Source organism: Tauraco erythrolophus, chromosome 17 (genome assembly GCF_009769465.1).
Source record: "Tauraco erythrolophus isolate bTauEry1 chromosome 17, bTauEry1.pri, whole genome shotgun sequence".
Taxonomy (NCBI): domain Eukaryota; kingdom Metazoa; phylum Chordata; class Aves; order Musophagiformes; family Musophagidae; genus Tauraco; species Tauraco erythrolophus.
Genome location: NC_141481.1, coordinates 11398175 through 11526831, shown reverse-complemented (window position 1 = coordinate 11526831; position 128657 = coordinate 11398175). Strand labels below are relative to the sequence as shown.

Here is a 128657-nt window from a genome sequence, read left to right as displayed (position 1 = left end):
AGGATCTCATGTATGAGGTCAGATGGCCCTGTCGAGGGCTGATGGCAAAACCAGGTTCTTTAACAGAAAAGCAGGAGCTGGTTAACAGGAGAATACAAATAGCCATCTCCGAGCATCTCGTGTAGTGAGGTTTGGGGTGCTCCAGAGTGTAAAAATGTGTTCCTCCTTGGCAGACCTGGCCTGGGAAGGTGCTGCTGGTGATTGTTGTTTTGGAGGGAAGGTATAGGTGTAGGGGGAGGAAAGTGCAGTGTCAGAAGCATCGAGGAGGAGTGAGGAAGATGATGAGGAAGCGGGTGATTTTTGTGAGGTGAGGGGATTTGTAGGTGACAAGTTTGATTCCTGTAGAAAAGGTGGTGGTGCCCAGCAGTGGCAAAGGCAGGGAAAGAGGGGATGCAGACGAGTGTCCTCAATGCCACTTTCAGTTCACTGTAGTCAGCGCAGTTTAGGGAAGTCCCGTCTACAAAACCTGACCAGTTAGTAGCTGGTAAATGGGTGGCTTTGGGTCTTTTTGCAGATACGCATTTGTGATTTAAGGAATACGAAAAGAATACGGCGACTTCAAGTAGAAAATTAAATATTAGAGCAGCATTCACGTAGGATTGTTGTAAAGGCGCGGGCTGAAATGTGTCACGAGTATCAGTGCGTTTTGCTTCCCTCTAATCACTAATGTCGTATTGATCAATGCAGCAAAGTTAAGGGAGTGATCAATAGCAACACTGATATTGGTGACCTGGACAGTTTTATGTCCTGTGTTCAGAAACGAAGAATGTCTGTGTAGGGATCTCTGTATCAGGCAGCATAAATGCTTCATGGGCTGTCTATAGTTTTATGGTCATACGTGAGGAAGACTATGGGTTACGGGCTAAGAGCGGTGGTGTGAGGAGGCAGAAGCGGCTGGAATTCAATATTGGCGTTTGGAATTCAGTATTGAGCCGGCTTCGTGCGACGGGAAGCGGCAGTTTCGTAGCTCCGAATGTATTTCGCGTGGTAGTCCAGCAGCATGTCGAAATCCACGCCTGGTTATTTTCTTCTCGTGAGGATTCTCTCCGCTCCACGTCTTCCGGGAGCGGGTTCCCTGGTTGTGGCTGGAACTCGCCGCCGAGCTTCGCCGCGGGTTTCCTGCACGACGCCGAGCAAGGCGCTTGCCCTCTCTGCCTCTCTTCCCCGTTTTGTGTTAGGAAGCAGTGGCGTTTTCGTGAAGGCAAATTCATGGCTGCTCAGAAGCCCTCGGAGATGGGGATGGCAAAGAGGCTCAGGGCACGTAACTAGGGGACTATGAGGAAAAAAATCAAATAATCTTGCTTTCTTGGGGGGGAAGTGCAGAGAGCAGCCTTTGCAGCCAGCCAGCTGGCATCTTTGGGCTGCCGGAGTGGGAATCCAAAGAGCGGCCTTTTCCTCTGGGCAGGCTATGGGGAGCAAGTCTCCTTTTTTGTTTTCTCCCAGTAAGTCAAAGCTGTGCCAGCACCATTGTCCTGGTGGAAGTAAATAAATCTGCAAAAGGAGTTTGTTGAATATCCCCCTCAGGCAGGGAAAGTAGAAACAATAAACTACTTATTCCTAACTCCAAACTTTCTTTTCTCAAATTGGATGTCTTCATATAAAGAAATGCAATTTGGGATGTGGTTGCGCAGTTACTTAACGATTCCTTCCTATTTTATTCCATACTACCCACCAGTCTAGGAACAGTTTTCCCATCCGTTTCCTTAAAAGGCTTTATCACACTTCTAAAATTTTGTAGCATCGTGCTTTCTCTTCATGTTGCAAAATTGAGCATCGATTCTGGGGTACATATAAAGAGAGTTTCCGATTTCTCAGCGAGGACGTTGATCTTACACTGTGACGTTACGTGTGCCGCGGAGCTGACCTCTTTACCGACAGCGGCTCGGAGGCCTGCTCGAACTGCCACTGGAAAGAATGGTAAAGGAGACCCCTCGGCTGGCGCCGCAGCTGGCTGGAGGCGTGCTTGGTGGGTTCCAGATGAAGAAGTGCTGTATGGAAACACCATCCGAGTGTGTTTCGGAGGTTTACCTGGCTCGCTGCCCAACGTGAAGAGAGTCCAGTTGACACGCTTAACGTTTGGATTAATCCGGTTAGATTACTTGCTGCTATTTATGGTTCCAGAGTTAACTACTTACTTGGCTGCCTTGTTGGTCTGGGCCGTGTTGGTTGAGGTAGCGTGATAGGGCAGGGTGGTTTGGAAAAGATGTGGTTAAATCGGTCGGGGTAGTATGCTGTGAAGCACACAGGAGAGCAGCTCATTTGAGTGAAGAGACTATTTAACAAAAAGGCTAGAAGGGACAGTTTCATCTGCCATCTTTTTTCCTTGAATGAGGAATTGAATCTTTTTTGTTATGTTTTTCCATTATGATTCCTCTGGAAATGGTCAAAATATTCACTGAAAGGACCAAATTCTGCAATATCATTGAAAGCTTTTACCTGTATTAGTGCTTTGATATTTGTCATGAAAACTGGTGCTGATTTATTCTCCCAGAGTGAAACAAGCTTGTATTACCCTGCTACTGAAATGGTTTGTTCTTTCCTACACCAGCAGTGGAGGAGGGGAGAGGAGTCAGTGAGACCTTGAGTCTTGAGATACTTGTTGACAACCATCGCGTCATTTCTCCTGTCATGGGTCTGTTTAGGTTCAGGGTCTGTCCGTGTCTGGTCCTCGATGCCTTTGCCACCACTGGGATGCCTCCTCTGTTGACGGTGAGGACAGCACTACAGTTGATGGACTTGCAGCACTTTTACCTTGACATCATCTCACCTTCTTTAGCATGTGTATTGGAAAGTCTGTAAGTTGAGCACGCAGGTAGCCGACATCGAGCACTCCTGTTGCAGCTGGTAGGGAGGAAGCTGCACTGCTGTGACTGTGATGCTTCAGGTGCTTACAAATGTGTTCCTGAAGATATTGCTGTAGTAGCTTAAAATGTTATCTCCGTGCTAGTCTGCTGACCCCCACTGCCAAAAATTTGTCAGCCACCACAAGAAAACTGGCAGAAGAAAACCTGTGCTCATACTTCAGCTCCTTCAGTGCAGGTTCAGCTGCTCTATGTAAGTCTGGCTTGAAAATTTGAACTAAGATGCTGGACTTTGAAGAGCTGAGGTATGAGCGTGTGTTGCCTCCTGTTAGGAGGAGTTGGCTTTGGGAGGAAAAAAGAGAAAAAAAAAAAAAGAGTAGAGATTTCTTAAACCAAGCAGCAAGCTTTGCTGGAGCTTGCTTATTAGTGTATATAAATTCATAAAAGATTTAATTACTAATATAATATAAGAAGAAACCTGCACATATGTTTGCTGACCAAGAGTCAGTAGGTCCCTAAGGGTTTAAGATGCTACATGTTTATAACTTTGTTTCACTATAAACTTTGTTTCCCCTCTCTTTGAAGGGAAATCCAGGAATTTCGGAGAGGAGATCCCTAGAGATATTTTTCGCTGTTTTCCATTTCTATCTTTCTTTGTGAAAGTCGTGAAACACAATGGGAGGACAGAGCAAAAACGTTGAAAGTTTTTCTTTCAAATAGTCTCCTATGAACCGGCAGCTACGTTGGGAATATTTGGGGGGATAGGAGCGGGATGATAGATGTGACGATACTCTAGTTGAATTGGCAGAATAAGCACGCATGCTGTTTGAGAGAGAATCTCTCCACAGGGCTGTAATAGCTTGATGCCTTCCTCTTCAGTAAGTCATTTTTGTCAAGTTAAAGGCCAAAATTCAAACTGGCTTGTTGTCAAGGACACTAAGCACAGCAGGCAAAAATCCCCAAGGCTACCCAATTCACAGCACAGATAGATAAAGCTGGCAGAGCATGGTTTACTCTTCCTCCCTTCCCCCATGAAAAATCCTCTTCCTTGTTTTTTTTGTGGGTTTTTTTTTTTTTTTTTGAGGATATGGACGCTATTATGCATACTAATACAATTTAACAGAAAGTATTTAAATGGAAGATTTGTTCATCTGTTTGTGGGTTAAACAATCCATTATTGTTTGGGAGGAATGATAAAATAATGCACAATCCCTCCCAGTGACTGCATGGTGCTGCGGGCTGCTCGCCGTTCCAGCTGTGCTCACCTCCACCACAGCTGGAGGGAGTTGTCACTGGGAGAGGACCAGCTCCAGCATCGCGTCGTGGTGAGCACCAGCCCTTTACATTGGCTGTTGTGTGATGAAGCAGTTCAAACGGGTTAAGCTCATAATCCTAAATCGTGCTGTTATGACCATAAGAAACGATGGAAAATCCTGTGGAATTAGGTGTTTGTAATAGCTTTCTATTTTACACTTTGGTTCCTCGTTCTCTCGTAAGAATATACAGCAGCACATTTAGGAATAAAGGGCAATGTTAAACCACGCTATTAACTTCAAGTGTTATTGACCACTGGAATGCTTCAGGAATATTATGTGTCCCTGAATGTCCTCACTAATGTGCAGTTTTAGCCATAGTTGGGTTTTTTTGAATGGTAGATGTTTCTTTCCCAATTGATTGTGAAGAAGCCTGGCTGAAGAAAATAGAATTTGATTCTCTTTCTTTCATAGATAACATGGTATTATCTTTCTCTTGCAGTACTTTTCATTTTTACCGGTAACCAATAGTAGGCAAAGAAGGATTTTTCAATAGGATGCAGTCTTTTTTCCCTCAAGTTGATGAGGTCTTACTCGTTACACTTTATTATTTGGAGTAAAATGGTGGGTTTTGTATGCCTGAATTAGGAGGAATAGCGTTTTCTTTGACCTTTTCATGTTTGCATTTTTGTCTTCCATAAAAATCTGCCCATTTCCTCTAATAGACTGAACCAAAACGTGTGTGTTCTTATCGATTTAAAGTTTCCGTCTCTTGTTTACTTCACAAAATGGCAAATTAAATTTGCTTGCGTTAAAATCTATTCTTCTAATTAATCTCCCTAGTTTCCAGGACACTATGTTAAAAGCTCTCCTTTGTGTTTTTCTCCATAAAACAAAGGTTAAAAACCCATCGAAGATAGTTGTCTTTTTATTTATTTTGAATTCGAGGCAACTGCTACCATCAGTCTGAACTCTCTTTTTTTCACGGTTCCGACTTTTCTTCCTCACACCTCGAATGTGGTCCATGTTGCATCCCCAGTGTGAACCGGACATTACAGCAGAAAATTCAGTCCCTGTGGCCAATGTTTTTACATTTTCTAGTATGCAGAGTGTGTGACCCGAAGAGTTTCTTGAAAAGGAAATTTCTTCTGAAACGCCCGTGCTCCTTTTTACTGAAGAGCAAAACCACAAAAAAAGTCCAGACTGTCTATGAAAGTTGAGTGAGTGTATGGATTGTGCTGTTGCTTTAACATCATATTTTGGTTTTTTTTTTTTGACTACACAAGTGCAGAATTTAGAAAAGCGAGGAACTTCAATTTGATTCAGACTTGCAGTGATTGATACACTTCCAGGGGAAGCCTTGTTCTTTATCCTTGCAGCTGGTGTGTTTTGTTTTTTTCCACCTGTGTAGACATTTTTATCAGAATGTGGGAACTTCAGTCTAAACTTAGAATTAAAGTGCAGAAGTGGAATATTCTACAAGTGTGAGTCTAATTAGTGGATACCTCGCCAGAGAAGGGGTCTGAATTGTGAACTTACTCTTTACTGACTTTATTCAACTCGGTAGTTGTGTGATGTAACCAAGTTTAACTCCAGTTTAAATCTCTGCCCTTGCACCTTTTCCCACAGATCCTATAATTCATTAAATAATTCAACATTAAAGTTGCTGCTGTAAAAGCACAGACTATAGGAATAAATGTCTGGCTCTTTGTAAGACTGACTTCTGCATATTATGCAATAATTACCTAAAATATAGTATGCTGCAGGTACAGCTGCATAATAAGAGCACCTACATCTTCTGTTCCTTCTTTCCAAGATTTTCAGGGAATTGAATGATAACAGACTTTTTTCAAGATCTATTAATTAATGTGTCTGTTACAGCATGATAAACCAGCACAGGTCTGAGAGTCAGTTGGCCAGACTGACACCAGCGTGCAACCTCTAGATCTACTCAGGGTAACGTCATCAGTTCTAATAATTGCACTGTCACCAGCTCTTAATTAGTAGTGATTTTACTTGGTCTAGTAGGAGCCTTAGGCAAACGAAAGAAACATGTAAACGGGCACTTTTCTGTGTTGTGTTCTTTAGTTTAAAATTAAATACCTTCTCGGAGTTAGGAAGGTCTGTCTGGTAACAGGATAAATAATACTTCGGTATAATCCAACAGCTTGGCTCGGATTTACAGTCACAAGTGATTTTTTTATGTTTTTTTTCGTTCAATCACAGAAGTCATTTGATTTGTCTACAAGTATGTTTTGATAAACTTCAATAGAAATTAGCAAACCCGCCATGGAATGGGATGTATAAAAAGTTGCTTGGGAAAATGTGTTGTAAGTAGTCTGCAATTCAAGGCATTTCCTTCGCAGGATGCTTATCAAGTCTGCATGTGCTACTTCCAAATTGAACTAGAGCATAGACGAGGACTATTTTTGATAGAAGGAGAGAAAAAAGAGAAAATAAAGCCCAGTTGGAAAGTAGTACCAGGTTGGTTTTTTTTTTAATCATTGCCTTAGGATGTAAATCCTACAAGTGTACAGAGAGAAAACAGATTTTGAAACACCAGAAGGAATCAGATTCATCTGTGATGTTTGCGATGGCGCTGGTAGTGTAAACGTGATTGAAATAATCATTGCAGGAGTGGTGAGTAAATATACTGGAAGCCTTTGGATAAACTGACTTCTCTTTGATATGCCAAGTAAAGACAGAATGTCCTGCTTGTTTCTGAGATGTTCCTTCACCAGGGAGGCTGTATCGGGTGGAGCAGTGGCTGGTTTTGAGGATGGTCATGCTTCCAGATGATGATGTAGAGCTCTTTTTTTATGACAGCAGCAACCAAAGCCTTGTGCAGGAGGTCCTGGTCATGGCTGCCAGCCTCCTCTGGGATGGTAGAATTAAGATGTTGAAAAACCAAGGAGAAAAGGATCCAGCAAATATTTTTGTGGGGATTTCTTCTAGATTGGAAAGCTGATATCGATCAGTTCTCTAGGCTTTTGTTGGGTTTGCAAGTCAGCAGTGAACCTGGAAGCTATCTACAGTTTTGTGAGACGATGCTCCATTAGTTCACCATCAGGCTGATGGATAAACTTACGGGACAAGCTTAATCTTCTTTCCAGACTAAAAACTATGAGGCTGAAATGCACCTGTCATTCTCCTCTAGCTAATTTTTGCCTCTTCGTCTGATTTCAGTCAAATCTGATAAAGACAGAGATGTTATGCATTCTCCAAGACTCATGGAGATGAGTAGCTTGGTAGAATGAATCCCCCTTCCCTTGGCCCACCAGAGCTGCCAGAGTGGGTGAGAAGGGGTGTCCAGTCCTGGGCGTGCGGGCAGGCAATGTCGAAGGAGTAACTTGGAGGAGTGGGATAGGAGCTCTGAGGTAGGAATGGGGGAAAAATATGTCTGAAGTCCACCACACCTCTGCAGGTACATCAAGCTTCATGACTTAAACTCTTAATTGCACAACCAGACTGAGAGTGTGTGTGTTTTTTGTTTGGTTGGTTGTTTTTTTTTCTCCCAGAAGTTAACAACAACAATCTCTGAGGGAAACATCCAGATGACTTTATCAAGCACCTGTAATAACACTCCCGATATGTTTGCTTTGACTTAGGGGTTCCGTTTTGCTTTTTAATCCAGATGAAACTGTGCATTAATTCTTTACACAAAGATTCATCTGAGTCCTGCGAGTGTGTCGCTTCCAGCGTCAGCCAATGCATCAACCTCCTACTGGCATTTTTTAATTAAAAGAACAGCACTATCACTTCGAATTAGTGCCACATAGCTGCTTTTAGTCAGGAGTGAAATGGTGTTTAAAGGTTTTTCTCATATGAAAATTGTTTGTTAAATTTTGCCCTCTTTTGGTGCTACTTAGTAGTTTGTCATTCAGTGCTTGGACAATATCAGGTTCCTCGGCGTGCGAGTCCTCTTGGTGATAGGGATGCAAATAAAAGGCTTGCTTTTAATATCTCGACTATTTGATAAATAGGAATTGCCTTCTGAAAAAAAACCACCACTGCCACAAGTATTATCTTACTTTATGGTTGCCACAAAGCACGCGTTAGCCTGTTTTCAAGTGCATTCCCTGTGTTGAGAAGGTGGTGAAGAAGTAGATATTTCTGGGAGCTTCTGTGTCGTGAACTGTGACGAGATGTTTTTTGTAATCCTGGTCGGTGAAATTGTCGGGCCTCTGTTATACTAAATTACTGTGAGGGCAAGAAATACCTCCAGTGAGAGCTAGCCCTAGTGAGAATTTTCCTCATACAGCATTTCGTTTTATCTGGAATATTAGCACTGTTAACCATCCGTGCGAAATGTAATGTATTGGATCTATTTAATCAATTTAAAATGGAAAGCAAACATCTTGGGCTGTGGCTGAACCGGCTCTCCTCATGTATTCTTTTGTTTAGATAGCAAATTTTGGACTTTGGGTGCATGAATAGAGCAGCTTGATAAAATACTTTTGTTCACGAGAACCTTCTTCATATTTTTTGATGCAGGATCCTGCAGCTGAGTGGTGTCATAAAATCCTATGTCTGAATATGAAACACATACGTTAAGGTCGTATAGGAAGAGGAATGATATCTTTCCATTCGAGCTCCGACTTATTTATGTAATACCTTTGATTGAGGTATCTCGAAGCGGTAGTGGCATTATAATTTATTGATGTAATGAACACTGACATTTTGTACAAGGAAAACAGCAAACAGTTGCTGTTGCAGGCAAAGTGATGAATGTGTAATGTTGAGGAAATTGTAACCAAACATCCTGGTCAGAATAATGCGCTAAAACATTTCCATCGAGATCTCAGCTTTTGTGACTGCAGATTCACTTGGAATTAGAAAGGAGGTTTCCTTTATTGAGTAGTTTGCAAATTGTTTTTAAAAAAAATCGCCTGGGAGGGGAAGGTCCAGTATGTTGCCGCTAAGCCACTGTGGAGAAACTGACTTTGCAATGAAAGTGTTTATTTTTTTATCCTAAAAAAAAAAAATCTTTGCAAGAATGCTACATGCACGCTGTAAGTTATCTGTTTTAGTTCTAAGCTCTATTTTTATTTTGCTCTCTGAAGCCAGCCTGTAACTAAAACATTCCTAGCATCTTTGGCTGGAGATTCAGTCAAGGACGTTTTTCATCCTGCTTTCCAGAAGATGGTTCCAGCCTTTCTTGAAGCTGCTCCAAAGGAAATTTCCTTCCGTAGCAGGTATAGTGACAGTGAGGGAAGTCACTCCTTATGGTCTGAAGGCTTAGTGACGTCCTCTTGCTGTTGTCACGTCCTACCATGCTTAATCTGGAAACAAATGGAAATATTTAACATAGCTAGGTGGTACAAGGTCAGAGTAGGAATCACCCTGTATCCATGATCTTAGTTCTGCTTGAGCTCACTCAACGCACGAGTTGGTTTTTAGCAGAATAATATGGATACATCTTTTATGGACACAAAGGAAAGTGTTGGGCTGTGGGACGGCATGGAAAAATAAACAGAGTATGGTGACAGCTTCCTTGGAAGTGTTGAAAGTGTTCAAGGCCAGGTTGGATGAGGCTTTGAGCAACCTGGTCTCATGGAAGGTGTCCCTGCCCATGGCAGGGGGGTTGGAACCAGATGATCTTGATCCTTCCAACCCAAACCCTTCTATGATAGGGACTGTGTCAACGTCCGTAGGCAATAGACCTCCCTCCCCACCTCCCAGCTAAATCGAAGAGTATTTACTGTGGCAGATTGGTTTTTCTTACTCAACCATAGATTGGCTCTAACCAGTCTGTTTGTTTTGTTGTTCATCCCTGGTGACTGTCAGTAGCACTGGGCTGAATAAACAGAGACTATTGATCAAATTTGAAGTCATTAACTTGGCAGTTTGAATAGATGCTGTCCTATATAATTAGAACAAGGGAGTAACACATAGGCTGATACGGCGTTATTCTGAATAAAAGCTTTCTTTTCATGAAATCTTGTTTGGTGCTATTCAGCTCTCAGTTTTGTGCCTCCTGTAGGTCACACAAGAATTAGATGTTTTGTTGAAAATACCTAAAGTGAAGAGGACGGCTTCGCTTGTGTAAGAGAGTGACGACACTGATACCATGTGGATCTGCTGAACTTTGATACGAGTTGGAAATCACGTTTGGAAGAAGAGGATGCTAACGTGAGGTTATTGGTTAACCACATCCAGCTAAAGCATGTCTTGGGGAGGAATTCCGCTCGGGATTACCTTCCATCTCCAGGCAAGCAGCATTGCTTCCAGCTCGGAAGCAGTAGCGGCTTTTGATTGTCCATTTTGCTGCTGCTCAGCCGAGAGACACACATGCCTGTTAGATCTGGATGTTTATACTCAAACACAACGGGTGATTAATTATTTCTGAAGGAAGACGGTTCCTTTTAGTGGCTACTGTCGTGCGATGCGCCTGTCAGCCTTCTAAATCATTTCCAACGTTTCAGATGGAGCGAAGCCGTGAGACACACGGAGCGTTTTGCTGTGTGTGTGTTCCGGACTCCTTGAAGATCCGTTACAGACGACTGGCGGGGTGGCGCGATAATCTCGTTAATCTATGTGCAGCGTGTGCCTGCAGACGGGCCGGTGCTCCTGAGTCACACTGCTGCCCGTCCCTCGAGAGCGTGCAAATTCAGCAGGCGGATGCACACGTATTGACCCACATTTCCTCGGGCAGAGCAGCAGTCACGTGCGTCTCTTTGCTTGGAAATCAGATGAGAACTGATGTGACTTGGTCCATCCAGCATTCGCATGACCCGAGCCAAAGTGCTTGTAGGGATTTACCACTTGTGTGACTAATACGTGATTAGATGGATTGTGGAGAGCGTGTGTATGTCCTTCTTGTAGACCAGGCTTAGCGTATCGCAACGGCAACAGAAAAGTCTCTTATGCATCATTCTCTTATCGTAGCTTTTAAATAGGACTGGTTATTACATCAGTTGTGGGGTTTTTTTCTCTACATAAAAGCTTTTGTACTAATTTCTAGGAACGTTTGTTACATAGGGATGTTTTTCCTGCAACAGATGGACAAATGACCTATAGAAGAAAATAGTGATTCTGTACTGGGGTTAATAGAAAGAACAAAAGCAGGTGAATGAATGATAAAAATTTTGACTTCCAAAAGCTATTGACATCTCTGTAATTGCTGTCTTTTTTTGGATCAAGCCTCGTTTCTGTCCCGTTCTTTCCCCTTTGCCACAGCTTCCTTATTCCTGCATGGACACAAGCACCCCTCTTCCTTCCCCATTAACGGGTGCCGCCGCGGTCACCTCCCGCTCCCCGCGCGCCCGCTGTGAGCTGGGCAGAGCTGGCGCGGGGCCCAGGCTAATGAGCCGAGCCGAGCTTATTGACTGGCAGGTGTCCAGCCTCGCTGCTCACCTTTTAGCATCCGTGCCCTTCAGGAACAGCCGTACCTTTTGTGCTGCCTGTGCTTTTTCCTTTGTAAACAGGGAGGCTTTAAGCTGAGCTCTCTGAACAAATGAAAAAATACTGCGTAAAGAGAGCGGAGAGCGATTTGTAACGTCTTGGGTGGATGTTGAAAGGGATTATAACAGGCTGAGTAACCACGAAACAAACTACTGAAGGCTTTAGCATTGGAAGTTTCCAGGAATTAAGAACAATATTCTAAACCAGCTGATGTACTTTATTCAAAATCAGAAGCGATGCCAGGGATTTAATTTGGGCGAATGCAGTTTTTTCTTTCCTCTTCCTGAACTTAAACTTTGCACCTTTATTTTAGCTTTTGTATTGGAAATTACTTAAGTAATTTTTCCCTTTTTGTAGCTAAGCACTTGGTCTGAATTATTTTTTTAATTTTACCTGGACAGTCAAGATGTCATTTTTCCATTATATTTATTTTTTCCACATATGCCTCTTGAATTGTCTGGAACCTGATGGATATAATTTGAATATGAAATGGACATATTTAGTAGACAAAGGAGACGTGTGGCTGTTTTGCCCAGTGTCAGTAGGCAGAGTTGCTGTAGCAGGTTTGTGGTTAGCGTTCCTGCAGAGCACTGGTCTGGCGGTGACCGCTGCAAGGGCACTTCTCCTCCATGCCGATCGTGGGATGGCTGTGCCCGTACCAGTGACCGAGTTCTGCTCAGCCCAACTGAATGGACTTGGAAAATGTGCTGGATGGTGCTTTATGTGAAACTCTGCTCTGTTCTCGATGTATGGTGTCAGTTGCGTGTGATGAACAAAACTGCTCACCTCCCTTTCAGTACGGATTTGCTACGGGAAGGTATCCAGGTGGTATTTTGAACAAATCTGTGGTGTTTTTTTGCAGTAATACCTTTACTTGACTGAGTACTTTAAAACAAATGCAGTCTCACCATTTCAGTAATCTATACTGTCTGTTCTGCACTGGCAGCATCTGAAACCCAGCAAAAGAGTGGTGGTTAAAACTGTTCACTAAACGTTACAGGTACAAGAGCTGGTAACAAGGTACTCATCAAGAAGAGAAATCAGTAGACTGTTTTAATTTCATCTAGTTTGGGCAAATCCTACACTTTTCCCTGCAAGAGACTAAAAGCATTTATACCTCAGTACTAAGATCCAAGTTTGGATCAAAACGTCATTTCTAAATTTTTTACCATGAGAGTTGTAGAACACTGGAACAGGTTGCCCAGAGAGGTGGTGGATGTTGCAGGGGGGTTGGACTAGATGACCTTTGAAGGTCCCTTCCAGCCCTAACCATTCTATGATTCTTATGGGCTATTAGGCTATGCCACCTCTTCCAAGCACCAGCTCGATCTGGATGATCCATGTCTTTGTTATGCTCAGGTTGATAACAACAAGTCCAGGGAGCTCTGGGAGGAAAGAAGTACTTGTGAATGAATTCCAGCTGGTTCAGTTTTTGGCTGTCCATTCGCTAAGTAGCCTAGAACAGAATGAACTCATTGCTGTAGGCTTTTGTGCAGTGTTAACTCTTCACTGAATATTTGCCTTCACCGCCCTGACTTTTAAACCTGAGCTTGCTCTTGATCTGCTCAGAAAGTACAACTCCATCTCATCTGTTTGTCATCATGCTTACCACAAAACGAACAACAGATTGGTGAATAAAGAAGGCAAAAGCTGTAAGAGCATGAAAAAGTTTCTTTGGCAGTGAGGATGGCTTTGAAAAGCTTTGTATGACAAGACTTGAGGCTTTTTGTGTTTCTATTCAAACATGCCAAAAAGCACTCGGCACACCTCAGTTATATGAGCACGGAAAGCAACCAGATACGCTAGAAATTAGGGGAAGTTTGTAAGTCATGAGTTAACCTGAGGTATGTGGGTTTAAAGCAACGATACGGTACCGATGTCTTGCTTGAAAGAAAGAATGCTTTTCATTTACTTGCAAAAAAATCTGGGATGTTGACTGTGCCTCTTGAAAAGTCGTCCAGTACCTGTTGGAATTTGTGCTGGTAGCAGTTACTGAAGTTGTTAGTAGTGCTAGAAGAGGTGCTTGCTAAGTGTTATTCTTCGCAGTAGATTTCTAGCAATCTTATGGTTGTCCAGTTATTAAAGAAATGCAAAATATGTCTGAGTTTTACTAAAACAGCTTAAGCCCGGTGCACTGTTTTTCCTGAGGTTTGTTCTTTTTATATATCTCATATTCTATAGGCTAGATTACTTTTTCTGTGACATTTCCATATTGGAGATCGTACGCTTCAATGTTTCAGAACGAACAAAGAAATGTGGATTCTTGAATATTGTGACCATGGTAGTCACCAGTGTTTTATATGTTTAACTGCAACTTCTAAAAATTACTCTGGCAAAATTTGTGGTTTCTTATTTTCAATGTTTTTAAAGATTTTTTTTTTTAGTATATTTCTTTTTCCTGGCAGTTAATTTCAACATCAGCAGCATCCTGGGTCACCTAAGCAATTCTCTTGCCAGCTTCCTGTTCTTGGTTCACAGTGCAGCTTTAGTTTAACAGGAGTCGAGCAGTCCTGCTTTGACCAGAGCCAAACCTGTATATTTAGTTTTAAGGCAATGTTCCATGTGAATTGTTTAACTCGAACTCTTCTACTGATACATTTAAGCCCTCGTGGGATGAACTAATAGTTTACATAGTTTACAACTTATGCATAACGCCATTCATTTTTTAAATAAAAATGTTCTTGCTTGTAAGCAATCTACTTAGCACTTGATGAAACCAGACATTAATTTTGTACTGTTTATTAAAATAGTCCCACTGGAAAATTGCGTTCCTATAAAGTTGATTTTGTTCTTTATTTAATTGCAGTAAGATATCAACGAAGCTCGGTATTGATTCTGTCTGGAAAAACGAATCTCAGTTCTTAAACTGAGATTGAGAATGTGTTAAATTGCATTCGTTTTTCCTCTTTTACAACAGTGTTTATCATTCAGATTGTTTTGTTGGAATATTGACACTACCTGTATGTGAAGGGCTGTCAATACCAGCCACTCTTTGGAGGTGCAAAACATATATTTTAGGTTTTAAACTGAAAAATATGCTTAATTTTAGCTTGGAAGTTCTAGACCTTTTACTGTGTGACAGAAATTCAGTGTTTCTATTGAAATGTTGCTTGGCTGTATCTAGTCAAACTTTGCCAAGGTTTTCAATACTGAGGGTTCTGCTTTCACAGGTTTTACGTGTTTTGCAGTGGAAGGTCAGTCTTTTTTTCTGCTTTCTGCAAAACAGGCAGATATTTTGAGGCAAGACAATATGTATATGAAGAGAGCTGGAGATAACACTGAGTTAAACAGTACAAAAGTTGTGTTTTCTGTTCCTGTCATTTCAAAAATGTTTTATTCTGTACGCAGGACCCCAAGGCTGGATCTGTTTTAATTGATATGATTTCTTGGGCTTTCTACTAATTCTAGGTGTATGGTAAGCATCCACAAACGTGTTGCTTCTGGTTTTGGTCTCTTGTTCTGTACTTCTTCCTCCTTTATAAGCAGCAGAGAGCAGTTGTGCACGTTTTCCTCCTGGACTTAGGAAATGAATGTCTTGTAAAAGCTCTAAGTCCATTAATTGGAGGGTGTTTTGGGGGGGGGGGGAGGGGAAAGCTGCTGTTAATACAGAAATGTACTTGTAACTTGAGTCTCACAAACTGGTTGTAAAACATATAGCTGTAGTAGCGGTGTGGGTAACCCCCGAGAGAATAGCTGGGAAGAAGCAGAATCTAAATTTCTGTGTTTTATAGTGAACATAATATTTATTGGAAAAGCCTTTTATATGCTGAATTAGTAAGCAAATGATCAGCTGCATGGGAGAGTCCTTAGAAGCTTCTTTTTGGTAATGAAAATAAGGTGTTTAACACTTTATACATTTAACTTGTGGAAGTGGAGATCAGAGGCATGTCAAATTAAACACACCTCAATTAAATGCTGACTGAGCAGTAGGCTGTGCTGCACAGGAGCTCTCGTTCTCCGTTAGAGGAGTGTCAGCTATTTAATATGCAATTTCTGCCTAAGTAACATCTAGAGTGTTTGGATTTTTTTTTTCTATATTTGATATTCTGTATTATTTTCACTGTTGTTCGTCTGGCACGTTCCAGAGAAACAAATCTATATATCTGAAGGTTTGGACAGTATTTCTAGAAAGGACTTTTTGTTTACTGGGTGTGTGGGAGTAGGGCTAGGTTTGAGCTTGATCCCCAGCTCTGCCTGGGACCTGTTGTGAGCAATGTTAGGTCGAGTTAGGTCCTGATTAGGTATTGACGTTTGTAGAGGTTTGAAAAAGGTGCTTTGAAAACTCCCAAGTGCTAAAAGTGCAAAATGTTTTTGGCAATCTTAGCAAATTCAGTGTGGAATCCGAGTTATGAGTGCATGTGGGTGGAGGAACATGTTTTTCATGCTTTAGGAATTTTTTTCCAGATGCTTTCGCAGTGCTTGGGTAACTATAAAAGCTAAGTATTAAGACTTCAGCATATATTGATTCCTTACTTTTAATGTGATTTGAGAAAATTGAGCCACACAGTTTCGTGGCGTGCTTTTAACTTTTATTATGGCGACGATGTCGCCGAGCGCACGTTGGTGTCTGTCTCAGAATGTGAGCACAGGTATGTGCAAGCTGTGCTGATAAGCCCATCTGAGAGACACGACTTGCTTGAAAATATGAATTTTTCAATGCAAGCGTGTGTGGTTGGAGATACAGGAGATGGAAGAAATCCAGAATTGTGCTGAACCCCGTAAATACAACTTGCACAATGAAGTGTGGAGTAAATGTAAAATACCGTTTGATATTTCCAGTAGGAATTTTGTGATTGAAATTGGTTTGTTTAGCTGTCAGCTAAGAGATTGTATTTGCCCTGAGAACAGGATATTATTCTGCGTGGTTTTAACAGAAATTTTTAATTCTTTCTAGATACTTCTATTTCTTCCTAGTATATAGAGAAGGTGACACGATAGCTGAAGCCTGAGCGTATACTTTGTTTTCAGAGAGCTGGGAGGCCATTTGTAGACGCTTTAACAAAGGAAAAACTTGACTGAATTTGGGTAATCTCTCTCTACAAAATTATTATTCCACTTGGTTGTGGTTCTGGCAGATGTGTCCATGAAGGTGGAGGGCTGAGTTTTTAAAGCCATGTAGTAGATACAAATGACTTCATGTTCTGTTAACCTTTTCTCTGAAGCAGTGTAATTGGTAGGGTGTTTTTTGAGAATGGCTGTAAAATGGAGATAGTAGTAACTGACTTACCTCTCGAATTCTGGTTCTCTAAGAAAGCGGTTGTGCTTTGAACATGTTGGGAGACGGTCTGCAAAAGAAAAGGTAGGAGGATGTGAGGGAAGACAGTGCTTCAAGGGCATCTTCTTGATGACAAAGGAGGCTTCACCACTTACGGTCTCGCCCTTGCCCCAGCATCTCCAGCTGTATTCCTTACAGCCGAGCAGTCACTGTAGGGCCAAGAAGAATGGTTAGGAGGTGAAGCAGCAGTTTACAAAAGGTTTACCCTAAAAAATAAACTTTAAAAAAAACCTGGAAGTACAATTTGAGTGAGAAACATGAACTTCATGTAGTTGGAATTTGCCCATGTCTGTAAGACTCAAGTAGTCAGGGATACTCAGGGTTTATGTCTATCTAGGAAATAGGAGACTGTAGAGACTATGAGAAGGTTCTTGGCCTGGATTAGAGGAAGGCATAGCAAAGTTTTAAGAAAACTGATGTAATACCTAGGATTTAATGAAAGATTTAATCTGGGAGGCAGACTTTATATCAGGCATTTGTTATGGGTGAGCAGAGGGGGAAGAAGAGAAAGAAAAGTTAGTATGAGGGATAATTGGATATGCTTATTTCCACCTTTCTGATTTGTGTGCCTTTCTCTGATTCTGTATGTCAGCATTCCTTCAGCTTTATTGATCTGCCTTTTTTATCCTTGCAAAGTTCTTCAACTGATTCCATAACTCTTAGTTTTCTCCACGTTTTAAATTGCAATCAGTTCGCTCTTAAACTTGCTCTACTGGTCTTGTGTTGCACACTCAGTTAACTGGGAATTTAATGAGTCTGGTTCTTCCAATAGTCCTGTGCTGTTTTTTTAAATGATTTATGTTGTTGAGGGCTAGATCACCCTTTGTTGCTGTGTATCTGGGTATGTGAAGACTAAACTGTTGATCAGTGCCCAGCAGGATTTTTCAGTTCGAATAATTCTTAGGATTCCTGGAGATGAAACTCTTTTGTTTTGTCAACTTGGTATTGTTTGCACTACGAGGACTGACTCTCGTTCATGACGGGTTTCTGCTTAGGTAGGATGGAATTTTGATTCCTGGCTAAGTAGATACTTTAATGACATGTTAATGGACTAATAAAAATGGCTTTTTCTGGGTGTGTGGTTTTTTGAAGATCTCTTCAAAGTTGTCTAGTGTTTGCAACTGGCTACACGAAGCCAAGTTCCAACCCACGAGGAAAGCATGCCTTGAAAAGAGGCTTTGATTTTTACTGCAGCCTACACAAAAGGGCCACAAAAAGGCTTTGTGTATCAAATTTAGCAGTTCTTTGAGAATTGAGGTTTTTTAATGAAGCATTGCTTTAATCTGGTAGTCAAGGTCTGTTTTAGCATGAGTTCAGGCAGACTCTTCCAATGTCAGGGCATGATGTATGCTGGTCCTGAAGTCTGAGGGATCTCGGGGGTTTTTTGGTTGGCTTACGTGTCAGATGGCAAATCTCGTTGGCACCGCGATGCTAAGATGGTTAGTGAAGGCTACTCAACGTACACGCCTGCGTAAAAGGAGTTCTGTACAGATAATTGGTTTATTTGGCAAATGTAACGGAAGACTTTGGTTTTGTTTATCATTTTTTGCATGCTAGGCGCTGCAGTGATTCAGATTCAGTTGCTGAGAAGTTGAAGCAGTCCGTGGATTTATGAATTTCAATCTCAAGCAGACGAAGAGAAAGACCAAAAGTATTCCTAAAGCAAACAAAAAGAAGACTAGAATAGAAGCCTTGGCCTTTGTGGTGACAATTTAAACTTCAATTTGTGAATAAAGTGGTATATTTCAGTTCAGTGATGTGGCTAGCTGTAAAGAAACTGCGTTTTTATATACTTGGTGCCTTCAACCATCTTTCCTTTCCCATTAAACCCTTTCTCTTTTACCCCACCAAGCATAAATGGTTGTCACCCTTAAAAAACCCAGAACACTTAAAACCTTCGTGGGTTGCCTGGTAGTAGAAATAAAACCAGACGTTTATCTGCAGCAAAGTCTCATTTAGAGTTATGTGCAGCGGATGGGAACGGTAAGCAGAGTCATTCTGAACAGCAAAGGCAGTTCAGAAGGGGTTGGCCTGTGGTATTCCGAGTATTTTCCACAAAATACATCGAACCGTTTGGGCGAGACGTGATTTCACAGAACAGATTCAGCGAAGACTTTAATTGTGGGCCACGGCGCTTTGGGGCGTTAGAGCAGCGTGTAGTAAATAGCTGATGTTTGCTTTTTCTGTTTGTTTTTTTTTTTTTTTTTTGAGGGCTTTTTAACACTTCAAGCACGTTATTTTTGCCATGCAGCCTTCTGAAACTCGTTTTTCAGAATGGCAGAATTAGCAGAGATGTTTCCATTACTTGAATGCATCAAATTTGACCTGCTCTGCAGCCTTTTTTTTATTTTTTCAATGGTATGCACCAACTTTAGTCTCACTTTATGTCAAGATCTTTATTCTTCTCCAAAGCCTCATTGTTCTTCTTTGCTTCTTGCTTATATCTTAAAACAAACCAACCAACTTGTGGTGCTTTTAATGATTATGCCACATATCTCTGTGATTAAAGATAGGCTTACACAGAAGTAAATATTAAGTAAAGTCCTTTCTACGTCACCAGCCTGCTGGCCTGTGTTTATCTTCTGTCAGAAAGTAAAACGAATGTATCCTGGAATCTGGCTGCCTGTTTGTACAAGCACAAATGATTAACCTGGAATATCAAAGGGAAGGCCGAAGATGGCTGGAAGGTGTATTTGCCGGCGTCGTTCAGAATGACCTTCCCCACCTCTCCGAAGGAAGATGCAGATTTACTGCTGGTTTGTCCTGTCTTCAGAATTAACCTGAGTTCTGAATCGAAGGTCGTCCATGTGTAAAAGTCCTAATTTGAGCAAGGAGACTCCCACCTTTAACTCACAAAGTGTGAATGAACACAGTCCCGGGTGCAAATTTGCCCACTGTTTTGCATTGGTACGGGCTGGGACCTATGCAACATTTTCATCACTTTTTTTCTTTTTTTCCCCCTCCATGGTCTCAAAACACAACTACCTACTTTTTACAGTGTGCACCTGAAAACAGTGGTACCATCGTAGCGCTGTGCTGTGGGATGGGGTATGTTATATGTGGACAAATCTCTTGTTGATGCAGACACAGCAACGTGAGGACTCCCACGCGGACCAGCAGCCGTCCTTTGAGTGCTGACAGTTCAGGAGGAGGAACTTGCACACCAAGGCTTTGATTTTCATAGGCTGGGTCTGTTTTACTCGGGGATGATGGAAACGGTCCCTCACCCGGGCTGTCTTTTCTCTGCCTCCTTTCTAAAACTGCTGGCCTTGCTGCAGAGGTGGGTGTCCTGGTGATGAAGCAGCAGCTTTCTGATGCAATTCTCAGCCGGGTTGTTCAGACCTCGGTGCCACTCCGCGCTTTCCTTACTACACCCATCCGTAGCTCACTCCTGCGGCACCTCCTGAACCACAGCAGGTGATTCATCCCCGCTTTGGAAGCGGGGTGGACAACTGGGGGCTGGTAGAGGAACCACACAACTCGCTCAAGTTGCGTCTGCATTGAAGACATCCCCAGGGCGAATACTGACTTTGTATAACGCTCGTCCTTTCTTCACCTCCTGCCAAAAATGCTTTCACACTAATACTTTACCCAGCTGGCTAATTTGGCCTTTGAAATTATCTCAATAATGTCAGGCACATTCCCATCCCTTTATAAATATTATAATCTAGATGTAAAGACATTGTTTCAGTGTTGTTTGGGATCTGTTGTATTAAAAAAAAAAAAAAAAAAAATAGTTCTTTGGTGCTGTGCAGCAATCCAGAGCGGAGTATAAACAAATACAGTGTCAAGCTGAAACAAGTCAGTTGACTTTGAGAAAGCAGAACGTGAATGCCCAAGTCAGGAGAATTTAGTAGCTTTTGTAATGTTGCAACTAATGCAGGGAGATTGCTCCTGCTCGCAAACCCTACACCTTTCTTGTGTAAAAGAGAGAAAAACGAAAAGAAAAAGCTCTTTGGAGAGCTGGAAATCGGGTTGAGCAAAGCGCATCTCGGATGCGAGGCTTGCAGATAAGTATCCGTCCCATTCTCCTACACTGCTCTGATGCAGGGATAAAATTAATAACTTTTTAAGCCTTTGTAGCTAAATCTACCTGAGTTCCCAGGTTTTGGGCTTGAAGTAGCAGCTGTCAGACCCCGTGAAGTCCTGTTGGAGGCAATGCATTTAAGAAGCAAAGCTGGCACGTACCCAGCTTTAAGGAGCAGGGAGGGGTTGTCTGCTCCGCCGCTGGCATAGTTTCAGGTCCGAGTCTCCCGTTGCTGACCTTTGTCACCTGTTTTCTTTACTGGAATTTAGAAATCTATGGCTTTTAAGTGATAGGGCACTTGAAAATATTTTTTTTGCTCTAGTGGGTTTAATATGTGAACAGTGGAACAGAGCGAATGGTCCATCCTGGGCAACCCGATTCTGGAGATTGCTCCATAAAGATTTATTTTGGCTATTAGCTGTTGTGCCAGTGTTTTTCTTACAAGAAAGAGTAATGATTTTTGCAACTTAAAATTGAGGGTTTCACAAGCTGCGACTGGAAAATTGGCAGCCGTCCTCTTCTGCTCTAGACTGAAAGCCCGTGGCAGAGGGAAAAGAGTTAAATGAAAAAATGTAATTCTTCAATAATAGCTTTAGAAACTTAAGCTGCTACTTAGCTCTAGAAGGCACACCTGAAATACAGAATAAAGGTAATAATTATATAGTCAGACTATATGCAGATAGTTACAGATGGCATACTTTTCCAGCTCAATAATGTATTCTTAAAATTGGGGATGGGGAAGGGAAGTGAGTTATTTGATTATAAAAAAAAGAAAAAGAAAAGCTCCACCACTCACAGGAACTTTAAAATTCCTTTTGGATGGTACTAGAATGTACAAGTTCTGATTTTACCTATACTTATGCCCTGTTTTTCTGGTATTTTTTCTTCTGAAGCACTCACAACAGGAAGAGGAAATTAAAGGTTGCTCTGTTGTGCTTCCACAGAACAGTGGATGGTGATTCTCTAATCCTGTTTTGTTTCAAATTCAATTGCCATAGTCCTACAGACTTCTCTTTTTTTGGTCAGTTGTTAAAAAAAAAATAAAAATACAAGCTTTCGCTGATTATGCAGTTTGCCAATGTGAGAAATAAGTAATTTTTAATCCATTCTAAAAATAGTTTCCTGGTGCAACTGCTTTAATTATTGCTAAGATGGAGGATTTGTGTATTTTTTTCCATGAACATCTGCGTTAAATAGTGGACTTCTTTGGTCTGTTTGCTTGACATGTGGGGTGAGGCAGTTTCTTTTCTGCCAGCTATGTTAGGTGGGGAGCGTTGCTTTGGAATGGAGAGGTGGAATTCTAGTAGAAGTGGAAAAAAAAAAATATTCATTCCCATATTTTTGCTACCATATCTTCACTTTCCTCAACATAAAGTGTGTAAATGTCCCTGGTGAGGCTGAGTGTAAGTCAGGAGCAAGGTGAGATAGCGATGAGAAGGGGAAATGGTCCATACTGGGGGAAATGGCCATTTGAGTATCTTCTGAGCATAGATTCTCATGCTGAAAGATCAGAACTGGGTGGGAAAGAGACTACCTCAAAAATCATTAGGTCTTTTATAGTTATCTTCCTCTCTTGGATCCTAGTTTTAGGTAAGTTAGAGTTCTAATATTTTCATCCTGGCCTGTTGTAAGAGTTTAATAGATACTGAACAACTTGGATGGCTGGGATTGTACTGAGCAGTCCTTATGGGAAAGTAAAATTAGGCTTATAGCTGGTAGTAGACTTAGTAGAAATGGAGATTGATGCGAGTTTCCTGATCTAATTTTTGCTTAAACTACTGTGCTATTTAGTGGAATTGGAGAGGGGAAATGATGTCTCATTTGTGGCCCTTTCGAAGGAAAACATATTGATGCAATTTTTTTATTCACTATATGTTTTCTTTTTTCTGCTGAGTGAGATTCCTGTCATACTTAACCACAAAACCATTTTGTATTTGCAAACTGCTTACGCTGGTACAGCATACGTCCCGTCTTCTGTTTTACGGTGCATCACGCGCCTTTTGTGTGCGAAGAGCAGAAGTTTGCACTATATTTGGTGGGACTTAGCCTTGAGGTCTCCTCCAGGAGTCCCAGAACCATTCTTGATTCAGAAGCTGTTTAGCCCTTGTTCTAAAAGGGCTGGGTTCTGAAACAACACAACAAAATTCTGGTTTAGCATTTGTGTAAGCATGCAGTATAGAAAATTAGGAGGTTTTAACACAAAGGGACGTTCGTTAAATCTTCTGTATATTGTAACAACAGAACAAAAGCAAAGGAATTTTTTTCTTTATGTAAATACATGTTCCAAACACAGATAAAGAGAACAATGCTCATATTTAATATTTGAGTGGGTTTTTATGAATTATGATCAGGTAGTATTGTAGCTGGTATGATTGCTGGGAAGCTCTTTTTTAATGGTTTTAAGATTTCTTTATCTGGTGTTTTGTTTTGCAGTATTATGTGCCAAGAATCTTGCAAAGAAAGATTTCTTCAGTAAGTATGCCCTAATTGTGTAACTTTCTGCTCTCGATTAATCAGATTCATTTGTAGATTGTGCATTACTGCCGCGGCTCATCCATGTATGTCATTTGTTCTGCGGTTCCACTCGTGCAGTAACGTTGCGTTACTACATGAGTATAGGTTACCCCAAATTGTATTTAGATAGTGTAGACTCCAGGGCTGGAAAGAGCAAGGGCTCACAAGTTGTAGTTGAAAGTCTGGCTGATGAGACCGCAAGCAGCTTGCTGCTTACAATTCTGCGTGTGGGGTACCAAGTGCATCCATCTCAAAGACAGCTCTATTTGCAAAGTGTGCCAGGGGTACCAGTACAACATCCCAGTGCTGCAGTCTTGACATAGTGTTAAGGACTGAGTAAAAATGACTACCTATTGGTATGCATAGGTCGCTTGAGCACTGCTAAATTAAGCACATTTAACCTTTTGTTTTCTAAAAACTTTCGCAATTTACGGCAGATATCAATCTGTATGACAGAAGTACTTTATCTAGTTAGGAACTCAATTGTCTTTTGGATTTACTAAAATAGTTTCAGGATAATGGCAACTTTCCTTTCTTAGTGAGGCAGGGGCGGGGAGCAAGCAGGAGCTTATGATAGCATTATCTTGGAAGAATCAAACTGAAAAGGATTATATTTAATAGCACATTTTCCCTTCCGCAGGACTTCCTGACCCGTTTGCAAAAATAGTTGTTGATGGGTCAGGTCAGTGCCATTCAACTGACACTGTGAAGAACACGTTGGACCCCAAATGGAACCAGCATTACGATCTGTGAGTTGTTCATGAAGTTACAAGTCAAAAATATTCCAGGGATTTATCCAGTAAACAGAATGTAAGGGTTGGCACTGCAGCTTCGTTTTGGTGTTAGCAAGAAACGTCACATTTGCTGAGGAGGATTTTTTTGCAACAAGAAATTACCTGTTAAATAAATTACCTGTAAATACCTGTTAATGAAGGAGTGGTACTTTACGTGTTTGTATTTGGAAATATTTGTGTGTCAGGTGCACGGCACAACTGCTTAGAGTAAGTTCCGCTGGAGTAGTGCAGTCCAGCTTTTACAAAAGATTGTCCTGGTAGTGATTTATTTTCTTCACATTATTAGAAACATAAATTTTAAAGTTTTGTACGTTAATCAGCTTGTTGCATAGCTTTTTAATGAGGCCGTCTGTAGTTAAATTCATATTGCAGCAATATCAATTTAACATGCTGTGTGAAATCACAGTGCAGTAATTCATTAATAACACCGTTTCAGGCTTAAGCACTTCTGCATTTATAATAAAGCAGCATGACCAATGCACTAAAATTTATCAGAGTTTGTACCAAATAAAGCATAAATTCCGTGGAGTAAAAAGAGGTTATTTTTTCTAAAATTACTCTTCTGATACGTATTTTTCTAGATATGTCGGGAAGACAGATTCCATAACCATCAGTGTATGGAACCATAAAAAAATCCACAAGAAACAGGGAGCTGGCTTCCTGGGGTGTGTCCGACTCCTCTCCAATGCCATCAGCAGGCTAAAAGATACTGGATGTAAGAGCAGTTCCTACCGGGTGCAATCAAGAACCTCCGGTGCCTTGTATCTGAGTAGTGAATAGTATTCCCACCCGCCCCTCCCCAGTGCTTTGTTGATCTTTCCAATTCTCCTTTGCAGACCAGCGTTTGGATCTATGCAAACTAAATCCCACAGATACCGATGCTGTACGAGGCCAGATAGTGGGTAAGAATAATCTCAGCTAAACTTTCATCTTCTTGGGTAAATACACTGTAGGGGCAAATGTTGGGATAAAAGAGAAACCCGTAGCCATTATTGCTTCTGTGCCTTTCTGCCTTGTTTCCTCTGACTTTAATGGGATTAAATTACATAACCTGAAAATTGTCATTGTACTCCTATGGAGGAGTGTGTTTTCTCTCAGTTGATAGTGAGAAACGACATTAAAAAGATGGAATGCACCTGGTAAGGTTTCTGGCAGCCCTGGAAGGGTAAATGTTGCTGTGAAGCTGATTGCATTTGAACCAAGGTGATGGGCAAAAAGAATCTTGCGTGGAATAGAGGATCTGGAGGAGTGAAAAGACATTTTTGCAAATTGCTGTTTTAATACCTTTGACTCATATAACCCATTTCCAAATTTCAACAAGGCAGTGCTAGTTTTACAGCTAATTTACCCCATCTTACCACGTTTTGCTGCCCTGCACTCAACCCAAGCCTTTCGTTGCGATTTATTTGGCAAACCCCAATTCTCACCGTAACGATGACATCTAGTGGCGAGTCATTTCTTTCCAGTTTACCTTTCTGGGTCCTCGTGAAACACAGATGTAGAACCTGGTGTGTGTGATACTTACAGAAACAGACTCAGCTTAAGTTTTGAGGGGGTGATCCCTCTGGTTTCTTGTCTACCTTTTTAAAAAAAAAAATCAGTAATACTTTAGGGTTATAGAAGGAGTTTTGGCAAGTGGTGTGCTCTCGTGTGTAGGTTATAGCTTGCCTTAATATTTTACCCTGTATAAATGTGGGTTGTTTGGCTTTATGTTGTTTTCAAGGGAACAGTTGTTCTTTTATTATTAACTTGTGTTTGTTTTTTTTTTTATTTTAGTCAGTTTACAGACACGGGACAGAATAGGCACAGGAGGCTCCGTGGTAGACTGTAGAGGGCTTTTGGAGAATGAAGGGTAAGGATTGTTTTCTTTACACTTAATTAGAAAAATGGTTTGCCTGTGGAAAGAATGTAATTAACACTAGAAATATTAAATATCAGTGTGACTAATACATTGTCTGGGAACATGCATTGGGTAGCGAGGTTATAGCTGGATACTTACTTGAAGAAAATAAGCTAAACTGAGTAGGACTTGATATTTTTTGTTACCAGTGCTTTTGGCACTTCTGTGAGAAATTTGGAGTATAAAAACATTAAGCAAGTGGCATATCTTGGGTTAAAAGTTGCAGTACTTGAAGTCATGGAGGGGGAGAGAGAGAGAGGAACAGTTATTTCTGCATTCACTTCTCTTGTGATGGAAACTCTTGAAGTTTCCCCATTTTCAGAACGGTTTATGAAGATTCCGGACCGGGAAGGCCGCTGAGCTGCTTTATGGAAGAACCAGCACCGTATACAGACACTACGGGGGCTGCTGGCGGAGGCAACTGTCGCTTCGTGGAGTCCCCCAGTCAAGATCAGAGGCTTCAGGCACAGCGACTTCGGACTCCTGAAGTCAGAGGTCATGTACAGACACCCCAGAACAGACTGCATGGTCACCAGTCGCCTGACCTACCCGAAGGCTACGGTAAGAGTTTTCCAGAACTATAAAATGGAAATTTTTTCTGAAGGCTTAAGCGAAAAATTCTCCCGTTTTAAGAGATAGATGTGGTTTACCTGTTAGAACATGCAGCATCCACATGCAGCTAATGGTCTGCATTTTGGAAAAGGAACTAAGTAGTGCAGATGGAAGTTTGAGATTGGCTAATTAGCAGTTGGCTGCGCCAGGATACACTGAGGGGTTGACGGTAAATTAAACATGAGTTTGTGGTATGATCCTGTTACAGAAAATTCACTGCTAAACTTGGCTGTGTAACTAGGGAGAATGAACGTAAAGAGCTCTTTAAACTAGAGCAGTCATGCTATTTTTTCCTTCCTCTTGGCATGTTGTGTAGGTTTGAGCCCACATTTGAGAAAAGATCAGGAAAATATAAAAGCAACAAAGAAGCCAGTAGTACAGAAGATTAAGGAGGATAAGATTAAGGAGACTGTAAATCTCGGGGGGGAGGGGGGGGGAAAGCATACCAAATCTAGGAGTAAAGCAATCCAGTTTGGGTTTGGGTTGTCTCGAAATCTAAAAATAAAAATGCAAACTAAAACATACTGGTGCATGGATTTGTGAGTTTCAAAAAGAACACTGAAACGCGTAGTCAAGTAAATTAGTGAAGACAGTGTTTAAGGACAAAACAGCCCATGCTGCAAGAGATGAGGTGGGATGGCTCAAGTACTTTCTCCTAGCTCTGACAGAAAGATAAAATGCTAATGGCTTTGAACAAACTGTTTATTCTGATTTTTTTCAGATTTATAATTAAGAATAATCTTTCTTCCCCTTTCATAGAACAAAGAACAACGGTACAGGGACAGGTTTACTTTTTGCACACACAGACTGGAGTTAGCACATGGCATGACCCTAGGATACCAAGGTATGTATTTATAGTTATAAAGTCAGGGGTTTTTTGAGGGCTGTGTGTATGGCAGTGAGCTGAATCTTTAAGAGCAAAAAATCTGTGAAATGGCCTGCCTAAATTCAAAGGGAGAGCTACGAGCAGAGGAATAATTTTGGATCTTTCTAGTTGTCTTCACCAAACATTAAGGCCTGCTCTTTTTGAAAGAATTATCTACTCATGAATCATGTAAAATAAAAGGGAAAAAAATACATAATCCTTCACGAATTCCCATCTGACAAATTCTTCCTAAAATGTCAAGGTGATTTTTTTCTTTTTTTTTTTGGTGAAGCTACGAATTTCTGAATCTTACCTAATTTTTATTTTTTTGTGTGTGTGAAAACAGTTTTGTCATGGTTTAGCCCAGCTGGCAACTAAATGCCAGGCAGCTGCTCACTCACCCTTTCCCCCTTGCCTGGAGGATGGGGAAGAGAATTAAAGGGAAAAAGGGAAGGAGTCTCGTGGGTTAAGATTAACAACAATAATATAAATATAAAGCAACTTAATATAAAGCAACTTAACAATAATATAAATATAAAATTAAAAATAATAATGATAAACTAGTAATAATATATGAACATATATATAAAATTATAATAATATATACCAAAAAGTGATGCACAGTGTAATTGCTCACCAGCTGGTGACTAACACCTGTCCTGTCCCAGCAAACGATTCTGAAACAGGTAAGTCCCAACACCACAGTCCTGGACAAGCGAGAAGCCTGAAAAGAGAGTGAGAGAAAGCGTGCACTCCAAGAGACTGAGAGAGCCCTCAGAAGAGAATTTCCAACTTCCCAGTCAGCCCTCATCTATATACTGGGCATGACGTTGCTTGATACAGAATACTCCATTGGCCAATATAGCCCTCAATCCTAAGTCCAAGTTCAAATCCTAAGAGGAGTTGTGGACCCTTTGTCCCAGCCGTGCGGCCCCCAGCCTGTTGTGCTCCTGCACACTGGCAAAACCCAGCAAGCTGAAAGGTCCTGGATGTCTCAGCACCAACTACAAACATCAGTGCGCTATCGACGTTCTTCTCATAACAAATCCCATATTAAATCCAAAAAACAGAGCTCCTCTAGCTGCTAAAAAGAAAAACTAACTCTGTCCCAGTCAAAACCAGGACAAGTTTGGACTGCAAATTGAAGAAAAAAGTGATGACTTTCTTAAAGCCATTGTTTCTTGAGTATTGAACTTGTAGCTTTTTCTCTAATAGTGCTCACTTATGTATAACTGAAGCAGAGATTACTTGTCATCTTTAAACTTGTAGTGATGTTGAAGTTTTTTGTTTTAGACCACTGATTTGGAGCTAGAAAACTTGAATCCTCCCCATGATTAATTTAGTAAAGCCTCTTTAAACCTTAACCTGCAGTTAATCCAGATCTTTGTGACTGAAGGTCTGGCGCTCTTCCTTGAGGAGCTCTGAATCAGGGCTGTTTCACCAGACCACCTGCACACCAGATTCAGGAGTGAAACACCAAGTTTGTAACTCTTCAGCTGCTGCGCTGGCTGGATAGTGTGTGAATGTGATACAGGATATTAGCAAAATGATATGAAGTAGTATAGGCAAAAGTGTTAATAAAACCACAGTGTATAGAAGGATATGAAAAATAAAGTTGAGAGAGAGAAAATAGCTGATATTAGATTAACTGGAATCGTTGGAAGGAGAAATGACAATGCTTATTCATTCATGTCACTGGTGCCAGGCTTGTGTGCCCAAAGCCTTGTCTGTTCTTCAAGTGATGCTGGCTGGCCTAATGAAAGGTATTGCTGCTTCTCTCAACAAATCTTAGAGCCAGGTTTTCAGGACCAGCAACGTAAGTGGCCATGACAGTGTCTTGTGAGTCACAGGTCACTCTTATTTCAGTTAAAGGTGCCTTTCTTACTGCCAGGTTGCAGTACAGAAACCTAACCTTGGCATTTAGCACAGATGTGGGTTAAAACTTGATGTAATCAGATCTCTAAAGTACTTTCAGATGCACAGCTGATTGAAACAAATGGTTACAACCATAATCTTCTTTAAGGAGCCTAACAAAGGCTCGTCTGTCTCTCTGTGTACTCCCTGCTGGCTTATACTCACTCTGCCACTAATGAAGCCTTTGGTGTACAAAGTGTTTCTGCCTTTTCTAAAGCTTCTCAGTTTACTGATTTATAATGATGTTGCGTGGTTGGATTTAGGTAACAAAATATAGAGTGGTGCCTTGGACCCTGGATAGTAGATGAATCCATGCCAGCTGTCTAGAGAATACTTTATTTAACAACAGCTTTTCCATCTAAAAGTAATCTTCATGTTTCCATCCTTCCTTTTCTTGCCACTCTTAGTGTTTTCCTCTATTAGGTGGCTGGGGCCTTAAGTGTTTTCAATTTTCTAGGTGTAAATACATCCTCCGTATTGAATTTGAACACTACCTAAAAGTGAGTGACTACCTTTAGCAGCACTTAGAATGATACCCAAAATTGATCTCGGATGAAACGGGTGAATGTGTTGGTAAAGCCTTGTTCTCAGTGCTTTATAAGTCAAATAGTTAGGATTCTAACCTTCTCTAGTTAAAGAGGTGATTTTAATTTTTTTTTTTTAGGTGATTTTAGTATTTGGTTGCCTTAACCTCTCAACTTATTGAGTCTTTGGAGACAGTGGTTGTTGCAGAAGCCTTTGCTTAATTGTTTGGTTTTCTGCATGTGGATCACATTAGTGTTAATGGGAATTTTTGTGTGAAATTTTTGCTACAAAAAAATGTCTCTTCCTCCTTTTACAGCCCTCAGAAACCCTGTCATCACCTAAATGATGATGTGGCATATTGAAGTTACTTTTAAGCTGTATGGATTTTTTACTTCCAAAGCCTTTCAAAGACAGAAGATGTTTTGTGATTTACTGTTCTGTGTGCTATGCATACATGGGGAGTTGCACTGCTCAGATGATTCTAAAAAGACAGCGTTGAAACAGCGATTCCGTCCTTCCTAAGGCTTTCATAGCCTAGAATCACTGAGCACCAAAGTCATTCCCTTCTCTCCCCGAATGTAAATTGGTTTCATCTTAAGTTCAGCAGTGCTTTAACTTTTTGCTTGCTTTTCTTCTTAGAGACCTTAACAGTGTGAACTGTGATGAACTAGGACCTTTGCCTCCAGGCTGGGAAGTTAGAAGTACAGCTTCAGGAAGAATATATTTTGTAGATCACAACAACAGAACCACACAATTCACAGATCCACGACTACATCACATCATGAAGTAAGAACCTTGGCTGATAAATAATTAATCTCGATTTTGTATTCTTAAACCTTTTATTTTTGTCCTATTTTAACTACAGTCTGGGAGTCATGGGGGCTGAAAAACTGTGTGATAACAATATTGGGGAACAGATGCAACCACTGCTCTAGTCAGGGTCACAGCATTGGTTCTCAGTGGTGGTTTTATCAAACCTTTTTGCAGATAGTGTTCAGAAATATTTTTACTTATGCTTTGCAGTCCTAAGGTTGGAGGGAGGGTTTGCTTGTTTTGGCACAATGCTGATCTCTCTAAGCTGGTTTGACAAAATTGCAGCAGGCTGTGCTGGAGCCAATATGCAGTTCTGAAAATGCTGGGGTGTGGGGCAGAGGGTCTGCCAGGCAGTTCCACAGCAGTCAGCTCTTGTCTCTCTGGTTTCACAGTTCTAGGTCTGTGCTGGCTGTGCAAGACCTGAACTGGCCTTGTGCTCCCGTGAGCTCCAGACAACAGGAATATAAAGCCAGCTGGAGTCTGGTTGCCTGATCCTGTGCAAAGCCAGCTTGGGTTTAGCAGAATTTAATAAGCTCAAGTTCTGCATCATGCAAAGGCAGCTGAACTGTTACAGAACTGACCCTGGAAGCAGCCTAGTAGTGCTTGTTATGCCCAAGATCAGACTTTTCCCTGGATCTGAGTTGTCTGTGCTTGAAGCCAGGTGGGGAATCTCTGTATCTAAAAAATAATTGCTCCACAAGCCAAGTAAAGCACTGATGGGTAAGGACAGTTGAATGCATGAAGCTGCAGCTGTTGGGACAGGTACATCTTTCTCTTTGAATAACCATAGATGCAGTACTTTTACTGTGTCAAGAATCCCCAGCCTTATTTTGCACGGAGCTGGAATAAAATTCATTACAGCTGTTAGATGTTTCCACTTACAAAGCTGTTGTTTGTGTCATTAGAAGTCTCTTTTTGTGTTATGCTCTTGCAAGTTGTCCCCATATGGGAGGAATACCACATAAACGTTTCAATTATTGCTCAGTCAGCATTCAGTGATCACGCTCCGCAGCCTTCCGCAATATATTGCTGTATAAAAAACAAGCTGAAAAATGCTGAAACTCCTTATTGTAAATGGCTGCATTCCTTACGTCCCTGAATGGAGGGTAATGATGCTATGGAAGTTACTCAGCTGAATATCCATTTCACCCCAGGTTTCTCTTAGAGAAGCTTAATCACTTCTTCCATTGTTGTTTTCCATATTCTTTTGTTACACTTCCAGAATAAATATTTTCATTTTCTTTCAAAGCCATCAATGCCAGCTAAAAGAGCCCAGCCAGCAGCCTCTGCCAGCTCCAAATGAGGGGTCGCTAGAAGATGGTGAGGAGTTGCCTGCACAGAGATATGAAAGAGACTTGGTTCAAAAATTGAAAGTTCTTAGACATGAGCTCTCTCTTCAGCAACCACAGGCTGGTCACTGTCGCATTGAAGTGTCCAGAGAGGAAATATTTGAGGTATTTGATTGACTTTTTACTACTATTAGCAGCCTTTGTCACTCAGTAGTTAAGTAAAACTTACCTTTGCTTATAGCAACTCTGCTTCCTGAAAGAGGTGGTGAATACCACCAAGTATTAACAGAGTTGTAATTGGAATTTGCTTTAAATTAGCAGAATAATGTTTTCTGTTGTTGAGTAACTATCTATTTATTACAGTAATGCATCTTAGTAGACTTAATTATAAGAAGGAAATAAAATGACTAATTGTAAAAATACACACATAGGAATCCTACCGTCAGATAATGAAGATGAGGCCGAAGGACTTGAAAAAGAGGCTTATGGTGAAATTTCGAGGAGAGGAAGGCCTGGATTATGGAGGAGTGGCAAGGTGAGATTTGGGGTTTGTCTGACACTTTTAAACTGTAAGATTGTTCTTAAAGTGACCATGGCTGATATAATAATTCCCTTTCCAATTACCTGTTAATGGTATATTTATTTGTGATCTAGTTTGTAGGTAGTGGTTGTAGCTTCAGTCTTGGTGTCATGGTAGTTTGGGAAGTAGAAGCATGTGGTTCAACAGTTGTCCCACAGCCCTCCTGGTGTCAAAAGCTTGGACTAAATGACTCTCTGCCTTGTATTTGGGAACATTCCTGGGATTAACACCAGATCGAGGTGTTTCTGTTTCCTCTTTACCCCATAGGTACTCTGTTTTCACCACCATTACCCAGTGAGTGTAAAAGCTTGTTTAAGATGGGCTATTGATCTTACCAGAGACAATGCTGATCCCAGCAACAGGCTCCGGTTTCATAAGTGAAAGTGCAGTCAGCTAAAATTGTGAGGTCTTTCAAGAAGGATGTAGACTCTGAAGTAAAATCCAAATCACAGCACGGGTTTTGTCAAATACACCTGTCTGATTTCCAACGAATGGGTTGCAAGACAATAGGGGTTCCTTTTCGTTATATCTCAGCCCCATTCAGGAGACTCCTCTGATCTGTTGGAGCAGGAGTGGAAATGAACTAATCCTAAGCAAAGGCTAAAATTTTAGAGAAGACTTGGCCTCCCTCTTAAAAAAAATAATAATTCCCTGTGGGTCAGGTCAGATCTGAAGTTCTGGAGTTGATTGTAACATCATCACCAAAATGCGCATCTCTTCGGTGGCTCAGGTGCTACTGACATTTCTCAAATCCGCAAAAGCTGCATCACCCACTTAGGTGTCTTTCAGTAACCCATTGCTGAACAAAGGAAAGAAGTTGGAACATTCTGAGCTGCCTTACTCGAGGCAACGTCGAGTGTCTCTGCTGTTTGACATCCTGTTGCCGGGATGGCTTTCCTAGTTGCCTGTTTGCTGCAGCAGACTCTTTCACGTCAGTACTGCTCCACTTCTAAGCATCTAAGTTGATAGTCCTCTCAGAATACTTTGGACCCCGGATGGGTGTCCAAATTTATTAATAAAGGGGTATTCGTCATGATGACTTAGGAGATCAGAAATAGCTTTATTTCCATTCTGGTCCTTGTATGTTACTAAGGTGAGAGAATTTACCTAACCTCTCCTCCTTTAGTGTGTCTGGGCTCTCTGCTGAAAAGCAGAGATTCTCTAGTCATCGAGCATTTGCAGAAAATCGGCTCTTCTAATAGATCTCCAGTGATTGAGCTGATTTCAAACAACATATTTTTTTGAATATTTCTTTATACTGTACAGGTTGCAGAGCAGCAGATCTCTTAGTCTCCGAATATCTGAACTCTGTACAAACTCAAGATTTTTTCAGTAGTGGGTCTCGTTCAGACTCCGTTTGTTGATAGCATTGTCTGACAGCTTGCTGTAGCTTCTCTAATCGGTGTTAATCCCTTCAGTACCTCTAAGCTAAACCAAGTCTGCCTGTGAGTGGAGTAAGACACTTCCCAGGTTTTAAGCATACCTTTGTGGTCTGCAAATGGAGGGCAGCACAAGGTGATTAGATTTTGAAATAAACATTTCATAACTGATGGCTAGTTTGATGATTCACAATAATTGTGTTGTCTGAAAAAGTGGAAGTTGCAGCCTTCTAAAATACTTTTTTTTTTTTTTTTGACAGAGAATGGTTGTATTTGCTGTGCCATGAAATGCTGAATCCCTATTACGGACTCTTCCAGTACTCCACAGATAATATTTACATGCTGCAAATCAACCCAGACTCTTCTATCAATCCTGTAAGTATTAACTTCTGAGCAACATACCTACTTTAACAGATGTCCCCTGCAGTGTTTTGTTACAGCTCTTCTTCCACCACAAAAGGGTAAGCTGAAGGGTAAAGCAGAATAAGAATGTGTTAATGAGTCTTATACTGATATAGCATGAAGCAGAGGGGTTTTGCTCAGAAATTAAAAACATGAGAGAGGAGGTGTCCTTTGATAAGTATGTGATTTCTTTGAGGCTCCTGGGTACTGACTGGGATGCACGGTGATTCTGAGAAGATACACGTAGGTGAAATTCATCTTCCCCGGGAACGCAGGCGGTTGTGCAAACAGCAGCGCATCCCAAGCAGTGTTCGCCCCGTGACTCCAGGGGCTTGTGTGCCTGCCTTGCCCTTTCTCTTTAAGCTGCTGTGCTTGGGGTTTTTTTCTTACTGGAGGATTTGTATTGATGCAGACCCTAAAAGGAGCAGCAATTCTGTGTTAGTACAGGGGCATTTTTCCTGACGTGACATTTCCTGACATTTGCTCTGTAAGATGAGGAAGACGGATCGGAAGAATCTCAACCACAGGACTTACGCCTCAGTTTCCAGAAGTCAGTTTATAAGCAACATGAAAGACATGAAGGAAATGAGCACATGACCTGCTTCCTCCAGAGCAAAAAAGATTTTGATGGTTAAACAAAGAAAAAACTAATTTAGTTGGAATTGGTGTGTCTTGGATTCTGGGGATTTCATGGGGATTTTCTTTTCAGCGTTTTTGCCCTTTGAGAGGTCTAGAGGACTTGTATCCAATTTATTACTCAACTAATGCACAGAGACTTGTTTGAGGCACTTAATCATTAAATGCTTCTGTTCTTGGTTATGTTACGAGGAAAAACAGTGGCTCCTCTTGCCCGGAGGGTTGCAGATAACTCGCAGTGAACGTACAACTGATAAGGCAGATGTAACCACACGATGTCAGTGTCTTCCCGCTGCCTGATTTTCTCTCCTCTCCCTGCAGGACCATTTGTCTTATTTCCATTTTGTTGGTCGGATAATGGGTTTGGCTGTGTTCCATGGACACTATATCAACGGGGGTTTCACGGTTCCCTTTTACAAACAGCTTCTGGGGAAGGCCATTCAGCTCTCCGATCTGGAATCTGTTGACCCAGAGTTACACAAAAGTTTAGTTTGGATCTTGTAAGTACTGTATTTATCTGTTGCCTCGCTGTAGAGAAGATGGGGTAGAATATGTTGGCAGTAAGGAGATAATGCTTAATAGAAAATGTTTGCGAAAATCTTGTAATGGTGGATATATGTACAAAGTTATTAAACTACTGTTTCTATGTCAGAAAGCTCCAGGTACTCGAGGAAAAGTTCTAATTGCAAACTGTGTTAGCTCTCCTTGCAACAAAGCAGATACTAAATCATTAGATGTTCCATGGATGCGGTAGGATATCACAGTATCAAAAATCCAAACTCAGGACGGAGTTGTACAGCCTTGTCCAAAAGAAAGCCAACTTTGATTAAAAAGGAAATAAATGGCATTAATTTGGGCTTCTGTACATTTGCAGTTCAGAACAAAATCCAACGTTCTGTGTAGCTTTGGGACTCTTCAGCAGTGCTTTGTATTATCTTGATTTCTTTTCGAAAATGCTCTTTTGAATTTTGTATCTGAAGTTACTAATGTTGTTGGAGTTCACTGCATTTGATCTCTTCTGTGCTTCACGCTGACACATGACAGTGAATCAGTGTATATGCTGTATATATATGTGTGTTTGTGTATATAGGGTTTAATTCATTATCCTGAGTGCTACTAGAATTAGCTGGATGGCTCGTATCTGATCAGGCTCTTCAATGTGTGTTAAGCTATGCAGAAGTTGGTGGTTGTGACAATATTCCTCTAGTGGTGTGAAATGCAGACAGATAGTTACTAGGTTTATCCTGAAGACTAAGTGTTCAAGTAGCAAACTGTCAACATCACACTGAGGGTTATCAAAATATCCAAAATACTGGATTTACCTTTCTTCTTTCCATTGCCAGAGAGAATGATATCACCCCAGTTCTGGACCATACTTTTTGTGTGGAACACAATGCCTTTGGGCGGATCTTACAGCATGAACTCAAACCAAATGGCAGGAATATTCCAGTGACAGAAGAGAACAAGAAAGAATATGTCAGGTATTGCAGAACAAAAATATATCCTGCAAATGTAGTGGAAAGATAGTACTAAAGAGGGATTTTTTTTTAATATAGTGAAACTAACGAAATAAGTATTTTGTGGGGAAATACCTGAGTCATAAATGACATGAGGGTTTTTGCACAGTGCCCAGTTGTAAGACCTGGAAAGATGAACCTGTGAATTGTACTTTGTTTTTTCTGTTGATGGTGCAGTAATTGATTTTTGATGGAAAAATGGACTGATAAGCACTTCTTTCATAATACAATATGTGCGTATTAAAACAAGTTCTTTTGTAAAACGAGCATTTTGTAGCTCTGCTGTATAAAGCCCAGTCCTATCCAGCTCATCATCCCTGACTTTTTTTTCCCTGCCCACAGGTTGTATGTAAACTGGCGATTTATGAGAGGGATAGAGGCACAGTTCCTGGCTCTGCAGAAAGGTTTTAATGAACTTATTCCTCAACATCTCCTTAAGCCTTTCGACCAGAAGGAACTTGAGGTATATGTTTTATCCACATGGAATATTGTTTTGTAATTTGTTTGATCCACAATCAAGCACTGATTTTAAAAAAATAAACAAATAAACAAAAAGCAAACCCACAAAACTTATTCCAATTATTTACCAGAAAGCTGTATATTTGTTTAACCAAACCCTTTTTGGTTTATTCCAGACGTTCTTTGTGTTAACATTGAGAGGGCATCTTACACAGGGAAAGACAAATACACCATGTTGTCTAACGAAGGACTAATGCTCAAAGCAGGTGGTCTGGGCACAGAGGGAGTACTGCACGTTTGAGGAACTGCTGGCAAGACCTAATGTATTATCTAGCCCAGAACTTCTTTTCTTCACTAACTGTTTCATACGTGGCTGTTTCTGTATTCATGTAGGGCATGGTTTACAGGGACTGAAATAGAAATGTAGAGAGAAAAGAAATTAATTTGTCTTCTCATTTAATTCTGAGATGCAGAATGCTACATCTTAAAATAATTCCTGTTCTAGCAATTTTTCTTCTGGTTTTGCCTTTTTTAAAAAAAGAAGGCAACCTGTGGAATATGCACCATTTGTGATATTGAAGCACTAGCTTCATGCTAGTCGTTCGTGCATGCTGATTAATCCCATGAAGTTAGTGCATTCCATTTGCTAGCTGCTTAAAAAGGCAGATTAAAAATCCATTAAATATTTCAATACTGTCTACGTCAGAACAGTCACAACTGTCCTAATAATGTAAATGAGTGCAAGTGGGTGCTGTCTTGGTGGCACAAAAAGGCAGCTGCTGAATTGTAGCTCTCAGAAATGTGATCCTCGGTATGGAATACTATGGGAAATTTAGAATATGACCCACGTTCTGTTTTGAGAGGTGAAGTTTTCTCTGTGCCGTTTATTTGTCGTTGCCAGGGGAGGTGGTTAGATTCATGGCCAGCAGTGACTTCCTTTTACAGTATTTTGCAACCTGATTTCATCTGGGAAAAAAGATTGAAATAATGTCTGGTCTGTGCCAGATCCTCTCGCCACCAACATCAGAATAGAGATGCAAAGTTTCTGTAGTTGTGGAACAACAAACCAACTAGGATGTTGCCATAAACCGAGCAGGATTCTGTTGTAGTTGGTATTGGCACCTCTAGGACAAACCTGCATCAGGACAACGATGTTGTGTAGCGCAGTAGATGCCATGCCTTCTTCCACGTCTGTGCTGTACCCTCATAAAGATATGCTATTCTTTCCCAGTAGGACAGATTTAACAAAGCAGGTCCTGAATGGGCTTTTGACTCTAGTTTCTTGTGAAAATTCTATTTCTGGTCATTGTACTCCTTGGCCTCAGTTTCATTGTGGTTTAACTGGAGAGATTTACCGCCTGTTCTAAACGGATTTGGAGTGTTACCATGCATCAAAAAGGTGGTTCAAGGGCGTAAAGAATGCCAGGCTTCGTGAAATAGTCAGATGTATGTCTTTATAGCAGCAAACCTGAAATGACTCTGCATGTTAAAGTGTTTTTCCAATCCTTCAACAGCTAATCATAGGAGGCCTGGATAAGATAGACCTGAATGACTGGAAGTCAAACACACGTCTAAAGCACTGCATGGCAGATAGCAATATTGTGAAGTGGTTCTGGCAAGCAGTGGAAACATTTGATGAAGAAAGAAGGGCAAGGCTGCTGCAGTTTGTGACGGGTTCGACGCGTGTCCCACTTCAAGGTTTCAAGGCTTTACAAGGTGACTGGTGTGGAGGCCGAGTTAATCTGTGGTGGGACACAGAGATAAAAATCTTGTGGTATTTACTAGCCTCTTTTAAAATATCAGTGTATTACTGGATAACTCAAGCACTTACGAACTTTAGATCCCAAGAGCAGTTTTTCATTTGTCAGCAGCTCTGTTGATGGCGAACGCTTTAGCTGCTGCTGATAGTGATACAAGCTGGTAAATCTGTCATCGTGTAACACGTTGACTGGTGTCAGTATTAGCTTATCAGTCTCCTACAACTTTGTGGACTGATGTTAAAATCATGGCATGCAAGCACACACATGGTTGTAGAGCTGACCAAACAACTTTTTCGCATGAAAATTGTATTCCCTTCATTGTTTGGCAACAAACCAAGTTCCTGAAAATTGCAGTTTTTTTCATCAGAAAAGGTGGCAGGGTCCTAGGCTGTTGTGATTCTCCTGGTAACATTCCATCTGTTTGCTGACAGTAAACTGATGTTCAAAATTAAGATACGTAGTTCTGTTTTACAAGGAAAACCACCTCGCACTTAAGTCTTTTCATTTTTAAGGTGCAACTTTGTTAATGTAGAATTTAGCAGCTTTCCAAAATGCTAGTCTGCAAACTCGTTGTCATGAACAGCCCTGTCGCTTCTGCCATCCCTTCATCACCTGCCAATCTGATCTGCAGATTTAGCCTGTGGCATACTTATGTTTGCAGCTGGAACTGCAATCTTCTCCTTTTTACCTTTTATAAGCAGCAAAATCTGTGTGTATGAATGATGTTTTGTTGAAGTGCATTAACTAGAATGTCTGTCTGTAAGGTTCTACAGGCGCTGCAGGACCCAGACTGTTTACCATCCATTTAATAGATGCAAACACAGACAACCTTCCAAAAGCCCACACTTGGTAAGATGAAAACATTCTGCTTGTCACTGCTTGCTTTTCCTTTGTATTGGTTTAAAGGAGTCATCTCTGTTTGTCCTGGGTATGGATTAGCCATGTGATACGCGTAGATGACTCCCAAATGTGCTTTGCTAGCGTGGAAATATCTGTACTCTGCAGCCAGCCAAATAATCTACTTCTTGTCTTATGGTTTGATTTGTCTTCTGTGCTATCTGTGGTTTTCCTTTATCCCAGAGTTGATTATTCTGGATAGTGAGATGTTTGTAAGGTTATTTCTACGTGTTCAGCAAAAGCATTCACCGAGAAATGACTCGCAGCAATGAGCCCTCGTGCAGGATGACAAAGTTTTCAGATGTAAAATGTGGAAGTGCGCTGTTGGTACAGTACAGGCAGAGAACTGCGCTCTCGGACGGAAGTCTCACTCCATCAGAGACAGGAAACCATTTCAGCAGCGGCACAGACTGTCTGCAGGCAGAGCAGGGAGTGGGCCTGTCTGGTGTCTTGCTTTATTTGCAAGTCTCCTGCATCTGCCACCCGCCGCCTCCTCCCAAACGCTGCCCTATTAAGTCGTGCATTCCTGCCGCAGAAGTACGGCTGGTTTTTATCTTGTCTCCTTTGGCCACTGAAATGGCTGAGGCTTTCTTTGATTTTCACAAATTCTATCTATATATAGCTGATCTAGAAATCTTTTTTCCAATAAATATTTTAGATTCATATGCTGCATTGTGTTGTTATTTTACCTCCAGCTTTAACCGGATCGACATTCCGCCTTATGAGTCATACGAGAAGCTTTATGAGAAGCTGTTGACAGCTGTGGAAGAGACATGTGGGTTTGCTGTGGAGTGAAAAAGCAACCAAAGGAAACAGATGCTAGCTCATGGACCACCAAATCAAAAGCTAGAAGAAGCTTGCTGTGAACTTCCTGCTAAGCTGTCTGAAGCATCGGAACTCTAGACAACTTAGAGATGGGGCTGTTTCCCTTCCGCCACTGGTGGATGAGGGTGGGGGTAGGGACTTTTGTTGGTGGTTTCCAACTCTATTTTCTCCCCTTTCTTACAAAAACCCCTTCCCTCTTCTTCCATCCCCCCATGCAGCCAAGTTCAGCATTTGGCTTTGGTTACACAGGATATTCTGCTAGATTTGTAACACATATTGTGATAGGGTCAGTGACCTGTGGGGTTTTTTTTAAATAGGAGAATCAAAGTGTAATTAAGAATGAGCTTGATTTGCTGAGGACTTGCAACCGGTAGGTGAACCTGGTTAGTTTGTCTTAAATCAAGCTTGAGCCCTTGTAGAGTCCAGCAAGTGCAGAGTGTCTGACTGGCACTGGAATTTGCATTGCACATTTTAAACACCTGTTTAAGAAGTAAACTTCTAGCAGAAAATACCTCCATATGAACATTTAACTGAAAGGTAAAGAAATCCAAGCTCTGCCTTAGCAGGAAGCTCCCAGTGGAAGCTGTGGCTCACCTTGAGAAAAGTGAAGGAATCTGGGACAGCTCAAATGGTATTGTATGATTTCTTTTTGGTTGTCCTGGCTGAAATCTAATTGTTTTGCACATGAAAACAATTATTTCCTCCTGCAGAATTAACTTTCCATAGTTCGTTCAGATGTAAGTACCTTGCAGAGAAGCCTCGTAAAGAGACAGAGGATGAAAACCTGTTCACTCCCAAAGCTTGTGATTCCTGTGCCACTGTTTTACCTGAGATGTGTTTGTGTGACTTCAGATTCTAAGACTCACATGGAAATCGCTGAAAGCTGAGTTAACAGAGCAGACTTCTGTTCTGAAGTTTTCGGCCTTGGGAAGGGTTTATTTGGAGGTCGAGGTAAAAGGGTAACTATATAGCGAGTACATTTTAAATGTTATGGAAAGCTATTGGAAGAATTTATGACTTCAGTTCTGTAGGGATGAAGATTTCTCCAGAGAGCCATATAAGGCTATTTTTTCAAATATCTGAAACTAATATTAAAAGGTTTGTTCTCTAACACATTGCTAAAACGACTTCCCAGGGGAAACAAAAGCAAATCAAATACCTGAATCACTAACGTTTTTTCCAGTTTGCACACCAAGATGAGACAGTATTTTAACAAATAACACGGCTTCAGAAAGACCCAGTTATCTATCAAACGTGTCTAAACTTAAGTAAAGCAGACTTGCTTGTATAGGATTTTTTTCTTTGGCAAGCCTGATTTTTAGAGAGATTCATTACTGAAACATTTAACAGATGTTATGTTTATGGAATAGTGCATTGAAATTCAGCTGTGGGTAAGAGATCGTTCTTAGATGATGTCTACTGGAATACTTCTATTTTGTCTTTTTTTAATTGAATTTGATAATAGCTTTAAACTGTGATAGGACAGAAAGTAGACACTTGTCAAAACCCTGGCATCTTTTCTCTGTTTTGTTTGTGGTTTTCTTTTTTCCATTGACCATAATTTTTGTGATTTATTGGGAGTAAGGATTGCATTGGAGGTGTAAAATTGTACCATATCGTGAGATTTGCACGAGTTGGCTAAAGATGCTCATCCTGCAAGACTGTACAGGAGAGCTGTATTTAGACCCATGTTCCGTAGGAATCTTTTGGCACTTGGGGACCAGTTTCTGCAGTACTGGTTGTTGGGACGTAAATGAAACTCTGTGACTCTTTTGCAGAAAAGAGAGGAAATGTAGTTGTCTACAGAGAAGCATCTGTACGGTCTTGGGCTGAGTGGCAGAGTCCCCCCAGCCCTGGCTTTTCGGAATGGCTGTGAAGTCGTACCTGTTCATAGAGTGTATTTAATCCTTTCAGTACGTTTGAATGTGCAATAAACCAGTCAGATAGGGGAAAAAATAAAAGAAAAAAAAGAAAAAAAAAGAAAAATGGATTATTGCCCAAAAGCTTTGCATGCAGTCTCATGTGGATTTTTCACTAAAAGAGTTTAAAAAAAAACAGATACTAAAGCCCACTGTTAACAAAAATCCTATCACGCAAGCTCTACCTGCAGCACAACTGGCTCAGTGAACACCAAGCGAGGTGAAGGTAAAGGCCCTTGATTTGGACATCTGTAGGTCAAGTAGCTTCATGTCAATGACACAGTTGACATATGGTAGTTCCTAATGTCTTTGCTAGGTCAGTGTTTTATTGAATGCACAAAATAAGAATAGGCAAGGATCGTTGTTTTGAAAAGTCCGTCTGTTTTTTGCTGTATTTAAAAGCCCTTGTCAAGGTACCTCCTCCGTGCTGACAGAAACGAGAATAGGGCACTGTCTTCTTAATTATTTCAGTTCTCTTTTGAACAGCTTCACCACCTCTCCCATCGTGTTGTCTTTGCAATTTCGTGCCACTTCAGTGACGATGAAGATGTTTTTTGTATTGTTCTCTACACGCGTTTGAGGCAGGCCTTAAAGCTGGTTGGATGGATGGATGGATGGATGGAGGAGAATAAAGAAGTGAGGCAGAATGGTTTTTAAGCGATGGCTTGTTCTTCGTGCGGCTGGTTTCAAGGCCAGGGAAGGATGAAACGCAAACAGGAGTTTGCATGGCTTGAGCCATTGACTCTCGGAGGTCTCGGGAGCTGTTCAGATAACCTCAGCTGTCTGAATCTGGATGTTCATTCCCACTCGGTCTGCCAGCACTTGAACTGGTTGTTACTTCTCAAACTTGCCCAAAGAATAACATCGAGTCTGGTGTTCATTTTGTCATTACGCGTTCCACCTTGTACACGGATGCTCTTGGATCTGACCTGAAGGAAATAACAAGGTACAGTGTGTCTTTTGTTCCTGTCCTAAAGGCAACCCTAAAAGCTGGTCCATCAGCACAGACCTCCAGTGCTTGCCCTGATACTGCTCATCAGCCTATACTATATGCTCAGGGATGTAGGAAACCACCACTTTGCTCGTGTTTTAAATCAGGAAGAAACGAGACTGTTTTACGAACGTTAGCGTTAACTTGGGCATTATGTTAGACGAGACCCTGCTTCAAAAAGGCTGCTCGAAGCTCCAGATGGTGAAATCAGCGTTTGCTCAGCGGTATGTACTTAGTTCAAGTCAGAGGTGGTTATGAAATCCAACAGATTTTGTAAATTAGGGATCCAGCCACCGCGCCCTCTGGAGCTGGTGCCCAGGTTCAGGGCCGTGTGGCACAGCAAGTTCCCAGAAACACAGTATGGATCTATTTTTAATTTGTTAATTTTTTTTTGTTCCTCAACCACTTTATAATGTATTTTTTTAATTTATTATTTTGTAATGTCATGTTTAAGTATTGCTGCTATCCTTGTTATTCTTCCCACTGTTTTTATTGCAGATTTATTTTGTGAAAGTTGTACACTAATGTTTCATTTTATGTCTAAATCAAAGTATTTAAAGAAATACTAGTTCTATTTAATGTGGTTATGGAACCAGCTGGAATAAACAGTGATTGTATAGTAGGCTGGACCCAGGAGGTCATGTTCATTTTTGTTACATATGCAATAAACTCACAACTTTAAACTCTTGGTAATCCACCATTTTGTTTGTTAAAATATTTATGGAAGTCACAGGAAAATTGGTACGTAATTAAAGAGCGTGGTAGAGCTGTGCTTAGCTTAGCTGGAGATGGGGGTGGAGGATACAGGCAGAGTGTTGAAGGCAGCAACAAAAAAAAATATTGCTGTTATTGAAAATGATGTAGCATTACAAAATCGTGAGTAAGGTTAAAAAAAAATGCAGTTTGTGTGACAGACCCATTGTTCCGTGTGCTGAAGCCATCCTGGTGTTTGCACTGGTCTCTCACGAATATCGAGCGTCCGTGTTTGCTCACAACAGTGCCTCGCGCTGTTTTGAGTCCCAGCCCCGCTGCGGTGGGATCGTGGTTGTGGCAGCTAACTCGGTGGACAAGGTATGGAAATACAACTGATTTAACAAATTTATATGGATTGCCCAGGTACAACTCCTCCTTCCCAGGCAGAACGCTTTGTTTCGTTCATTCTTAACTGATTAATTACCAACCTCAAAATCCCTTCTTACTTTATTATTCATCCAGTTATTTTTCCAAACCCTCAGTTTTCAGGAAAGAAATTATAATCCCCCTCCCTTGATGAGAGTTGGAGAAAGACTCATTAATGCTGATGAATCTCTGCTTTCCTGTATTTTTTCTAATTAGTAGTGTTTTGCAAGCGGAGAAAGACACATAACGAGTCTGAGGACAGTGCTGGCGGTGATCGTTCAGCGCTCGGTATCGGAGTGTGCGCTGCAGCAGGACCTCCCCTCTCTAAAGCTGAAAGCTGGGAGTTCTTTAATCTGTGTATATTTTCTTTTAAAAAAAAAAAAAAAAAAGGGGAGGGGGAAGAATTCAGTAATGTTTTTTATTCTTTGAGTAACTTCACAATGTGATCAAATGCACTAAGAGATAATGAGCAAATGACCGGGGAGCTGGTTGCACCCGCTCCCTTGTTTCAGGCAGCAGCAGAATGGCTTTTGCTTGATGGTTCGGAGCAAGAAGCACTGTCAGTCCTTCAGTGCTCTGGCAGACACTGGTCCTTTGTGTTTTCTTTGATAAAATACTTTTGGGGAAGTATTCCTGATTTCTGGTGTCCTCTTGGTATGGGGATATAGCTAAGAGAAAAGGATTCCCGTGGCCTGCTCCAGCGGATGTGGTGTGCTGCAGAAGGGTTGCTGCACGACTTCTGAACTATGTGAGCTTTTTGAAGACATGATAAAAAAATCAGTATTTCTCTAAAGAAATCTGAGCGAGCTCAAGACTGTGTCTTTCACAGGAGCTTGGCAGGTCAATTAAATTCCTCAAGTTAAAATTTTCCAGTCTCTGCCTCTTTCTGCAGGACGTACAAAGCCAGACTATGAGCAGGAGCACTGGTCTCATAGTGGCAATTTATTTTCTGTTTTATGATGCTGCTCCTGTGTCGCGGGCACTCTGCCTGCTTGGCGATAGACTGCTCCTGCCCACTGGTACGTGCTTTAAAAAGACATGGCAGAATGGCTTTTCATTCACAAGCAAACCTCTTTACACGTTCTGTTGGTGCTTTACAGGTCGATGCCTGGCTAAACCCTCCCTCTCGCTTCCCTTTTCAGCCTTTCTTCCCACGTGGCTTAGACTAAAACTTGAAACCCCAAAGCTTTGCCAGTAAATAATCATGGATGGAATCCTTTCAGGTGAGGTGGGGGATGGAGGGCAGGAGGAGAGGATACTGCCTCTCTTTCTCGTCCTGCTAATTGGAAACAAGATCAAACCGAAATTTATAACCCCCTCCTGCCATCTCGCAACTACCCGTGGGATGGATGATGCAAACGACGCTCACCTCTCTCTGTGGACCCCCTGCCAGCCTTGACCACAGCATTATAGTGTTGCCCCTCTAGAGGATAAGAGCCCCTGATGACACGGGACCGGGACGCTGCTGTGTTGCCCAGACATGCAATAAAGGAAAATCTGCCCAGAGAGCTTGTGGCTGGAGGTAAGATGATGGGAAGGAGGTCAGGCACCAGCAGGTTGAGAAGGACGGGTGTTTTCCTGCACCACAACCTGGCTCTTACCACCTGCGGAAGAGGGATGTTTTCCAGGCAGGTACGTGTGGCTTTGCAGATGGGTGCGGGAGAGTTGTGCCAAGTTTGCTGATCTCCATCCCAGATCCAGAAGCGGTTGGCACCCGAAACGGAGGTCAGGCTGTGGCTGGAAACCGTATAACTGAGCCACAGTGGTCCTTGGGTAGGGAGGGGGGAGATAAATGTTCCTGGAGGGCTGGGGAGACCCTGGCACTGGTCATGGTATTTGATGACGTTTTAGGAGATCTGCGAGAGAAACCTTCTGGATGTGGTGACGGGGCGGAAAAGATAAGAAAGCAACATGAGTTTTGCTGGTCCAACCTGGTCTCTACAGAGATAACCCTGGCCAGAGAGCTACCGAACAGTGAATCTTCCCGGGCTGCTGTAAAGCATTTGGTCTGGGAGATTTTGAAATTCAGTTCTAATTGGATGCTGATTAAACGAGCCCAGCTTGTCTCCTCTGATTCCGGTCTCGGACATGGCCAGGCAAGACCTGCCATTGAAGTCCTGCAGGCATTGGGTCTGGGAGCATGTCTGGCCCCTGCTGACCCCAAGGGGAGGGTGGCCAGCAGTGCCCAGCTTGGGCAACTTCTCCTGAGCGTGCCAATGATGTGTGAGACTGATCTTTGTATCTCGGTGAGGCTCCAGAAGGAGTGGTGATGGTGACATGTCTGTACGATGCAGATCTGGGCTGGATGCTCTGATGGGTAGATCTGCTTGGTCTCAGCAGGGCAGCAATCAAACATCCTTTATCCAAAGGGACTGATCCCTGCTGCCTGACGTGAGCTGCGTTTACTGTCCCTGGGTGCCCGTGCTCTCCTGTGACACAGCTTTGTGTTCAGGTTTTGGGAGGGCCAGGGCTGACCCTCTGCAGCTGTGGGTGGGCTGAGCCCACATCCTGCATGAGCCCCTGCCCCCTCCCAGCACTGCCTCATGGTGGGGTCTCCACCCAGGGTCCCCATCCGAGGCAACCGCTGGCCCAGAGGGAAACACAGCGTCCTGGGTGGCTCCGTGTCACTCGCTTCACCTCCACGAGCATCGATGGCCAGAGGACAGGGGAGGACAACAACAAGGTGGGGTCCTCAAGCACCTATGTGCTTTGCTCAGAGTGGGAACCCCCCTGTGCTGGGCCTCCTTATCCCTTCACTTTTTGGTGGAAATGCAAGGGGAGCTCCCCCCGCTTCCCAGGCACTGAAATTTCCATCCCTCTTTTGCAGGATGAGGGAGATGGTGGTGGCACATGAGCAGTGTGGGAGGATGGTCCATGGAAGCCCTCAGCAAAGGGCTCATCTCAAAGGGTTTGGCTGAAATCATCTGGAAATGTGGTTTCCAGAGGACTTGCTGTGGGAACCCGGGCAATTTCCCTCCAGGAAATTGTTTTTCAAAGTAGTCTGGCAATAAACTAGTTCTCCATAGAGCTCCTAGAGAGGAACTGAACTGCCAGAGAGGCTCAGGGTGAGCGCAGTGATCAGAGCTGCCCCACTGCACGGAATCCGACTTTGACCTTTTTACTCATCACTGTACTCAGCATCATTTACCGGCCTCGTGAGGGTGGCAACGGCACCATGTCCCCCGGCAGAAGGGCTTAACCTGCACCCACACCGGTGTGCCAACGTGGGTGAGACAGACTTGACCAGGAGAGCGGAAAAAAAGCGGCATCTGCGGCTCCGCTTCTGCTCCGGCGGATTTCAAAGCTCTCCCGCTGCATCTCCCTAAGGCAAAGCTGATGGAGACGGTGGTGGTGCCAAGAAACACGAGTCGGGGGCAGCTCGAGGGTCCGAGGAAGGTGGAAAGACCTGGACCACCTGGGGTCCTCATGAGCAACATCTTTTGGGCTGAATTAATGATGTCAGTGACGAGGGAAATGAGCCGCCCCGCTCCGCAGTGGAGCCCCCGCGGGGGCTCGCCCCGGGCCCGGCTCCCGGCACACAGGGGCAGCGGGGCCGGGCACCGGGCGGCTCTTCCAGCGGCTGAACCGCCGCGGCGGGACGGCGCAGACCGGACCCGTCCCCCCAGTACGGGACCCGCACCCCGGTACGGGACCCGCCCCCCCACCGCTGGGAAACACGTGCAGCGCCTCGCCCCGCCCCTTCCGATCAGGCCCCGCCCCCTTCCCTGAACACACCGACCGCCCGGAAGGGGGCGGGGCCTCCCGTAGGGCCGCCCCCGCTCGCCTCTATGGTAGGATTGCCGAGACGGGACCGCTCGGGCCGCCCGTCTCTCGCTCGCCGCTCCCCGCCGCTCCTCTCTATGGTGCGGGGCGGCGCGGTCACGTGGCGCGGGCCGGCCGGAAGCAGCCGGGCAGCGGCGGCTAAATGGAGCGGGGCCGGCGGGGCGGCGCGGGGGCGGCCGGGCGCGGTGAGTGCGGGCTGTGGGGCCGCTGCCTTCTCCGCGGCCCGGGCGGGCTGGGGGAGAGCGGCGGCGGGCGAGGGGCGCGCTCCGGGCGCCGGGGCTTCCCCGGCTCGTCCCACGGGCCTCGCCTGGCCCCTCGGCCGGGGCCCGCTCGCTGCCTCCCGCCAGGGTCTTCCCTCGCGTCCCCGGGCCGGGCCGGCCCCGCTCCCTTCTTCCTCCGGAGTCGGTGGCCGGTCCTGGTGAGGCCCTCGCCTCCCCCCTGGCCCGGGGGTCCTGCCGAAGTCCCGTGGTTGTGCCCTGCGTAGAGCGGGGGGCCCCAGGTGCGGTTTCCCGGCGCTGCGCTCCGTGGGGGTCTGTTCACGGCTCGTTCCAGGTGCCCCGCGCCGTTGGATTGTGTAGCGTCGGCTCTGGAGCTGGTGGGGAGAGGCGGATGTGAGCTCGTTCTTCTCCTCTGACCCGCGTCTTGTTGTGGAAACACTTGGTGCCGTTGGGACATCTTGACATTTCGGGCATCTGCTGCGGGAGCTGCTGCAGAAAAGAAACCCAAAACACAGCTGTCCTCAGAGTTGAGGGATCTGTGTAAGAGATACTCCTCCTCCTCCTCCTCTCTCTATTGATTTGAGTGCTAGCTCAGTTTGGTGGGAGAGAGCAAACGCTGGAAGCGCTAATGTGCACAGCGTTTATGTAATGGAGATGTCCGGCGGGTGTTTCTGCCTCTGGAGCTGCGCCCGTTCCCCCAAACGGCTGGAGGAAGGTGGAGGTTCCACCGAAGTATTCTCAGACCCAAGAGCTGTAGCTAGCTCCGGCGTGTGTGCGAGCGAAGAGAGGAGCGTGAGTCCCCCCGGCAGTGTTCCCGCACACCGGTGTGGGATGGGTGAAACGTGGGTTGGCATAAAGAGTCGCCTTTGACCTGTGGATCCGCTGGCTCTGCAGCTGTGTGCTCGCTGGAACCCCTGCACAGCTGTCGGGCTGGTAACGGCCACTTGCACCTGTGAACCTGGCCTCAGAGGTTGTTCTTTTCGTATCGCCTTCGCTTTATGACCTGAAACATCATCTTCAAATGCCTTCTGATACCTTATCTTAGAGTCTTACTGAAAAACGTGTGTACCAGAGACATAGCTTTCGTATGAGTAAGTTTAGTTGTCAGTGTTGCTATTCAGCTTCCTCACTGCTCGTCAAACAAGGTTGAGTTTCTTACAAGAAGCGTTATGGTTTGGTTGCTGGTTTGAGACCTCTGATGCTTTTTTCAAACAAAAAGCGAATGTTGCTGCTGTGCACTTTTATTTCCATGATGAAGGTGTAGTGCTGAGGGACTGTAGCTCACTTGTCTGTACGCTTTTTATAGTGTCTCTTCGTGTGTTTCACAAGCTTCACAGCTTACTGCTGTGCGGAACAGTAGGCTCTTCTTGCTTGGTTTCGGGCAGCCATCGTAAAAGCAATGGCTAATTGCCTTGGTGTTTCAAAGGCGCGAGCAGCAGATCCCCGTTTCTCTTTTCTGGTCTGTGGTGGTTGGTTCCTCTTTCTTACAATTCCTGCGATCTCAATCGATGTACTTCGGAGCCGTTGCAGGTTTCCAGCGGTAGCAATGGAGGAGAAGGCAGGTGTCCCCCATCAGGTCTGGATTTTGCATGCTTAGTTATAAAGTGGCCTCCTCCTGCTCCTAGAGAGGATGGCATAAGAGCTTTTTTCCTCCAGTGACCTCTTTGGAAGGTGAGGGGGGTTGTTTGAGACCCATCGCTCTGCAGACCCGAATCTTGAGCAGGTTCTGGTACATCTTTGTACAGGTACCGTGCTGTAGGAGCATGCAACACAAACTGTACGGTGGGACTCGTTTTCTCTTGGACTAGTAGAATTGCAGGGACAGCTGTTAATTACAGAACTGTGGGATTTACTGCTTTAAGCTGAGCTTTTCCTTTCTAGGATGAATGCCGTGCAAAAATTCCACTGACTTTCAGCAGGCCTTTCGATACTGTAAACATCTTAATAGATTTCATGTGCTGGGTGTCTGCATGGTGTGACTAGATGCTAATAAACAATCGTCTTGACAGGAGCTTGTGCCTGGAATACTAAAACTTGGGAAAGGACGCAGACCCGCTTCCTGAAGAAGATCTGTAGAGACATTCAGCCCTTTTGGTAGTGCTGTGTTTTGGTAACGGGCCTTCTTCCATCTCTTTTTCTTTCCTTCCTAGGGTGTTTTCCTGTCGGCCTGGCTGCAGGCATCCTTCTTGGGCAGCTGCGTAAGTCAGGGCACGAGTAACAGTTCCTGGAAGAGCGGTTGGGGCAGGCTTCACTGATGATAAGGTATATGCTGGTTTCCAGCCATGTGCTGGCGGCCTGTTCCCGGACTTGCGTTTCAGAAGCTGCCTTGGAAGTCCAAATTCCTGGGTAGACCAACGCTTTGTCTGCCTGAGAATGCAGTGGGCGTTACCGCCGCCGGCGAGCTATGATCGCTGGCAGCGCGGCTCGTGCATTGAAATTGGACACAAATCGCTAAAAAGTCTTGTGGCAAAAATAGGTGGAGCGAGCACGCAACTCCGGTGACTTGGGTGCAACTGGAGAGAGGCAGGAAGCGTATCTTAGGGGCCAGGAGCTGATGAACACGCCGGAGTAGCACGTACCCAAGTGCGAGAGATGTGGAGCCCTTTGGGCGTGTTTTAGTGCCTGCTGGAAGAAGCTCCCGTTCATTAATTTGGAATGGGTGCCCTTTTTTTATTTATTTCTTTTTAAGGTCATTGTGAGTGGTTTACTGTGTCATAGCGGCGGCAGCTCAGCACGGCGATGCGCGTCGGGGCTGGCTGCCGGCTGCATTCTTTTTGGGACAGTCAGAACTGCTCCGCTAATTCCTCTCGTCAGAAGCTTGGGGTTTTTTTTGCACGTGGATTTGGTCTGGAGATATTTTAAGTCTCCATTTAAATTATTGAGTTCAGACATCTTAACTACTTAAAGAAGAGGCACTAATAGTCTCAGAAGTCTGCGTGTGCACTAAAATAATGGCATGGTGTATTGCGTGCCTTGGTCCATGGGTGGGCTTTTCAAGCTGCTATGTGTAACTTCAGTTACTCCCAGTAGGATCTATCCCTGGTGGGTTACGTGTCTTTTTTTAATACGGTGAGCAGTGGAAGGTGTGAAACACGCAGCTGACTCGGGACACTAGCTGTCTTCCAGCACCAGCCTGGGAGATAAGGTTATCTGTGTACTGACATGGTGGTTCCTGTGTTTGAAATTGAGCTAAATAAGGTGCTGATCAGCATTAGTCTGACGAGAAGTAGAGCAGTTTTGCTTCAAGCAGGTTACTAGGACAGGGAAATCTGGGAAATTGGGGAGGTAGGGAGGCAGGCAGGGAGAACAGGAAAAAGAGAGAAAGGCTGCTTAGCAGTGTCCTGGTGACTTGAATGAGTTGTCCTTGGCAAAGCACTGAGATGTGAGATAATAAGGAATGTTTTACTGAGCTTGGATAATCTCACTTTTCAACAGCCTTCATACACTTTTATAGCATTTCAGGTTTATTTTGGAATATCTCAGGAGAGATGCTTTTCCTCTAGGTCAGTGCTTAAGAGCATGCGGTGGTTTTAAATTTGTAACGATCCTTGAGAAAGCTTAATTCCTGAGGACTAGAAATCATATTCCTGCTGAATGACACCTTTCTCCTAATTACCAGCGTTGCTGTGGTTCCTTCCCCGCGTCTGTGAGGTGAACTGTCAGTGTCTGATTAAGTTGGAAAAAGCACTGGGCTTTGGGGAAAGATTTCAACACAGGGCAGCTGCTTCCCTGAGTCATGGTGCCATCCTGTAGTGTTTCTGACCTGGGTTGGGGGGAATTTAAATTAGTAGTGTGGTTTCCTCGCCGGCTTTAGGGGAGCCCAAATAAATCCTTTGCTGATGCTGACGGTGCCTGTCTGTTCACAGGGTGACTTTCGGAGGCTGTCGTCGTCACTCGTAACGAGAAGCAAAGCTGATGAGCTGAAATAAATCTCGGAGCCTATGTAGGTGTCAGGGTGACCTGAAATGTTTTCAGTTGGCTTTTGAGGACGAGTGCTGTGTTGCTCATTCTTGGGCTGCTTACCTTTGTGAGAAGGCCAAGCTACCATTTGCATAATTTAGATAAACATCTGGACAAGATCGGTAGAGGCATCGTGTGATATCACTCTGTAGTGTAAGGTGGTCAGGATTTGTGCTAGCTAGAATCTTTTTTTGGGGCATGCAAGGATGGAAATGGTCTGTGGGCACCGTTACTGCTGTTTCTTGGTTGGAGAAAGGAAGACAGCGGATGGGTTTTTGCAGCCTTTGCAAAACCGGTTAGGAACATATTTACACTTCTACTTCCAAATACCATCCTGAAGACGTGATACGTTTTTATATTTGAAGGAGGGAGGAGGGAAACTGCTCTTGCAGAGAGAAATGATCTTGCAGATTGTTTTTACTCGAAGGCCAGTCGCGGAAGGAACGCTTCCTCGCATAGCCGTGGTACAAAACGTTGTTGGATAAACGTGTTACAGTGGGATAGCGGAGTGGAACAGGCAGCGATATCGACAGCTGCCTGCAGCAGAGCAGCGATGCTGCCTACAAGACTTTCATTCTCTCCCCGCTCTCTCCGTAGTGTGCTGTAATGCAGTTTGAGGAAGATGACAGCAGCAGCGTAATGGGGAGGCAGGAAAAGCAGCTTTTTCTCCCTTGCAGGAAACCAGCAGCGTAGGGCATTTCATACCTCCCCTGCAGCTGGGATTTCAAGCTACAGATGAACCAGAGTGGCAAGAGCCATTAGCAGTAACTTGGCTAGCGTAAATAGTCCTCTCTATATATTGTTAAACCGGAATCCTATTGTAGTGGAGCAGGCTTCATTGTGTGTAAACTGGGAGGTGCCCTTGGATCAGCCAGGACTAGCACAAACCAGCTCGCAACGGCTGGAACGCACCTCTGATGAACGCAGTATCTGCAGAGTGCTCCTCAGCTCGATGTTTTTGTGTTTATTTAGCAGTCTGTGGCTGCTTTTACTGACCCTCCATCCCAGATGGTTAAATAATGTTTGATGTTGCACTGTTGCAACACCCAGGAAAAGAGTTTGTATTCTGCTATGTGAAGGCTTGAACAGTGTTGGACACTTGAGTGTGATGACTAAGGGGTAGGCACGCTTATTTACAGCCTGAAAACAGTTGTGTCCTTAGCAAATGGTCTGACTGCAGCCTGCATAACCTCTTAGCTGTGGCCTGTAGTGGTTTTCGTAGTCTTGCATGTGAGAAATATTTATTTCCCTTGGGGTGAAATTGTTAGGTACCTTGCAGTCTCCTAAATCTGCATGACTGTGGACCTGGAGAATTAATATGCAGTGCTGCCTTCCTTGCTTTTTAGCTGGCCTGCTGATAACTCAATCATTTGTGAACTTGAATAGTCTCAGAAGAGAGTAATGCTGGATGTGGAGCATCTCTGAATCTGGCCGCGATCCGATTTCACTGTTTTCAGTTGTGGTGTGCTGGAACGCTTACCTCAGATACCACCTCTTTGCTTTTCTGCTGTCGTAACGTGTTCTGCCTAAACCCTGCAGTGGCCACTGCCACATGACGTGGATGAACTCAGACTGGACAACTGTCAGGAGCCTGGAAGGCTGCCCTCAGTTTTTACTGGTGAGAGCCTGCTTGCTGGGCTGGAATCGGTTGGCCGCAAGGCGAACGCGTGGCTGCAAACAAAACAAAACCTGATTTTACAAAAGCGGCTGCTGGCTGGCTTGAAAATCTTGTAACAACCGATCATCTGCAGTGCTGGAGCAGTAAGGACATAGTGTTCTTCAGATGGGTTGGTGGCAGTCCTTCTCGTGCAGCCATTGTTGGGTGCAGTAGGGCAGCTTTGTTTACTCTTTCCAGCAGGAATCGGTGCGGAGCGTGGACTTGCTGCTCAGGTATTCCATGTGCCTTCCAAGGTTTCTATCGGTGTTCTGCTCTGGGTGCATAAGGCGATTTAAGATTCGTTTCACTGCGGAGTGAACCTGGCCTGTTGGCTCAGTATGGCTCTAAGCTGGCTCTTGTAGGTGTTTAAGCCCTTCAACTGAATGCAGAAAAGCATCTTTCAAAAGCAGTGCCTGATCTTGGACAAGGAGCACAGCTAGTTTGAGTGCCAGCTGAGTATCTCGGCGGTGGTTGTGTAGTGTCAGCTGTTAGGCTGCAGTGTAAGGTCTTTCCCCTTCTTGCGGTTTATTTTAGCATCTTATTGCTGTTCTCCCAGTTATGCTGTGGTGGATGTGTGAAGAGAGCAGGTATCTGATCTGAATCCTACAAAAAAACATTTTCCACGGTATTTCTTTTCAAAGCTGTAACAAATGCTGGCAGAGCTCAGTGTGCGAGGAGGCGACAAGCTGTGGTGTGAGAACGTGACCATCTTCAGCAGGTATTGCAGTGAAACCCTTCTTAAGATGAAGCCGCAGCTTGTGGCCACTGACCTTTGAAATTATAGCAAGTGCAGGTGCTTAACATGGCTCAAAAAAAGGATATAGCTGTAATAACCAGAATACATGACCTGTGAAGTCAATTCTATTTGGAAGTCCTTAATTCTGGGATGTTTGACACCTGGAATGGTTGGTGGCAAGCTTTTAAGTCAATGCTTCTGAAAGTACTGGGCAGATCGACACAGAAACCTTCCTTTTTTGCTAAGGTGGGCTACTGCAGTAAGTCAGGTTTTATTCCCTTCTGTGCCACCTCAAGGTCAAGTCTCAGCTTTTATGTCGTCAGCAGCTTTGTGAAATGGGGTGAGGTGTGCTTGGCAGACCACAGCCATCCTTGAAAGCGAAGTTTCTTGTGATAGATAGGTTCAGGTCACACTTAAAATAACATAAACCAAAAAAATACCCCCTTCCTTTCCATGTTTGCTCCTGGTGGTGCATTATGCTTTTCTTTTCCTGGAACGCAACTTCCCAAGTGCGGCTTAGATGGCTGTTTCCAGAGTTGATCTGTTGGGCAGCAGCTTAACATCTAGGATGCCATTGCAACCTGTCAATCCTTCGTGATTTTTTAAGTCTTCTGGCTGTTACTGCAACCAAAGCTGACTCTTGGTGCTTTCCAACCTTCTTGACTTTGGTCTAGTTAGTCCCTCGCTGCTGCTTTTAGTAGCAGTTTGCCGGTTGTGTGCAGTCTGTCTCTCTCGTTCTTGCTCCCGGTGCCCCCCGCAAACAGAGCTGCGAGCAGAGCAGGCTGCGGGTTGCCCCTCTATGGGAACATCAGTGCTGTAGCCTGTTAGGGTTACTCTAACCAGTAACCTTAAATTCCTTTATTTCTGTGTTTTCTCTCCAGTGAAAAACGGTGCTAAGATGGTAACCCGAAGGCTCCTGAAGACGTGCATCCAACTTGTTAAATACTTAAAAGGTTGCGCTTGGTTTTCTTTGTTCTGTTATACCTTTTAAAGGTGACATTCAGGATCCTTTTTAAAAAGGGAAAAAAAAAAACCTACTAAGGATTCGGAGAGGAAATGCTGTGTCCTTTCCCCTGGAGAGCTCTATGAAGTATAAGTAACAGAGAAGCAGTCTCGTGTATGTCCTGGGGAATGCAGGGCACTTCTCTTGTTCTTTTCTGTGTGGCTGCTGGGTTGATGGGGAAGAGAAGGCACTTGCAATTAATGTTGTGTAGAGCTGTGACAGGTCTGTGCAGAACCTGGTAGCTGGTGGAGGCTGACTCTTTCAGATACTGGTGTGTTTAATGATGGTGCTGCTCAGAGAAAGGAGCCTCTGCTCCTTCTCTTGGGATGCACGTGAGTTCAGGGAAGAAAACTGGAAGTAAAACTTGCTCTGGAAGTGGCAACGCTGCAAATCACATGGTTTCACGGGCTCTTCCGTTCGTCTCCACCCTTATAACCACAAAATCAGAACAAAACAGTTCTTTAAAACGATGGTTTGGGAGATAGGCTGTGAGCCCAGAGGTGTTGGTTTTGTGTGTGTGCGTGCAGCCGTTGTGAAGTGCTGAGCTGCTGGTGTCTGAATTGTTGCTTGAACACAAAATGCCAAGCTGGCACCTATGTTTGTGATGTGGGAGGGAGGTTTTGGCTTTTGGGATTACACCTTGTGATCTTGCGCATGCCAGAAGTCTGAGGCAGGCAGAGCAGTACCCTTCACAGGAGCTAACTGCAGAGATGCTTCTTCCATCAAAGCCTTGAATTTTCACTTTGTTCTCAAAATGAGCTACTGGAGGCAATGGCATTAACTCTCCTTTCTAACCAGCTTTCATAAACTAAACTTTTTCTTAGGGCTCAGTTTGACAGGGGAAGGAAATAACTGATCCAAACCTCCCCTCCTCTTGCAGATCTTGCATACATCAAAATTAACAGTCACGTGCTGGTCAGAGAGATGTGATGATCCGGAACCGTGTTATTTAGCAGAAGGACTGACGGGGGTCATGGGAAGGCACTGAAATGGCCAGCAGTTGACCTTGATGCCAGTCATCAGGGAATAGCTTGAAGGCAACAGAAACTTTCAGTTGTGTTGCATTAGTAGTTGTCTATTTTTGGAAAACCAATAGATCTGTTTCAAAACAGTCTTATGTTTTAGAGAGGAGCTCACAGAGCAGAGATCAGTTTTGCTGAGAAAAATGGAATCGTTGTAGGTGGCCAACTGTTAGGTGAATAAGATAAAACTGGACCAATTTCTTTCCTCTTGTGCTTCGTGTTAATGGGTGCACAAACAAATGGAGATTGGGTGTTTCAAAAAATTACGATTAAGTGATTCTGTCACCTGAATGGAACAATGAACTGCCAGTGAGGTTGATTAGAAGTCTTGTGATGTACAGACAGTCGAGATGTTTCCTGTAAGTCCTAAATCGACATCCAAAATGGGTAAAGTATAGCTAGGGATTTGAACTCAAGTAATCCCTAAAAATCTGCTCTCTTAATTGCAGTTTTCATTAGACTGGAGCAGCGGCACATAGATGGAGCTCATACCCTGTTAATCCATAGCCTCTCTTTCCAAAGTATCTCCTGATGTGTCCTCAGTTACGCTGTTGACTGATAATTGGCTGTAAAAATGCACAGCAGAGCTCTGCATGAAGCTACAACACATGGTCCTTGTTCTGACCGCAAGCAGGGTTTTAGTAAAGCCGTGCTGGCGAGCTCACAGTGATCACTGCACCGACAAAAAGCAAACAAAATGCTCTGCAGCAATCCAGCGAGCTCTCATCAATGGTATGCCGTGGTGGAAAGGGCTGTCGCTCGCTTTGGTGTGGGTGTCACAGTGCAGCTCCTCTTCTTGGATAAGAGAGGGTGAGGAGTAGGGAACTTCCATGAGATAATTGCAAGATGTGATTGCTGCTGAAGAAACTTGAAGACTCCCTGTCCCTCTTGTCCATCATAATAAAGATAAAGCACTGCTGCTGAAGCTGGTCGTGATGCTGGTGTGGCCGCCCTTCTGAGATATTTTCTGAACGATGAGTGTGTTGGCCATCCCATGTGTGTGGGGAGATGAATGTTCAGTTTTTTATTTACTTGCCACAAAACGCTTCTAGTGTTTTATGTTTCGTTGTGACAAGATCAGTTCTCTGGCTTTCTGCAGTAGAACTGTGTTACCTGGCTCTTACTGCAGACACAATTGTTCACTTCAGCTTCTGTTCCTTGATTTTTATTTTTTTTTCAGATCTCAGGAATCCTGTCATCTTGTTAGAGGGTGTATGTTTCTGTCTAAAATCATTTGGTAAACCCAGCCAGCTGCTAACATCTTGTGAAACGCTTAGGGAGCGTTTTAAAACTTAAAAGCCAATTCTGTTATTAAACAATCTTCTGCCTTAAATCATCTTCTTCAGCACATACTACGGGTTCAAAAATTGGTGGCAGAGCTACATGGATGCAGTTCTTGTAAGTCTGCCCCCGTTCTGTGCTCCAAAGACGAGTTTTTGTGTGATATGCTGTTTACTTAGCAGCAGACCGAGCCGCTGCTGGAAACCAGGTGGTCTTGCCTGCGAGCTGCTGCCCACACGCTCCTATCTCCAGCAGGCTGGGGCTGAGGCTTTTGGGCTGGGGCCAGTGCTTTTGTTTTGGTGTGGTTTTCCACTTTGCCCGAGCCGCGGGCAAACCTGCTCCCGCTGCAGGTCCGTGTTTTCACCTCCGGCGCTATCCCTTTGCGAGGCGCGATGCAGCGGCGGTGGCTGCCTTGTGCAGAGCAGACAGGGCTCGTTTGCACACAGCGGTTCTCGTCGGGCTTACGATCAGGGGATTTCTAATTTTCAGTTGGGATGGCGCCGCTTAACGCGATCAACCGCTGTTAAACTCTCCCTGCTTTTGCTAAGTGACTGCTGCATGGAGCAGCCCCCAGCAAATCGTGAACCCTTTGAAAGGTTTCAATGAAATCCTTGACAGCGAGTCGGGCTGGTTTGTTTCCCTTCTGTTATGTGCTTGCTGCTTTTTTTTTTTTAAGGGCTGAATTTTTAGCTTTTCATTTTGCTGGTTGTCACAAGCCTTGCATTATTTAAGTAGGTTGTCTTTGTTTTAGCAGCTTGAGACGAGCCAGAAATTCACCTTGCTCACAGGCTACCCGCAGACACGTTTGCTGCCCGCAGGCAGAAAGTAGGAGTTGATGCTCTTCTGTCAACGTAGGTGAGCAACAGCAATGTTGCTGTATGGGGGAGAGGCTAAAACACACAATGATTTGATGTTGCTGACATCTTTTTCAAGTTACTCTTTTCCCCTTCCGCTCTCCGTTCGGTTGGGATTTCAATTCCTGCCTCCCCTGCAGTGCTTTCTGTCTGGTCCTGTTGCCTTGAGCTAAAGCCAGGAAAGAGCACTTTGAGCCTAGTCCCGTCTTGGGTATGTGGGAGTTCAAGATTTCAAATGCTGGAGATGGGGAGAGGGGGGATTGCATTACTCTGTGTCTAGGAGGGGGGGGCTCCCCGTGACTGTCGCTTTAAATTCCAGCACTGTTTGAAGATGCTCATGGCGGCACAAATGCGAGGTGGAGGGAGCGGATTTGAGTTCTGCTCTAGTTGCTGCAGTCCAGAAACGCCTCCATATTCCAGGAGTTTAAATATGTGCACAGTACCAGTGCTTGCTATCTTTAGATTAGGCTAAAAATATGTAGCATGGTGTTTGCAGGGGTTTTGAATGGGTTTTGGAAATCCTTGTGTAAGCATTCTGTGTGCACCTGAGATCTTCTTCACCTCTTAGCAGCTGATCCATCAACTCGTAGTAGAGGCTGGGAGCAGTGGTTTTGTAGATCGTATTTTTGCATGTGTGAGAAGCTTGTTTGGGAAGTACGTGCGTCTTCAGCTGTCAGTCTGAGATCCAGTCCATTCAGAGAGCAATTATACGTAAGTCCCTGATGGTCCCTGATTTTTCTGGTAGCTGTTCTGTCAATAGGTGGTTCTCCTCTCAAGTTGCTGTTGGAGAAACCTTAAGGGGGAGGGTCTTGTTGGCTCGGATGTGCAGAGTCATGAATACCTGGAGTAATGTGGAAAATGGAGGGGAAATTTGGTGAAACAGCATCTTCAGTGTGGTGGTTTTCACTGCGCTGTCAGCAGGTGCCTTCGGAGTTGTGACAAGAGTTTTGAATCCCTGTGCAGTATCAAGGTGACACAAGTCCCAAGTCTTGTTTGATGTGCTATAGTGCAGGTGAGAGTGTTTAAGAAAAAGGTAAAAAAAACCACAACCAAACTTGCAAAGTGTGTATCTGCCTGCTGCCAGGTCTTTTTCTGTTAAAACTGTTCCAGTATCCTGTCCTTGACTGTATTGCAAAAAAACTGATGGTCGTGTTAGAGCTTGGTTATGGGTAGCCGTACTCTTTACCTATAAATAGGCACTGAAATCACTGAGGTAGTGTGAGATAGCTTCTTTCCATCTGTCTTGCTTGCTTTTTATTGTGTTGTTTATGTAGGGCAAGACCCTAGGGTGGCTTTGATCTTGTTACTTCACGTTTTTGGCGGCCTAGTGCTATAAACATGAATAAACTTATTCACGCCACTAGGTGGAACTGGCCCATGCTTATAGATATTTGTTTTAACTTGAGCTTTGTATTGAGTATTGACAAAATGAGTTGCTAGCTCTCGGTGGAAGCCTGGCTTTTACCCTCAAAGCAGTGCTTTAGTAAGTTGCTGGGGGTTTTGCGCAGTCTGATTTGAAGTAGAGAAGTGATACATTGCCAGTTCTTTCAGGCTTGGCTTTTTTTTGTCATTGTTGCCTTGACTGGATTACAGTTAATGCTATTTATTGTATTCCTGCTTTTAAACCACTCAGTCTTTTGGTGATGTGTGTGCGTCTTTCTCTTGTACAGGGGGCTAGACGGTCTGTTATCCCAAATTTCATTTCAGATTATTTTCTGTACCTCTTTCTCGATGCTCAAGGTTGAAGTGTGCGAGTTCCTCTCTACGGGATCCAGAGTTGCCTATAGACGATACGGTCTTAATGTTAGTCTTGTGGTTTATCCCTTGTTCTTGGATGCGAACAGCTGTGGTTTAGCCAGCATTGGACAAAGCACCATTTCAACTATTGGGGAGAAGATTATTTTGGTGGCTGTGCCCAACATTCGTGATGTCGACCCACTCACACGTACCCAACTCTGCCGACACATTGTGTGACTCTGGAGAGGAGAAACATCCAAGCCACTCACCTTTGCTTAGAGCAAATCCAAGCAGACACCTGTCTAGCCTCTGTCCGCACCGCTTAATGCTACGAGGGCTGATCTATGGCTTTCACAAACGTCCTTGTTCCTCCCCAGCCAGTCCTGGAGTGATCGTTCGCCGTTTTTGCCTGCCGAGAGGTTCCTTTGAGCATGAGCCTGCACGAAGGCAGCTGAGACAAGGCAATCACTGGCTATGCAGAGGCTGTTGAGTGTTGCAAGGAGTGCTTTGTAGGACCAGCCTGCTGGGAAGCAGAAGTGGTTGGCACGGGTACATGAGCCAAAGAGGCCTGAGTGCTGCTCCTGGCTTTGCTTCTAGCCTGCTTGGTGGCCTTGGCCACACTGGTCCTTTCCATGCTTCCGTTTTGCCATCTTTTAAATGGCAAGAAGTGTATTGATATTGTTTTCTAAAGTGCTGAGAGGGCTAAGGATAGAAAAACGCTAGACAGGACTAGGTGGTAGCTGTTCAGGTGTACCAGGGCAAATACAGCTGTAATAATATGGATGTGACCTTTTAAAAAAGGACGAGGTTTTCAACAAATATGCTTGCAGTGACCCAGCTACTGAGCTGCCACTCCAGCACCTGTCTGCAGTGATGAGAACAGCACTTTCATGCCATTCTGGCAAATAAAGTAAGATTTATTTCTCCTTTCTCATAAGGCAGAAGCTGAAGAACCTAGTGGAAACGCTCCCCAAATCTTGCTTTTGAAGCATTTTCGAAGCATCGGTGTGCCCATGACATTCTTGGAGCTGCTTACTGAAAATCGGGTGTGCTGCTGCGGTTTCAGGGCTCAAACATAGAGGTAGTTGTACGTTGGTAGCAATGCTGGTTAGGAGAGGCCTCTGCAGTTCCCTAGCCCCATGTCCCACTCAAATTTGGACCATCGCCAGTGCTGGGACTGGTTGAGGATGGCTGTTGGTAGACAAGCCTTGACAGCTTTTATGGTGGAGGTTTCCTCCAGAGAAGGCTGCTTCAGGCAGTGAGCCATGCTGCTGCCACTCTTCCTGTGGGTTCAGGAAGCGTCCTGCCCTGCAGATGAGAAGATGCTGCTGCATTGCCCATCTGTCCTGCTGCCAATGGAACGAGGCTTCGGACTGTCTGTGCAGGTGGCTCTGCAGGAGGAGGGTGCTCTCCTGCCCAAACCCACCAGCATTCAGTGCTGCTTTCTGCGAAGTGTGGCTGCAGTTTTGGCCTTTTATAAGTGCTAAAATACACTTTTTTAATTTTTCTTATTTTATCCTATACTAAAATATTTTGAAGATGGTAATGACTAGTTCCTGGGAGGTATAGATGTGAGTACATAGTCTGCATCTTGAACTGATTTTTTCGTTTTGCTGTCCTAGCTGCAAATCCTGTTCCCTGCAGAGGAGGTTAAGTACGATTATTGAGGAGGAATTTATACTGCTCTTATGTACTAGCAAACAGGATTTTATAGCAGACCCACTGTTTTCTTCCAACTTATGCATCAGTAAATATTGAATAGTACAGATTCCTCCGTGCTCGAGTAATGAGATGAATAGTTTTCAATAAAAAGACCTCCTTTCTCATTCCAGTGATCAAATTGTGGTTGGAGTTCCCGTACGTATTCAGCTGCTCTGCGATAGTGGGAATTGAGAGCTATAAGCTGACAGAGCATAAAATGGAAACCTACTGCTCAGGTTGCAGTGATCCCTCTGATCTCCTAATCCTGTTTGGGAGCCTCCAGCCGGCTCATTGTGCCTCCCTGAGAACAGGTGGGGGTAGCAAATTTTAGTCGCAAAACCTCAGTCCTGTGAAGGACCCTGATCCCTGTCGTGCTCTCTTTTCGGTTTGAGAGCAGGTGACGTGTCCTGGAATTTGTACCAAACCCTCATTGACAAGGGAATGTGTTGTAAATCAGAGGAGTCTCTTCTTTAATATAGCAGATGATGGCAAGAGAGTGTGCTCTGTAAGTATGACTTGTTCCCATGCCAGTTCACAGTGCGGGCACAAAACATGCACTCACATACTGCCCTGCCAAGGGTGCAGCTTTCTTCTGATGTGCCAACAATGTGGACGTTGTGGAAGTGATCTCAAAGCACCTCTTGTCCATCTGAGATCGCACCGCGGCTTGGTGGCATGCAAGGGAATTCAGAGTTTGGTGCTGGTGTCTCCATTTCAGTGGTATGGCTCACTCCACCATTCAACTCCTTAACAGTCAGACTGCCAGGTCTGACCCATAATGTTGGCTGTTCACCTTGGTGCTGGTGTTTCTGCAGCGCTTATGTGTGGTATGACTTCATGGCATCAAGTGCAGTAGGGAACGGTTGTAATGACATCAACTGGTACATCCGAGATGCAAGATTACACGGTGTTGCCCTGTGGCAGCTCAGGCAAGTGGCTTTGGCTCCTCTCCCCAGAAGGTGATGGCAGAACACTGCTGTGTGAGTTGACGCATCGGGTTTTTGACTTGGAAACAGGAGAAGATCCACATATGGGGAGGGTTTGAGTCCTGGCTGGGCAGAATTGCATCTCCCCCCTCTTTCTGTGATTGCATAGCTAAAGCATCTTCATGTCTTCTCCAGAGAGGCTTCTTGAGCCTGACTGCACTCTTCAATCGGCCGTCTTAACTGTCAGAATAGAAGACAGCAGAACCATGTCTGCTTTTAGGCACTGAGAAGGTGGTACAGAAGAAGATCCTCATGGAGCGGCTGTGCTGAGGGAGCCAGGAGAACTCCCAAAATGATCTGGCGGCTGAGGCTTGGGAAAGCCCGGTTAGGGTGCTGCCGAGTTTGCCTTACTCTCTCCTGTTTTTGTTTTGTCTTCTAGTTCCTCATGTGAGCCTGACTGCCATGCCTGGGCATTGACACTTTTGGGTGCAGCTGTTTAAAATGGCAGAGAGGGGTGGAAATGAAGAAGTAATTAACTTGAAGAGCTTCCGTAGTCACAGAGGGAAAGGTGAGTACTGATTTGTGCATGTTTCCAAAACTCTCTTTGTAAAACTCCGCTTTCAAGCAGCAGGATTCATAGACTCTAAGCTTGGAAGAGTGCTGTTGCTGGGAGCCTGCTAGTGGCCTGTTTTGTCGTGTCATACGCTGCTCTGTTACACTTCACAGCCACCTACAGAAAACTCTCTCATTTTATGCTGACATGCAAAATATTTGGCTCTTTCTTGTGTTGTACTGCCTTAAGGCAGATTGCTAACTTCTTGGGAACGCCACGTTAGAGGCATTTTGACAGATCTGAGGGACTGTTTGTGCTCCACCCTTCTGAGGACCTCGTAGGAGAGAGGTTGTCTCTGCTTTCATATCCTCGTAGGACTGTATGCATTAGCGCCTGTTCTGCCAAGAGTGGAATTCAAAATGATGCTTTCTGTGTATGCCTGAAAGGTGATAAATGAATACATATCATAGAATCAGGTAATGGTTTTGTATTGAAAGGGACCTTAAGATCATCTAGTTCCAACTCCCCTGCCGTGGGCAGGGACACCCTCTACTACACCAGGTCACTCAAAGCCTTATCCAGCCTGGCCTTGAACACTTCCAGGGATGCGGGAGCCACAACTTCTCTGGGCAACCTGTTCCAGTGCCTCACCACCCTCAATGTGAAAAATTTCTTCCTTGTATCTAATCTAAATCTCCCCTCTTTCAGTTTAAAGCCATTGCCCCTTGTCCTATCACTACACACCCTTGCAGAAAGCCCCTCTCCAGCTTTCTTGTAGCCCCATTAGGTACTGGAAGGCTGCTCAAAAGTCCCTGGAGCCTTTTCTTCTCCAGTCTGAGCAGGAGTTTCAGTGCTTGTGCCCTATAATTTCAGTTATTTACCTTTAGCAAATGGCTGACTTGACTTTACTACAGATTGGATAAACCGCAGGGATGAAGGTCTTATCACGATATCAGATTCCTCGGATGAAGAATTACCTTTGCTGGAAACACCAGCAGAGCAGCAGCATGAGGAAGACGATGATGATGTAGTCATCTTGGCAGAGGTAAATTTTCATTCTTGTACCTGACCCACTTTATTCATGGCCTTTATAGCCACCTGTCGTGCAAATGTCTGATGCATTCCTTTGAGAGTCCTGTCCAGTGACAGTAATTTACTTAGGATGTCTGAAATGAATGTTGAAGTGGTGGTGTTTTGCTGGCTCTAAGTGTTTATTCAGATTTTGGGCACAAACTGTTAAACTTTGTTGTATTTAAAGTTCTACTTAAGCACAGCTGTAGCTTCCATACAGTTATCTATCTAAATCCAGAACGGTGCAGTGCTTTGTAGGAGGACTTGATGTTCCTTAGGAGGCAGTTTTTCAAAACATGCCTTGTTTGACCTTGTATGCTTTGTATTCCTCTGTGCTGTTTGGATTCTTGTTGGGCTGTTGCAGGCACTTACATTTTTGCAGTTCCTACAAAGCCAGCCCACCTGATAAATCTCTTTCCACTGGCACAGGCAGTCACACAGAGGGCCAAAGGCTTTAGCTTGCCCTGATCATTTTAAGTATCTAATTTCATATCTAAACTATATTAAGAATATATTCACTTTTCTGTTAAGTTAACCAGAGGCTTTGAGAAAATGGGTTGTGAAGCTGACCTTTCTGCTTCTTAGCTGAAAACGGTAGCAGAGAATATTCTGACTCTGTTGACATACAGCAGTCTGTCTGCCAGAGGCAAGAATGAGGCCAGAGATTAATGTTTTGAGCTTTGGTTCGTCCCTGTTTAAATAAATTGGTGAGAATGTAAACATGCCATCAGTTAGTTCCTCCTTCCCAGACTGTTTTACTGGGAGATAAGCGAGTACTGAGGTGAGCTTAGGAAATGTTCTACTCCGAAAGTCCTGTGCATCCCCAGTTATGTCAGATGTTCTCTTAGCACCTGGGGACGGACTGGGGATGGAGTTCAGTGAAACAGAGATAGTGGGTTGCAGTTTTATGACTTGAACATCTTGCTAAATAGACTTTTCGTCTGTTTCTCATCAGAAAATTATTAGATGAAAAAGACTACCTGGAACAAGGGTTCTGACATGCAGGCAAGAACTCCTACTTACTCTTGTCTGTCTTTTTAGACCCCAAAGCACCCACAGCTTCTGCGTCCCAATGTCATCAGACCTGCTGCTCAATGGCAAGGTGCAAACACTGTGGGAGAAGGAGGATCTAACAGTGCTGTCGAGCCCTCAAGGAACACATCCCTGCAAGGTGAGATCTCAACTCTGCTGTGCCAGGGAGACCGGTATAATCACATGATGGAGAGCAGTGCTGGACCAAGCAGGGATGAGAATATGAGTTTTGCTTTGCATCAGCCTGGACCATCTGAGCTTAATGGCCCCAGGTTTGAGCTTACAAGTAACCAGGAGCCTGGCACAAGTTTGCTTCCAGCAATAAGGATGAGTCCACAACCTGTTGCTAGCAGAGAAATCATTAGTCTGGAGAATGCAGACCTTCCGCCACAACAAGAAGAAAAGGCAGAAGCCCAGGGATGGCAAGGAGAGAACTTGGAGCCAGAGCAAAACCTCGAAAGAACAGCTGCTGCAAATGCCACGGACCAGGAGATCCATGAGAACAGCCAGCTGGATCACCCGTACTTCCAGCCTTTGGAAGGCGAGCCACATGCTGTAGTAAATGGTTGTGCTCCTCAGCAAGGGCAGCCTGAGACAGACCCAGGATCTTTAAGGGCATATGGAGAGGAGGCTCCTGGGCCAGCCTTCCCCCGACCTGAACCACAGCAGGATGGGATTCCGGGTCCTGCTTCACCCCAGCTGGCACATCCACCGGAAGAAATGGGTCAGCAGGCAGCGATAGACAATGAGCAGCCAGGTCCAGCGTTCCCTGCACAGGGCTCTCATGAACTTGGCTCTAGTAACGTGCCAGAACAAGGAGCTGCTGGGCAGGACCAAGACCTCACTGCGCTGCTCATCAGAGAGACAGTAAGTATTCCCAGGGTTTGTTTGCCTTCTGCCTGCATGTTATTTTCAGACAGGTTTTTCAAGGTATGTGGTGTTTCACATGCTCAAAGCACAGCCCTACCAACTTCAGCTGCAAATCCTCTGCGTTTTGGCTGAGACTCAGCTACACGCCAGGTGAGAAGCATGCAATGAACTATCTTGGAAAACGTTGGTTTGGAAGACCAACCCCAGCGCTATGGCAGAAGTGGTGAGAGGATGTGAATCTTGAGAGCACCATTTGCTTTGGGGTGGGCTCTTGGACAGAGATTTAGCAGAATGGATTGCAGAGTCTGAAGGGTGCAGTGAGTTGAAATAACATGGATCTGTTCCCTTAAAGGCTACCACCTTCTCAGTTCTGCTAGTTTGTTTTTGTCTGGTTGATTCCTAACCCAGCTCTGTAGAGCTGGTTTAGGAATGGCTGTAGAGCTAAATGAGCAAAACTGAGACACTAAACACTAACAGAGGGGTAGAGGGTGGGGTAGAGAAGGCTGAGAGACACGTGGCTGAGAGCCATGGCTGCTTTCAGCTGGCTCTTCTAAAGTAATTTGGTCCATGGCCGTGTTAAGGCCACCATGGTGGTCAGGGGTAATGGTTGCCCTTGCAGTGTAGGTTTCCAAGCAGTAGCACTCGGAGATTATTGGATAAGCAGTGTGAAGACTCCTGTATGTTAACTCCACACACTGCTTTCTGACTCTGCATGTGAAGTTTAGCATGAGGAACACTAGCTACAAGAACTGAACCACCAAGAAGGGTACTCCTTAGCCTCTGATACATTCAGCAGCTCGGGCAACATGGTGTATTTAAAAACCAAAACAACACAAACATGGTGATGCTTTACATATCTCATATTTTCCCCTCCATTGCATGCTCTTCCCCTTGATTGCTAAGGAGAAAGGATCTCCCTTGATACCTTATGGAATACTTTTTTTGCCAACAAGCATATTTTGCTGCATCTGTATCTTACACCACAGGAAAATATTCTTTTAAGTAGCAGTGGAACAAAATTCAGTTCTTTCCAAGTAAGACCTTGTTGATCAGTGATTTGCTTTGAGATGGACAAGTAGATACTCTTGCATTGTTAGGGTTACTTGACAACCTTGACCAGTTGAGTCTTGCAAAGCAAAATATCATATGGTGCAATCAATTGCAATCCCTGTACAGAAAGCCAACGAGAGAGAGCAGCAAAGGGTGCTCTTTGCTATGTGGCTAGTGCTGGGAGAGCTTTCACAGAAATGCCGATGGAGGTTTGTATGTTCTGACCTCATTGCTAGTGTGTCTGGGTGCTTTGGGTGGGTATACGTATCGTTGGGTTTTTTTTCCTTTTGCTGTAGAATGTTGCATTTCAGCACACAATCTGGAACTCCTTAATCTTCTGTCTGAAGGTAAATATTGGCTTTGCTTGTGTTGTAGATCATACCTACGTGCCTCTCCTCTTTCCATCCAGCGTGAATCACTCATTAGGCCAGCTGCTTATGGCCATTCACATCACTACCTATGCTCTTCTTGTGAGAAAGAGCTGTTAGCAATCATGCTGGGGAGCAAAGGAAAGCCAGCAGCTTGCAATATCCAGGCTGGATGGATATAAATGGTTGCTTGAAATCCGTTTCAGCCCTTGTCTCAAGACCGTGCTAGATAATTACCTATAAATCCCTTGTCTTTTGTGCTGTACAACTCCTCTAATACCTACATAACCTTTAGCTTTTGCTACTGTAGGAAGCAAGATTCCCAGACGTGAAGAAGGAGTATATTGAAGAGCTAATCAGTATCAAGAACTGCTACGACTTAAATGTGTAAGTACAGAGCGAAGAGCCAGGGTGTATCATCCAGCACTCTGGCTATGGTCGTATTTCCATTTCCCCACCTGCTGATGATGCCGTTCTAGAGCATGTCCAGGCTGGGAGTCAGCACTGCATTGATAGTGCCAGAGAGTAGAGAGTTTTTTTCTTCTCCTTCTAATAGAGCTTTTCTTAAATCCTCTCTAATTCTGATGTGCTGTAGCTTCTCTGCTTTTAAGATCATTTGCTCATTTAAAGATATTATATATAATTTCCTCTTAACTATTACTAGGGTTCTTAAAAACGGTGAGTGCCAGGATTAAGGTGTCGAGATTACTTTTATGAAACATAGTACAAAGGTGGGTTGATGAGTTTTGAGTTGGAGGAAATAGTTTCCTACCTCTTCGTTTCACTGGCTTTTTCCAGGTAAAGATGACCCTGTTTTGGACTCCCTTATTTAGTGTCATGATGTTGCCTTTTATCCTCTTTACTTAATCAAGCAGCAGCGGTACTGTTTGAGTTCTCTCACGTCACTTTTTGCAGATAGAATAGAGCAAATACATTTAAGGGCTGGTAGGATTGATTCTAGATATCTGTTGAGGGGCTGGATTTTGGTCAAACTGAGCAGAAACGTGAACCCAGAAGGGAAATAAAAGGAGTGGAAAATCAGCATGAGGACCATTGCTTTCCCAGTTGTGTTCGCAGCTAAAGAAAACCTTGGTATTCATCATGCTTGATATTTCTGGGACTCATGTTAGAATCAAAGGTTTTTTAAAAAGTCGTTAACCTTATTGATAAGTCGCATCATCTCCCTGCCCTTTTGGGTAAAGCTGGCACAGCTGAAGAGCGAAGGTTTGCGTGTGTTGGCACCAGCAGCACAGAGTGAGAGTGGTTTGAAGTAAATCACTTGTGACTTGTGTCTGATGCTAGGTGGCCCCTCTCTCTTTCTCTCTCTGCAGCTGTCACTGCTATCTCCAGCGTTTTGAAATCAGTTATTATGTGATACAAGAATGAAGAATGGGTGTTGGTTGCCAGAGTATTCACTCTATCTTCTATGAATCTGGAACCCTTTCCGGTTAACTAGGGCATTAATTAAGCAGTATTTAAGTGCGTGAGGCTTTGAGTTAGTTATTGGACCATAAATAAGTTAACTGGCAAGGAACTAAGGATGATTCCATCCATTGGGCGTAGATTTCCTGTTCTGCTGCTTTTGCCCATGTTGTGAAATCTGTGTCTCCAAAGCAGGGCTTCTTGCTTAGAAAGTCATCAGACTTTAACTTCATTCTTGTCTTTCGAAAGCGCTTTCCGTGCAGCGGCGGTGTGGTCGGCGTGAGAGAAGCTTTCAGGTGCCCACACCTCCTACTTGGTGCACCTCGGCACGGATGGTTGTGTTGGGAGTGTAGAAGACCCGTAGGGCCATTCCGTGGGACAATCAGGCCGATGAAGTTGGGCATCTGGCTGCAGGACCCTCTCACACAGATTGTGTGAAAAAAGATTCGTTATTGTGTCCTGCAGGGATGTAGCGAAGCCCGATAGAATTAAATCCCAGTATCGGCTTCTGTCAGCCTTAATGTGTTCCTTCCCTTTTTGCTCCTGAAATCTCCTCTCTCCTATTGTGTGCCACAGACCCAGTGAGATGAAAAGGTGCTTACAGGCTTCCCTGTAGGCCATCTACAGTGTCTGCTCAGCGGTGCGTTACCCACTTACTGGATGATAAAGATTTCTTCTCCATATTTTTATTCCTTTAACCAAACTATCTTTTGAGTTGTCACTGCATCTTTTGTACGAGAACAAATGGGTCAAAGCCCTGGTCAGCCTCGCTGGTAGGGTCTCTTTGATCTCCATGGTATGTCAAGCCGAATCAGGCTTGAAATATAATAAATAAGGGCGGTTGGGTTTGGGCAGGGCTGAGGATTTTAACTGGCTCTGTGTCCTGTGGTGCAGATATTAATGAACAGTGCTGCAAGTGTGCGTGCGCTGCGCGCTGGAACGCACTGAACTGATTGTCAGACGTTGGAGGTTAACGTCTCCGAAAATGCACGGAAATGGCAACGTGCAGAATAGTTCAAATGTGCTCTGACTGCTCCGGCTGAAAACCCTGCGTTTGAGCTGCAGTGATTTGAGCTCCTTGAAGTTTCTGGTTTGTTGGATTTAAAGGGTTACCTTTTACAAAAGGGATGGGGGAGAGGGCGGGAAGCTATTAAATGCTCAGTGCCAAGATATTTTGTTGTTTTTTTCTTAAAACTTTCAACCGATGTGAAAGATAAGATGTGGGAGCTCCTCTTAGCAGGGTATCATCTATTCAGCTTTTGTGTGCAGAAGCATTCAGGCTCAGTCAAAAGCTTCTGGCTCAATATGTCACTACCTGATTAAACAAAAAGAAATGCCTCTGCTTTGAATGTGAAAGCAGGGCTAAAGTAATCATGCCTTGATAGTGGGTTAATGCTTCAAGCCAATTCAGATTTCTTAATTAAGGACTGATTTCTGACACCAGGAATGTAAATTAGCTGCAATTATGTCTTTGCTGCAACCTAGCACCTTCTCATTCAAAAAGTTTTACAAATGTTAATTGCTTGTCCTAACTCTTTTCAGAAGGATATTGTTCTCCAGCTGGGGAAACTGAGGAACAGCTTATGTTACTTGGCACAGCTGGTTAGTGATGGTTCAGAGTAAGCTGTGAAAGTCTGATTTAGACAGCCTACAGCAAGCCTCCCTTTCAAAATGGCTTCTGAAGTATTTGTGGATCTCCAGCAATGAAGTATTGTGAAACTACCTGCTAGAGAGTTTTCTAAGCTGAAATACTCAGTTAAACTAAATTTGCTGGACAAAGTTGCTATTGTTGTGACAGGACCTCAGATATGCTGCCTTTACAGGCTAGTATACAATTTTTTAAGCAATTTTTATTGATTATTTTTCTAAATGCTGTTCTCACTAGGGCAATTTCTAGTGGGAGTTGCACAATGCTGGTGCGATTTCAAGCTTTATTACAATGAAACCTGTATTCAGAGTACATATTGTATGTAAACACAGTTTAAACTTCTGTCTCTGCTCTATTGTTAAGAGTAGATAGAGACTGGAGGCTTAAATTCGAATTTGAATCTGTAATCTCGTATCAAGGAAGACACCAACCTTTCACAGGTTTTGTAGGAGTTCAAATGTTTTTTCCATGGATGCGTTTGTATTAGCCACAGTACATGGCAGCGAGGTTTCGATTAATGCTGTTGACTATTGTTGCTTGTGTGCTCTTCATAATGTCAGTTCCAGAATAGCAGAAAGTTAGTACACCTGGACTGTTAGTCGTGCAGGATTCGATGCGTGCTCGAAGGAGGCACCACTTTACATGATTTTACCCGTGGGTGCGAGTGGGAAGTGAGCCTGATTGTTCACCTCTGGCATGGAGAGGTGTAGGCTGGTCAGTAGCTCACTCATACAAACTTCTCTTGTGTAAATGTAATTACTGAAAGACAAAGTTATTACTTTTTCTTCTGCAGTCATACAGCCAATCATTCTTCACTTAATTCTCAGTCATTTACTTTCAGTTTGCCCTAGTCTGAGACCTCCCTTGGTTCTTACAGGGCAGGCTGTGACTGGCCTGCCCAGCCTTGTAATTATAGGATACTGAAAAGTGGACAAGTGAGGAATGAACTTGAGCTCCCAAACCCTGAATAACTGTATTTATCTTTTCAGACTTTGTAACTTTCTTCTGGAAAATCCAGATTATCCAAAGAAGGAAGGCAGAGTGGTTTTAAATCCCAGCAGCAGCCTGCTTGCCAGCCAAGACGAGACAAAGGCAAGTGAGAGTATCCTCATCTACAGCATGCCTCCCGTCCAGTCTGTCCAACCCGAGCGCGTCTTGGGATGCCTGGTTCTGTTAGAGCATGGCTGTGGAATGCTGGCTTGAGCCATACCCAGGCCTCTGGTGCATTTAAGATGGTGTTAAATAGCCATAGTTGCGTGCAAGATGACTTCTTGTTTTGCTATTGCGTGGCTGCATTGTGTCTGCTCTTGTGCCTTCAGCGAGACCCTCTGTCCTGCCTGCATGTCAGCCACCTCGTCTGAAGTGTTCATTTTGATGACTGAAATAAGAATTCCTTGAGCATTCCGTCTCATGAAGTAGACTTGGCCCTCAGGTCTCTCTTGTATAGCCTTTTTTCCACCTCCTAACTGTAAAACTTCCTACAGCTTCTTGATTATTTTTATTTTATTATATATTTTCTAATTCCATTTGACAAAAAAATATCTCTGAGCCACTTTGAGTATGTTGAAATAGCTGTGTTTGGCCTGAGAGAGAGAAATGCCAAATACCTCTTTCTATTCTTGGACGCTTCTTTCAACCTCGAGGTAATAAAGTTGTTCACCCTTTCTAGTGACCTAAATGCATCGTCTCCTTGCCGTCTCGTGCAGCTGCACACAATGGCTTTAAACTACATGGTGTGGGTCCTGCTGGGAGCAGAGCTGCAGCGTGGCGTGGCTCAGGGCAGGTTTCCTGCACGAGTATGTACACCAGTAGGCTTCACACCCATGCTGCGCCCTAAGCTGATGGTTAGATAGGTGCCCAGAGCTGGGTGCTGTGTAACCTGAGTTTTGGACCGTCTCGCAGAAGGTTCTGATCACTGAAGGAGTGGTTTGGGGTGTTCTTGTGTGTGGTTACAGCGGCCTTTTTATATCTTTTGCATTTTTTTCCTTAGGTGCCTAAAGTGGACTACTTCGACTTTTCCAAACTTGCCCCACTTGATCAGCGGTGCTTTATTCAGGCAGCTGACCTCCTTATGGCAGACTTCAAAATGCTGAGCAGCCAAGACATTAAGTGGGCACTACATGAACTCAAGGGACACTATGCAATCACGCGAAAGGTTCTCCAGTTCAAGTCTCTTTTCTTTCCTGGGGTTATCTCCTGTGTCTGTGGAGAGCAGTGCGATGTCTTTTGCCTCACTATACCATCTGCTAGTGTGTGGTCGTGGGTGGTTTTTTTTATAATCTTCCTTTCTTTTTAAGAAATATTAATCCATTGAGTAGATACTTGCAAAATTTATTGGCCAAACAGAACGCTGCAGGAAGTTTTTACTTTTCTCTAATAGGAGAACTGGGGAAATGGTATCTAGTTGATGGTAGGTGATGCATTAAGCTGAGAAGTGTTTCTGTACGTTGCCGCTGAAGTGCAGTATAATTGCCAATAAAGCCTAGACATTTAGTTAAATCTTAAAACATTTAACTGCTGCTATTAGTTAACTGACTGCATGTAATTGAAAAGAAGCTCAAGTCTCACTGTCCTGTTTCTTCCTATTACGACTTGTGGAATGAGTCCTATATTCCTCATAAAAGAGTTTCACTGCAATGGAGCTGGGAAGACACTTGTTTTAAGTATCAACAAACTGAATGTAAATGCAACTTCAAGCTTTTGACTTGAATCTACTTCTCTGATATGCTCCTCTTGCTTGAACTTCTTTCTCTGCTATTTCAGGACTTAGTGAAAACAAAAACTCCTTGTCTCTTCACTTGTTTGATTGAGCACCGAGTATTTGAGCTGCTTTTTTTTTAATAAAAAGCCAAACTCAACAACAACAAAAAAAACCCAACCACAAACCAGCTCTGTTGCATCAGAGTGGACACCAGCTGTATTAGAGTTAAGAGCTAAGGTGTTGGGAAGTATCATTCAACTGTTTTGTTTCATGGAATAGTTTTGGTTTTATGTACTCATAAAAAACGTGAACAAAAGGAAGAAGTGTACTTGCCTCTCTATGGGGTGTTTGGCTTTCCTGTTTTAGATCAGTCTTATGCACATGTTTGTACTGTGCTTTGATTTGAGGTATGTGCTTCTGCTTTCTTCCAGGAACAGACAGAATTTAAATCTGTATGTTGTTTTCTAGGCCTTTTCGGATGCTATCAAAAAATGGCAGGAGTTGTCTCCCGAAACTAGTGGGAAACGAAAAAGGAGGAAAGAAATGAATCAGTATTCATATATAGACTTCAAATTTGAGCAAGGTAAATACTGAGCTGTGTGTATCGTGCTCTCTGCATCGTTATTGTAAGCAGAACTGGCTTGCAGCAGAAAGTACTGTTCTTGACAAGCAGTGTGATCCCAAACCACCTATGTTTCTGTCACTGTCTGGTATCTATTTTGGAGATATTCTTCATTAGTACCTCTGCTTGGTACAGTGCTGTTTGAGATGCTGAAGTTGTCCAGCTGGTGGTGTGTGGAGGAAGAATGATTTAAGCATTTTTCCGATTGCTTCATCCCATTTCATTGTGCCTTTAACTCTGCTTTAGGGGATGTGAAAATTGAGAAGCGCATGTTCTTCCTGGAGAATAAGAGACGGCACTGGAGGTCCTATGACAAGCTCTCTCTTCTCCCACCAGTGCTACTGGAGCAGGAATTTTATGAGCAGAAAGTGAAAGAGATGGCAGAGGTGAGTCCTGGGAGCTGCTTTGATCTTGTGGTGCAAACAGCTTCAGCTGCTTTTGAGGTCTTGGCCCTAAACGTGGAAATCTGCTCTTAAAGAAATGCAAACACTGAACAAAATATTGAATAACTGACTACCTTTGCCCCTTTACTACCTGTTAACATGTATGACTTTTCCCAAGTAACTCATTTTTGAAGGAAAAAAAGCCAAGCACAGTTTCATATTTACTTAAATGTATAGCTGCTACTTTTGCAAACACCGTTCTGGACCTTTTTGGCTACAAAGTAGTAAAAGCTCTACTAATTAATTCTTGCCTCTAGTTGTTAGCAGGCTTCTCTGCCGCTTTAGGGCTCGTAATTGCAGCTTAGTGTTGGTGGTGAATGATGATCAGGCCCAAGGCAGTCTGTCCACTCACTCTGCCTTCCACAAGTTGGCAGTCCTGTGTCTGCAGAACATCTTGTCCTGTGCTGAGGACCATGTGTTTTGAAGCACAACCCTACAATACCCGCTGATGTGTTGTCTTCCCTTCCTAGTCTGAGGGAAGACTGAATTCACAGCTCTGCACCTACAGTCCTTTCTAAAGCAGCTCTTTAAAGATCCCTGTCTCTTAGGCAGATGGATAGTGTCCCCTTTTAAACACGAAGCTAACGTTCCTTGGGGCTTTCTCTGGAGGGACCCATTGGGTGAGATCATCCCCGCCCATGGAAACAACCAGCAGCCCTCCATAATATAGAATTTGGTTCTTTGTTCTTGCTGCCTTTGCTTCTCCCATCTGTTTTAGCTGAATCATAAATAGCTTAATGGATTGGAAGGATGGGCTGAGTGATGTTGTAAGTAGACAGTGAGCCTTTTATGGTGATTTGTAAGTCCTGAGATAGTGTAAAAAAGTGTAGAGGCTGGAAAATTGCTTTATTCTGTAAATGCAGATGCACGTGTCTCTCTTACAGCATGCAGACTTTCTCCTTGCTCTGCAGATGAATGAGGAGCAGTATCAGAAGGTCAGTGCCTATAATGTGGTCTCTTGAGTTCAGCTTATGCACAGACACTGTTTTGCACTTACTACTTCACAGACTCTTGGCTTCTGGAATGGAGCTTTTCTGAAGCTGCATTTGCAGTGCTGCTTTTGCTGAGCTGGCAAAACATGCATAGTGTGTGTTGCCTGGCTTTTAGAAAAGGTAGAAGGGAGCTGAATCCAGCAAGACAGTGTTGATGCATGTAATGATCTGTAGTAATTCAGTCAGCTGCTGCTTGTTTCTTTACTGGCCAGAGCAAACATTGTGATGGAATAGCACCAGGTTTGCTCTTGCTACCACCATTATGGCTGTTTAAAACAGATTTGCTGTTGCTGGAGCTCTGCCAGTGGAAAGGCCTTCGTCATTTGCAGAAAGGACTCCTTAAAAACCTGAAAATCAGAGCTTTCCCTTTAAACAAAGAGGGAAAAGCTAGAGATCAGCTCAGCAGCTGTGGATTACCTTTCCATTCTCAATGCCCGTTTCTCTTCAAACTTCTGAGAAGATGTTGGACCTTTTGGAGAAGTGAGCATACTTACTCTTCAACAGTGGCAAGCTTCTCCACTCCTGCAGTGAAGAGGCTGAGACAAGGCCCCTGCAGGCAGATGGATAAATGTTCCTTTAGAGAGCAACAGATCTGAAGCTTGGTTTTCCCCATATGAATGGTGTATGCTTTCCACTGCTTCTCTGCGATTGCAGCTTCCCAAACTGCCTATGAGCTAAGAATTCTTAAAACACCATGTGTTCTGTAGCTTTTTGGAACCTGTCAAGCAGGACATGTAGACATTAAGTTACTTAAAACTGAGTTTCTGATTGTGCTTAGTGAGTTTTGACCACCAAATTGGATATGGAATGGAATGATGTATATCTGTTGCTCTTTTTGAGAATTAATGCTGGCATTGTTTATGGCTTGCAGTTGTGTGTGCCTGTATGTTGCTACAGCTATCGATGTTTTGATGATGATGATGATGCTAATACTTCTGCTCGTGGCTGCAGGATGGTCAGATGATAGAGTGCCGCTGCTGTTATGGGGAGTTTGCCTTTGAAGAGCTAACTCAGTGTGCGGATGGTCACTTGTTCTGCAAGGAGTGCCTAATTAAATATGCTCAGGAGGCAGTCTTTGGCTCTGGGAAGGTAAGAATTTCCCAACTGGACAAGGGAAAAATGGGTAAACTGCTATTGGGAGATCACATTGCTGTGTTGTTGCTTAAATCAGATGTAAGCTCACTTCCCAGAAAATATTTGAATGGAATTGTGTCCTGAAATGCAAATCCAACAAGTCAGTCTCGCCATCAAATGAAGCCAGCAACATCACAATGGCATCTTTGCCGAACAGGATTTCGGTTCTGCTAACCTCCGTCTTTTGTGCTCCATGCCTAGCGACTTGGATTATTAGGAACGCTTTCTACAGCATTCACAGTAGCAACAGTAATTTGCACTCATCTGGTTTTTATTTTCTACTTAATCAACCAATGTTACCTACACAGAGAACACACTCTTATCTCTGACTTGACCGGTCTCCTCCTAGTCAATAGAATTTGTCCTTCATAATATCATTGTGATCCCAGCTCATTTTGGGGGCCGGTTCCTCTATGATACTGCTGACTTCCTTAGTCTCCAATTTAGCTAGCAATTATCCTGGTACTTAGCTGAGCTCTAAACGAGTCATTAACCTGCTCTGAGGTGTGAATGCTCCTTTGCCTCGAGATATGATGATCAAACTGTGGGATGCTTTTGTACTCATGTAAACATACAAACTGACAGCTGTATTTTATGTGACTGTATTGACAAAGGTGCAACATGCTGTTTGTGAGCAGAGACCATACAGTAATAACGGGCCACTGCGTGGTCACAGTGGACTTGGAGTGAGTCAGCTGTGATCCCAGCTATCAACAGCATCTTCATGCCCAGCGTTTGTTTGAGGCCTGATCTGTTTGATTAACTGGTCTTGTTCTTTCCATAGCAAACCTATTCTCTGGCAGTCATCTGCTGACTTAAGCTCTGTTGTCATCAAGGCTCTGCACTGGTTTATTTGGAATTTTTCTGGGTAGTGAGTCTTACTTTTTGTTAGTATCATAATGAACCTGAGCTCTCTCCTTTCAACCCTAGTCAGAGCTCAGCTGCATGGAAGGCAGTTGCACATGTTCATTCCCCACCAGTGAGCTGGAGAAAGTGCTTCCAGAGAACATCCTCTGTAAATACTATGAGCGGAAAGCTGAGGAGGAGGTGGCTGCTGCCTGTGCGGATGAGCTTGTCAGGTAAATGTCCAGCAGAGGATGCAGACTGCACTTACTGTGGTAGAAAATTGTTCCCTGAAACCCTAAACGTGTGCTGACTGAGGTAGGTAGCTTTCAAAGAGCTGTATTATAAATTCAGGCTTCTGCCTTCCTGAGTCTGTTTTTATTCAGGTTGATCTGCCTTTGACTAGGAGCAGATTAAAATTCAATAGACTTGTCTCCCCCAAGACTTGCTTGCCAGCTCTGTGCTGATCCTCTAAATTACATGGTCAAAAGCAGTGCTGAGCATATAATATTTTGATTGCAAACAGGGAAACGATCGAAGAAATAGGAGCAAAAAAGCAGTAGTCAGCACATCCTGGCAGCAGGCATTTGGTTGGCAGCCTTATTAACTACTACATAGCTGTTTGACTAAATCTGCTTTCAGCACAGATATGTTTGGCACGCTGCATTAATGGCATCTTATTTTGGGCTGCAGGTGTCCGTTCTGTAACTTCCCAGCTCTACTGGACAGCGATGTGAAGAGGTTCAGCTGCCCTAATCCCCGCTGCAGAAAGGTAATTGGGGGATGCTTTGCCATTTGGTCTCTTCTGGAGTGTTGGGCAGGAGAGCTGGGAGGACAACTCACACTTCCTAGTAGCAGGTGAATGAGTGTCTCGTGTGGCTGCATGGGGCAGCGGTCAAAGTATTTGCTGGATCCTACTGATCTTCTGTAAAAGCCTGTGGCTGGAGAAGTGAATTTTAGGGCACTGTTGTTAAAAGCATCAGTATTCTTTTCTTTCCTTGGAAGATGTTGGCTAAAAAAGCTTATGGATGCCATAGGTTGCTGTCTTGCATGTTGAGAAGTGTTTTAGGTAAACAAGGAGCTGAGTGTTTAAAAGGCATAAAACCAAATTGTAATCCTTTATCTGATGAAAATTCTGGAAAATGAGCTGAAACAACTTTGTGTGCTATCCTGAAGAGAATTAGCATCTGCGTTTTTCTTTTATGCTGTCGCCCAAATAGAGATTCAGTTGGAAGTGACAAAAAACTTGTTGGAAGAGCTCACTGAAATGTGAGCCATTCAAAGGGCACAAGATCTTTGTGCTTCTCTCAAAGTTTGCTAATAGCCATAACAGGAGAATCATCAGGCCCAACGGGGGGATGGAGTGGGGAAAACTTGCTGTTTCTGCACCATCTGTTCTGGGGAAACATAGAAGCCTAGAAATGTGTTTCCCAGTCTCCTGAATGCATGCAGACCCTTGCTTACATCTGGCACTGGTGAGCCAAGGCCAGTACGGTGTTTAGCACCGCAGCTACAAGGCGTCTTGCGTAACTTTAGCCACAACAAGGAATTCTCGTGCAATATTCAGGGAACTGTGTGTCCCCCAGCAGAGATTTCTGCTAATTGCTGAAGTGCCTCTTGAGGACATTAACGTTGTGCTTGCAGCTTTCATAGCTTTGAGTTCTTATATGGAGGTGACACCACCATTTGCCTGTATTGGGAAAGCAATAGGAAGTCAAATTCTATTGTCTGGAGAAATTGAAGTTGCCAGCAGTGAACTTTGTGTTCTGTAGTGAAAATTGAACATACCGGCGGAGGAAAGCTGCTTATGAAAGACACACAATTCCATTTTATATCTCTAATTTCCAGATATGTTTTTCTAACATCTACCTCTAGCATTTGGGAAAGAAATGAGATTCTGATGGATCTTCCAAGTGTCATGAGCAAGGAGGTTTGCTAGTCACTAGGTGGCAATGTTGATTCACATTTAAATCAAAATTTTTTCTTACCGTTTTTGCAAAAAACGAGTTGTTTTCAAAATGTACATGTCAGCACCACAGAACAAAATTCAGGCTTGAAAAACATGAACGCTTCAATGTGCAAAACGAATTGAAGTCGCTTTTTTTCCCTCAAATGTGTAATGCAGCACAGTAACTGTGGTAAGAGGGGTCAGTGCTGAAACGCTCCTTTCCTTCTGGTTTGCTGTTTCATTTCCTTCCTAGCATACTGCCTGCCTCCCCTCCCTGGGGTTGCAGCATTCCAGTGGGCTGGATTTCTGGTTTCCTGGACAGCTTGTGTTGATTCATTAGCTGAAAATCTGCTGAGTAGCTTTGTGCACTTCTTAGAAGTCATGAACGACTTTAGGATTTGAAGTTGAGGGTGAGGAATTCAGATAGCAGGATGTGGTGTTGTCTCACAGTATCAGCTGCAGTGGTTCTTCGTATTCCCGCTATCTTGTCTCTCTCCAGAATGAAGAATTTCAGTTAATGCTCTCGCTTGCAGGAAACTGTTGCCCTGAGGGAGGAAAGGGCTAATCTAGGGAACTCTGCAGAGGTTGGAGAGGATGCATTGGCTTTGCTAGCAGTGCCTCTGGCAGACTCGGCGGTGGTGATGACTGATCCTGGAAGGAGTCCCTCTCTGGTTGGAAGGACTGCATTTGCACAGCTGAACCTAACGCGAGGGGAAGTGTGGAAAGGGAAAGGTCAAAATGTGTCTCTCCTGAAATCTCAAGGCTCCTCAGGGGTGGGGAGAAGAGGACCAGATGGTGGTCCTGTTGTATTTCTTTGCTCTGTCACCTGAATCCTTTGTCTTGCTTTGAGAGTTCATGTTGATACTTTTAAGCTTTCCTTTAAATCTTGCAGAGATGTTGATTCATGTTTGGGCCAACTATGAATGTACTGTAAAGTGACTGATGGGAACCAGCTGGAGGCCTTCATTTTGGCTGTATGTATGTACGCTGGGCTCAATAATAAGAGCTGTAGGCTTACCCAGGTCACTGCTTATGCATCTCACCTGTAGTTCGAGTCATTTGCACCTTGCAGGGACCAAAATGTGGCTAATTGTAACCTCAGCAACGGACAGAGCTGCTGGTTGCCTTCTGCGACTGAACGGCTGCATGGAGAGCATGCAGATGAGCCAGCACCATCTGCCAGGGCCACTGTGGCTCCAGCTGCGTGGCGTGAAGTTTGGCTTCTAGTTAGGTGGCCAGGGCTTGAATCTTAATATCATGAGCTGCAGGGTGGACGAAAAGCTTAATTAGCCAAAGAAAAACATTGCCCAAGCCACCCTACAGATGCGTTCTCCTGGTTGTGTGCAGTCTGAGCTGGTGCTGGGCAAGAGGCAGCTTTTGCTGAGACCTGTTTGAGTTTTGGGGTTGTGCTCTGCGACGGCTCACTGACCGTGCATGGAGCCAGGCTTCCCTGTGGCAGGAGGGTTTGCCAGCCTGCTCGGTCACCCTCTGTCTTATTCTGCACAGGGATCCCTGCGTGGAAGCGACACTTGAATTTCTCATCTCTAACGATGCATGTTTCTCCTCCCAGTGCTCTGACAGAGCGAACCAAAGCTGGCAATTCTGGTAAAACTAAGAGAGACACATGTTGCTTGTTGACTTGAGCAACGTTGGGAAGTGAGCGTGCACTTTTGCACGTTGGGGGAAGTCCTGCTTCCCACCAGAAAAGGAAGTCCATCCTTTCTGCTCAGCCTCCCTCCTCCCAAGACCCCATATTGTTGGTGAAGACAAGGCTTTTGTTCCCGGGCTGCTTGCTGCTGTCCCCGGCGCCGTGTTGCGGGTGGGGGAGACAGTCGCCCCTCTTTGCAGTCTCAGCACAAAGCACTGCAGGGCTTTCAGCCAGCGCAGAGATGGGGAGGTGAAAGCTGCCGTTGCCATGGAAATAATGCATGCACGGAGCAGCACTGTCCCTCCGGTGCCGGAGAGCTCGAAACCCTCAATGTTCATTTCATAGCCAGGCCACGTTACAGGGACTGGTATTTATGAGACTTTTCCTTAAAACTCTTGTTCATAGTGTAGGATTTTTGTTACTTTATTGCACCGAGTCGTCGTCTGCCTGGATGCTGGCTGGATGTGGGGAGGTGACGGCGGACGCTTGCGTGGTGCTACATTGGCATTGCCCTTGGAGTGGGCAGCTGCCGCTCTCGTTCAGGGCTCCTTAGCACACGCCGCTAATGAGGCTGTGTTTATGGGGCAGGTTTGCCTGCTGGATGCCTGAACCATCACGCTGGAAAAACGAGCATTGCTGTGCCTGTGTCAGATGGATAAAACCTCCACTCTTTTGCCTTTTTGTCTTTGGGTTAGGCTTTCCGGCCACAGCAATCCTGGTGTGTATTTCTAATCTGCGGGACTAAGACGTGCTGTTTTAGGAGATGTTTTAAGCTGCTAGAATGTCTCAGGATTGATTTCAAGGTGCTGGCTAGGAACAGATGCACCCAGCTGCTTTTAACCTTTGTTTGCTGTTGGAAGTGAGACAGGTTTAAGCTTGTGCAGAGCTCTGCCTGGCAAGCTGTGTCTGAACACGGCTTCTCTTAGCAGGGTGCTAACGCTGCATCCACAACCCATGGTAATAAGCATAAGGTGCTTTGTACAGTTTGCAGCAACTTTTGACGTGAGTGGCCTTGCTTAAACAAATTCTTGCACAATCAACAAGACTTTAAGTTACAGAAGGAGCTAAGGGACCTACTGCAACGCCTGTGATCTCTGTACCTGGTGCAGGAATGGTGCGCGCAGCTGCTCGTGATTCAGAGGTAGGCAACAAGGCAGCCCCAGCCACCCGTCATCCAGTTACAAGTGTTTTATAGGGTGCAAGGGGAAACGTTTGTGTAATCAAGTACCCAGCAGCAGGGGATGTGTTCAGGATGACATACCCTTCCATGGATGTCATCCAACACATACCACAGGGCCCATTATTTCTGGGCTAGAGGCTGGCCCTTTGCTGCCTGGAGCTGTCCTGCCCAACTCCAGATGCGCCGTGGTTTTAGGCTTAAAATGTGTCGAGATTTGTCACTGGCAGGGTGTGTGCATGCAACATGGGGAAAAAAAATTGTTCTGGTTGGAGAAATTGAGCTTGTCCAAAATGCCTCAGAGTAGGATGTGCATATGGAGAATTACTTAATTCTCCTTGGTTTGCAACATGTTTTCCCAGCTGTTGAAGTCTGCTGTCTCATTCAGCTTCCTGACAGCAGCACAAACATTTTGAAGGTCCCATGGCCCCGTCTCGTTCTCCGTTCAGCCGTTCTTATTGCTGTTCCTGTATGCTTTTCCTTGAGCATATTTATTTGGATTTAGTTGTTACTTAGAGCTTAGTCCCACAGCTTTAGTGGAAAGCAGAGCCAAAGGTGGCGCTCACTTATGGCAGACCCCTGTAATTTCTTTCTGGTGGCAATGACCTCAAGAACCAACTCCTGTGTTTAAATGGAGGATGGGAACATCCTCCTGTGTCTGTGCATGGGGTTTAGCAGAACTTGTTGGGACGAGGAAGAAAGGGAGATGCAGTGTGGAGGGCCTTGCTACGTGTCTTACTGGGGGACTTGGGAATGGAGCGCTCGTGCCTGCGTACACTTTTGTCCAGAGGCCTGTCTCCTGCTTGTCCAGGCCAACAGAAAGGTCTAAGCCATCTTTTCATGACTCTGTCATCTTCCTCCTCAGTGCTGCATCTCTGAATCCTCCTGCTCCGCAGCTCTCAGCTTTCTCCTCCAGCACAGTGCCTTCACTGCACCCTTTTTAAATGAGCGGTGCGCATGGGAACACGCTCCGCTCTGTTGCTGCCAAACCCACAACAAATGGCAAGTTTCCGTCTGTCAGCTCGGCTCGGAGGCACTCCGCGGCAGGGCAGGCGATTTTCATTTTTCTTCCTTAAAAGGACATTGAAACTCGTCTGCAGCGGCGGTGCTCCGTGCCGCGGGCAGGGCGAGCGGCGATGCTATCGCCGGCAGTGCCGCGGCAGGAGCGCCCGTGATTTCCGTATCGCTCCTCAAAGGGATGGGCAGGAGGGAGGGACCAAGGCCGAAGGTGGGATGGAGGTGATTGTAGGCAGCAGATAACACCCCACTCGGTTTTACTGCCAAGTTCTAAAGGAAGACAGATAACAGGAGAGTGCTCCTGGAACAGCAAAGCCTTAAAAGTACAGTCGTGTGTAGGAAGAGCACGCGCGTGCTAAACCACGTGGTCGGTCCCACTGAGGCGTGTAGGGTCAAAGTTGCGTGAGGAGTGCTGAGAGTCAGGAGATCTTCTCATCTCCAGCTTTATACTGGGCAAGACACTTACCTTTTTTGGGGGGCTGCAAGGGGACCAAGGGAAAGCTGTGTGCCGGGGGCTCTCCTTGCTTCCCTGGAAGCTGGACGCTGCATGCCTGCTTGCTGTACTGACAGCTTGCTCCCTGGCTGAGGGGGAACACCCAGGAAAGCCAGGGACTGGGAATGAGTTTTCGTCCCAGGTTTTCATCCCAGGGGAACCTCTGTAGCTTGCTCTTTGGTGTATGCTTGGTCTGGGCCAGGAGCAGCTACAAGAATTGAGTGATGCCAGCAGTAGCTAAATGCACCTTTCCAGAGAGGAGCCACAATGATCACCCCAAAATCACTCCTTGCCTGGTTTATATACCTGCCACCCTTCCTCAGGACACATAGGAAGGGTCTGTAGGCGCTCCAAGAATACCTCACCTGGAAAAAGAGGGTAAGAGCAGGCCGGGTTCATTGCTGTGCTGAGGTGGAGAGATTACATCAGTGGGAGCTCAGGTACTGCTGCTTTTACAAGGTCAAGTCTATTTATGCAGTGGTATGTGGGAATGCTTCACTTGATAAATGAGTCTGACAGAGGAGGAGAGGCCAAAGCCCAGCCTGGAAATGGACCTGAGGAAAGAGGTCAGTTTAAATGGGGTGTCTGTCTCTTAGAGGGGGAAGAAAAAAGCTGCTGAAAGCAAGAACTCAAACTAGTCCCTTTAAAAATAGACTGTGTAAGTCAGGGCAGTTTCAAGCAACAAAGCTCACTCCCATGCTTGCTTTCTGCCTTATATAGCAATATCCATTCAGTGAAAAGGCAATTCTCCCGCTGTTTACTGCCCAGGGAATACCTCTTTGTCAGGTCCATACGAGATAGCAGTGCTATCTTCCCTTCATAGCTTTATCCTATGCCAAGGAAAGGTCCAGAGGTGATCAACTGAATGAAACTTCACGTGGGGATGGAAAGTTCAGCCTCAGCAGTCTCGTCTCCCCTTCTTTCCGTTGGCACAGCCTGCAACCGCCTGGGCAAAGGAGCCGCGGAGAGGGGCTGCAGACCTGTGGTCAGTGCAGATGCACGATGACAACATCTTTGGAGATAAGCTGATGGACTCCAGGAGGTGTTGGATAAGAGCACCCTGGGCGAGTGGTGCCAGGATATGAAAAGTCCTTGACTGCCTTGAACGTGGCAAGTTGCTGGAGTGATCCCGTAGCCAAACTGCTGGGGCTGGAAGGCCTCTGAAGGCTGTAGTTGTGCTGAGGGTTGAGCAGAGGCTGAGACCCGCAGCAGGCTGAGATGAGCTAAAGCTTTACTTTTTCCTCCTAGATCCCTTTGCAAAAGAAATAGAGGAGTGATGTTCTTCCGTTTCATACAGGGAACAAGAGAGGGAGCAGCGTAAGGTGATCGCCCTAACATCGTGGAGAAACCCCTAAACCTCTGTACGGAGCGGAGTGCTCGCACTGCTCGACTTGTTTGAGTGTTAAACAGCGAAGTGACAGCCTCTGTCGCTTGTCTGTCCTCGTGACAGGTAGGGATGCCACCGAGCTGCCCGGGGTGCTCGGTACCAGTACCCTTCACGGCAGCAGGGGCGAGTTTAAGGTTAAAACACATCGGAGCAGGGTTATCATTTTGCTGCTGCAGTGGAAACGAAGGTTGGAGAGGATGGAAAAAGGCTGTTCCCAAGCCAAATTAAAAACATTGTTCTGACCTTAGTCAAGAAACTACATCTTTCCTCTCTCTTTCCTCCCCCTCACATTCCTGTCGTGGTAATCACTGATCTCTAACCTCAGCTTCATCCGCCACAGCCAACCGCTTTAGAAACACACTTAAACCTCCGATACTCTGCACACACCTCACCTTGCTGCACCTTGGTGCTTCCAGGGCAGGGTTATCTTTGGAGGGCTGTGAGTCAGCGGTGGAGGGGTTGAGTAGTATTGTGTCAGGGCAGCTGATGACTGTCTCCGTGGGGCCGGGGTGCTGGGATGGCCTAACCTGGCATGTGTAGTGCAAGGAAGTGTTTTGCTTCTCCTTTCTGTTTGCACATAAACAGGTTTCAGCAGATGACACAGTCATCAGACTTCCTGAGCTAATACAAGGCTGCTGCAGACGATGTCCATTTTGGAGGCTGTCAGTAGAGTTTGTTTCCTAATTTGGTCACAGTGTGCTCAGGGCTGGCCTGCTTTCCTTTTTTTCTTTTTTTTTTTTTTTTTTCCTTTTTAAAAACACTCATCCTTTTATATCATTGTCGTGGAGGGGAAGCTGTTTGTATCGGAGAACCTCCAGCTCCTCTCGCTTCCTCTCTGCGGAGGAAGTGATACTTGAAAGGTCTCTTTGAAAAAGCAATGCAGCTCTAAAGCTGATCTTTCCAGTTTGGTGGGTTTTTTTTTTCCTTCCTTTGCCACTCTTCCTTGAGCTCATCTCAATGAGCCTGCTGGCTTTTTATCCCTTCTGGATGGTCATCTGAGCCCTTTGTGCTGGAGGACTTTGGAATCGTTCTCTGAAGTGACAGTGAGCTGTGCTGCAGTTACATAATAACATTGATAAGCTGATATATTGGAATATATATTGCAAGAGGGAGACACGTGTGTGATTTCAGCTAACAGAAAGCACGTGTTTTGTTTTGCTTTCTACATCATCACTAACAAGAGGCCTGGTATCGTGTAGGGAGCTGCAAATGCCAAACACCGGGAGAGGAATAGTGTGGCTGGTCAGCTCTGCTGAGAGACCTTTAAAAGTTAGCTCATGTGTCGTGCAAATCCTTAGGAAAACCAGGGACCACCAGCCCCTTTAGAAGATGCCTGCTTTTCGGTGTTGGACCGGAGTCCACCCCAAACAAGCTGCCTTCCTGGCTTGCCGGAGGCACTTTAACCCTTCCACTGTCAATGTGAATTTTCGGTCAGCGATAGGAACAGCTGAGGAATCAACTCCAAACCTGTAGACTCTTTTATTACTTTTGTTTCTATGCTGGACTTAGCAGGAAAAGAAAGAGAAAAGGGGCAGGGGGGGAAGAAGTTTCCAGGTGATGCAGTTGAGGATGCAGTTCCAGCAGCTTTATTCGGTGTGATCAGGAGGCTTGTGTGCCTTACATGGTGGTGAAGCTATTGCTGTTGAGGGAACTGCCATCTGTGTTGGAGAATGGCTGGCCTTGGAAGCACGGGTTGATGCTGGGTTACCTGTTCAAGTTCAGCACTATTTTAGGTTCAGAGTACATGTCATAAACAGCTTCAGCAGAGCCTCAGGTTAAGGTGCACCAGGAGCAGCTTGATTACTGGCATTAAAGATTTGGCTGTAGATGGGCAGGTATGGGCTGGTCTCTGCAGAAGTTCCTCTGGAGAGAGTAAACTTCAGTGTGTGTCATGTGTTGGATGCCAGATTACCCTTGACCTCTGAAACTTGAGTAACGGAGAAGTGGGAACATGAAGTGGTGAGGCAGCAAGTTTAGAAGGGGGAAAGGGAAGGTGAAACAGAAGTTTTATTCTAATTTAGTAAAAATCACCTCTGTGTGTCATTCTTATTTGCGTATTGTCTTCTGATTAACCATGACTGACTCACTCACCACTTCCACCTGAAAGGAGCAATATGTTTTGAAGTATATGGTTTATAATCTCAGTAGGACAGCGTTTCTTCTCCTCTTCCTCCTCCCTCCCCTTCCATTGCCCCCAAAATGCATTCTCTTACTGCTTTTAACCTTCAAGCCTCTTTTCTTCTGCTCACTCTCTCTCTGTTACTGCTCTTGCATTATTAATGGGACTGTAGCAATCCAGCCAGAACACCGACATTACTAATTACTACTTGTAGCAAAGGAATGAGGAGCAAGATAGAAACTGGGTCAGGAAATGTTGTCATCATAAAATGATAGCATCAGAACTGGGGAGCAGAACTCCTTGTACGAGCAGGTTTGCATTAGAAATGGCCTCCTTCACCCCGTCGCGTACCTGTGCGCATTCACCATGCGCGTCCTCCTTGCTTATTTGCTGCATGCAGATGAGAAGACCATCTCGCACTCACGAGAAGGTTAATGGACCTGTAATTTCCAGGAGCGGAGGAATGGAGTGATACGTTGTGTTCTGCCTGGTAGTGCTTCAAGCATCACAAAATTCATGTGCTCTTCATTGCTGGCGCTGTAGTAGAAGCCCCTTCCCTTGTTGGTGTTAAAGGCTGAGGAAGCAGAGGTGGCTGGGTTTGTTTTTGCATTCAGCGTTGAGCCTGTCACACTCAGTGCGTTCAGATTGTCCTTGGTAGTACCAAGGGCATCCTGTAGCAGCAAACAGCTCTCCATGCTCCGTGTAAGAGAATATGGCTGCTGTGAAATCAGAACAAGAACATTAATTTGGGGTTGCAGCAATTAACCTGTGAAAGCTGGGCTGCTGTAAGCATAAGGAATTGCCTGTCTCTCCTGCTTCTGGTTAATGGAGCTGTGCCTCTTCACTCAATTGGACAGAGCATCCCCTTAGGAATCCGGCATCCCTCGGAGGCCTTGCACGAGCAGTTGTGCTGTCGCATTAGCTTGCTCCTTGAGAGAGGGGCAAGTGTGAAAAGGGAACTGTCATTTACTGCAAAACGTGTCAACTCTTATCGTAAGGGACAGTTAGAGAAAGCAATCTCTTTAAACACGTGCTGTCGTTGTTCTCTTCTTTGAAATGGTTCACACAGTGAAAATACACAGGTAAGCAATAAAACACAAAATGGATAAGCGTGTGCTGGCGTGAGACTGAAGTCCGTCTCCCAAAAAGATGCTTTAAAAGAAAAACGACAAACTGAAGCCTAATCTCTCCCAGAGTCACTAGACAGACGGTCTCCCTGCTGGCAAGCTGGGAGGCCAATACACATTTCCTTGCTGGTGATGAGGGAACCAGAGGATGTCTCTCGGGGAGCTGGCTGGCTCAAGGTGCTGGATTTCTTAGTCTCTTGGAGCCAAGGGAAGGGACTGTGTGTTTCCTCCCTCTCTGCGTTGCTGGTGCCGGTACGTGTGACTGCCCGCGCGTGCATCAGTTGGGTGACACTGCTTTTGGCTGACGATGGGGAACATCAAAGCAATTTGTGCTCGGTCCCTGCTAGGCGGTCGTGCATCCAGATAAACGAGTAGCGTGCTTCATTGATATTCCCGACAAAGCCGGGAGGCCGGCACACGAGCAGCATGACTCCCTCGCAAGTCAGATGGTAGCTCGCACAAAGCGAACGGGATATTTAGGCTGGGCAGACTTGACAATATCCCCTTTCAAAGATTATCCTTTAAACTCTCCTAGTCGCACACCGCCTTCGGCGCCTGCCTGAGCCTTTTGTAAGGATGAACTGTATTTAAAAGAGAGGCTGGCTGCTCTAATCTCTTCTCCGTGGGCTGAAAAAATCTATCCTGCTGTAGCTAGCCAACTTTATTTATCTAACTGTTAGTAGTAAGTGTGTAGGGCTCTTAAATCCCATCTCGTGTTGTATCTGTGATGTTGGTGGGACTGTCTGTTACGTCGGAGCAAGCCCAAAGCAGAGCTTTGCTAGTGCAGCTTAGGGTGTTTGAGGGAGAGCAGACGTTCCCGTTAAGTGGGAGCTGGTGATAGGCAGTGATTTCTACCACGTATTTAGTAATAAAGCCATTGTGGAGCTGGAGAGGTCTGGAGTTTACGACCTCAGTATTCTTTTTTTTTAAAAGGTGAGTACTGATTTGCCGTTAAAACTGAGTGTCGTCAGAAAGGCAAATGCTTTCTTGGTCCAAAATTTCATGTGCACGTATTTAATTAAAAGGCGACAGGGTTAATGAAGCTTTGAGTGCATAAGGCCTCGTTCCTTGAATTTAATTTTCTTTAATTGCTCCAGAGATTGAAATTCCCAGCTGTGGTTGTCCCCTAACATGTGAATTAAGGAAGTAGAAAGGGACAATTTGCGTTGTCTCATTCAGTGCCAACTTCTTCTCCTGATTTTTCATCACTTTAGTTGAAAGAGGATTAGATAAAAATGGTTTAAGTCAGTGTTTGAGCTTTGCAGTGGAATTGGCAAAGCTGTGAGCTGCTGGTGCCTTGGACACCATGAACGGGGTGAAAAACAGGGAATGTTTGTGCAGATCGCATCACTCGTTCCTAATGCGTTACAGAAGATGGAGAGCAAACATGGTTTTTGTTCTCTTCCCACCCCAGTACCTGCGATTACATTCAGCATTGGCGGGGTTGGGTTGACTGAATTGCCTGCCACAGCCCAAATCAGACCAGCCTTCGTTAGCATGCAGTTAAAAAAAAAATAATGTTTTATTATGTTTTGGGGTGTATTTCTTGCTTGTTTACAGGGGCATTTGAGTAGTGGTTTGGGTGCCTAAGACCTCTGTGAGAATCAAGGTCTTTTCGTGGTCCTCTCCTCTTAACTATTGTGTGAGCTCATAGTCCAGGCTCTGCAAAGCTCTGTAAAAGGGCAAAAATCTAAAATGCAGCAAATCCACGTACGAGTGAAACGATCAGTGATGGAAACAGCCGATCGTGTTCTTGTCTTTGTTATAATAAAAACTTACAGCCCTTGCTGAATGCCCCCGTATGTGGCACGCTCCATCTCTGTTTGTGACAGATGCTGTCAAATATTCCAAGGCTACTGTATGTTTTTATGTGTCCTCACGGGCTTGTTAGCAGCTATAGCCTTGACTAGATGGTTAATGGAAAAGAGAGCTTCCAGCAACAACCAAAGACATCGGGGGTTAATTTAAGGCACATCTAACACTGGAACAATGGGAGCAACAAGTGTTTTAGGGTTTTGCCTTTTGGAGGTCTTAGCAGTCAAAAATCCTTGGGAAAATATGTAGTAGCACGCCCTTGATCTGGTGGAGATTTGCCATCACGGCCTGGCATGTGATACTGATAGATAAGCATCCGCTACATGAACAGGTACTTCAGAGCTGTCAGGCTTTTCCAGTAAGAAGCTGGTGGCTGCTGGTAAGCTGAGGTGTGTGAGGTGGTGTCTGGGGTACATTTGCGGGGCTGGAGGAGTTGTTTTGGATGAGCTGTGCCTTGCTCTCAGGAAGGCATCTGTTTTCTCCCGTTGCTGTGGGAAGAGCCTCCGTGCAGGTACTCCTCCCTGGCTGGGCAGCCAGAGAGGTGCGAGGGTCAGTTTGGCACCCAGCACCCAGTGGGGTGTGTTTAGGGAGGTGGCACAGACAGAGGTGCCCTCCACGTGTGGGCTCTAAACTACGTTGATCATCCGTGTCCGTTGAATCTCTGCCTGAATGTATGAATCCATAAAACCATTGGGGTTAAAAAAAAAAAAAAAGAATTCTTTCTGGCGTTCTTTAATCCTTCCTTGTTTCCCATCGGCCTGTTCAGCTGGAGTCGGCACAAATACCTCTCTCAAGCTCGTGCTTCTGGCCTGAAGGAAACCACCTTCTTTGCTACTACATAACACCTCTCCTGCGCCTTGATGGTTTAAACAACCTCTGCCCTGTCAAATAACTAATGGCCGGGTCATTGTGCTGGGTGCTGGGAGGTCCAGGACCCGGCCCGTGTGCTGCTGCTCCTCCCACCGTGGGCTCGGAGAGCAGAGGTGATGCTTAAGTGGTCTCCATGCTGCTACCAGTGTAAACAGAGCAGATGTTTCCCTGAGTCGGGGGAGCATTAATGGAATGTGTCGGCCCCGGCTGATGTAAAACATCTCTGCGAGTTTTGGGAATGAGGTCAGCGGTACTGAAAGCTGATGGGAGTTTAATGTGGAGTCTGCCTCTCCGAGCAGAGGGGTCAACCGAGAAAGCTGCGGCTAATGGAAACGCAAGTACACTTGTCATAAATCAGTGCCAAAATCCTGAACAGGCATAGCTGCCGCCGGATCCCGCAGCCTGCGATGTTTCTGTAACCACCCATTAGCTGTTCGGTGGCTGCTTTCCTCGCCGGGTGCTCTCAGTGTTAATGTTTGGCCTTAGAAGGGACAAATAGAGGCTGAAAACGGAGGGCGTGGGGAAAGCTTTACCCCTGGGTGCTGGGAAAGCCCTGCCTGCTGCTCACCGCCTTCCCCCCAGTGTTTGTGGGGGTCCCGTGGCTACTGCTGCCCTCCCATTTGGGGAATAGCAGGAGGGCAGCTGGGATCTTGTTTTAAACGGGTCGTCCTTCTCGTAAAAGGCGATGGATCGTGTTTCTGCCACGAGGTTGCTAGGAAGTCCCGAGGCATCCAGGAAAGCATCGAGAGGCAGGAGGAGCAAAGCAGGCTTGGCACTGCTTAGAGATCATATGGCTTTTTTAAAAAACAAACAAATCTTGTAAAAAGTAAAGAGCAGCATTTTTCCAGACAATGAAAAGCCGGTTCACCCGCCAGACCAACCAACATATTTCCTGTAAAGCTGGACTCTGTAAGGTACCATTTGCCAACAAGATAAGATGGTCGTATTTGTTCAGTGATTTATTCTCTGTGAAGCTAATCTGAAAGAATGCTTTATTGCTCTATTTATTTTTTCAAAAGAAGCTTTTTTGACCTCATTTTTTTTTGTTAGGAGCATGCATGCCTTTAAGCTAAATCTCAAAGCCTGGTCAAAATTGAGGTCTGTCTTCAGGGTTGCTGCTTAAAACACAATATTAGTGGGCTGTTAGTGGCAGAGATGCCATTCAGAAGCCGAGAGGTGAGCATCTCTCCCCAAGGCCTTTTCTGTATTGAAAAGCCCCGCCACGATATCCAGCCTCATACAAACCAACAAAGCCAGTCCACAACTAGAAGGGTTTGTGGTGTTTGTTGTTCTGTTTTTTTTTTTTTCCCCTTTGTGGGCCCTCCTTAAAGGGCAGAGGTTAAAACAAAGCAGATGCTCTTGGATGGTGTCTCTGCTCTTGGTGCGTGAAAAGAGGATGCTTCCTCCTATTCACGAGCGGATGTCAGGCTTAATAAAAAAAATAATCTGAAAGAGCCAGATGATTCCCCTGAGTGGGGTGAGAACGGAGTATCGGCGGTGTTATTGCATTACCTCCATCCTAAAGTTTGTGTATGCAATTATCCATGTAAGTAAAACCCGAAAGTGCCTCCTTATGGCACGTTCTCCCCAAACAAGGGAAAGGATTGCAGCTATCAGAGCGGCTTGCAAAGAGAGGAATGGATCTTTCAGGTAGCTGGAAGCCGTGCCAGTGAGTGTGTTTGCTGGTAGCCTGCTACTATATTTAGTTTTTCTTGGCCTCCCAGAATGAGCACGTTGAACCTTTCTGGATATGGCGATAGGCACAGCACCGGCGGGCTCGGAGCAGCAGCTCGCCAGCTCCCCAGCTTTGCAGTTGTTGTTTTGTCCGTGCCTTTCCCGTGTTTTGGGGTAGGGGATAGTTAGATGAGGTTATGGCAATGAGTTGGTTTTGTAGCTGTTCCGTCTGCTTGTGAAACCTGGAGTGTTTTTTAAGAAAAGCTTCTTTTTGGAGTATGTTGTTTTCCTGGGGCTTCAACCCTTTGTGGTGTGTTTCAGGTGTGTAGAGCAAAGAAGAGGCACTTTACAGGAATCGTTAGGAAACTTTTCCAGTTTTGTACCACAAACAAGCACGCAGATGCTTTTAGAGGCAGCTTTGTTGTACTGTAAGAGATCCCTGTCTTGAATAATTCTGACCTAGCCATGTAATTAAATGAAGGATTTTTTTCCCTCCTGGAACTTTATTCTGGTTGCAGCTGTTGTACAAGCTACGGATTTCTAGATTTGTGTCAGAAAACCATGACTTCAGACCACTGGGCTTTTTGTGGGTGGGTGAAAGCGATAACAGATTAATGAGTTTTACTCAGCATCTCCATCTGCCAGACTAAACCATGTTCTGCATAGGAGACTTAACACAGCTGTTTTGAGCTGGTCCTCCAAGAGCAAAGCACCCTTTACCTAGTCAAAGCTGACCCCGATCTAAAAACAACAAGCACTGCTCTTTCGAAAGGCAGTGCTTAATATATATTTCCTTTCCTTTTCCTGATCCAAGCACTCTGATGAACTCAAAATGGTGCAAATGAGGAAAAGCGATGATCATATGGAGAAATGCAGGTGATCCCCTGAGGACCAGGTACAACCCCGGGTACTCGCCAAACGTGCGGATCAAGTTCCTTGTCTGGAATTTGAACTCTTACTTATTGCTGTGATGCTTGCAATCAACTGCCTCGTGCTTTACCTCCATAAGTAGATAAATTAAAACATGCAGTATAAAATCAGTTATCTCGGTCCCAATGTGGGCGACTCGTACCAGAAGAAAATGACCGGCGAGCGATCCGTGTCAAAGCGTACGCGGTTTCTCAAATTGCTCTGGGCTCCAATCTCTGTCGCTGCGCGGGGCGGCCAGCTGCGAGCAGAGCCAGGGTGAGGAATGAGCTGGCCTGTGCATTAGCTGGAGCTGTTAGCTTTTCTGCTCCCTCCTGTGAGCCCTGAAAGTTAAATGGGAATGAAGTAGCTGCTGAATAAGAGACGTGTTATCCTTTGCCTGCATCTGTTTATTATGTAGCAAGTTGCCATGGCTAAGACATCGATCGATTATTGTTATTGTGAAATTGAGGATTATTCTTCAGCTTTTTTTTAATAGAAATGGGTATCTGTTATCTCCAGTGCCCAGAAAGTATCTGCAAAAGCAAGTGTTGATGTTAGTGCGTGTGTTGTGTGTGTGCCTGCGCATACACGCTGCCCTGCCGTTCCTGTACGCCCTTTCTCTGATTTTTTTATTGCCTGTGAGACTGGATAAACAGCCCCGACCCTGAGGAGCCCAAAGGCGCTGGGGAGTTGGAGGGTGTGGGGGAAAGGCTGGCTTGGCTGATTTGGCTTTCAGTAAAACTGAAAGGTATTTACTCAACGCATTGGGTGGACTGTTCTTGTATGGAATGAGTTGTGCAACTGCACAGCTGTATCAAAACAGACCGAGGTCCTCTGACTTGTCTCCCACATGGATTCATTACAAGTACTTGTCAGGAAGATGCAAAATTCTGGTGATCTCTTTGTATATGTTACTCCGGATTGCTTTCTGCTCAGAGTGCCTCTCCATTTTACGCCCAGAGTATCAGTGGGCCTTCTCACTGCTTCCTATGGGCTTGATGACAGATGCTATCCTTAAAATTTGGACCAGATAGTACCTCTGAAGTACCTCACATCACCATGGAGAAGTGAAAGCAAGCAATGCAATTACCAGGAAAGCCACTGTAGTCCTTGGACTTGTGTGCTGGGACATGCAGAGTCGGAGAAAGTTCTTATTTTCTTTATATTATGGCATTAGTGACACCAAGTGTTTTGTTCTGATTCTTAGTTAAGAATGACAGGAAGCGAGAAGACCCTTAGAAAAAGTTTAAAAGTATTCTCTGCAGTCAGGAAAACCTGCTGTATGGTAAGATGTTAAAGCTAACTCTTTAAAGAGAAATGTTATGAGATCACTCGATAAGTCTGTAGATGTATACTTCAGAGATATATGTAACATCTTAAATGTAACAGGTAATGATAAGATAGTATTGAAAGTCTAAAAAGTAAAGCTGTTTGAAAACCTGTGCTTTTAGTCAACCTGGAGCTTTTGGATCAAGCTGGATATCTTGATGGAGAAGGAGGAAGGGAGATTTTAGACTTAGTTGTAAATTGGATTTTCGATATAGGGAATAGATGCTTTTATAGGACTCCTTACTTTAACAGTCACTTTTGACTTCCATTCTGGCTTGAAGTCTATTGCTTTAACATCATTACAATCTGTAGCCTCACATTTCAAGCTGTGATTCAGCTAGATTGTCCAGGCTAAGCCAGACTAGGTGTGAACAGCCGTGGCTGGCTGACAGCCAAGGAGCCGAAGAACTGGAAGAAGTGGTAGCCTGGATTTGATAGGTAATGCTCTCCTGGGGATCGTGTGGTGTGTTAATTAGTGCTGCCAGGGGAGAGACAACTTTGGAACTTGTGTGCTTCGAAGGCCATGGGACAAACTCGAAATAAAACTTAGCTGTTAGCTGAAGTACCACGGATGGTGCAGGAAACCCCTGGCCCATGGAGAGCAGCATGCCCACCGGGTCCATAAGGGACTTCCTGCCCACCCTCCATCTTCCTGTGCTGGAAACAATGCAGGTCTAGATGGACTTTTAGTGACACCACACTAGGTCAGGCTAATTTTGCTGGTGGAGAAAACTAGCACCATCTTGATAAGTATGTGTATGAAAAGGGCTGTAGCTAATCACTGCATCTAAAACTCCGCTTTTAGCCCGAGCTCTGCAAAAGAGCCTTCTTTTCAGTGTGGTGGTTTGTTAAATGGCTGTTGTTCCAGGCCAAGGTGGTCATTTCTGTATGTATATACTGAGAGAAAGGTTATGCTGTAAACTAGGGTTCCTCGATTTCTCCTGCTACTGAACCCATGCACGTGGATGTGGGTGTGCAGGAAGGTCCTGCTCTGGGTTCTTCTCTCTGCATTTCTGTCTGTGACTCTCCACTTAGCACTGAATACAGATATTTATGCTATATTTATATCTACTTAGAAAAGACTGGTCTGGAAATTAAACTCCCCTTTGCAGCACTCCACCTCCCGCTTCGTATTTTAAGACTCTTTAGTCTCTCATAGTAATTTTCCAAGTGGATTAGCGCAGGTCACCAAGGCACCCACATCAGTAAAATACAGCGAGATGTTACTGTCATCTCCTGAAACGCTCCAGCTCTCCACCCCATTGCTTATCAACCCACACTCCAGTAATCCTAATAGCTGTGTCATAGCAAGATTAACAGAAAATCCAGGCAAATATTTATGGTTCCTTTCAAGGTACATATTAATCCAAGAATGAAGAGTGGGGTAGATGCTTTATGAGGAGAGCTTGGAAACCTTGCTCACATGGCTGAGAAGGGATTCTGCCAGGCTGGGGAGGGTGCTGCTGCCAGCTTAGGGAAGAGGCACGGGGCAGCCGATGCTGCTGCGATGTCAGTGAGGCTGCGGGGTCAGCCTCGGTGTGTGGCATCTCCCCAGGAGCGGATGGGGAGAGGAGCAGCTGTGACTCACAAAGGGAAAAGGGGGACAAGGACCAGTGTCTGAGTTGCCATCAGTGCTATAGCAGCATCATAGAGCAACTCAGTGGTGAGAGTAAAGAAGAAAAAACACAAAAGCAAAAGCAAAGGAGGAGCAGATTGAGAATGGAAGAAAAAAACAGAAGAGCTGTTCAGCAAGGTGGCATGTAATAAACACCTGGGCAGGCAGTATTGGGTGGGAGGTGATGGTTTTAATCACAGAGAAGACTGATTCTTTCTTTGTTAGTGGGGCTGTGCAGGTTTCTGGAGTTTGGGGAGTGTCATAAGAGGGCTAACAGCTTCCTCCCCAGGAATACAGCTAGTCCCAAAGTGAGTGTGTGCCAGATTACAGTCCAGCTAATGATGAGGATACTCTCCTAGCTTAAAAACCCCTGTGCTCAGTAAAAAGTCTAAACTAAGATTTTAATAGCAATGTGTCAGCACATGTGAGCCATGCTCTCGGGAGCTGCAGAGGAGGAGAAGGACCTAGTGAGGAGTGTGGTGGATGCTGCAGTTCAGCTAAAGTCAGGCAGAGACCAGTCCCTAAAGGGGAGAGCTGGAAAAAAGAGGAGGAGACTCTTTCTGGCTGTAGCCCTAAGCTCTAGGAGATATCTGTAATGTCCTTATCATGCCATAGTCAAAGAATGCTTTGTGCCTGGCAAGGCCGTGATAATCACTAATGCTTATAAATATTGCCTTCTCTTTCCCAGAGGCAGGGGGGAAAAAAAAAAGCTGGATTCCTTGTAGTTTGTGTGGGTTTGGAAGGTGTTTTTATTCTGGATCAGCTGCAGAGCTGTGACAGCAGAGGGAGCAAATGAGCCTGAAATAGTTGCTTTCAACAAAAACCAGCAGCAAATAATCACAGCCTTTGCAAGAGGTAAATTAAAACCATCTCCAGCCTGGGAAACATGCACAGCTCAGCATCTTTCCTCCATAAATATTTCCTTGCTGCTGCTGAATCTTTGTAACCCCTTCGGAGCCCGGCAGCCCTGCTCGTCCCTGCTAGCAGCAAGCCACCTCCTCGCCATGTGCTCCATGAGCGTCTGCTGGGCAGAGATTTTGACCCATCAATAACTGAACTCTGGTTCTATCAGACCTTACTGGCCTGGAGAAGTCAAGAGAGGGTTGGTACAGAACCAGTCTGGCCTTCCTGCATGGCACTGGGCAGCCTGACATCCCTATGGAGCAGATGTTAGTACTGGAGCAGTAGCTTCCAGTAACTTCCTTAGCACCCCTCACTAAATAATTCCTGTAGCTAAAGCAACACTTCAGCTTTGGAGGAGGTTGGTCTCGCTGTCTTCTGTCACCCCCTTTAAACGTGGGGGTTATCCAGCCTTTGCACATACAACAGGAGCAGCCAACTAGCTGGAAGTGTGGGGTTTTAACGTTTGTGTTATTAAAGCTCAGTCCCAGCCAGATGATGTCCTTTCCCACCCTACCTCAAAGGTGTTGCATCCTTCTCTACACAGAGATACTATGAGGCTTACGTGGGATTTTGCTCCAAGGAAGCTGGTAGCGAGCTGCCATCAGAGGGCTCCAGAGCCCTATTCTTGAGTACGCTCCTTTGTGGAGCAATCTTCCCCTTTTTCTTCACCGGTGTGTCCAAGCTGCCTTAGCAAAACCCTCTTACACCTGCTCTAAAGATATTTTTTCTCTCTTACGTTGCTCAGACTGGTTATGAACCTGGACTCTTTATTTTAACCAGTATAGTTGTACATACTACAAAAATGCCTTGTACGGATAAAGCTTATTTCTTTGTCTCAAATATAGAAATTTGGCTTAGTAAGACTCCCTCCCTTCTACTGTTGCAACTATACCCTGTAGCAGGAGCTGTGTCAGTACAGCTGCAGGGAGAGGAGGCCCGAGACCACTGTGAGGGGTGCCGTTCATCTGTATGCAGCGTGCTGCGTGCCTGTCTGGTAACGAACACAATGAGACTTGGGGATGGGGTTTGGGGCAGGGGAGGGAGTTGTGTTGCCATGACAATACAAATTGCAATAGATCACTCTTCGGATAAAAGCATTGCATTTTTCAAAGCAGGAAAAAAAAAAGTGCTGTAAAATAATAGCAGTTGAAATATGGTGTGAATTCCAGCTTCAGTAGATGTGACTTACTAGGAAAACGTGGGGCTGTAGGTGTTAATTCTGGAAATGTTCTTCCCCTTAGGGTGTTGAGGGAGCATTAAGGAGAGCATGCAGGAGCCAGGCATCCTATGAGTAAGCGTCCAACAAGTCTTCCATGCAAATATTTGGACGGGCAGTGATGAGTTCCAGTAATAGCTGACTGCTGGCTCGCACCATGGGAGATGCTGGGAGAACAGGGAGCGCGCGCTGATAGCGTGCTTACCACTGAAGCTACAGCTGCCAGTCAGGGACGTCAGGCGCAGTGCAGATGGCCAACTATTTATATTTCTGTTGTGCCTAGAGCAGATTCCTCCGTGTTACCACTGTCGGGAAAGTACATGTCCCCTGGAAGCCAGAAGCGGTAAGGAAGTATTTACAGGAAAGACAGTGAAGTCCAATAGACCTACTCCTGTTCCAAGGGCTTTTTAGGCATCTCCTTGTTGATCCTGTTTAGGTGGAACGTTTCTAATCCTACTGTGAATCCCTGTTAGAAACTGGTTTTGTTTTCAAGCATGGCCAGTGTAAGATCTGTTTCTACTTTGGTCTGGCACCTACCTGTAAGCTTGTACTTTTTTAACATAGACTCTAAAGACCACAGTAAAACAGGCTTGTTTTTTTTTTGAACAGACTTTTTTTTAGCTGTCATTCTCCCAAAATTGTTCATGAGAAGAAACTAAACTTATCCAGTTGCCTGTAGTTCAAGATGTGCGATGATTGCACTGGTGTCGCAGCCTGTTGTGTCTTGTTAAGCACAAATAGAAATTCCAAGGAAGGATGGGATAATTAGAAGCAATCCAGTGATTGTGACTGGATAAAAATAACAGAACTTCTTAGGGATGAGTTATATTTAGCAGCCTCATGTGAAAAAGGTTTTGCATCCAAAAAAAGTAAAATGAGGTATTACACCTGCTTTTTTTTGTTGTTTTTTTCCTCTGAGTATGATGTGTGTTGAGACTCTTGCTTCATAAAATAAATTGGCTTTGGAAATTGTTGGGGTAGCTGACATAGCCCACTGGCTTGCTTAAAAAAGGGGACAGCAGCAGCAGGTTTAGTAGTGGGACCCACAACCGGCCAAACACGTAATGGGTAGTGAAAATCTGATTTAAGACCAATGTTTTGAACAATACACCCAAAGAAACCTTGCAGCCTGAAGCTGTCTGATGTCTGTCTGATCTGTATTTGATTTTGGTGTTTTATCATGTCTCAGGGAGGCTAACGTTTTCCTGTTTGCCTGTCCTGTAACAAGGCTCTTCTGTAAGACAGGGTGTTTTTCAGGCTTGTTCTCAAAAGCTGCTCTTCCAAGGGAGAGGTTCCTGATTGGCAGCCAAAACCAAAAAGTTAAGTTTTTATGGGTTTTCTGTTATAGTGTATCTTCTTTGTGCTCCTGGAAAGTCAAGTAGTAGTGTTCATATATTTAAGAAAAAGTGGGGCAGAGGATTGAGGGTCTCAATAGCTGCTTGCTCTGGCTGCCATGTGGCATCCAACCTGCCACACCAAACCATTTCACAGAGGCGCTCAGTTCTGGTTTGTGTGTTACCAAAGGTTAAACTTACACGCCTGAACAAGTCTAAATGAAATTCATGGTAAATACTGGAAGCGCTCTTGGGTGCTGTGCTGGTGGGACTTCTATTGGAGAGCAATCAGTGACGTTCGGGAGCTCCACAGAATGAAGCAGCTTGTCCTTGGCAGGAGGATTGGAACTAGATGATCTTTAAGGTCCCTTCCAACCGAAACCATTCTATGATTTCTTAGGTCTGGTGTGGGACAGAGCAGTATTTCCTTCGATATAAAGGGAAAGGATACACATCCTTTAGTGTTGTCTGGCTCCCTTCTTGCCAAAAGTCTTCTGGTTTGAGAGGCTGGTGCTGGGGAGGGGAGATGCACCAGTCATGCATGTGGGAACCACAGTAAGGAAGAAACTCAGAGACGTCACGATACGAAGTGATGACACTTTCGCTTTCTCCAAAATGCCTTTTTAACATAAAAGTCCAACTAAGTGTTTTTTTCAGTAATAGCAACCTGGTCCCAAAAAACTACAATAGATGATGTCTTGGGATCTTAATGTGCCCTATGAGCATTACACTGACTTTGATCCAAAAATGCCATCGTGCAGACGTCGCCTCTCTTAATAAGACTTGACAAATCGAAGCTCGCGTTCGTTTTGAATTCTGGAGTCATAATCAGTTTGGTCGTTTCCACCCAATACTGCTGCGTTGTTTTATGTGATACTGAAAGTGAAACTAGCGCCAAACAAAAAATGAAATTGGCCTATCAGCTTTTGTTGCTGATGTATCTGAAGCGTGAGGTGTACAGTGCTCGTGGCAATCAGTGGGTGATTTTTAAGTGCAGGACCATTTGGCTTTCATCTTTGTGTAAGTGGGTTTGAGCATGGCTGTGTTTAATGGTGTAAAGGTAAGGGAATACTTTTTTTATTTAAAACAAACAAACAACAACAAAAAGCATAAAAGCAAAGTTACAGTTCCTGAATAAAATAGCTTCTGACTGTTCTTATTTTTGGATCGAGCGTGTTAAGCTCAGGAATTTGGAATAATATCTGATGGAAGAAATGTGGGGGGTTGTTAAGCAAACATAAACATGCCCTAACTAAAAGGCCAAATGCCTTCCTGATTTAAATGAAATTCTCAGCTTGTTAAACAACGTTTTCCAGCGGATGCATAAGTAGGGTTGCGTGGAAAGGAGCATATTGGGTCACCTGGTAAAATAAACGGTGCATCGTGCATCTGAAGTGCCCTCGCAGAGCCTTCCTGGACCAGGGCAGAGCTCTGCCTGTTTGCTGCCTTCTCTTTTTGTTTCCCTCCCCTTTTGTCTCCCTTCAAAACGAGACATCTGTGCTCTTCCGCAGCCCGGTGTCGCTGCCCATGTGCGTCTCTGATGGAAGCAGGAGAAAGACCCTTTAATCCAGATGGGGTTGGGGGGGACGGTGGTGGCCTCCGGTGTTTCCGGAGTTTTAAGGAAGTCACTGAAGTTCCTCCTCGTTGTGTCCCCTCCACAGAAATGTGGCAGATGGGTCTTTTCCTTTTATGGCCAATAATGCTGCTTTCCCTTTGCAATAAAATCCTGGGTCAGAAGTGGAAGTGAGAAGTCGGGCAGGGGGAAGGGGCTGGTCTTACCAGCTCCGAATGGGTGGGGGGGTGATTTGCGACACAGTAAATTCTAGGCTAAAATAAACCAAGTTACAACATCTACCCGGAGGTGCTGGTTTTGTTTGCTTGAGGGGTGCCTGGGTTTCCAGTCCTGTTGCTTAAGACAGCAATTAGGAATTGTGACTCTTCTCCTTAATTTCATGGGGAGAAGTTTATCTGGTCCAAACCCAGGATGGTTTTCAGGTAGTCTGATTGAGTCTAGATAACTCTAATTGAATCTGGATAAGCACAGGAGGACAATACCCTCTTCTTTTTGACAGTCGCCTTCAGTCCTTTACACCAAGGAAAATGTCTTGGCCTCTTATGGATGTCTCGGAGTAGTTTTCTTCCCAGACCCCAAAGAGTCATTTTCCACAGCAGTTAACGTGGTCTTCGTGCCTGACACTTGGCACTGGCTTCACTCATTAGCTGAGAACAGGTAATGTCCCTCTGGGTGGTAATTGCTGGCGGTGTGGGTAAGCCAAAAGCCAGCTTTGTCAGCCAATAATGTCTTTTACAAATCATCCATGGATGCAAAATGGGTCGATGCATTTGAACATTAAAAGTATTTTTCTAATAAAGTGAATCTCCTGTTTCTCGCTGCAAAGTGCTTCATATCCTGTTTCACGACGTTAATGCAAATGGCTCGTTTGGCAGTCGGTTAAACTGCTCGTTTTTTAAGTGGTACAGCTCGTGTTTCTGCCCTGCAAAACCTCTTGGCTGCCACTTTAGTTTCAGTTCTTATTCAGCACTTGAGCTCTGAAACTGGGGAGGGGGGAAGAGTAACCAGTTAGGAGAGTCTGTCGTGATGTTCCCGGGACTGTCCATGAGTCTCCCTTTGCTTCCAGGAGCTGCTGACCTGAGCAAAACGGTTCATTTACGGGCTCCTCCGCTCTCTCCTCGGGCAGGCAGCTGACAGATTGTTCTTGCCCTGGTCCAACTGGTTGTTATTTCCCTACTTGCACCTTTGGACAAATGAATTGGACGTTCAAAGTGAGCAGTGGACATGGGTTAACGCAACCATCTCGGTACAGTATGGATCTGGTGTTTAATTCCAGCCATCTCTCACTAGATCACCACTTCCAGTTGCAGGCGTGCGGTTGGGGCTTTGCTTTCAGAGGAAGGTGCTTTGAAGATCTCCGTTCCTTGGTGGTTGACTTGTAGGAAAGGCAGCAGGTTTTGCTGACATGGAAAGCCTCTTCTCTGGGGTTACTAACTGGTCAGTAGGAGCTAAACACTTCCCCAAACATTAGGGAAGCAGTTTGGAAACGGTCTTCAGTAGCATCCGTGTATTCTTCAACTCTGTTTTAACGATGGTATGTTTGCGATCACGCTTTTTTTTTTTTCCCCTTCCTCTCCTGGTCTTTACAGTAGAGGTCCCAGGAAAATGAGAACATAAGCTGCTCCAGTGCTGGGGAAATGGCCAAAACCAACCCTGTTTCTAAATACTTCATTTGTGCTGCCAAAATTGTTGATTTAATCTTTCAGTAATCCCACACTCTGCATTTTTGTCAGTGGTTTGTACCCCTCTGAGGGTATCATACTTAATCCTTTCGGAGGAACTGCATATAGGGTGCCCTTTTGATAAGGTAACCCCCAAAGCACCCGTCTTGATCCTCACTTACATTCAACCATACCAAAGCACTCCCTGCTTGCATTTCTTTTAATTTTTTTCTTACTGTATTGTGCAGAAGGAGGGAGATGGTCTGCGTGCGGTCAAGATGACCAGTAGACCCTTGTCTTGCAACAGGAGCAGCATTCCTCAGTGGCCCCAGGGTGGTAGGATGGCTTTCCTTCTCCTGAACCAGCCAGGATTCTCCCCTCAAAACTGAATTGATGTCAGTGATATAACATGAAATATTCCGCTCTGTTTTGCTGTTGTGGTTGAGTCATGGCAGAAATGACTGTTGCTACTTGGGAATGAGTGCTGGGTATCAAACAGATCCTGGAGATGAGGTGGCTTGTGCTTTTTTTTTTTTTTTTGACTTTTACAAAAAACAGGCTTGCAACATCTCTGCTTTATAGACAAGTCATGCCATGCAAATAGTTGAACAGTGAGCTTAATTAAACTCATTCTGTGCTCTACTGAAGCAGGGGGAGCAGAGGGGAACCGCTCTTTCTGATCAGTGTTTGTAAGCATAACAGAAAGGGAACTGCTCGCCTTGGGATTTCACAACGCCGAGGGTTACAGCGTGCTCTTCCCGTCTCACTTCTGTTGCCATGGGCCATCTTCTGCGTGGCACTGGGACCTCACAAACATTTTGGGGTTCGAGGTGGTGTTTTCGGTCTTGTTTCCCTTCCTCTTGCCCGATCTCACGTGATTGTGCGGAATCGAGTCTGTCTCGCTGGATTACCAGCTTTTGTTTCAGAGCTGGTGTGGGTGGAGAGGCTCCCCTTGGAATTGCTAAATCAGTTTAGCTTCAACATCCACAGATCTGAGATGGTCTTCCTCTTATTCCAGAGTGTTTCCAAGCCCTATGTTCTTCTGAGACTATTTAAAAAAAAAAAAAAAGTAATGAATTGAAAGGGATTATATGACTTAAACGAAAATTTTATTACAGTTTAGAAAACTCGTCTAATTAGAAGACAAATGTGTCCTGAGTTACCCCGGGTTGGCAGGGTGTTGCAGCAGCACTGTTATTAACCTGCCCGTCCTCCCTCAGGAGTTACGGCGGCTGATGGGCTTTGGTCAAGATTAGACTGGTCTGGGGGTAAAGCAGGCGCTTTGAGCAAGGGCCTCGCATCGCCGTATCCCTGCTGCGTTCCTTGTCGGGGCCGGTGGGTTTGGGGGTGTGCGCTGGGCATTCCTCTTTTATTCCAAAACCTTAAGGGTGGTGTGATCCTGCATGCCAAAAAAAAACCCTATTCATTCACACCGTGCTGGTGCAGCGACCTACAGGGATGTGACAGCGTACGCCTGGCAAGGGCTGAAGCTGGTGTTTTCCCCCGTTGCAAGGTTTGCTTTGGGTAAGAGACGCTTTCGATTGCTTCAGCCTCTGCCCACAACTTTTGGACATCACTTTTCTCACTGCATCTCCTTCCCACTGTCCTTGTCCCACCCTGCAGCCCTGGGGAGGCACGTTGCATCTATCAAAGCTGCAGTGACAAACAGCCTTAGCAGGGCTTGAGAAACCACCCCCGAGTTGCAGTTTTGAGGCTTCTTTGGCACCTCTGCACCAAACAGAAACCTAGGCCCAGCGGGTGTGAGGCTGGGCTCGTGGGTGCTCTGGATACAGGAGGGAATGGAAACATCATCTGGGGGCTCTGAAAGAGGAATCAGTGAGTTGCCAGCACATCTATTTCCCTGCTCAGTTTTCAGTACTTTGCTTTATTTTGGTGCACACTCATTTGCTTGATACCTTTTTTTTTTTAATTATTATTATTATTTTGAACAGGCATCTGAGCAGCTTTTGTGATACAGGAGGAAATCCAGTGTGTGGCCACACTGGAGCTTCGGGTGTCAACTCTTCCATCACGCTGCACTTCTTGATGGTTTTGGCTTGTTAAATTCCCACACAGCACTCTTTCTCGCCGGGACGTTTCGGCAGGCTGCTGGTACGGGCCGTGGGCTTTGGTTTTCCCGCTAGTTTATTTTAGCGTAGCAAATGAGCTGCGGATGACTCACTGTCATGTTGGTGAGTTTGGAAGATGGAGGTTAGCAGTTCAGAGGGCCGTTTTCCGTTTCTCTGCCGTGAATACTAGAGCTATAAATACTGCAGTTACAAGGCTGGTTGCTGTGGCTTCTGTGCTGTGCAGCTCAGTTCAGGGGCTGCAAAGTTGGCCTCTGTCCGCACAGAGCTCATGTCAGCAGCAGGTAAAAGGGAACTCTCTACCACATAGGCATTAAAACCATAAATCGTCTGAACTAAGGTTTCAAGGAAGTCATGTATCACTTTGCTTTCATTTTTCTTTGCTAGTTCCCCAACTTTTTTCCCTTCTCTTTTCTTTTTTCATTTTACTATGGCCAATATAGAGGTAGTAGCACCTTACTTCAGGGTTTTCCCCTCGTTGGGGTTTAATTTCTCTGGCAAAGCAAGCTGTACTTGCCCAGTTTCTAAGAGTGTAGCTATTTACCAGCATAGCTGGTCTGCTCAAACAGTTCACCATCTCTCATTCCTTGCTGGTTTTATGACCTGGAGTGTGAACTTCTGCTGTAGGTAGACAGTACAGTTAAAAAGGCTCTAAATTGGAAATGAAGTGTGTTAATGCTGCTAAATTACCATAAAAATTGCCATATTGCAGAGGCTCATTGAAAGTGGTCGTAGGTGTGTTACGTAAACCTGGGTCTCCACACAACTGTTGATGGAGAAGAGGACATCTGTAACCGAGTTCCTTGTGCGATCCTTTCGTAAAACAGTAAAATCTGGAAGACAGCAGGGGGAGAGAGAACCACAAGAAAAATCGGACCTCTCTGGAGGAGGCTTTCTCCAGTTCCTCCCACCAAAAGCCCTGGGTAGGGATTTGCCTCTGGGCAGGGTGACAGAGGGGATTTGTTTATCTTGTGGTGGTGTAAGAGGGAAGTTTCAAAATTAACTTCAGTAATTGTTCCTCCTCTCAGTCTTACAATGCATCGTTAGCAGGTACCTCTGCAAATAAGATACCATGCTTTTGTTACACCTTAACCTTCTTGATGTCGTTGGGTGCAATCCTTGACTGACCTTCCAGAGTTATCCTTTGAAAAATCAGGTTGATTATCTTGAAATCTAAATCTGTTCCTCTCCCAAGGTCCCTATTGTTTCCACCAGTTCCACAGTTGCCACCGCCGTTGTTTGGCCCTGCTAGATTTCATCAGTTTGAGTTCCAGCTACATTGAAGCAGCATCCCTGTTTGTGTGAGGTTGTGCGTAGGATTAAATGGATAACCTCTTGGATCTCCTCCGCTGAATGGGGAAAGGCAATCTGCATCGGGGAGGAGAGGCAAGAGGGTCAGCTGCTGAGTGCTTTGAACTGGTCTGCTAGTATTTAATTATTTACCTTGGCTGGGAAGGCGTATAGCTGTTATCTGCAATCAGTCCAACAGATCTGAAAACTGGGGTTAGCAACTACAGATGTGTTTCCAGTAACATGTCCTGAATTTCTCTTAACTTTCTGCCTGGGAAAGGAGCAGTATGACCTCAGGTGTACTGATTTAGATGACATCTTCAGTGTGAGGTCACAGGCTATATTTAACCTGCCTTCATAAAGTGACCAAGCGGTGGTTTCTCTCCGTGTGCACTGCAGGCTGACTCAGGTTGGTGGGTGACCACCTCGGGGTAGGTCACAAAGCCAATCCACCCTGGCCATATCCAGACTTACCAGTGCGCTGAGCTGGAGAGAGGCTGCGTGTGACATCAGTCTGCTCAGGGCGGGGGACTAGCTTCTGAAAAATGTTATTTTAGGGAGGAAAGCTTATCCTTATGAGCAACACTTGTTTCTCATTTTAGGGAAAGGGATCCTGGTGGGATGAATGCGAGATGCAAATACTCCAGTGCTCGTTTACACAGCTGACCTGCTGCCTGCAACTTTTGATACATTCCTCACACCTCTGGAGCTTGAGAGGAAGTAGCTTTGAAACAAAACTTCTTTCAAAACATCCCAAATAATGAAATTCTTTAAAGTTTCATACAAGTTCAAATTAAAGCATGATCCTTTGCAGTGAAAGAGCTGCTTCTCTTGCTCCGATTACAGTAGAGTAGGCGAGCTTGAGATCAGCAAGCAGTTTCTCGTGCTAGCACGGTTTCCCCCTCTGACCAGCTACAGGGTGATACTGGTGCTGAGCAGCACTTCTTGCATGAAGCTGCAGATATTTTTGTTCTGCACCCAGACCAACAGTTGATCTGGCCATTTAAAGTCAGGCTCTAGGAGGGGAAAAGCTTGTTTTGGTTTGGTATACTTGTTTCAGGAACTTCTGAATTATAAATATGAGATAGTCTTACTGATTTAAGCAAACGTGGGGTGGGATTTACATGTTTCTGGTTCTCAGGTTCTAATGCGGATGACCCAAACCTCTGTGGAAACTGTCCTGCCAGTGCGTTTCTGGATGCAAAAAGGGCATTGAGTATCTCCAGTGTCTTAAAGATGGGGAGGGAGTACCATATGCTCAATTTAACAAGTACATACAAAGCAGGATGCATTGGTTGGAGATGTTTTTTGGTAATGGGGTTTAATACATGGCTGTAAAAGCTTTAAGCAACCCTCTTTGTAGGTGTTGGATATAAATGCATATTTTCCTTATCCAGCTTTTAACTCTCCATCACTCGTAGGTCTCTGTTTGCACCCTTACGTCCTTACAGCTTAGTTCAAGGCTTTTTCCCTTGCTTTATTCCTCTCTGCAACCTCTCCCCTCCCAGAATAAATCATGGCTGTGCTAAGGAGAGGAGAGGAGACTTCAGTTTTGCCTGGGTTTCTCTTAGCTGCGCATTTCCTCCCGCCTGTTCCAGGGCCCGGAGCTGCGGTGTGGCCGGTGGCCGCTGAGCGGCAGCGCTGCCCGGGGAACAGCCCGGGGACCGGCACAGCATCCTGGGGGGAGCAGCAAAGCGCCCCCAGCACCGGTATCCTCCCAGCCCCTTGCTCCTTGCCCCCTCGCCCATCCGAGGAGCAGCGTTTGTTTCTCCATGCTGCGTGGATTTTGTACGTTTGGGGTTGATACCTTCTGCCCGTCTCGCCTGTTGCGTGCGGTGGTGCCAGCGGCTCTGGGAGAGGAGCGCTGCCACAGCAGTTGGTGCTGGAAGGAGCACTCTCCATACTGGGCAGTCGGGTACCTGCGGAGTCGGGGTCTCACTTCCTTCCCTGCGCTGGGTGTTTGTACGTCTCTAAAGAGGGGTCTCTCACCAAAATGGATTGTCTTGGACTGGATTATAGCTTCTTCATCCCAGCTTAATGTATAGGAAATCTCAGGAACAGCCCTGAAGGGGTTTGCTCATGAGAGCTTATCCGTGCTTAAAAGTTGCATTCATTTAGCTACTTCTGCATCCATTTTTAGTTAAGGTCAGTGCAGCTTTATGGACAGTGGAGACTTTGTGGGAAGGAAGACTGTGTGGTTCTTTGTTTTCCCATTAACTCGTCTGGTTGGGAATTGCAGCCCTTTAATTAAACCAGCGCAGTATGGACTGGCCCCAAGGTGCTATTCTAAGACTATAGCGTTCACATCTGCTTTTGGGTAAAACTTGGCCTGTTTGAGGTTAGCCTGCTCTCTCGTGTGTCTAAAGCAGGAAGAAGCAGTGAATCAATCACTGGGGCTCCATCCCAGCGAGCGTCGCAGGGATACACAGTATGTTTTGCCTCCCTCTCACTCCTAGCAGGGAGCAAACGTCCCCGCGCACGCGATCGGCAGAGACCGCTGGAGTCTGCAGCTCGCCCTTCCTGGAGGACACAGGGAGCTGCATGGCACAGCGGCAAGAGGATTTAATTAACCAGCATATGGAGAGCTAAGGCGAGCGCTGGACTCCGCTCAGAGCCACCACTGAGAGCTGGAGGGCGGTGATGACAGCCTGGTCCATCGCCTGTTGTTGTTTGCGTTGAGCTTCCCCCCTCCTCCCTTTGCATTTTGCTCAATCAGTAAATGGCTTCGTGTAAACTCCTACAGAAGAAGCGGGCACGCAGGAATGCCGTGGGCAGTTGGTCCGTGATCTGTGTGGATCATCTGATGTTTTTGTCCATGTGGCATTTGTTTGGGTTTAAACCGGGAAAGCTGGTGCATCGACGTGGCTGGCAGTGTGTACAACAGCCTGACTGTAGCTGAAAGGACTCAGAGACTGGCGGGGAGAAGTTGATTACTTGGGGTTTTTTTCCCACTTTGATATGTAGGCTGGACCTTAGAAAGTTATTTTTAGTGGACAGCAGAGTGGAAAAAAAAAGTTTAGGTTGTGTTTTAAAACTAGCATCCATTGCAAGTACCAGCAGAAGTGCTGAGGAAGGTGGAAGGTTCTCGTAAAACACTCCCTTCTGCCTTCATTAGGTGCTGAGACAATTAACAAGGACGTGTAAGGATTGCAATGCCCGTGCTAAAAGCAAACTGGCCACCCTTAGCCAGGCTGACCCAGAGCACAGAAAGCTGCGTATCTGCACCGCCGGCCCTGGGAACAAAGGATCTTCCTGAACCCAAACATGTTTGTGTTAATCCCGGCTGCTTCCTGGCAGCCAGCGAGAGGAAACGAAGCCACTACCTCTAACAGATGTACAGTGAGGAGATTACAGTGTGCGATTAAACACCCTCTCCATCACATCCTCCTCTCCACCATCCCAGCCCGACGCATTAATGGACTGTCCCAGGCTGCCTGCCAAGCTCGGGCAGATGTAACAGGCAGCAGATACTCTCCTGCATCCGTGCCTGGTTTGGAGCCGATCGCTAATGCCAAGGCTTCCGCAAATACGGCGCCCCGCGCACCAAAGCCTGAGCTGCACTAGTTGTACCTGTCTGCCAGGAGGAGCGGGCTGGGGAAAGGCAGGAGAAACACATGGAATTCACACCATCCAGAAATGATGAACTTGGCTGAAAAGCTGTTAAAACGAAACCAAAATGTGATTTCCTATGTACAAGGTAACCCTACGTGAATAGGCCAGGCTTTGCTAATGGACAAAGTGCTGAAGAAGTTGGGCAGGGTCTTTATTTTGGTGGACCAACTTGCTTTTTGGCTGCTATGCTTGCAGTAGAAGATTTCAGGGCTGGGAAGGGCTCATTCCCTCTTTGTGTGGGTTTAGGCGCTGCCTTATATTGCGGTAGCCAGTCTTGGTGCCAAGTGCTGCTCTTACAATAGCAATAATCTAGGCTGGTTGCAAAAAGTCAGCTGTCCTACTGTGTGTTTAGGTTAATTAATATGGTAATGGCAGAGTATGTTTCTTTATCAAACAAAAAGCTGTTTCTAAAATAAAATAACCCCTTGTGGAAATTGCAGAGATCAGAATTGTCATCACGTGAGACATGCAAAACCCTCATCAGCTGAGCGGGTTGGGTTTGACTAAGAGTAAAAATTAAAAGAAGTCACTTTTCTTTTCTTGGGTGAGAGCTGTGACCTTGGTCATGGTGCTGGAGTGGTCACCTTTGTCTGAACCGTGAGCTTTCTCCCTGCTTTTGTGTGAAGGGGTCCAACACGGGTTCCTGTAACCGCCAGCAATGCGCCATTGTCTTGGGTAGAACAAGGGAAGAAGGTCGCGAGTTCTGCTGACGGCACATGTGTCGTCCATTTTTCCCCTGCCTCTGTTCTGGAGAGGACATGGCTCGATCAGAGGCCGCACCAGGTGACCCTCGAAGTTAGGAAGCCATGGGGACATCTTCACAGGGTGCTTTGGAGCAGGCAGGCAGAGCTGCCCGTAGGTTTGCAGCTCCCCATGGCCAACACGTCTTGGGAGTCATCCCATAAACATGCACAGCTGCAATGACACTTGCTGTGTGGCGGTCACAGTGACGCGGAGAACCAGATACCTCCCATCTCGTGCCGTCCTGGTGTGTCTGGGAATCTGCGTTGCTGTGCCTCTTCCCTTTCTCCTCGCCTGCGCAGGAATCCCATTTCCCGGGTGTAGGAGACAACTGGTTGGCAAACATCAGCAGCCTCAACTGAAGGGAGAGCATTGTTTTGGATAGCTGCAGCGTGCAAAGCTGTAACAAAAGGCAAAGGGAATGACTTGGTACGAAAGTGTAAGCGGCACCATCTGCTTCAGAAGGGCATCGTTTCTAATTCGGCAGTGAAGGAGGCTCCTGGAGTTAAGTAATTGGGAATAGTAGGCTCCTGGCTGAAAAGTGTGCCAGCCCTTCTGGCAAAAAGCTGTTAAATCTTTGTTGCTGGCATGTGAAAGTGGTTCTGTGTGGCAGGGCTCCAAAGATTGTTTTTAACCCTTGATGTATGTTAAAAAAAAACAAAACAAAAACCAACCTCAGAAACCCTATAGCCCTTTTGATCTTGGAATGGCATGTGGCCAGGTGTCAGGAATGAAAGGGGAAGGTGGGGTGTCCTCATCAAGGTACGTGAGTGGCTCCAAGTCTGATCCTCCCGTGTCGATAACAGCCAGACCTGGCCCGCCAACAAACGCACACGAAACGGTGCCTGTTTTAATGGGTTTAGCAGGAGAACACAGGGTATGATGAATGATTCATGAGGATCAATAGAACCAAGACATTTACTGCCCCTTAAAACCAGTGCCTGCCTGCCAAAGGGTGCATTTGCAGGGTGAGGGATCACAAAATCCTGTGCTGAGCTTTTGGGACGCAGTCACACAGTTGGCTCTTCCCTTACTACAGCCCTTCCCCTGCCGCCTGCGAACGTGTCCGGCTTACCAGCCAGGACGAGGAGCCTTTCGTTCTCCAGATGAAAGCACAAGCTGTTACACATCTCCCAGCAAGCACAAACACAAACAAGTCAACGTTTTGCACTCCCTCTTAGGGGTGGCTTCCTTGGAAGCTTTGGTCTTCATCCTGTTTGTCTGATTTGCGATCAAAAGAGTGTTGCTGCCTACGTGTGTCTTTAAGCAGTTACTTCTACCGTATCTCATATAAACGTCCAATTTCCTCATTAAAATAAAGTGAAGGTAATGCCATCAGAAAAGATCTATCTCTGCAGTCGTCGTTTTTCGCTAACAGTGCGACCAGAGCTGAGCAAAGCTCTTTTGGGACCTTCTTTGGTGTGAAGGGGAAGAGGATGCTTCACAGCCCTAAGGGTGTTCCTGCCAGGAGGAGAAAGTTGGATTTGAAAGCCTGAGCCCCAGCCATCCTGAAGATGAAACAGTTGGATTGCAAAACCTGTACTTTTTCCAAGTTTGATTTGGATGTTTTTTAATCTTCCTCAAATTAAAGGAAAATGTCTTGTTTGACCCAAAACAAACTTATGTTTTCTTTGGCCAGCCAACTGAAAAAATCAACTCTATCCCCAGTGTTAGTCCAAGTTCCCCTGCCAACAGTGCCTCCGCAGCTCTCCTGCTCCACGCAGCTTTACCAGTCCAGATTAGAGCCTTGTTGCTAAAGAGTTTACAAGAACAGGAGAGTTCAGTTACTTACTCTGAGTTTAGTTCAGCTATTCTGGTTAAATTCATAAATATTTGCTCATATTCCACCTCTGTTTTATGGACGTTTGTCCACATCCTGCCTTTTTAAGCTGTTTGCTCACGTAAACTGCTTTATTTTGTGAGATTTTTACAAAGCATAATATGGATTTGCTCGTATTCGTGATGAAGCAGAGTTTTTGATGCAGCTGCAGGATTTCCATTACCTGCAGAACTAGAAGCCCTTTGTGTGAAGGTGAAGGATTTTGGTCAGGAAACAGATGAACTTGATGTTCTTCAGCACCATATTTTCATCTCTGTAGTCTCCTCGAGGAAGTAAACAGAGAACCTGGGAGCTGTTCCGTAAGTTTTAGGTGATCTAGGATTTACTGACTCATTTTGTACCTGGGTTCTTGTGCCTTGGGAAAAACCCTCCACTCCTGTTATTTGATGGGCTTATTCTGGTGTTTGGTGGAGGAGAGACCTGCAGACCTCTATGCCATACCTCCAGCCTCATCCTCAACTGAGAACCTGCAGCATGGTGGGGGAAGAGATGGGAATTTTTCCATTTCCTAATGGTGTTAGTGGTGTGCTGGGTCTTTGCTTTCTTTAATACTTGTAATCCCTCTCAGGAAACTTGTCGGAAGTGCCAGGGGCTGTGGAAGGAGCACATGAACCTCACCTGCGAGCAGCTGGCTGAGAAGGATGACATCAAATACAGGACGTCCATGTAAGTAAACTCCATAACCAGGCAAAAACAGAGAGGATGGATGAACTTGTAATAGCAATAAACTAGATGATACACTTGGGTGTGGATGGGGTGAGAAACTGCTCTGTTCTTGTGACTAGCAGAGGCCCTGAAGTTCTGCTGGGTGTCACTACCTTCCATCAGAGCGATCCTAGGGCCGACAAAGCTTGAGGGGTCAGAAGGCACCCAGGATGGGATTTCTTTCTCTGAAAGACACTTGGCAGCGGATCCAGCTGGTAATTTGAGAACGTGGGAGAGTTGTCACCAAACCAGCCTGTTCCTCTGGCTAGCCCAGTGTCTCACAGGCTGGCAGCTGGTCCTCCTCGGAGGTTAGAAACCCCCATTGGTGTTGCTTCAGGGGGGAGAAGGGAGGTGTTGCACAGAGGCAAAGTGCGTTGAGTCACAGTAAGTCATTACCCTTTGATAATCCAGACTGGTGACGACGCGTGGTTTGCTCAGCTGCTGCTTTCTGGCTCTGTGGGAGGGGATGTGTTTTCTTACTGAAGCTTGCCTCTGTTTCTAAGCGGTTGTTAGAGGCTGTTACAGAATGGAGTCACGTTTTTTAAATACTCAGGTGTAAATCTTGAACGTTTCCCTAAAACATTTTGAAGTTTCATCTCTTTCATTGCTACAGCAGATGACAAAAATCCTCTGCCTTTAGGAAATAAGAGAAGGTTCAGCCGTGGAGCTGCATGTCTGGTGCAGTCACACAGGACTTGCCCATGTTGCCCAATCCATTCCCCTCTGATTTAGAGCCTGTCTGGCATGAAGAAAGCTGGAAAGCTCCACGACTGGGAGGCTGAATGACTGTTGCTTGCTCATCCCACAGTCTCTAATTCAGAACAAAATCTTTACAGATTTGATATGACTTTTTTCCCTGCCACTCCTTTTCCTGTAGGAGAAAGGGGTGAGAGGGACGAGGAACAAGTTGTCATGTCCCTAATAAGGCAAAAAAATCAGTTTCAAAACCTTTAGCAGGAATGTTGCTGTGGATAGATGAGTCTAACTGCTTGATACAATAAAAGCTTCCTTTTGAAGCCCGGCGTAAGGAAAGGGAAGCACAGCTGGAGTTCAGGCCAAACTTCCTGCCTTGCTCAAAGTTTCCAAAAAAAAAAAATTCTGCATCAGCAGCATCCTGTTGAGTAGCAGAGGGAAGAGCAGCTGCAGCTCAGAGGAAAGTCAGCCTCGAGTTGTTTTTTTTTTTGTCTCTATTCTTAGCGTATCTCCAAACGCCTGGGTGCAGGTCGTGCCAGTTATAGCTGCGTGGGAGCTTTGGGGAGCTGCGAGGCAGCTGAAGCTCCCACCTCGCCGTGTCCTGCTCCTCCGGTTGTGCTGACGGAGCGGTTTGTGGAGCTGTGATCCTCCTCAAAAATACCTCCCTATCGTCTCCCAGACACGTGTTGACTTTGCAGCTCCGCTGGCGCAGTTGGGTGGAGATGCCTGGCTGGGGAAGATCGTTCCCCGCTGCCGGGTCAGCACAGCCAGGGAGCTGTGCTTCCCTCAATGAAAACACAGCCTCTTTACTCTTCTGTCATCAGATTTCACTTCTAGGTTGTGAATTAAACTGTAACGCGATCTCCAGCGGTTGGAAAATTGGCCCTTAGGACGACAACTTATATTCTTAAGTCTTTTAATTAAATGACCGAGGCTTTGCTCCGTTTCTGTGCCAAAATAGTCTCGCCGCGAGCTGAGCCTTTGCGCTGGAGCGCGTGTCACTGCCAGGACATCTCCTGGGGACAGGGACTGTGCTTTGTCCTGGATTCCCATTTGTGCTCTGTTACAGTAAATCCTGTCTCTTGAACCTAAAGCAATAACCTCTGGAAAACGTATGTAGGGAATCTTAAGAGAAGGAGGCAAGCCCAGTCTCTGTGGGGAAAGATGCAATTATTTTCCAGTTACTGATTTAAATTTAACAAAACCCAAATAAATCTGGAGCGTAGCAGGCAGGGTCAAAAAAAAAAATACATAGTCGTGGCAACTTTGTAGCCAGAGCAACGGGCAAACATAAAACTGGCTAGCAAATGACAGCCAAGGGTTTGCTTTTCCTGAACTTTATCTCCCGGGCTGTATTTCTCCACAGCCAAGTCAAGCATCCACGTGCCCTTTGGCCCTTCGACTTAGGGCTTAAATTCCTCCCAAGCCGGAGCCTGGCGCTGTGGCATTTTGGCTCGCGTGGAAACCAGGATCAGGTCTGCAGCATGCAGCCAGTGATTGACTTTCTTTCACTTAATTTGTTCTTGAGTTGTCATGGGTTGGCTCCAAGTGGAGCTGAGCCCAGACCTCCTTGGAACAGCGGTGGACCGTAGGGATGGCGTAGGAGGAAAGAAGAGGAGGAGAGGTGCACTGGGAAAGGGGGGTTAAAGCATCACTGGGACAGCGTAATAGTAATTTTCCCGCAGACTGGTGACTGCGAACATCCTTTCTCTAATTCTTCTCCCTCCTCTTGCGTTGCAGAGAAGAGAAGATGACAGCCGCCCGAATTAGGAAATGCCACAAGTGTGGGACCGGCCTAATTAAATCGGAGGGTTGCAACCGCATGTCCTGCCGCTGCGGTGCCCAGATGTGCTACCTCTGCCGGGCTGCCATTAACGGGTACGACCACTTCTGCCAACACCCCCGCTCGCCCGGGGCTCCCTGCCAGGACTGTGCAAAATGCTCCCTCTGGACAGATCCCACAGTAAGTAACGAAGGACTTTTGTGAATGATTCGCGCCCTGATTTCAATTACCGTTGGATGCCAGCGCCTTGAAACACATGCCTTCCACCAGAGGAAAATGGCTGGTTTTAGACAGCACAGCGTTTTTCCTTTCCCAAGGCAGCTAAAAAACACACTGGAAGCCCACATCAGCACAGAGTCACAGCTGACCGCAACTTGGAAGGAACTGGTGTTGCTTTAGGGAAAACCAGCTCCTGTTAGACAAGGGCTTTGGCTGGAAGTGCTTTTTAGGGGAGTGGGGCTTGTGGAAGGAGCTGGTGGGGAGCGTGTGCTGGCACCAGGCACGGTAGCCAGCGTTGGGATTACTGGGACTCGTTCCTAGTTTTGCAGCTGAGTTGCAGTTCGATACAGCTCTGTGTCTGGAGGCGAGGGGAGTCACATCTTTTTGGTGCCCAGATCATCTGCTCACTCTGCAGGTCCCTTCGCAGAGAGAGAGAAAACTGCCTGGAAGCCAACGCTCCGGAGTTACGGTTGGGTTCCTTCTCATGGCTGTTACAACAGCTGGAAAGGGAGAGCTGAGGCCTGGACTGGGCTGTGAGGGAAGCTGTAGTAACTTAATACAGCTCGTAGTGTTGTAACCAATGCAGCTGTGACAAGCACGGCAAAACTTAGTGCAGCATCCCTGTAAATAGAGCTCTTCCATACCAGACATCCAGAAGGAGTGTAGGTAGGAGCAGGAGTTGAATTTCCTGATTTCAGCAATCGGTGGAGAAACGTGAATGTGGATCTGCCTTCCCAGGGCTTGTCTGAGCTTCGTTTTTCCCAATGCTTCTTTGTCTCGGGCTGCTGCAGCTTGCCAGACAGCTCCCAGCTCCTTTTTGCAGGGAATGCACGCAATCCTGTGCTTGCACAGAGCCAAGGAAAAGCCACTCTAAATCTCTCCCTCCTACCTGCAGGCTCTGGAGGATCTCCCAGCGGTGCCCCAGCCGGTGTAAACTTCCTGCTCCCCTGCTTGCCTTCCTTTATTCCCTGCGTTATCCTATCAATGCGAGGTGTTAAACTAAACACAGACATCTCCTTCGAGGCACCCCTGTAGCTTTTCCGACACCTGGTTATGCATTTCCCGCATTCCTGTCCCACTCCTCCTTGTTTTCCACCAGGATGCGATTCAGGGTTCGGCAGCGCTGGCGTCTTTTGTTCCCGTCAGGCTGCTGATTGTGCAGGGTGACGGCGTTTGTTCAGAGCTAGAGAAAACATGAGGCCTCTCAAAAAAGGCTCGTACTGTACTTTAAAATAAATAAATAAATAAGCAGCACAAAGAGGGCACTGTCACCAGGCCCCTTCCAGCTCTCTAATTAACCAATGTTGTGGCAAAGAAAAATTTCCCACCGTCAGCAAAGAGCTGGCACTGCCTGCTCTAGCTTTTTTTTTTTTTTTTTTTTGGGATGACGGAGCACTGGTGGGCTGGGGAGTTGAAGCTGGGTGACTGTCCTCACTGCAGTGCAGAGAATAACGGGAAACTCAACTGTTGGCTTCTAAGACTGAAATGATGGATACCTGTGTGCGTTGTCCCCCTTCGTGAGGGGCTTAGTGGCACCAGCCCAGTCCCACCTGGGTGATCTGCACCCTCGTGTGGACGTGTAAGCGGGAGTTAACGTGGTATGTGTGAAGAGGGGGGGAGTGGATTTGAAATCTTGGCATGGGAATATGAAAGAATAAAAGGCCATTGTATCAGAACTGTCTTGTGCTTTGTCAGGGACGATGTCCATCCAAGGGATTACCCCATCCCGGCTCTGCTGGCAGCTGCGTTGGCATCTTGTGCCTTTCTCGATTCCTCTGTTTCCTCTTTTGGCTCGATTTCTTCTGTTCTGTTGAAGTCAGTAGACAGCTGATGCCATGCGTATAGGAAGAGAGTATCTGTTGTGGGCTTGCACGTGTTTGCAGCCGGGCTCTGCATGTGTGGAAGTGCGGAGAAGACAAGACTGGGTCTTCTCATCGCCTGTGAAATTTGCAGCCCATCGCTTAGGAGCTGCTGCTCCTCTCTCTGGCTTAGGCTCTCCTGCAAAGTGGGGAGGGCACATGGGTGGCTCCGAAGTCTGGCTCCCAGAGGGTGTTTCTGTTCTGATTTCTGATACATTCGTGTACAGCCTTAATTTATAACTGTCTTCATAGCAGACCAGTGGCATGGTCACAGTACCATGGTCTTGTCCATTTGCATTTAACAGATGTAGACTTCAGCTTTCTGTCAGATATAGATTATTTCACACCTTTTGCATCCAGCTCCTGGGCCCCCAACGTAAGAAGGACATGGAGCTGTTGGAGCGGGTCCAGAGGAGGCCACGAAGATGATCTGAGGGCTGGAGCACCTCTGCTATGGAGACAGGCTGAGAGAGTTGGGGCTGTTCAGCCTGGAGAAGAGAAGGCTCTGGGGAGACCTTCTAGCAGCCTTCCAGTACCTAAAGGGGCTACAAGAAAGCTGGAGAGGGACTTTTGAGAAGGGTGTGTAGAGATAGGACAAGGGGCAATGGCTTTGAACTGAAAGAGGGGAGATTTAGATTATATATAAGGAAGAAATTTTTTTACAATGAGGGTAGTGAGGCACTGGAACAGGTTGCCCAGAGAAGTTGTGGCTGCCTCATCCCTGGAAGTGTTCAAGGCCAGGTTGGATGAAGCTTTGAGCAACCTGGTGTAGTGGAAGATGTCCCTGCCCATGGTAGGGGGGTTGGAACTAGATGATCTTCAAGGTCCCTTCCAACCTAAACCGTTCTGTGATTCTATGAACTGATTTGGGTCTAATACCACATTATTTAAGACAAAATTCAGCTTTCTTTAAAATAGGGAACGTTTGTTCTTTTTCAGATGTTTAATGTTTTCTGAGTCTGAAGTGATTCTTGTGAAGGTGTAAGTAAACCTATTCATTAGCTTGGGTTAAAAACAAATTAGAGACAGTCCTCCAGGAACTGCAGCACCTGTTAGTCTTTGTCTCAAATGATCTCGAGAGGGTAAAGCAGACACTTCAAAATTTCCCATAATCATAGAATCATAGAATAGTTAATACCTTTAATAAAAGGTTAATTAAAATCTCATCCCTGTGCTGTAATCAGACTTGGGTCTAAATTACCAGTATTGGTGCAATATCTGCTGGCTCAGAGACAAGCTGCAATGGGGCTGTGGTCAGCAGCTGCCAGGGTGGCAGGCAGCAGTCGCTTCATCGCTGCAATTTTTTCTAGAGCTGATCGGTGCCCTGCAGCCCCGTAGGACACGAACACGGGCCAGGATCTCTTGTCAGTGAGCTGCTTGGCCAAAAGTCCTCGTGTGCCTGTTCTGCAGCCCGTGCTGGCTTTGGCTCAGCTCGCTGAGACGTTGCTGGCTGCAGGAGGGGCTGATGCAACATTGCCGGAGACAAAGCTCAGGATGGAGCAGGGAGAATGGGCTCTGCGACTCAGGGGCTATATTTTCCCCGTTTTTTATAAATATCTGTAGCAAACCTGAGGTAAATGTGTGCATTTTAGCTGGTTCGTACAAATTCTGTGGTGCAATTTGATTAATGCATCTTGATTTTTCTGGTAAACCAGGTTGTGCTCTCAGATAGGTTATTTTTAATTTAATACTCATCTTTGGGCTATCACTACTATTGCAGAGCGGCTTTTTGGGCTTTGAAGTTTAAGATGTTTTCAGTAAACTCTTAAAATGCTCCCAGAGGCCCGTCATTAAAGTTCAAAGCAGAAGACTAATCATTCTAAGGTGCTTGCAGTTATCCCTCCTTCTAGCGTTATAAACAGATGACGTTGAGCGAGGACTGCGTAAAACTTGAAATGCATTAAGGAAATGCACGGAGTACCCAGCGTCGCCTCTCGGCTTGGGAGGGGGAGAAGCACCCCTAAATTTAGGGTATTGTTCTGTTTTTATTGTGCTTTAATCAGCAGCATGCACAGAAAGCCCGTCGATGTCGAACGCCTGTTGCTAAAATAACTCTGCGTTTCTCCAGCGCCGGCGCGCGTTCCGTCCCCGTCCTGGCCCCACTTTTCCCGCAGCACTGCGGATGCCCTGTTCCAGTTCCAACACAGCCCACTTTTATCCCCTGCTTCCTGCTGCATGGAGGAACACGCCGGAGACAGCCGGTGCCTGTTCTTGCTCACGCTCTCCGCAGCTGATCTGGGAATGATTTGAAACAAAACCCCTTCGTCCTTTGGAAGGCTCCATCGTGAAAAATCATTTCCAGTTTATTAGTAACGGCTGCGGCCACACATACGTGGAAAAAGAAAGCAGTAAAAAAACGGAAAGGGGGGAGGCTGTGGTGGCAAAGGCACTTTCTAAAGACAGAGGGGGGGTTGTGCAGCCCAGAAATAGTTACCAGGTCTCTTGTTTTCCCTCTCTCAGGAGGTGGGCAGCCGTTTTCCCGTGACACTTAGTAATTAAAGATAACGAGAAGCGCAGTAGATAAAAACAGCTTTCAAAAGCTTTGTCGATGACACTTTTGTTCTGGGCAGAGGAGGTTTTATTTGGGAGGAGGTTGTCTCTGTGTGGCTTGCGGAGCTTTTATCTCCTTTGCTGCTGTATTTTCTCATTCCCAACGGGCTGTTTGTTCCTCCGGCGGCTCTTCCCACGTGCGTGCGGGGCCCTGCGTGGATGCTGGACGCGGCTTCTCTGCACCAGCATTGTTGAAATGGGCCTCCCTGCCATGAGAAGGTGCCTCGCTTAGCAACCCAGCCCAGCTCTTTAGTTAATCCGGCCACGGACCGAGCCATCTTTTCTGCTGTGATTGGCTCCGTGTGCGCCGCATTCCCTGGATTCAATGGGAGAGGGCTGAAAGGAAAAGCCTCCTCCGTGCCGAGCTCCTTTGGCAGGTGGGGGATGCGAGGGCGGGCGTGCAGCCCCTCAGACTGGCCAGGGACTGGCATTTGTTTTGGCTACAGGGCTGGGGATGGGCCCTGCAGAGAGCATCCTGCTGCCAGGTTCGGGGCAAAGCTGGGTCCCGTTTTGCCACTCAAAAATGCAGCTGCTGTTAATAACTGCCTTTGCTTTCTGCAGTGTGTGCAGATAGGACGGGTGAATACATCTCAGATACTTTGCATTTTTCTCTCGGCCACCTCCCTTCTCCCGTGATGCAACAAAAGGTGGGGAAGGGCCACGCTTTAGCATTGCCCTGCATTTTCTCTCCCAGCAGGAGAGCCAAGTTACATCCTTACTCCAAAAACATGCGAGCTGGCCAGTGCTGAGACCACCTCCCCCAGGATTGGAAGGTTGCTTTCTTTTTTTCTTTCTTCTCTCTTTTTTTTTTTTTTTTTTTTTTTTTTGCTGCAGGCAAGGCAGCTGACAGGAAGATGACTGTTAGATGACTGTTAGCTTGACAAGATAAATCCTTTCAATCCACGAAGCCTATGAACAGGCTATTAAAATTATAATCTAATCCTTTATTAAGGGACTTGAACCCGCTCAGGAAAACGGACACAAGAGGCTTTTGAAATTGTCCTGCAGCCTCCACCCCATGTGACACTAAATGGTTTCTTACCGCAACAGCCAGCCATAAGTGCACTAATGAAAACTTAATTTTCGGTGTGGATGCTTTACTCCTAGATGAATCCGTCCTCTCTCTCCAATTACTGTGGAATCAAAAAACCAGCCTTTGCTTCTCAAAGAATTGCAGGTGTTTTGCAAAAATCGCTGTGGTACGTGGTGAATATCTGCAGCACTGAGACTTGGTTTTGAATTCTGGCCTGTGCCAGTGCAATATGTAATAGCCAGAACTTGTGGCATCAGCTTTCTTTCACGAATATCCTAAAATTATCTTGCCGTGCACATACCATCAATTTTTTTGTTCCATCTGGGACACAGATCTTTCCTAAATACTGCAGGTATTGAACCGTGCTGTGTATTCATTGCTTGCCAAATTTAATGTCAGCTTCTTCAGTAGAAAGGTGCATATTCTGCAGTGTATTTTTGTTCTTTCTATATTAATGGATACCAGTTTTTCAGAAATACTGATGCAAAAAAATGAAGCCAATGCTTAGTATGTGGGATTAACTATAAAACATCTTAACCACACTTTTATCAGCAGAGAAGCAACAAAGCTGATAACTTGTGTTCTTGGAGATGTGGTTTGTTACACCTCTGCTGTGATTTGCAGTTGCAGAACAAGTTGGGAACTCGTCATCCTGATCCAGGTCTGTTCTTGGCAGGTTTGTTTGCATCCAGGGTGTGCTGCGAGGTCTGTCTTGGTCTTCAAGAGGGGATGGGGTTGAGCAGGGATCTCTGGCTGTTGTGTTTGAGGTGATGTATTTTATGTTGTCCTCGCAAGATAGACGTCATTTTGGAGATCTGGCAGATGGGCTTTGCTGTTAGGCCTCTCCCCGGTGCTCTGGGAGCTGCAGTAATTGAAGCCAGCATCACCTTGGGTGTTCGTGCAGCTGGCTCGCCAGCCCTGGGGCAGATGGCTTTGTCCATCCATCATTAGCTTGGAGGTCAGCTGCAGTTTAAAATGGGGGGAGGTCGAGTAGCCCTCGCTGCAGGAGGATCTTGTAAAGTTGCGTTGTTGGCGTGTCCGATGCCCCAGACTTCTGCAGGACTGACCGATGTCAACGGCGGGGTTTGCAGGAGCTGCAGGATCACAGGGGTGGTGGTGGCAGGACACTGGTTTTCCTGGAAGGCACTGTTTCAGAGGGTTAATCACACACTTAGACTAAAGTAAAAGCTTTTTCTTTAAGTTAGAAGGGCCCTTCTGCATGTTTCTAGGCTTTGAGGTGAGGCTTGTACCTTTGTGTGAGGGAAGGAGATAGGGTGATCTTGTTCAGTTGATTTTTAAAATACATTTACTTGTCGTATAACTGAAAAAAAACATTCAGGAGCATCTTCTCCAGTAAGTGGCAATAAGTTGGGAGAGGTGGCTATCTCCGTGTTCAACAGCATCGCAAAAAATATTCTGTGAAGGAAAAAAATTGGAATCTTGAAGCTTTGGGGCCACCCTTTGAGAGCGCTGCTCGGGCAAAAAGGGAGTGGAGGGTGTTTGGTTGCCTGTTACGGAGCGTGCCCAGGTTGTTTTCCAGCCAGGGAACGTCGCAATCTGATACTTGGGGGGTAATTAGAAGTTCTGTGTAGGCTCAGAAGAACCATTCTTCAGCAGTTTTTATGGAGATAGATAGGCTGTAATTAATGGTCCATGGAAACAGCCCGCTTGGAAAAAAAAAAAAAAATATGTGCTGGAAAGTCTAAATTTTAACCATTGACTCACAGAATAATAAACGGGAGGGAAGTATTGAGTTTGATGGCTTTCTGCAGATTAAGATAACTTCAGTCTCCCAGGGAAACCTTATCTGGTGGTGGGAGGAGGGGAGATCTTCGCAAGCTTCCCCGGCGTCGCTGCCAGACGTGTGCAGGACCATGAGATTGGCATCGGGAGGCTGGCTGGACTTAAAATAATTTCAGCGTAGCTGCACACATGAAGCATATTTCGAATTTAATCCCAGAGCACTCCTCAAAATGGAGGATATTTTCCACATTAAGTGTGTTCGGGAAGAAATGCATGGGTTGTGGCAGTACTGAAATTAGGTTGAATAAAACAAAGCAGTCTTGCGTGTCGTGGGGTGCCTGGGGTTTCCCTCCTGCGCCCCAATTTGCTGAAGCAAATCAAATGCTCCTCCGTACGCAGGTAGACCCAGAGCAGCTGATGCCTGATGCAGATGGTGTGTGTCATCCAGCAGCTCCTGTTCTTGGCCTTCTTCCCTAATAACTAACATCAAGAGTACAAACACCGTCCAGGAGGCTTAGCTATTCTCAGTTGTTTCCTGAAAGTGCCAGGTGATGTTTCATCCCAGCGGACATGAAGCAGCAGCAGATGCAACCCTGCAGAGGCCGAGAGGACCTCTGTTGCCATCGCTGCGCATATGGCCAGCAGAAGCATCTGCTGCCTGGCACTGAAAGGGGGTTCTCTCTTCATTTGTCTGGAGTGATCTTTGTTACCCCAAGAGCTGTTGCATGCTGTGGCGTGGTGAAGAAACTCATTTTTCACAGCCGTTCTTGGGAGTGGACAGGTGATGCTGCATGGATGAGGGTGATTCTCTGGTTCAGTGTTTTACCTTTTGTAAAGCCTGAGAGCTGCCCAGGCCCCATGGACTGTTGGTGACCGTCCTTCCAGGCAAGCCTCTCCTAGCTTAGGAGTTTCACAGTCATCTTCCACGATTTTGTCCATCGTGCTCTCTTAATCTAACAAAAGGTGGTATAAATGCCAGCTCTGTAGATACCTGCAGCCACCTGAAGCTTCACCGCGTTGTTTGGCCTCACTGCTGCTACTTTGGGTTGAGAAAACTGAAGATGATGAGAGGCAGAGGGATGCTTTCAAGTTCTAGCTTGTTCTTGTTGAGTAGTGGGTCTAAATATTCTTGCTATAACCTCTAGATAGACATTAAAGAAACATATTGGGATTTATGCCCTGCTGGGAGTTACAGATAAGATCTAAATGGCCTCGTCGCAGCAGCGTTTAGCTACTAGAGCCAGGATTTAAGTTGTGTTAATTCCAACTGTTGGGCCAAAAACTCTAGCAGTGCTAGCATAATGTAAATATTTAATAGACTATTGCCATTTAAAAGATTAACAGCTCTCCAGCAACTCTTCAGATGGGCGGAGCTGGGTTGCAGTTCTCTGGTTTCCATCAAGTCAATGAATTTTAGCAGTGATCTCCCTGGAAAGCTGATCTAAGCCTCTTACTCATACTCCGTAGAGTAGGCTTGGCTCTGTGCAAGTTACTCGTGCTGCAGTCCCCCATCGCAGCCTTGCTTTTGGCTAAACCTGGGTCAACCCCAAACGAGGGCAATTCAGCCGAATTTACCTTTTTATTCCTGTGCAAACGTGCTGAAAAGAGAAGCAGCATTGAGAGAGTTGAAGGTTGCTGCAGCAGGAATTAGTCCGCTGACTCTTGATACTCCTGTGATTTCTAGGAAGATGATGAGAAGATAATCCAGGAGATTCAGAAAGAGGCTGAAGAGGAGCAAAGGAAGAAAAATGGAGGTAAGTCACAGTCTGTACCGGTGCTTTGAGATCAGACTGAGGACGACAGGAAAGCGTAGGGTTCCCAGCTACTGACAGGTCTCTGGATGGATTTTTCCATGGCCGATGGATTTTTTCCAGGTCAATGGATTTTCCCCGTGGCCTGGCTGTTTGCAGGCTTCTCCATGCATCGCTGTGCTGCACCAAGCATCACCTAGATCTTGCTCCAGAGAGGAGCTGGAGCCATCACCCTCTTCCTCCTGGGAGCCAGTTTAGCTGTAAAGTGCTGTTGCCTGCAGGCTTTAGCTGGGACCGTGGGGAGACACGCTTGGCGCTGGGTGTCGTGGATGCTCAGACCTGTCTCCTCTCTGCTTGGCAAAGTAGCTGAAGGGCAGCAGAACTTCTGCACTCTATGGTGGGGGGCACAGGGACATGCAAGGGGCTGCCCCACGTCCCTGCAAAAGGAGGTGTTCCCCCTTTGCGGTGCGGTGTTGATTAAAAGAGCCAACCTGGAAAGCTTGTGCTGTGCTCCGTGGTGCCTGGAGCATGGAAGGGGTGAGCAGTGACGTGGTAGAGAACGTGCTTAAGGAACATGCTCGAGATGGAGGATGCTGATTGCAAATGTAAGACCATGGACCAAGCTTGGTGAGTTTCGTTTGTGAAATGACCGATTGCTTTTCTCTCCTCCCTCTGCAGAGAACAGCTTCAAGCGGATCGGCCCTCCTGCAGAAAAGCCCATGGAGAAAATCCAGAGAATCGAAGTCATCCCCAGACCTGTTCCTCAAAACCTCCATCAACCCCGGATGCCCCCTTACCCCTTCGTGCACCCTCCCTTCCCGCTCCCCCCTGTCCGTCCATGTACAATAACATCCCCCTCAACATCGGCCCCATCCCTGCCCCCTACGTCCCCCCGCTGCCGAACATGAGGGTGAACTATGATTTTCCCCAGATCAACGTTCAGCTGGAGCACAACTTGCCTATGCACTTTGGCCCTCAGCCTCGACACCGGTTCTGACCGGGTTCAAACAGCACTTGGCGTAGAGTCGCTGCAGGGCAAAGCCACCCCAGTAACACCACCCGCCTTTCTGCTCCGGCCCCTCTGGGTTTAGCCAGCTGCAAGGGGACCTGCTCTGACTCACGTGTACCTGCACTGCACCCCTCTCTAGAGCTTCTCTGAACCTTTACAAACAAACATTTCAACCTGTGCTGCAACAGGGCTTGGTGCTGCGTTTCCAAGGGGTCTCTCCCTGTGTTGGACATCCAGATGTTTTGATTTGGCAAAGCCTGTGTTCAGGCAGCTGTTGGGAGGGAAAGGGAGACTTTGTGGAGTGCAGGAATGCAGCCGTTCCTCGGAGACTTTGCTAAAATCCTACCTTCCTGCTGGCCAGAGCAGCTGCCACACAGTTGAGTGAGTCTGGGAGGGACGGGAGGAGAAACTGGGCATCTGAATAAAACCATCAGGAGCCAGAGAACAGGAGTTGGCTGCTGTAGCCTTCTGCCAGTGGAGAGGCACGAGGCTGGGCTTCCCGTGTGCTCCAGCATCCCTGTAACCTGCCAGCACCTCCCAGCAGAAATAAATTGATCAAAACCAATTCATCTAGTGTTCTCGCTCTGCAAGTGGAGTGAGGGGATGCAGCAGCCACCTCGGTAGGAAGCCCAGAGCCGTGATCTCTCGAGGCTTTAACAAGTAGCAGAAGACTCAGGCAGCCTCATCTTTGGCTGAGCTGAACTTACCCCCTTTGAAGGGCTCAGGTTTTTTTCCTCCAGAGTTGGGTGCCTCTCACCCTCCGAAACGTGGCCTTTGCTTCGCTGTTCTCGTCTGGCATCCCAGATCTCCCCCTGCTTCTGGTGACAGTCCTCAAACAGCTGGTAGAAGCACCCAAAGCCTAAGCTGCACCCTTCATTGCAAAAACTACTTGGGCAAACCCCCTGTTAGACACGTAGGCAGTGGTGTGATGTGTACTGTGGGAGAAAAATTAGCAAACTACCCCTGTAGTCGTGCACGGAGGCAGCGGTGAGCTGGCACCCCCCTCAGCTGAGTCCCCCCCACCGCACGGGCAGCTGTAGCCGTGTGCCGCAGGACGCCGGCTGCTGCCGTGGCGCTTCGTAACTTCTGAAAATGTGTGTTTCAGCTGAACTGGCTTCGGAATAGCGTGTTAAAAGGCAAACGTGAGCGTCACTGGCCTTAGGAAGTGAGGATTTAGGAAAAGCAAAACTTCCTTGTAAGAAGGGGAGGCATAGCTGCTGGGCTGCGGGAGGAGCGTTGGCACAAAGCGCTTTCCCCACAGCCCTCGGCCATGCTGTCTGGTACAAGCCCCCTTAAGAAAAGAAAATGGTTGAAATGGAAAAAAAAAAACCCAACCCTTCTCCCAGAAATGGTGGGCTGGATTTTAGCAGCTCCGTTGTGTTCTCGTTCCCTGAATGGTTTGGTCTGGGCTGCATCCTGCTCCCTCCTGCCAGGACCCTCACTGCGCTGCCCCTCCCGTTATCCCTCCCTGTGTTTGAGCATCTCAGTGTCTTTTGATTTTATTTGTTTTTCAGGTAAAACTTCCTGCCTCCACCTCACGGCTTCTGCCAAACTCTTGCTTCCAGCTCTCCGTAACCGTTCCCAGCACGGCATCCGCGTGGGCGCGCAGCAAGCGATGGGTGCGGGGCTGGCGGTGGGATGCTCCCGGACACAGGTAGCCTCCACCGTGGCCTGGGACAGCATCTAGGGATCATTGTCCTCAGGAGGATCTCCCAGAGGTGACTTCCATGCCTCTTGGAGCTGAGTCAGTAATTTCTCCACTCTTGGGCATTGCCCATGGGTTGAACATACCCTGCGGAATGCTCTGTTCCAGCTCCTCCGTGCCGTGGT

At 45.4% G+C, this 128657-nt stretch overlaps 2 protein-coding genes across 2 annotated transcripts; both read left to right on the top strand.

Moving 5' to 3' along the window:
- The first annotated feature begins 16001 nt into the window (after positions 1-16001).
- SMURF1 (SMAD specific E3 ubiquitin protein ligase 1) lies at positions 16002-44034 on the top strand. The gene is made up of 18 exons (XM_009977899.2): positions 16002-16047; positions 23194-23232; positions 23915-24023; positions 24650-24783; positions 24905-24970; positions 25845-25920; positions 26291-26529; positions 27340-27424; positions 30524-30670; positions 31947-32151; positions 32418-32521; positions 34206-34320; positions 35305-35483; positions 36327-36464; positions 36843-36963; positions 38474-38675; positions 39493-39568; positions 40312-44034. Exons 1-18 carry the CDS (start codon positions 16002-16004, stop codon positions 40409-40411), a joined length of 2181 nt encoding a protein of 726 aa, XP_009976201.2. The 3' UTR covers positions 40412-44034.
- Positions 44035-63844: 19810 nt separating this feature from the next.
- RNF216 (ring finger protein 216) lies at positions 63845-128451 on the top strand. The gene is given in 17 exon segments (XM_009979334.2): positions 63845-63916; positions 64816-64946; positions 66014-66871; positions 68603-68679; positions 72352-72454; positions 73353-73517; positions 74532-74646; positions 74932-75071; positions 76013-76063; positions 77072-77209; positions 78185-78333; positions 78791-78869; positions 114051-114148; positions 116621-116843; positions 125752-125821; positions 126497-126655; positions 126658-128451. Coding segments are annotated over 17 exon segments (2781 nt in total). The 5' UTR covers positions 63845-63849; the 3' UTR covers positions 126816-128451.
- Positions 128452-128657: the final 206 nt, after the last annotated feature.

Bases quoted from the DNA above. Each gene is read 5' to 3' on its own strand.
- SMURF1 (XM_009977899.2), top strand. From the start codon at position 16,002: ATGTCGCCGAGCGCACGTTGGTGTCTGTCTCAGAATGTGAGCACAG. The intron at 36,465-36,842 runs GTATTGCAGAAC...CCCTGCCCACAG, and splicing joins AACAAGAAAGAATATGTCAG to GTTGTATGTAAACTGGCGAT. The intron at 38,676-39,492 runs GTGACTGGTGTG...AAGGTTCTACAG, and splicing joins AGGTTTCAAGGCTTTACAAG to GCGCTGCAGGACCCAGACTG.